The 144,179-nt window shown below is 35.0% G+C and overlaps 3 protein-coding genes across 11 annotated transcripts in view; all 3 read left to right on the top strand.

Annotated features, from left to right (window-relative positions):
• The window catches only part of LOC142336807 (uncharacterized), a 70,597-nt gene extending 63,817 nt beyond the window's left edge, over positions 1 to 6,780 (top strand). Inside the window, exons 15-16 of the mRNA XM_075385739.1 lie at positions 1,095 to 1,223; positions 6,377 to 6,780. Coding sequence (XP_075241854.1) covers positions 1,095 to 1,223; positions 6,377 to 6,552 — 305 coding nt within the window. The 3' untranslated portion in view covers positions 6,553 to 6,780. The remainder of the gene's footprint in view (positions 1 to 1,094; positions 1,224 to 6,376) is intronic.
• A 9,271-nt stretch (positions 6,781 to 16,051) lies between these two features.
• On the top strand, positions 16,052 to 24,511 carry LOC142336806 (dual specificity phosphatase 28-like). 9 transcript variants are annotated; one of them, XM_075385736.1, is made up of 4 exons: positions 16,052 to 16,266; positions 18,970 to 19,165; positions 22,918 to 23,061; positions 23,923 to 24,511. In XM_075385736.1, the coding sequence occupies exons 1-4, from the start codon at positions 16,138 to 16,140 to the stop codon at positions 24,132 to 24,134; spliced, it is 681 nt and encodes a 226-aa protein (XP_075241851.1). In that variant the 5' UTR covers positions 16,052 to 16,137; the 3' UTR covers positions 24,135 to 24,511. The 9 variants fall into 9 exon arrangements, 6 of the variants coding, with proteins under 6 accessions (XP_075241851.1, XP_075241848.1, XP_075241847.1 ...); XM_075385733.1 differs by having other exon boundaries at positions 16,052 to 16,302; XM_075385732.1 differs by having other exon boundaries at positions 16,052 to 16,302; positions 18,958 to 19,165.
• A 14,569-nt stretch (positions 24,512 to 39,080) lies between these two features.
• Positions 39,081 to 134,957, top strand: LOC142335942 (sugar transporter SWEET1-like). Its single transcript, XM_075384348.1, has 6 exons — positions 39,081 to 39,457; positions 46,377 to 46,460; positions 68,064 to 68,138; positions 71,481 to 71,604; positions 73,225 to 73,506; positions 134,886 to 134,957. Coding segments are annotated over exons 1-6 (639 nt in total). The 5' UTR covers positions 39,081 to 39,455.
• The last annotated feature ends 9,222 nt before the right edge of the window (positions 134,958 to 144,179 follow it).

Raw genomic sequence — 144,179 nt, 5'->3', positions numbered from 1 at the left:
TAGCGGCGAGGAAAACATAGATGGAGCTGTGGTTTCTAAGGGAAATACTCAAATTTCACTTGTTTCCTTTTTTCGTTTTTCTACGATCTTTTTCAACGATTCCGCACATTCCGGTCCAATTTCCACTGCTTCCGTTCATCTCTTGCGTTTTTTCGAGCAATATTTGTGCGGAATGTTGGAATACAGGCCCCATCCTCTATTACCAACCGTTCCAACCAAAAAGCGATGTTATCAGCAAAAAATACAATAATCGACAAATCGACAACTCATACTTAACCGAAGAAAACGAGATAACCAATGAAATCGACGAAAACGACAATATTCGATACTTCTTACATAGAATACGGACAAATATGACAATAAACGACAGTTCTTTCACGACTGAAAAAGCAGGCAGAATCAACAAAAACCGACGAAAAACGACGCTTCTTGATTTGGTTTTGTAGCTATTACTGACCACAGGCAGTGATCAATTAAACACAATTATGTTCTCGTTTTTGATGCTTTAAACCAAACTAAGTGCCTACTAATGAACAAATTTTGTAAACTTGAAGTGACCTCTAATTAGTCTTAACCCGTACCAATGTCCAGAATATTGTGCGTTTGAATGGAGATGGCCCGACGAGATGTTACTTTTCTGTCGAACCTCGACTTGAGTAGTTGGTACTAACCTACCAATCGATTTTGATCTTTCTCTCCTGCTTGGTTTTCGTATAATCCGTTCTCTTTTTCGTTCTTTTTCCATCTAGAATTCATCTATCTTGCCAAGTTTACGTTGAACAAATAGAGCTTCTTTTCAAGATATGTCAAGCTTAGCTTATTGCTAAATCTTTTTTGTTGTTTTCTTGTCTTCTTCTAGCATGTCTCTGGGCGGATTGGTGCAAGGCTTAAATTTTTAACCTCAATTCATAAAATCGAATAGTGAGCGCAAACTAAGCTTAAGTAAAATTAAGTTGAAGCAAAAGATAATGCCGCTATCTCCAAAATTTTCGGCTTAATTGGCCCATTTCTTAAAAATCGGCTTGTGTGCTTATCGGCTTGCTTGACCACTCTCAAATGAACCAGTTGTCAAGAATGACCTCATTATTGTGCAGATTGCAGCAAACGACAGAAGCGTGATTTGGGTTCACTGGCCAGTGGAGATGTCGTGGACAGCAAAGTGAAGACTGGAATGGTGTCTTCATCTCCAATTGTTGTGGTCAGGAGAGACATAACGGAGCAGAGTTAGTTAAATTAATCGCTTTTTTAGCTGGGACAACTCCGAATGGTTATTTTGCGAGACCTAACACGATACTGAGATAACCTTACAAGAGAATCAATCGTTTTAGAAGTGCCCTTTTCAAGCTCCCTAGCCATGAATCTTGGTTATTCAGCATCTTGGTTATTCCAACACGCCCAAATTTTTTGGAGTTTATTGATTTTTTTTGTTACAACCGTCAAATTTAGTTTTGCTGCCCTGGCTATTTTGTTAATTCAGTTGTTTTTGGCCGATCGATATTTAGATCTTAAAATGGTATCAAAGAAAATCTATTCTTGAAGAGACTTTTATATCTTTTAGACTTTTTAGATCTCTTTAGATCTTCGAGGACTAACCAAGGCATCATTACGACGTAGAGGTGTACCCCAAAATTTTCGCCTTAGTAAAATTGGCTCGAAAATTAGATACATACAATGAACGAAATTAGGAGACATCCTTTGTATCTTACTTTTCGCTAAAGGGGTTCTGCCAATTTTGCGAAATAAAAGAACATTAGGAACGAAAAGTAGCTTACAAGTCTTGTTGAACGTTTCCGCTCAATTTAGGTATCTATTATTCGCGTGCATTTTGAGCATGCAATAAGCACTTCAATAAAGATTTAATTGAAGTTTTCAAGGCTTTAAAGTGCCTTAAACACACGCAACCACAAAAACTGATTTTTTTCCGAAAAAACCCTCGCATATCAAAGGTTTTGTATATCAATGTGGGACTGGCCGATTTAAAAAAGTAGTAATAAATAGTACTAATGAGTAGTAATAAATAGTAATAAAGTATTATAAGTAGTAATAAAGTAGTAATAAAGTACTGCTAGTAGTAATAAGTTAGGCTTAATTAAATAAATAGTAATTAAGTTAGGCTTAATTGCGGATTATATGCAAAAACGAGCTACCTTGCGTGCGACAAAGTGATACATAAATTTAGCAGATGCGTGATACAAGCCGTGCGAAAAATAGGTTATAAAGTTTGTAATTGTATTTCGCGGCTAGGATTAGGACACTTTTGCGAACATGGGTTGCTAATTTCCCTTCCATTTTGCTGATTTCTGATAAAGTAGCTATTTTCCGCAATATTGTTCCATTTTCATGGTATTAACATAATAAAAACGAACACGAGATACACGCATCGGGCATATCTGCCCGTGACGATTTGGGTATACCTCTGCGTCGTAACGTATAATTGTTCATTACTGTGGAGATTACTGTAGTACCACATCGTATTAAAATATCCCTCTCAAGCACAATTTTTTTGCACAATTTAATTAAATAGGTAACATATTTTACAGTAAAAATTCACCCTCAGATTTTCACAAAAACTTTTGATCTCCCTTACAAATAATGTATTGCTATACAGAGGTTGCTATTTAATAAATATCAAGTGCGTCCGGGGGGGATAAATTTTAAATGCCCACTAATCATAGGGGTCAAAACAGATTATATTCAATACATGTGCCGGTTATCACATCTAGTAAAAGTTGTTAATGTATAATAAAAAAATGAACGTGTGGGCGAAATAATTTTGTTTTTGAATTCATAGTTATTTTTGAAATCATTTTTGAATTCATAGTTATTTTGTACAGAAAGACTTAATTCAAGCTTTTTGTTCGCATGGAGTTGCCCCTTTTCCGCCACCCATACTAACAATTTGACGGTTTGTTATTATACCTCTGCGTCGTAATGATATTCATACATTTCAGACCGTTTAACGCTTTCGTCTACCCTCAAGCGTTTCGAAAATTAACCTTTAGAAAAACCAATCAAGAATATATAATATCGTTAAAACAATTGTTGGAAACTTTTTCTCCTTTTTACCTTTCAAACGTCTTATTCATGAAAGAGTGGTTTTTATTTAAAAATTGTTGCAGTTGCATGAAATTCTGGTTGCGTTTGAAATTGTGAATTGATCAGATACATCCATAGTTTTTTGGACCCTAGACGAAACCAAAATTTAATTCTGCAATTTTCTTGCAAGATCTTGCACCAAAAATTTAATCCACTTGAAACAAGATTATTCTAGAGCTGGACAATCATATCAGTCGAATCGTTTCAAAGAAGATATATGTATGGTCTTGATGTGGTTTGGCATTGTATGAAACAGGGCGTTGTCCATATATCAAGATGTATCTGCTATCTGAGACACTCGGAATATTTATATTATATTTTTTTCTTTATTTTGCAATCTTGTTGCAATGAACACGTTAATTGTTCGACCCCTCTTGAGGCTGGGGAAGAACTATATACTCAAACGGTCTTTTTGTTTAGACAGTTTTGACCGATCGATATATTCAACACAGAGAGATGTGAGTGGTATCATTAAAAAGCCCGTGCAGCGTAGAAAATGAGAATACAAAGATTCTCTTGAATTTCGTTTTCTAGAGCAAATTATCGATGTTTACATTTTTGTGAGACCGATTAGACCAATTTGCGTTATTTTCACAATTTCCGGAATTTTTGCCTAATATTTCGTCAGTTTTGCTGAAATTTGTTTAAATTTTAAGAAATACATTTGTTGATTTCATTTTCAAATACAAAAAAAGTGATGTGGATTATATAAACTGATGACTATAGTTATTTAATTTTTTGGGCAACAATTTTGACTGAACTTTTCCAATTTCAGTCTTTTTCATCGAAATAAGCTTCTATAGTCAATTTTGATTAATTTTGCCAGAAGTAAACGCCCAGAAACCACTAAAACAACCTTTATATTCTCACAAGGGGGATATTGAGAGTGCTCTGTAATTAAAAACTTTTTCACTATTTGCTAACTTCAATCAAATTCAATAAAAGTGTGCTCAATTAACAGAGAGCATTATCAGGGCTATTTTTGGACCAGTCTTGGACTGTTACAATCCAAAATAATTCGGATTGTAATCGGTCGGCCTTTTTAAAAAAATCGATTTCTATTATATTAATTAAAAAATTGAAGATTTTAAATCAGAGCTCACTACTGATAGGTCATGTTTATGTTCTAAGCAGCTCCAAAATCAGGTTTCTAGTTTTTTTTACTTGAAAGCTTATGGTCGATCTGACTTTTAAAAGTATTTGATTTCAAAATAAATAATGGCTTCTTGAAATTTGCCTTTTCTAAAATTTGGTCTTCTTGTAGCTTAGTTTCAGTAAAAAATGCTTCTTCTTTCCACTGAAATCAAATTTTATCTTTATTTTGGTTTTACGCCTTAATTTATAGTTTTCCCGCTTTGATACCACTAGATATCAAAATTTTTAATTAATGTTTAGACATTTGGCCACGTTATCTCGTTTTGTTACATTATCACTTAATTGATCATTCACATATCACATTATTGGAGTTCACACTATGGCAGAAATGAACAAATCTTTTAAGATATAGATTAGGGTTTCAACGGCTTTAACACCACTTTCTCGAAGAGATTAATTGAACTTCTTATTTTTGTCTTTAACTGTCGTTTTTACCTTGTCTTTTTAGTCGTATAGTGACAATTTTTTCGACGACCTGATGAGCCAATTTTCTGATATCATTAGTTAATTGAAAGCTCTCATGGCTTTGAAATGAATTGTTTTCAAATATAAAAGAAAAATCCTTTTTTGGCAATTTATTTGCTTTCATTGTCTATTTGTTGCCTAGTCTCGTTAGTTACAGGTCATATATGAAATTGTGGCGGTGTCAAATTGAGGTGTCACAGGGGATTGTTGTCACAAAACTTTATGTCATTAAGGAATTCGTTATGAATTTACAGTCTTCGACACGTGTTTTTCGCAAAAAAAGTTGAATTGAATTTTTATTTTTGTCAAATTCGGCCTAATTTTTGTAGACGTAAGACATATCTTGGATAATTGCAGGCTTCAAGGGCTTCCTTTTTACGAATAAACAAACCTTTTGATTTAATTCTTTTCGTAGTTAATGGGTTTCATGACTTTGGAATTTTTCTAATCAAAAATGCAAAATATTATTTAATTTTTCTTTTTTTGTCTACTTGTCAACATTTGTAATTAACGAGAGATCGCATAATACATTGTCGGTGTTCAGGAAAACGGAATTGAGGGACAAAATATGGGTTACGGCTTACACAGAGTTTTCTGGCAAATTTTAATTGAAATTTTGTTTGTTGTCAGTTGTTGTTCTTTCTGTAACGGCTTAAGAGATTGAATAATGACAGGTCTTAATACCTCTATAGAAGCATAGGTAATGGAAAACCTGTGGGATGTTTTCAGTTGAGTTGTAATGGTTTTCGTTACTTTCAATATATATATATATATATATATATATATATATATATTTTCAATGTGAGCGAATTTCCAAACTTTGTTTTTTTTGTTTTTTTTTGTCTAATTGTCTAAATGTCACCGAGCCTTGTTGTGGGCTGGTCCCATATCTTTTCTAGTGAATTAAAAATTATTTTTTTGAGGTTCAGTATTGTCTGACGTTATTTTTACTTTGTTATTAAGTTTTACTTTTCAAAATCGACATGAAATTTTGGATGTAATTAATGTTTCTTGTCGTTTTTGTTTGATTTTGATGATCGTCTTGACTCGCTTTCTTATTTTTGGCAGGTCTCATCATTCTAATGCCTCATTTATAATTCCACTGAGTTATTTGCTTTCGATGCTATCCTTTTGTTCATACGCCATTTTTTTTTGAAAAATACGTGATTTTTGGGGTTTTCCATCTGTTCCACAATTTTACCAGAAAATGTGTATGAGCGGGGTCCAAACCTTATGTGCAATCGCACATTACCGAGCCTCCTTGTTCTCTATTACCTGCATTAGGCATTTTGTTCATTTGTGTCATAATATGCTTTGAAGTTGGTTTAGAGAGCAGTATTTAACTTCTGTAGTTTAAAATTATGTGATGAATAAGTGTATAATCAGCATGCTAAATGACTTCACAGTTATTTTCGATTAATGAACAAAGATAATTTCTGAGAATAAACGATAGACAGCCTAGAGCTGCATATTGGGTATAATAAAAGCGAAACACGAAGTTGGCCGAGTTTTGCGTTTTGCCTGGACCCGTTTTTTGTAACCATTGAAAAAGTTGTGATTAACCAAGAAAACTGCATATAAACTTGTGGCCTTTTAGCTCATTCTTCCGATTGGAATCGGATTTGAACAGTTAAAAATTGAGCTTGTTTCGCTATTTCAGCTGCATTGACTGGACCCAATAGCACTTACTCACCCCTGGCTGCTTCCCTGGCTTCCTTATTCATTTTGGTGGCATTTGCTGCTCTGCTGGCTGCCATTGGACTGTTTGTGGTCAAGCAGAGGAAAATCTCTTCTGGTCGTGCATATCTCCTTCTAGACTCAAGCCATGCTGACTAGGGCGAGATCGAATTCAGATTCCAGGAAACTTTCGACTCGATCAATGTCACTACGGAATTCAATAACGGACTGATCGAAGCTTACATATTTCAAATCTTTCATTTTATAAAGTAACAATTTCGCATTAATAATTTTTACTAGGACTTTTATGCTATCTGATTACTTGTAAATAGAATTTTCAGCAGAAGCTCAGACTGAGAAGAATGTAAAATGACCTGTGCAGGTGAAGTGCAGACCGTATTCAGATTTGGTTCAGATTAAATTCAGAGTATCTTTTTTGTCTGAATTTACTATGATCAGTTTAAAAAATGACATGAACAGTGAATGGTGAAAACAATGAATACGGCTTTACAGTGAATACTGCTCAGAGAAAAATCGCAGACTTGAAATAGTATGATTCAGCGCTGAAATTAAATGTGACCTCAGTTCGGTCGAAAGAAAACGTTCAAGAGGCGCTGTATTGTCAATTTGACCATGTTTAGACCTCAACTTATAAAAAGATCACTCAATACGCGGCCAAAAAGTCGTACTTAAAGACCGTTTTGAACCCAAATAGCATACCAAATATTTTCTCCGATAAATAGGAGTGGAAAACGAATCACGCCCTAATATCCGCTAATTAGGGGTGGATTAAGGGCGAAACCTCGGCCCGGGAGGGTGAAACATCGGCCATTGATTTTATTAGCTTGGCTTTAGCGAACTTTTCATAAGCCGAGGTCTAAGTATGGTTTATTATACTTGTAAAAAATTTCTTCTAGTGTTGTATATTTTTCTATGCTTTGTATTAGAATTCAACTCTTTACTTTTAATAGTTTTCAAACTCGTTCAAAAATATGAAGATTTTAAAAAACTTCCGTCCTGCAAAAACTTCAGTCCTCGTCACTTTATTCGGTAATTATAGGCACAAACCTGCTCTTATACACCTGTGTGCTTTATATCAGATAGACTGACGTTCTCAGACAGAAATTTTACCTGATCAGATCCTACTCAAGCAAGTTGACGTGTTCTGATAGATAATTTGGTTCTGGGCCACCTGATAAGTGATTATAGTGCGCAAGTATATTTGCAGCTCATTTGTCAGACTGTTGACTCAGTATGTCCCAGCTTAAATTCAGCGAAACCTAATTTTCTGTTCTGATTTTACCATGAAAAGTCTAAAAAATGACATGAACATAGTACTGTTCAGAGTAAAAATACAGAATTGAAATAGTATGATTCAGTACTGGTTTACTATGGGACGTTGGTCCGGGTAATTTGGCCTGGGTAGTCTGTTGAGTGTTTTTTTTTCAGTGTCACACTTCGAACTGACCATGTCAAGCTATAGACTCTATGAAAAGACTGAAAAAGACAAGGGGGAAAATATACCCAATATAAACAGCAATAGACAACTTCAGGCCAATAGGCCAATTTCCAGAAATCAAAACTTACCAATCTTATCGGAACAATTTTACCTGAATGAACTGTTATAATTTGTAGAGAATTAACATTACAAACCATAGAAAAACCCAAAGAGTCGCTTCAACTACTTAAAAATAATCATACAAAGCTGAGATCAGATTCAGTGGAGTTTTGCCGTAGTCTTCCAATGATGCTCTTTTAACTTCCATCATATTCAACTTTAGATAACTTAAAACAAAGATAGCGAAACTTGAAATGGCTAACTTGTTCCAGACTTCTCTCTTTAGCGATACTTTTGGTAAATAATTTGATTAATGAGAACCTTCACTGATTTGAATATACACGTATGTAAACTTGGAGTAGCTTTTGTAGATCAGTAGGTTGGAGAATATTATCCATGTCCTTTTTTGAAAGGATTGAGATAGTTTGTAATCTAGAGTCACCCATTGGTGTTTGGGAATAGATTTACAACATGATTTGTATAAAATAAATATTAATTTAAAACAATTTATTCAACTGTAGGTAATTTTATTTCATGCTGAATATATTTTAGACTCACAGTTTTCTTAAAATCATATAAACAATCAATCCGCAGCAACTTAATTCTGATTGATTGGTATTTTGTAATAATTATATTCCTTACTGACTTTTTCTTTTTCGGTTTTAATGAACTTTGGATTGATAAATAATTCATGGGTGAAGGGAGTTAAATTCCAAGTAGACGTTTCCGTTCGTTGTCGGCCAATTTTCTAAGATGGGGCATTAGCACAGAAACATATTCATTGAACACTTCAGTTGCATACGTTTTCCAACTGCATAGATGACGCGCTCTTCAAAAAAAATTAACATTTGTAAACACTTGTAAATTGTTACTCCTCTTGTGATTTCACCATTTTCAGTAGCCAACCTAGGTTGAACACCATAAAAGAAACTTACTAATCATAAAACGCCATATATGGATTTTATGGAAACTTACTAAACATACAACGACCATAAAAATTTTTGAGTTTGGCTGAGAAAAAGTCCAAACGTCTACATGCAGTTCCAAAACAAAGTTTTTGTGAATAAAATTTCAAAATTCCGCAGTTTAATTTAATGGTACCGTACTTACCATAAAACGTCATAAAAAACTTTCTTATGGACCGTTTTATGGTTACAAATATTCCATAAAAAATTCTGTATGATTAAATGGCCGATTTCTAGGGTTTGTTTTTCAAAGGAATTCGAAAGCCCAGTCTTAGATTCAATGAGTATGGAGTATCCCCTGTGTATGTAGAGTCTAAACCAAAAAGAATTTTTGCCATAGCTGGTCTAGGAAAAAAATTAGCTTTCTATACGGAAATTTGCGATTATTTCGAATATATAATTTTCAAATATAGCCTTTTTGATTGGGTCATAGAGTTGTTCAAATCGAACCAAACTTGGCATAGAGTGTCTCGTGTGTATCTAGACTGTAAAACAAAAGGAATTTTTGCTATAGCTTGTCTCTGGTAAAAGTTAGCTTTTCATACGGAAATTTGCGATTATTTCGAATATTTAATTTTGAAAAGTAGTATTTTTCATTGGGTAATTTAGTACTCAATTCTCCTATGTTTGTGTTTGTAACTTCGCCGTAGCTGGTCCCCAGTCCGGTTGAGGGAAGGAGGAGGGGAACACACCCAAACCGTACTGGAAAATCTCAAAAAGGTGTTCGTTAGTTCAACTACAGATTTTTTCCGACACTATTCAACCTGTTTCAGCTCTCGAAACCTCCTATGATCAGACAAAACTTACCAAACATAAAACGGGACATATATGGTCTATAACAGTCCATAAAAGTTTCCCTTTTATGATCTTGCTATGGTTAGTAGCATATATGGTCCGTTTTATGAAAAATAAATTTTTCTACGAGAGCATTTTTTCTTCCTACTATGGTAATATATGAATGAAAGAGAGGGCCCTGCCATATATGATCCGTATATAAAACGGGCCATATATGAAAACTTACTAGCCATAAAACGGACTATATATGTAAACTTACTAACCGTAAAACGGACCATAAATGTAAACTTACTAACCATAAAACGAAACATTTATGGAAACTTACTAACCATAAAACGGATCATATATGGCAGGGACCTCTCTTTCATTCATATATTACCATAGTAGGAAAAAATAATGCTCTCGTAGAAAAACTTATTATCCATAAAACGGACCATATATGGAAACTTACTAACCATTGCAAGATCATAAAACGGAAATTTTTATGGACCTTTATGGACCATATATGGCCCGTTTTATGGTTAGTAAGTTTGGTCAACCCGGGAGCCCATATGCCAAGCACATCTTGGAGGGAGCGTCGGAAAGTGAACAAAAATGTTGCAGCACTCCAGAAGAACTCAGCATTAGTGATTCAAAGCCAGCCCAAAACCAACCAAACAGAAAGAACAAAGAAAACACCGAACAAACAGCAGAAAAATAACAGGCCAGTCAGAAGAGTTGTTCTTTCTTTCCCTGCGAGAGTGAATTTTGATCAGCTATATCAAAATGGCGTGCATCGTATGGGAAGACAAAAAGCTTGCAGACTCGCAGCAAACTAAGTTTAAGCAAATTTAGGTCTATTTCTGAAAAATACTTCCCTAGCTGGATTCGATTAAAACTTCCAAGGCTCGGTAGACGTCTTGTCAAGGTTTTTTCAAGCAAAAGCAACGAAAACAAAAAATGCAACGGAAGTCGCCAAATATTTCAAGAAAACAGTAAAAATAAACAACCAAGAATATATCCGTTGAAGATGGACAAACGTTCTTTGGAGCTTTTAATTATTTGAGTTCGAAACGTGGAACGTCGGCGATAAAAGTTTGTTTTGCAGAGAGAAACATTAGATCACATGAAAAATTAATCATTGTTATCTTGGAGAAAACTGGGCGTACGCATTTACTCTTCATTTTGATAGAATTGTAGACACAATCAGCTGATGTGTAAATCGAATAACCAAATTTGCATTAAAAAAGTTCCTAAAAAATTGTGCCAAGACTTATTAAGCGCAAACAAGTTCAAAACAAAAATCTAACTTTGGAAGATTGATTTTGCCAGAATAGTTTAAAAAGACAAGCTTTTCTGTTCGCCCTCATTATGAAGATCTTAACTTTCCAAATTGGGTTCGATTGATGTCTTGGCGGAAACGGAACAAAAAATTTTCATGGATTATCTAGCATTTCTTTGCGCTGGAAAACATTTAATTTTTATCACCACTAATTCTTTCAATACCAATTCCTTGTTTACGCCAAAGTGCCACCTTTACTATTCATGTATTCAAAGCAACGTTATCGATATTGCATAATATTTTTCTCTTCTCAAACACTCGGTGATAAATTTTTCCAAGAGAGCTGTTTTTGATCGTTCCAATTGAGTACGTCGATACTTTTGTACTTGGCAAAGGGGAGACGAGAAGAACTCTACTTGAATTAAAGTATAGATCTCTGTTGTTAGTTTTGAGTAAGAAAAACTAACAGCTTCTCTTTTTCATGAAGATCAAAAAACAACAAACTCAGCTAAACAAGCATGATAGGACTTGGCGGGAAATAAAAGATCTTGACTTTATCGAAAAAAAGTTGAGACGCCTTAGATAAAACTTGTTCATCTATCCTTTCAAGATAGATCATGACATGCGTTGATAGGGTCTTTGTATGAAAAAAATCTTCTGACACATGTGCAATGATCCTACAATGTCTTGACGACAAATCCTGAAGAATTCTTGCCAAGAACTTTAACCAGATTTCAAAAAGAGTATTTAAGTTTCATTGAACTGGTTATGACTACTGACTTCTTTTATGAAGACCCTTTTCTGGAAGTTAGTGACAGAGCAATTCAGGGTTGAATCAATCTAGAGACATTCTGTTTTTTAGGTTGGCCAGTACACTGATCATGTCACAATTTACACTGGCCAAACTTGATATTTGAGTAAAATTTACTGCATGAAAAATGTTATGTTTATCATAACTTCCGCCAAAAAGGTTTGCTTTATATGCGATTCAAATTCCGCTTGGGTGCTTGTAACATTCTATTTGCGTATCAATTTGTCACCTCTAAGCTAACTGAGCTTTGTGGTAATTGGTTACAAACTAGCTTAATTATAAATACTGTGTATACTACTATTCTAATGGCGAGATATAAGCTACAAAAGTATGACTTTATTCTGCTCAGACTTTATTTTCGGTTATGGGTATTTTTCAGAATACACAGGATAAGTTTAACCTTGGCGAACTCTATGACCTCAATACAATCATTATGGCAAAAAACTGCACATGAAGAAACTTAAAAAACTCGGTAGATGCAATGTTTCAAAACTGAAATACATTTTTACTCTTTTAATGCGCTGGCGCAGCGCTGAAATGCTCTGAGATTCAAGTACGGGTTCATCAAACAACAAAACTGGACTCAAAATTTTTACGATTCCACGTTTAACTCAAATTTACTGGCAATTGCATTGAATTTTCATTATTTTTCCCCCTGCCGTCTAGTGCCCACCAAGTTTGTGAAATACGTGTTTTTACAATTAATTCAGTAGTAGTATTCTAACACGCGCTCATGGAGTATAAATAATATCGCTCACGAAGCTGGAGACAGTGGGCACAAAACAGAAATAACCTCAAATACTCATTCCGACCAAAATGTGATGTTGACCAAAATTCATGTAATTTTTTTTCACCGCATTCTGGTGTTAACGGTGAAAAATTTTCTTTCACCGCTTAAGCGGTGAAATAATTTTTTCAATGCTTGAAAGCTTTTTTCACCGCATTCATCGCATTCAGCGCAAATCTTACATTTTTATTCAATTTCACCGCAAATCTTACGCCTTGTAGCGGTTTTTAGCGGTGAGATCTTGACCCGGGTTCAAAGACTTAAGAAATATATATGAGGTTGACGTCCTTCCAAGCGTCATACTTCCGAGCGAGAAAAGGAATTGTCGGGCTACAAACCTTATGGTTCACATGCAGTGCCGTTATAAGAAACCTTTTCTTTAGCGGAACAAGCAATCCAGAGATTGCACGTAAAATGAATGCCAATAAAAAATTCTGCGAAAATCTAGGAAGCTGTAAGCAGCTTCAGTAAGATCTACAGTCACTACGGTCGCCTCCAACTCTCATAATTTTCTTACCCGGAAAAGCTCATATAAGACTACGAACAACCGACGTAGCAAATTTAAAACGCAATACGACTGCAATATTCCCTTGGTGATATCATCCCTGAGAAGAGAAGGATCCACATACGGATAAAAGTAGGGATACAGAAATCAGTTGTCATAAAATAGAAGTGCAGCAAGAACATGTTGGAACAGAAAGGTGAAACGGGTGCGTACAAGATCCAAAAAACCTAAAACTACCCACCGTCAGTCACGCGATCAGCCAGATTTCATCCTCCATCATCTGCTACCTTGCTACCCACTTTGAATCACAATAGGAGCTATTAAACTGACCAATATTTCCAAGGACATCTCAAGACATCTCCACTTCTCCGAAATCTAAAAATCGAAAAACTCGCAGATCATCGGTATATTAATTTAGTTGTAAATATTTTCCCCTATAGGAGGACTTAACAGCATCAGCGATACTATTATGGGTCGGTTACTGGCGCTCTCAAGAGCTCAACAAGTATCGCTTGATCGTTCGGTCGCGAAAGTTTTACCGTTTTCGCTTCCAATCAAGAAATTTGATCATTGAATGACCAGAATTCGGTATCCTACATACCTAACAAACCGTCAAATTGTTAGTATGGGTGGCGGAAAAGGGGCAACTCCATGCGAACAAAAAGCTTGAATTAAGTCTTTCTGTACAAAATAACTATGAATTCAAAAATGATTTCAAAAATAACTATGAATTCAAAAACAAAATTATTTCGCCCACACGTTCATTTTTTTATTATACATTAACAACTTTTACTAGATGTGATAACCGGCACATGTATTGAATATAATCTGTTTTGACCCCTATGATTAGTGGGCATTTAAAATTTATCCCCCCCGGACGCACTTGATATTTATTAAATAGCAACCTCTGTATAGCAATACATTATTTGTAAGGGAGATCAAAAGTTTTTGTGAAAATGTGAGGGTGAATTTTTACTGTAAAATATGTTACCTAATTAATTAAATTGTGCAAAAAAATTGTGCTTGAGAGGGATATTTTAATACGATGTGGTACTACAGTAATCTCCACAGTAATGAACAATTATACGTTACGACGCAGAGGTATACCCAAATCGTCACGGGCAGATATGCCCGATGCGTGTATCTCGTGTTCGTTTTTATTATGTTAATACCATGAAAATGGAACAATATTGCGGAAAATAGCTACTTTATCAGAAATCAGCAAAATGGAAGGGAAATTAGCAACCCATGTTCGCAAAAGTGTCCTAATCCTAGCCGCGAAATACAATTACAAACTTTATAACCTATTTTTCACACGGCTTGTATCACGCATCTGCTCCATTTATCTAACAATTTTTTGCACGCAATGTAGCTCGATTTCGCATATAATCCGCAATTAAGCCTAAATTAATTGCTACTTATTTAATTAAGCCTAACTTATTACTATTAGTAGTACTTTACTACTACTTTATTACTACTTATAGTACTTTATTATTTTTTTTTCCTACTTATTAGTACTATTTATTACAACTTATTAAAATGGCCAGTCCCACATTGATATACAAAGCCTTTGATGTGCAAGGTATATTTCGGAAAAAAATCAGTTTTTGTGGTTGCATGTATTTAAAGCACTTTAAAGCTTTGAAAGCTTTAATTAAATCTTTATTAAAGTGCTTATTGCATGCTGAAAATGCGCGCAAATAATAGATACATAAATTGAGCGGAAACGTGCTAGAAGACTTGCTTGTAACCTACTTTTCGTTCCTAATGTTCTTTTATTTCGCAAAATTGGCAGAACCCCTTTTGCGAAAAGTAAAATAAAAAGGGTGTCTCCTAATTTCGTTCATTGTATGTATCTCATTTTCGAGCCAATTTTAAAAAAGCGGAAGTTTTTGGGGTATACCTCTGCGTCGTAATGAAATAAATATAGCTCATATTGATTATTCAAATTCTGTTTGCTTGTGTTAACAAGTGCTTCGCCAATTTTTTTTTTGCTTATTTAAAAAATTTATTGCTTAATTAAGTTTTGTTGATAGAACAAAGCATTTAAACAGTCACTAAATTTTTTTCTGGAAATGAGTTTTTCAAAAACGTTATTGAAGACAATAAGAAAATATATTAAAATTTCTGTTTTGAACCGATAGCTCCCTCCGATGGACTGAACTCATAAGAGAACATGATCTCTAAGTTAATCGGTCTTTAATATTGCACTTTTCTCTTTTCCACGTCTATCCTGAAAGATCTTGTAAGGTTCTTGCAAGATAGGCGTCTGGATCTTGCATCTTGCAAGATAAGCGTCATTTGCAAGAATCTTGCAAGATCTTGCAAGATAATAGTCATTTGCAAGAATCTTGCAAGATCTTGCAAGACAAGCTCATTTGCATGAATCTTGCAAGATTTTGCAAGATAAGCGTCGGAGTTCGTCTAGGGAAAGTCAGTCACTGACTCGTAAATTCTTGTTTTCCTACCTCACAAAATGTTGTTATTTCAGAATATGTTCATAATGGATGATCAAGTGAAAACATTTTCTTATTTTTGTAACTGCCGGATCAGTTGCACGGTTTAGTTTTCTCAAGTTATCTCCATTTACTAATAAGTGCATAGTGGCCTGCACACAAAAAGTATATCGACCAAAAGACAACAAAACCTACGAGAAATCAAGTGCTCAAGATAGAATGTCGTTTCGGTGTCACAAAAGTATTACTCGTAGTTCGAAAGTACCAAACATCACCTTAAAAAATTGTACAAACCTCGTCGGAGATTACAGGTAAGTTCTACTCTGTTCTAGATAAGCTTCAAAAATCACTTCTTAAACTTTTCTTGCCTTCAAAAGTGTTTATTAGTAAAATTACAATGAAATTATTAATGTGTCTATAAACAGCTTTAATAGTTTTCAGGTCTAGTTTCTCTGACGCTATTATAGTTGAATACTATAGTTGAAGTTGTACGCAAGCGAAGAACAATCATGACGTCAGCGTTGCGTATTGTCTATATTTATTCAATCAACTAAATGTTCGCTTAAACTTCAACCTGGTTGCCTAAATTGTACCAATCTCAACACGATGAGTTCGCAAACATCTACTTGTTACAAATTAAAAGAAAATTTATTTTGCCCAAAATGCCGAAAGCAGTTTATCGTAAATTGGTGCCGTCAGAATCAGAATTCAAACAGCAGACCCAGAAATGGAATGGTTCGTGTTTTGCCATGGCTCTATCAAGGAAATAAGGCGGGATCTGTTTCCGTTTTTTTTTTCAAAGAAAAAATAATATTTTTTTCATGCTACAATTTGTCAGCACACTTGATGTGTGCAATCATTAATCATTGACTGCAGGCCTTAGTTTTTACAAATAATAACAGGCGAGTAAATTTATTCTTGTATGAAAAATTACTCAATAGTAAGCAAAATTCGAATTATAATTATTTTACATCGGAAAAAGCAGTTCAAAACGGATTTCTCTTACGTTCTTTTTTCGTATTTTTTGAGCGTATAAGCCATATTACGATTCGCTGTAAGTCATAACACAATAGAGTGAACCCAAAAAGATTGAGAGATCCAGAACCCAAAATGTTTGAATAAGTCAATTCTATTGTCTAATTTTTTCTTCTTAATGCTGAATTTCATTTTGTAAACAAATTTGAATGCTAAACGCCTGTTTTTCTATTGCCGTGTTAGCAATGTACGTTTAGGCGGAAATTTTTCCCTATATTAATTAGCGCCTAATTTATGTTGAAGATGCACCAGCACTGTAAAACTTTTCTCGAGCAACATTTGTAGACATTTTTTATGCAAAGATTAAACACTTGACGTTGCGTGAGAACCTACCAAAAAACACTTGACTTCAATTGCGATGTTTTCTACTCTATGGCAATCAACGGCACATTTAAAGCAAGAAAAAAATCAACTAGGAAAACAAAAGTTTTTAGCCGTGTTGAATATCAAAAAATTATCTTAGCATTCATAATAAGTTAAATATGATTCTTAGCAATCATATTAAGTCATATATATAGTACAAACGAATCATAGCAACTTTTCTAAGATCAAAAATGTTAATAATAAACACAAAATGATCATGAAAAAACTGATAACAAAATGAAAACCACCAAAAATTTTTTGTGCAATATAATAAGAAATTTATGTGCGTTTTTAGTAGTCATGTATGGAAAATTTACGGCAGAAAAACAGAAAAAGCCACTATGGTAGTTTTAACGTAGTCAGGCATTTCAGAAGCTTTTTTGTGCCAGAAAATTAAGGAAGTTTTTTAAACTTTTTTTCTCTTTATTCTACATTCAATCAATCCCAAGCACATCAATGCGTATGTACAGTTTTGTTTTTACACTCTACAGAAAGAACACTTATGTACCGATATCCAATAGAAGCCTTAAATTAAGTCTAAATATTAGAAAAAAAATTACTGGCCAAAAATTAAATTTGAAAATTAGAAAAAAAAATTAGAAAAAATATATAGGTTCCATTATTCTCACTTTTTTTACAGCATAGTAATTTCTGTTTACAATCGTCCTCGAGGAAAATTAATTCTTGGGTATTGAAGAAAATTGCTTAAAATTCTATTGGTGATGCAATTGCAGCCCCACTTATAAAGAAAAGACTTTAAATATTACAAAGTTGGTATATATGAACATTAGCGAACATAGAAAGGTCATATATGGTTTTTACTAATCACAGAAATATCATATATGATTGCTACTAACCATACAAAGACCATAAATTAATCATGCTGATGCTTTAAAGATCATTTATGAATCTTAAAAATCTTTGCAAAATCATACTGAGAGTTTTTGCACGTCTCATATGGAGCCATATATACTCTTTGTTGATTCCGGTTGTTTAAGAATGTTTCCGGGTCAATTCTTCCTCCTTCATCCCTGGACAGTTGGGCCACCAAGAACAATTCTTCCAATTGTTATTGCATTTCTGAATGCATTGTTAATGTGAAAAAAGTAATACTTTTTATGAAGAAATACGAACATAAAACTATAAACTCAATATTCTTCCAATTGTTATTGCATTTCTAAATGCATTGTTAATGTGAAAAAAGTAATACTTTTTATGAAGAAATACGAACATAAAACTATAAACTCAATATGCTTCACTCGACATGATTTGCCATTTTTTGGTACTTTGCGACCTTCTAGCATCGCGCTGCATGGTATCGTGTCAAACTGCTATTTTCCAGCTGATAGAGTATTTTTGCAGGTAATTTCCAATTTTTACCTAATGTCATGTTTACTTTTAATTTGCATAGATCTGTGAACTTTTATTTATAATATTTTTAACATTTATAATATTATTTTGTAACTTCTCCGATTAATGTCAAACTAACATAAACGAATCGCCGTCGTATTTTATTGCCATAAAATCGAATGAACGCCAGTTGACTTGTTTTCTGCATTTTTCAGTGTTACAAGTTTTTTTCGCACTTGGTCAAAACTAATGATTTAATCAAATTAGTTATTATTACTGTGGTGAATGGAAGACGAGATGACTAAGACACCAAAAAGCTGTGATAACCCAAGAAAATTGCTCAAAATTGATGTGAATGCGCTGAAAAAAGTTGCTCTTATAAAGCAGTTTTCAAACACTTTCTTACATAATTTCAGTGCTTTTCAGCGCTTTCCGGAAATACTACATAATGTTTCTGATCAAAATTTTTTTGAAAAAAATGCGCTGTTGAGCTCATTTCTTGAGTAATTTCCAGAAACTTCATTTACTACCCGGGTAATATAAGCATACATACTCCAAGCCGAAATGTGACGCTGTGTGAAAACTTGTTTCGTCAGATCTTTAAGTGATTCCATAAGGAAAAATGAAATTTTATATTAATTAAGCTGATATAAATTTATCAGCAGAGAAAGAAAACAGATTCATGATAAGCTCTCATCTGCGAGCGAAGAAACTCTGAATACTGCTAATATCAAAACAATTTGCTGTCTCGGAGTTAAGCCCCGAAATTTCCCAGGAATAGAATATTTTCACTGTGGTATTCAAGATGACGGGGAATCTTCTATGTTTGATCAATTCCAGCCTGCCTGTGAATTTATTCAGAGTTTCCTGTTGACCAAAAAACCAAGTAAGTTGTTTAATCTGGCTAGCATTTACAAAAAAAGTAGCCGTGTGAAATAAGTCAACATTTTCAAATACGTCACTTCTAAACAAATCAAGTTCTAGACAAATAAATTGTGTATTTACGACTGCACCGAACTGAAAACGTGTATGAAAACAGATTTCAGAATAGCTTCTGAAAGTCTTTATGAAATTTGCTGTCATCCAGAGAAATCCATAAAACATGTATACCACTGATTCTAAATTTTACTCTGATTCAGAATCATTACAACTATTCTGAAATCTCTCTGAATCAATATTAAAAAATGATATTACTCTTAAAGTGTCTGCAATCAATTCTGATGCCGGCCGATTGGATGAAGGTTAAGAGTAGTCTCTCACGCATTTAACTTTTGCAGTTCTTGGTGATTAATTTGTAGCATCACAGTGCATCAATATGAACAGATATTTTCAACAAAGCTAGAAAAAATGAAGATATGTAACCATTGGCGTCCATATCTCTGAATGGTTTAATTTTCTTTAGCAAATATGAAGGAAAACGCACGATTAACTTTGTTTCATCACTTCGAAAACAAGTGTATGCTCACTTAATTTCTGAAAAAAAATATCTAAAAAAATATCAAAAAAAATTTTGAATGCCAGAAATGGAAAGAATTTTCGTGACAGTGGCCAATTTGTTGGACCAATGCTCTTCTAAGTTCTCTAAGTGACTCTAATTAAAGATTTATAATTAAATAAGCTGATATAATTTTATCAGCAGAGAAAGAAAACAAATCAGTGATAATTATAATTTTCTAAGATGAATAGATTCTCTGCTTCAGGCCTATAACCTATTAAAATAACAATTGATAGGAAGCAATCTAGCCGATTTATAAATTCATGAAGAAAAAAACAAATTTAAGGAAGAAATTTATCTTGTTTCAAACCCTTGCTTCGCAGAGGTTATGTTGTACAATTTCTTTTCTTTTAACAACCTTTAGATTGTGTTCAGACATTTTTGTCCCACCAATTTTTCATCCAAAAATAGCCATTTAAAACTACTAATGTCTACCGGTACAAATTTCTGCGATTATTTTCACTGATTTTCAAACTGTAAGGATGAAGAGGTGGTTCCCTAAATGGAAATTTCTGTCAGTGTTTTTCACTTTAAAACTCGGAGTTGAAAATGGGAATCTTTTGTTGGCCGCAAAACACATTTCGCGGATGCACATTCCACAAAGCAGTGTGTGGCAGATTAATTGCAGTTTGTTACCTCATTTTAGTTATCTTAAAAGATTCAATCGTAAATCTTTAATCGCGCCTTGTCTGTAAAAAGTAGGGGCCACATTTTTGTAAAATTTTTTTGTTTTGGCAGTGGTAGGAGCTAATAATGAAGAATTAATTCATAAAAGCTCAAATAAAAATGTGCTCATTTTTCAGTATAGTCAAGCAAACAGATTTCAATTGCTATGTGCCGAATGGCTCACATAACTCAAACTGCAGAACAAAAAAACTCGAAAACAGAAATTAGGTCAGTAAATGGCATGATTGCAAACAAAATGAATAGTCCGATGACCAGACAATAGATCGAAAGGACAACAGATCAAAAATAGAAGAATTTGGACAATAGATCGAAAATTAATCTCTATTCTTATTGGTTGAAATTGAGCATTAATTGCAAGCTGCAATATAATTACCACATTATGGACATGCCTCGCTGGCCATGGCCATGCCTTAGCGGGGTGACCGGACAATAGATCGAAAGGTCAACAGATCAAAAATAGAAGAATTTGGACAATAGATCGAAAATTAATCTCTATTCTCATTGGTTGAAATTAAGCATTAATTGCGAGCTGCAATATAATTAGCACATTATGGACATGCCTCGCTTGTCATGGCCATGCGTTAGCGGGGTGACCGGAAAATAGATCGAAAGGACAACCTATCGAAAACGAAAAAATTGGGACAGTAGATCGAAAATTAATCTCTATTTTTATTGGTTGAAATTAAGCATTAATTGCGAGCTGCAATATAATTACCACATTACGGCCATGCCTTAGCGGCCCGTGGGACTTGATATGAATCTATCACAACCGAACAAAATATTACAACAGAACATGTTATATGCTGTATAATAAATGAGCGCTCAAATCTGATTGGTCAATACGCAATTTAAATAGTTTAATTCTCGATCTATTGTCCCAATTTTCGCTTCGATCTGTTGTCCTAGCACCGAATAGTCCATCGTTTAACCTGCCCTTATAAAACCTTCGGTTAAGAAATATTCATATCAAATCCAACAGAGCGCTAAGGCATGAACTCTCTTCACGAGGCATGGCTAACCAAATGAGAATGCTTCTGTCTATTAATTTTAAATGGCCGTTTAAATACTGTCAATTAAAAAAGCGCCCAAACCTGCAGGTAGGTGATCTCTTTGCCAAAATTCGGATAACTATTGCAAGTTGATTATCAAGTGAAAGCCAACTTTTCAAAAAAATGCCACTTTTCTAGGGTTTTATAAAATGATGACCGGGCATACCAAACAGTAAATCAACACCCAAATTTTGCTCCAAATTTGAACAATTTGAGGGTATTTCTGGCAGTTTTGTAGCCGTTTCAGTCAACTTATGATCCAACTTTAAAAAAATTTCAATTATACGTTTTCTGATAGTTGAAGTATTAGTTTCGAACCTATTTTTGACATTCTGTGGCTGTTTTTGACGTTCTCCCGGCTATTTTTGACGTTTTATGTACTTGCCAAGTTTCGGTTTAAATACTGTCATTTAAAAAAGAGCCCAAACCTGCAGGTAGGTGAAGTCTTTGCCAAAATTCGGATAACTATTGCAAGTTGATTATCAAGTCAAAGCCAACTTTTCAAAAAAATGCCACTTTTCTAGGGTTTTATAAAATGATGACCGGGCATACCAAACAGTAAATCAGCACCCAAATTTTGCTCCAAATTTGGACAATTTGATGGTATTTCTGGCAGTTTTGTAGCCGTTTCAGTCAACTTATGATCCAACTTTAAAAAAATTTTCAATTATACGTTTTCTGATAGTTGAAGTATTAGTTTCGAACCTATTTTTGACATTCTGTGGCTGTTTTTGACGTTCTCCCGGCTATTTTTGACGTTTTATGTACTTGCCAAGTCTCGTCCAGGACTTGAAATTAGACTTGCGCGTCTTTGTCGAGATTTGTTTTTTTATTCGGTCTATTGATAGGATAAAAAAGAGAGCACTTTAAATTGACAAAAATTAGCTCACATAGTTTATTTCAAAGTGCGATGTGAAAAACCTTTTAAAATAGTTTGGCAACACCATATACATCGAAATAGTCTACGAAAAGCTAAATAAAAACTCTGAGCTTATTTAGCTGAAAGATATGAATAAAATATGTTTCTTTTGATCGGTTGTAGTGACGGTTGTAATTTCTCTAGATTTCGAGTCTGTCTGTGGCTTAGTTTAAGTTCATTGTCATTGCTTTTTCGAAGAGTTGAACGTTTTTCGATAGTTGAGCATAACATTTCTGGAGCACAAACTGTCTGCGGACTCTCCAGCCCAGCTGACCAGCTGAAGCTGAAATTGACTTAAAGGAAAATGTGCCCTGAGTATTTTTCCTTTTCTAGCAATTGCTGTCTTTTTCGACAACTTATCAACTTTCAAAGTAACGGTGTTGTCGTAAGACAAGATCTGGACCATAATTAAAACGTTGTCGGAGACTGACATTTTATATACAAAAAACATGCGATAAATATAGTCAACAACATATCATCAATTACAGAGAACACAACTTCGACTGAAAAGTGCCAGAAATGCAACCGCAACTTGAACCAAAACGTGATGCCCAATCTGATCATCAATTATGGAAACGAGCAAGGTGTGTTCATATCACATACGGGACCTTGTGCACTAATTTTGTGCAAAGGCAGGATATTGTCAAAGGGATTACTTATTAATTGGATTTTATCTGGGTCGAAAATGATCGAAAATGAAAGGAATTAGCGGAAATTGATCGGACAGAATTAGCGGAAATAAGCGGAATTAGCGGAAGGAATTAGCGGAAATTGATCCGACGAAAATTCTCTGATTCGTAAAAAAACCAAGAGAAGGCCAATTATAGCCCCAGCTATCGCTGTGCGGCTATTAATAAATGTTACAAACTTTCAAATGATAGAAAACTACATATGTGTGTGGTTGTGGCAAAAGTATCAAAACAGAAACTTGATCAATTTGAAACTATCTTGCGACGTATATTCGAGTACAATGACTTTGTTGTGTTAAATTTGTGCAAAGAAATCAATTGAGTGTTAATTGTTCTGGTGTCTTTTTACTGGGGGTACATATTGATTGGGGTTACTAACAGAAAAGATGCCAAATAGTTTAGAAATTACTTTCGTTCTCATGAGCAATCTTATTGATAACAATCATTTTGCTAGTTTCCTATGATTTCTGTCAAATTCATAGTTAGACAGCAATCAGGAAAAATACGACAAGTTTGGTTAAACTTACTTAACTAAATGTACGTTTTCTAAAAGTAATGTAAATCCACAGATGAAAAAATTTCCAAAAACTTTCTCAGCATATTCACAGAATGTCGAATTTTTAGTGTATATAAATTTTTCATAAATTTGTTAAAAGAATCGAAAGTACAAGAATTTAACATAGCGCAATTTTTCAGTGCTTTAAAGTATATGCAGCATCAGACCCGCTTATGAATTGCTACTTCTAAGAATTTAGCATTAAGATAAATAAAAATACTTAAAATTAGGACAATATCCTGTCACAGGAGGCATATCTCGTTCTCCCACCATGACAATTGCATATCTGATGATGATTGAAAACTTCAGTTTGGACGACGCTACCGAGATAGTGAAACTCGTTCGTCCATCCGCAAACCCAAACGCTACTTTCATGGCCGATTTGAAGTCCTTATCCAACTTTGATGAGACTGTACAACAATCAGAGAAAAACGACGCAGAGACCGAAAACTTGATTTAATTTGATGACAAAACGGGGATCTAGAGTTCTGTTTCTACAGAAAAATTGTTCGAGCATGCAGCCATTTTTTTATTTTCTTCATTTCCTTTTGATGCAGATAGATTGAATAGTTACTATCTGAGTTTAAAAACAATTAATTAATTCTTTATTTTATTGACAGCGGTAAATTTCCTGTTTTCTTTGTCAGCAACTACCATAGTCATTTTCTCTTCCGCTTGGGACCCTTGAAAACAGGCCTTCATGTGTTAATAGCGGTCTCCCAGAGTGATGTGATATTGATTTTGTCTCGATGTAAATATACATAATTAGGATATTTTTTTCTATTGACATCTGGAAACAATATAATATTATTATTAATTGAAAGTTTCACACAAATATTTCAATAAAAAATTAAATTGCAGACATTAACTAAAAATTATAACACTGAATGGAGATTCCAATAACAAAATTTTAGTTTTCTTAGTGAGAAAAATATTCATTTTTAAAGTATTTCTTATTAACTCTACACGAGTAATTATTGGTTGTCGAATTCACTTTTTCTTAAAAAATCGTATTGTCTCTGCATAATTGTCTTCTGTTCAAGCCACCATAGTTTTTTGGCCCACCTCTTTAGATAGCAAATTTCAATCAGGCTTTTAATGTCCAAAACGATTTTGCTGAAATATTTGATGACAATTGAAAGATTCATTTTAGCTAAAAATAATTCTGAAGGGTTTCGGAACTTTTCTACTTAATCACAGTTTGGATGAGTCAAACAGATCTTAATACAACCTACTCAGCAGACGAATGTTCAGCTGTTAATTCATTTTTTTACAATTCAAAGAAATTGAATTGTAATGGGGCGCTGTATTTTTTAAAGACCTGTTCGCACATTTTCATGATTTTTGAAATGAAATTGGAGTAGTGAATTTGGTCACGTCGAAAAAGGAAATGGAGCGAAAAAGCGATTGGTTTTGCGGCATGAAATTTCTTTTGCTCTAATTTCAAAAAATAGAGTGAGAAAAACGGGGTTTGAACGAAAATTCGCTTTCTCGGTTTTTTGTTCACATGCGGTAATTTCACTTTAATTTTTACTGTTTTTTTTATTTGTAGATCGGAGTTTTTTTCTAAATGGTTTCCCGGTCCATTCTTAGCTCATTCTAGGCCTGCTTTTTTGTTTGAACCAAATTTCCATTTCTCGCCAGTGGTTTCTTTGTTCACATGCGGCATTTTGACATTGAATTTTAGTTTTCTTTTTTAAATTTTTGATCTGATTTTTGAGAAATGGTTTTCCCAATTCACTCAGAGACCGTTCTAGCTCTACTTTTTGTTTATTCAATAAGACTTCTTTGAATTGTACGTCAGGACTTTTATGCTATATTTTTTAATTTTTTAACTCAAAGCCAGTTATGTCGCCCTTGTTTTCTATTTAAAATTTTACAGCCTGCAGTAAGAAATAAAATGTGTTCATTTGTATTCTGGCACTTTTTTCACTTTAACAAGGCCATGTTAGGTTGCTCTGGATTATCAGTAAGTTTTTCAGAACGCAAAAATACCAATCATGCAGGAAAAATTTATTTAGGTTTGAAAAAGTTCAATCAAGTTTTCCAACTATTCATAACGCAATTTTACGTGCCTGGAGTTTGGAACTTTTTTATGCTTCCCTATTGACGTTCTAATTCATTTACTTGCGGCATTAGATACTTTCAGATTTTTTGTTCATTCCGGATCGTAGAAACACCAATTCATCGTTTAACATGCACAGACAAAAAATATTCCGAAAAAAGCTGCAGTTTGTTGTCCTATTCAGAATTGAAAAAATTGGAAAAGAGAATACTTTTAGATACGCGTTATTCGACTGAAGTTGAAAACTCAAGGACATTTAAAACTCAATTGCAGCAAAAATTGGTTTAAAAGGACTCAAAATATACAGACTCTGGAGTCCCTTCAACAATTATTTTACAAAAATGGTGGAAAAATGATAAAAACAACCAAAAGCTATACACGAAGTTCTCAAATCGTTTTTTTCCGATTCTGTTTTTGACTTCGCTTTCTAAGCATGCAGTTTCCAAAGTTCTCTTTTCAATACGTTTTTGAGAATTCCATCCTTTTCTTGTCCAATCTTGACACTCTCGTGACGTTCCAGTTCATCAGCTACTTCTGCTGGTACTAAAACATGTGAAGCAAACATCCTCCTGTAATTTCCAGTGGTTGTCTTTCAATACAGAGTCCGATACAAACTTGTTTTTAACTGGTTTTAACCTGCATAACCCTGGTTTTGAAGATTATTGTTCCGGTCCCTCGTGAGTAGGGAGGAACTATATCCTCAAATGGGTTTTTCTGTTCATCGTAGAGAGTTGTTAGTGGTATCATTAAAAAGACCGTTCAGCGTAGCATATGGGGTTAAACAGATTTTCCTGAATTTAGTTTCCTAGAGCGAATTATCGCGGTTTAAATTTTTGTGAATTTTAGTCCGATCTCCGTTTGTTTCATTCACATTTTCCGGAATTTTTGCCTAAATTGGAGCAATTTTGCTTAAATACGTAAAAATTGTTTAAAATAGTACTGTTGACTTTCATTTTAAAGACAAAACAGTTTTGTTGACTATTTTGGTTTATTTTTTTGGCAAAAAATTTTGGCTGGATACTTCAAAATTCAGCCCTTTTCATCAAAAATAGAACGAAATAAGCTTCTTCAGTCCCGAATAAATTTGCCCGAAGTTCACACCCAAAAACCTCTAACACAATCTGTTTAAACTCTTAAAAGTAGGGGCTAGTCCTACTTCCACTTGGAAGTAGGGGCTAGTCCTACTTCCACTTTCTTTGAGATCACTCTCTCTAATTAAAATTTTGCCGTTTCTTTTTGCTAACATTACTCGTTGATTATCAAAAAAGCTGCATTTATTTTTGATTCTTTAACTAACAAGTTATCTATATCTATGATGTTTGAAAACGTTTTTGGACCAATCACGCACAATTAGAGTCATCAACAGTTATCAATCGTTCTTTTTGTAAAACAAATTATCTTTGTATATCATTTAAAGAACACAACCTTTCAAATCAACGCTCACTGCTGATAGGTCAAGTTGGCTTTCGAATCAGCTGCCAATTATTTTATTTTGGTTTTTAACTTGAAAGCTTATAGCCGTTTTGACTTCTAGAATTATTTGACTTGTGAATAAAAAATCGCTTACTGATTTTTGTCGTATGAAATTTCAAGTCTCATTAACTTTTTGTGGAGGAGTAAATGAGCCAATATTCTAATTATAGTCAATAACAATTCTTTGAATTGTACGTCAGGATTTTTTCTGCCACTTTTTTTAATTTCTTAACTCAAAGCAAGTTATGTCGCCCTTGTTTTCTATTGAAAATTTTACAGCCTGCAGTAAGAAATAAAATGTGTTCATTTGTATTCTGGCACTTTTTTCACTTTATCAAGCCCATGTTAGGTTGAACAATTTCTGGATTATCAGTTAGTTTTTCAGAACGCAAAAATAGCAATCATACAGGAAAAATTTATTTAGGTTTGAAAAGCTCAATCAAGTTTTCCAACTATTCATAACGCAATTTTACGTGCCTGGAGTTTGGAAACTTTTATGCTTCTTTTTGACGTTCTAATTCATTTACTTGCGGTACTAGATACTTTCAGATTTTGCTTAAATGTGAAAAAATTGTTAAAAATAATACTGTTGATTTTCATTTTTGAGACAAAACAGTTTTGTTGACTATTTTGGTTTATTTTTTTTGCGAAAAATTTTGGCTGGATACTTCAAAATTCAGCCCTTTTCATCAAAAATAGAACGAAATAAGCTTCTTCAGTCCACTTTGATTAAATTTGCCCCAAGATCACAACCGAAAACCTCTAACACAATCTGTTTAAACTCTTAAAAGTAGGGGCTAGTCCTACTTCCACTTGGAAGTAGGGGCTAGTCCTACTTCCACTTTCTTTGAGATCACTCTCTCTAATTAAAATTTTGCCGTTTCCTTTTGCTAACCTTACTCCTTGATTGTCAAAAAAGCTGCATTTGTTTTTGATTCTTTAACTAACAAGTTATCTATATCTATAATGTTTGAAAACTTTTTTGGACCAATCATGCAAAATTAGAATTCAAAAAAATCGAATTGTTATCAGTCGTTCTTTCTGTAAAAAATTTTATCTTTGTTTATCATTTAAAGACTTCCACTTTGTTTGAGATCACTCTCTCTAATTAAAATTTCGCCGTTTCTTTTTGCTAACATTACTCGTTGATTATCAAAAAAGCTGCATTTATTTTTCATTCTTTAACTAACAAGTTATCTATATCTATGATGTTTGAAAACGTTTTTGGACCAATCATGCACAATTAGAGTCCTAAAAAATCGAACAGTTATCAATCGTTCTTTTTGTTTAAAAATTTATCTTTGTATATCATTTAAAGAACACAAACTTTCAAATCAACGCTCACTGCTGATAGGTCAAGTTGGCTTTCTAATCAGCTGCCAATTGTTTTATTTTGGTTTTTAACTTGAAAGCTTATAGCCGTTTTGACTTCTAGAATTATTTGATTTGTGAATAAATAATCGCTCACTGATTTTTGTCGTATGAAATTTCAAGTCTCATTAACTTTTTATGGAGGAGTAAATGAGCCAATATTCTAATTATAGTCAATAACAATTATTTGAATTGTACGTCAGGATTTTTTCTGCCATTTTTTTTTAATTTCTTGACTCAAAGCAAGTTATTTCGCCCTTGTTTTCTATTGAAAATTTTACAGCCTGCAGTAAGAAATAAAATGTGTTCGTTTGTATTCTGGCACTTTTTTCACTTTATCAAGCCCATGTTAGGTTGAACAATTTCTGGATTATCAGTAAGTTTTTCAGAACGCAAAAAAGCAATCATACAGGAAAAATTTATTTAGGTTTGAAAAGCTCAATCAAGTTTTCCAACTATTCATAACGCAATTTTACGTGCCTGGAGTTTGGAAACTTTTATGCTTCTTTTTGACGTTCTAATTCATTTACTTGGGGTATTAGATACTTTCAGATTTTGCTTAAATGTGAAAAAATTGTTAAAAATATTACTGTTGATTTTCATTTTTGAGACAAAACAGTTTTGTTGACTATTTTGGTTTATTTTTTTGGCGAAAAATTTTGGCTGGATACTTCAATATTCAGCCCTTTTCATCAAAAATAGAACAAAATAAGCTTCTTCAGTCCACTTTGATTAAATTTGCCCGAAGTTCACACCCAAAAACCTCTAACACAATCTGTTTAAACTCTTAAAAGTAGGGGCTAGTCCTACTTCCACTTGGAAGTAGGGGCTAGTACTACTTCCACTTTCTTTGAGATCACTCTCTCTAATTAAAATTTTGCCGTGTCCTTTTGCTAACCTTACTCGTTGATTGTCAAAAAAGCTGCATTTATTTTTGATTCTTTAACTAACAAGTTATCTATATCTATGATGTTTGAAAACGTTTTTGGACCAATCATGCACAATTAGAGTCCTAAAAAATCGAACAGTTATCAATCGTTCTTTTTGTTTAAAAATTTATCTTTGTATATCATTTAAAGAACACAAACTTTCAAATCAACGCTCACTGCTGATAGGTCAAGTTGGCTTTCTAATCAGCTGCCAATTGTTTTATTTTGGTTTTTAACTTGAAAGCTTATAGCCGTTTTGACTTCTAGAATTATTTGATTTGTGAATAAATAATCGCTTACTGATTTTTGTCGTATGAAATTTCAAGTCTCATTAACTTTTTATGGAGGAGTAAATGAGCCAATATTCTAATTATAGTCAATAACAATTCTTTGAATTGTACGTCAGGATTTTTTCTGCCATTTTTTTCAATTTCTTAACTCAAAGCAAGTTATGTCGCCCTTGTTTTCTATTGAAAATTTTACAGCCTGCAGTAAGAAATAAAATGTGTTCATTTGTATTCTTGCACTTTTTTCACTTTATCAAGCCCATGTTAGGTTGAACAATTTCTGGATTATCAGTTAGTTTTTCAGAACGCAAAAATAGCAATCATACAGGAAAAATTTATTTAGGTTTGAAAAGCTCAATCAAGTTTTCCAACTATTCATAACGCAATTTTACGTGCCTGGAGTTTGGAAACTTTTATGCTTCTTTTTGACGTTCTAATTCATTTACTTGCGGTATTAGATACTTTCAGATTTTGCTTAAATGTGAAAAAATTGTTAAAAATATTACTGTTGATTTTCATTTTTGAGACAAAACAGTTTTGTTGACCATTTTGGTTTATTTTTTTGGCGAAAAATTTTGGCTGGATACTTCAAAATTCAGCCCTTTTCATCAAAAATAGAACGAAATAAGCTTCTTCAGTCCACTTTGATTAAATTTGCCCGAAGTTCACACCCAAAAACCTCTAACACAATCTGTTTAAACTCTTAAAAGTAGGGGCTAGTCCTACTTCCACTTGGAAGTAGGGGCTAGTCCTACTTCCACTTTCTTTGAGATCACTCTCTCTAATTAAAATTTTGCCGTTTCCTTTTGCTTACCTTACTCGTTGATTGTCAAAAAAGCTGCATTTATTTTTGATTCTTTAACTAACAAGTTATCTATATCTATAATGTTTGAAAACTTTTTTGGACCAATCATGCAAAATTAGAATTCAAAAAAATCGAATTGTTATCAGTCGTTCTTTTTGTAAAAAATTTCATCTTTGTTTATCATTTAAAGAACACAACCTTTCAAATCAACGCTCACTGCTGATAGGTCAAGTTGGCTTTCTAATCAGCTGCCAATTGTTTTATTTTGGTTTTTAACTTGAAAGCTTATAGCCGTTTTGACTTCTAGAATTATTTGATTTGTGAATAAATAATCGCTTACTGATTTTTGTCGTATGAAATTTCAAGTCTCATTAACTTTTTATGGAGGAGTAAATGAGCCAATATTCTAATTATAGTCAATAACAATTCTTTGAATTGTACGTCAGGATTTTTTCTGCCATTTTTTTCAATTTCTTAACTCAAAGCAAGTTATGTCGCCCTTGTTTTCTATTGAAAATTTTACAGCCTGCAGTAAGAAATAAAATGTGTTCATTTGTATTCTGGCACTTTTTTCACTTTATCAAGCCCATGTTAGGTTGAACAATTTCTGGATTATCAGTTAGTTTTTCAGAACGCAAAAATAGCAATCATACAGGAAAAATTTATTTAGGTTTGAAAAGCTCAATCAAGTTTTCCAACTATTCATAACGCAATTTTACGTGCCTGGAGTTTGGAAACTTTTATGCTTCTTTTTGACGTTCTAATTCATTTACTTGCGGTATTAGATACTTTCAGATTTTGCTTAAATGTGAAAAAATTGTTAAAAATATTACTGTTGATTTTCATTTTTGAGACAAAACAGTTTTGTTGACCATTTTGGTTTATTTTTTTGGCGAAAAATTTTGGCTGGATACTTCAAAATTCAGCCCTTTTCATCAAAAATAGAACGAAATAAGCTTCTTCAGTCCACTTTGATTAAATTTGCCCGAAGTTCACACCCAAAAACCTCTAACACAATCTGTTTAAACTCTTAAAAGTAGGGGCTAGTCCTACTTCCACTTGGAAGTAGGGGCTAGTCCTACTTCCACTTTCTTTGAGATCACTCTCTCTAATTAAAATTTTGCCGTTTCCTTTTGCTAACCTTACTCGTTGATTGTCAAAAAAGCTGCATTTATTTTTGATTCTTTAACTAACAAGTTATCTATATCTATAATGTTTGAAAACTTTTTTGGACCAATCATGCAAAATTGGAATTCAAAAAAATCGAATTGTTATCAGTCGTTCTTTTTGTAAAAAATTTCATCTTTGTTTATCATTTAAAGAACACAACCTTTCAAATCAACGCTCACTGCTGATAGGTCAAGTTGGCTTTCTAATCAGCTGCCAATTATTTTATTTTGGTTTTTAACTTGAAAGCTTATAGCCGTTTTGACTTCTAGAATTATTTGATTTGTGAATAAATAATCGCTTATTGATTTTTGCCTTTATTTTTTCTTATTTTTGTCAACATCTGGCTTAGTGTCAGCAAAGAGAGAATACTTCTTCTTCCTACTGATAAAAATATTATTTTTCAATGCGAATTTATGCTTTAAGTTATGGTTATAGGGCTTTGATGCTATTAAGTTTATATATTTTTTTTAATTTTAGGCAGTTCTCCATTTTTCAGATTTTCGGGTTTTTTTCACGTTATCACACTATTTACAGTTCACATATTGCATCATTGGCGTTCAAAAACAAATATAGTCAAACAAATCAAAATCTTTGAACATATAGATTAGGGCATTAACGACTTTGACACTACTTTCTCAAAGAAGTTAATTGCGTTTTTTTTTAAACTTGTCTTTAACTGTCGTTTTTACTTTGTCATTTTAGTCGTATGAAATTTCAAGTCTCATTAACTTTTTATGGAGGAGTAAATGAGACAATATTCTAATTATAGTCAATAACAATTATTTGAATTGTACGTCAGGATTTTTTCTGCCATTTTCTTTAATTTTTTGACTCAAAGCAAGTTATTTCGCCCTTGTTTTCTATTGAAAATTTTACAGCCTGCAGTAAGAAATAAAATGTGTTCGTTTGTATTCTGGCACTTTTTTCACTTTATCAAGCCCATGTTAGGTTGAACAATTTCTGGATTATCAGTTAGTTTTTCAGAACGCAAAAAAGCAATCATACAGGAAAAATTTATTTAGGTTTGAAAAGCTCAATCAAGTTTTCCAACTTTTCATAACGCAATTTTACGTGCCTGGAGTTTGGAAACTTTTATGCTTCTTTTTGACGTTCTAATTCATTTACTTGCGGTATTAGATACTTTCAGATTTTGCATAAATGTAAAAAAAATTGTTAAAAATATTACTGTTGATTTTCATTTTTGAGACAAAACAGTTTTGTTGACTATTTTGGTTTATTTTTTTGGCAAAAAATTTTGGCTGGATACTTCAATATTCAGCCCTTTTCATCAAAAACAGAACAAAATAAGCTTCTTCAGTCCACTTTGATTAAATTTGCCCGAAGTTCACACCCAAAAACCTCTAACACAATCTGTTTAAACTCTTAAAAGTAGGGGCTAGTCCTACTTCCACTTGGAAGTAGGGGCTAGTACTACTTCCACTTTCTTTGAGATCACTCTCTCTAATTAAAATTTTGCCGTGTCCTTTTGCTAACCTTACTCGTTGGTTGTCAAAAAAGCTGCATTTATTTTTGATTCTTTAACTAACAAGTTATCTATATCTATGATGTTTGAAAACGTTTTTGGACCAATCATGCACAATTAGAGTCCTAAAAAATCGAACAGTTATCAATCGTTCTTTTTGTTTAAAAATTTATCTTTGTATATCATTTAAAGAACACAAACTTTCAAATCAACGCTCACTGCTGATAGGTCAAGTTGGCTTTCTAATCAGCTGCCAATTATTTTATTTTGGTTTTTAACTTGAAAGCTTATAGCCGTTTTGACTTCTAGAATTATTTGATTTGTGAATAAATAATCGCTTACTGATTTTTGTCGTATGAAATTTCAAGTCTCATTAACTTTTTATGGAGGAGTAAATGAGCCAATATTCTAATTATAGTCAATAACAATTATTTGAATTGTACGTCAGGATTTTTTCTGCCATTTTTTTTAATTTCTTGACTCAAAGCAAGTTATTTCGCCCTTGTTTTCTATTGAAAATTTTACAGCCTGCAGTAAGAAATAAAAAGTGTTCGTTTGTATTCTGGCACTTTCTTCACTTTATCAAGCCCATGTTAGGTTGAACAATTTCTGGATTATCAGTTAGTTTTTCAGAACGCAAAAAAGCAATCATACAGGAAAAATTTATTTAGGTTTGAAAAGCTCAATCAAGTTTTCCAACTATTCATAACGCAATTTTACGTGCCTGGAGTTTGGAAACTTTTATGCTTCTTTTCGACGTTCTAATTCATTTACTTGCGGTATTAGATACTTTCAGATTTTGCTTAAATGTGAAAAAATTGTTAAAAATATTACTGTTGATTTTCATTTTTGAGACAAAACAGTTTTGTTGACTATTTTGGTTTATTTTTTTGGCGAAAATTTTTGGCTGGATACTTCAATATTCAGCCCTTTTCATCAAAAATAGAACAAAATAAGCTTCTTCAGTCCACTTTGATTAAATTTGCCCGAAGTTCACACCCAAAAACCTCTAACACAATCTGTTTAAACTCTTAAAAGTAGGGGCTAGTCCTACTTCCACTTGGAAGTAGGGGCTAGTACTACTTCCACTTTCTTAGAGATCACTCTCTCTAATTAAAATTTTGCCGTGTCCTTTTGCTAACCTTACTCGTTGATTGTCAAAAAAGCTGCATTTATTTTTGATTCTTTAACTAATAAGTTATCTATATCTATGATGTTTGAAAACGTTTTTGGACCAATCATGCACAATTAGAGTCCTAAAAAATCGAACTGTTATCAATCGTTCTTTTTGTAAAAAAATTTATCTTTGTATATCATTTAAAGAACACAACCTTTCAAATCAACGCTCACTGCTGATAGGTCAAGTTGGCTTTCTAATCAGCTGCCAATTGTTTTATTTTGGTTTTTAACTTGAAAGCTTATAGCCGTTTTGACTTCTAGAATTATTTGATTTGTGAATAAATAATCGCTTACTGATTTTTGTCGTATGAAATTTCAAGTCTCATTAACTTTTTATGGAGGAGTAAATGAGCCAATATTCTAATTATAGTCAATAACAATTCTTTGAATTGTACGTCAGGATTTTTTCTGCCATTTTTTTCAATTTCTTAACTCAAAGCAAGTTATGTCGCCCTTGTTTTCTATTGAAAATTTTACAGCCTGCAGTAAGAAATAAAATGTGTTCATTTGTATTCTGGCACTTTTTTCACTTTATCAAGCCCATGTTAGGTTGAACAATTTCTGGATTATCAGTTAGTTTTTCAGAACGCAAAAATAGCAACCATACAGGAAAAATTTATTTAGGTTTGAAAAGCTCAATCAAGTTTTCCAACTATTCATAACGCAATTTACGTGCCTGGAGTTTGGAAACTTTTATGCTTCTTTTTGACGTTCTAATTCATTTACTTGCGGTATTAGATACTTTCAGATTTTGCTTAAATGTGAAAAAATTGTTAAAAATTTTACTGTTGATTTTCATTTTTGAGACAAAACAGTTTTGTTGACCATTTTGGTTTATTTTTTTGACGAAAAATTTTGGCTGGATACTTCAAAATTCAGCCCTTTTCATCAAAAATAGAACGAAATAAGCTTCTTCAGTCAACTTTGATTAAATTTGCCCGAAGTTCACACCCAAAAACCTCTAACACAATCTGTTTAAACTCTTGAAAGTAGGGGCTAGTCCTACTTCCACTTGGAAGTAGGGGCTAGTCCTATTTCCACTTTCTTTGAGATCACTCTCTCTAATTAAAATTTTGCCGTTTCCTTTTGCTAACCTTACTCGTTGATTGTCAAAAAAGCTGCATTTATTTTTGATTCTTTAACTAACAAGTTATCTATATCTATAATGTTTGAAAACTTTTTTGGACAAATCATGCAAAATTAGAATTCAAAAAAAACGAATTGTTATCAGTCGTTCTTTTTGTAAAAAATTTTATCTTTGTTTATCATTTAAAGAACACAACCTTTCAAATCAACGCTCACTGCTGATAGGTCAAGTTGGCTTTCTAATCAGCTGCCAATTATTTTATTTTGGTTTTTAACTTGAAAACTTATAGCCGTTTTGACTTCTAGAATTATTTGATTTGTGAATAAATAATCGCTTATTGATTTTTGCCTTTATTTTTTCTTATTTTTGTCAACATCTGGCTTAGTGTCAGCAAAGAGAGAATACTTCTTCTTCCTACTGATAAAAATATTATTTTTCAATGCGAATTTATGCTTTAAGTTATGGTTATAGGGCTTTGATGCTATTAAGTTTATATATTTTTTTTAATTTTAGGCAGTTCTCCATTTTTCAGATTTTCGGGTTTTTTTCACGTTATCACACTATTTACAGTTCACATATTGCATCATTGGCGTTCAAAAACAAATATAGTCAAACAAATCAAAATCTTTGAACATATAGATTAGGGCATTAACGACTTTGACACTACTTTCTCAAAGAAGTTAATTGCATTTTTTTTTTAAATTTGTCTTTAACTGTCGTTTTTACTTTGTCATTTTAGTCGTATGAAATTTCAAGTCTCATTAACTTTTTATGGAGGAGTAAATGAGCCAATATTCTAATTATAGTCAATAACAATTCTTTGAATTGTACGTCAGGATTTTTTATGCCATTTTTTTAAATTTCTTAACTCAAAGAAAGTTATGTCGCCCTTGTTTTCTATTGAAAATTTTACAGCCTGCAGTAAGAAATAAAATGTGTTCATTTGTATTCTGGCACTTTTTTCACTTTATCAAGCCCATGTTAGGTTGAACAATTTCTGGATTATCAGTTAGTTTTTCAGAACGCAAAAAAAGCAATCATACAGGAAAAATTTATTTAGGTTTGAAAAGCTCAATCAAGTTTTCCAACTATATTCTAATTTTAGTCAATATCTTTCATGACTTTGAAAACAACTTTTTTTAAAAAGCACCTTTTAACTTCGCAATTTTTCCTTTATTGTCTTTTTTTTCTTAGAATCAATAATTACAGTTCATATATGACATTTTTGGCTTCAAAAGAAAGATTCGCAAGGATTTTTTGTCATGAAATATAATTTTTTAAAAGAATTCGTTATGGCTTTACTGGCTGCGGCACGAGTTCATCACAAAAAAAAGTAAATTAATTTTTGCTTTCTGTCATATTTGACATTCTTTTTGTAGAGTTTCGATGTATTCTGGATAATTAAAGGTTTCATGGGCTTCTTTTGAACAAATAGACAAACCTTTTTAGATTTTTCTTTTTGGAGCTAATGGCTTTCATGAACTTGGAAATTATGTTTTTTCAAAAAATGCAAAAGTTTTACTTAATTTTGCAGTTTTTTCTTTTGTCTTCTTCTTCTTACACAGTCTCATTGAAAAGAGGTCACATAACACATTAGTGGTGTTCGAAGAAGGCTTAACTGAACCTCTTTTCTTGGACAAAATATAGTTTTTCCTCTTCGACAGCGTTTTCTGGCAAATTTTAATTGAATTTTGTTTGTTGTCAACAATTTGTTGTGCTTTTTATAACTGCATAAAAACACAATGATGACAGGTCTTAACGCCCTCATAGAAAAACATACATGATCGTAAACCTGTGGGATGTTTTCAGTTGATTCATAATGGTTTTAATTGCTTTGAAGATAATTGTTTTTAATAAAACATGAACTATTTTTTTTAAATTTAGCGTTTTTGTACTTTTTTGTCTAATTGTTACCAAGCCCTATTATGGACTGGTCCCATATCTTTTCTAGTGAAGTACAATTTTTTTGGTTTTTGTTTTGTCTGACGCTATATTAACTTTGTTGTTCAAGTTCTCTTTTTAAATGATCATAAAGTTTTTGATGTAATTACTGTTTGTTGTTGTCGTTTGATTCTGCTATTAGTCTTGGCTTGCAGATCTTTTAAATCTAGTACGTCATTTTTGACTCCAGTGAGTTATTTGATTTGGAGGCTTTTTTTTTGTTCATACACCAATTTTTTGAATGGTACTTGAATTTTTGGTGATTTTCTGTCTGTTCCTCATTTGGTAGAGAATTATGCCAAAATTGTGGATGAGCGATGTCGGAACCTTAGGAGCGATTTCACATTACCGGACCTCTTGTTCTTTTTTATGTTCAATTCCTAGCATCACTTGCAAAGTTAACATCATTTTTGATATATTCACACAGTTGTATAATTGTATAACAGTGTTCTACTATGTTCGGGATCATCAAAATCTTATAATCCTCTTTCTGACATCAAAAAATTTATAAATATTTAGTATTTGTTGAGAAAATCCGGATATAACTTTGTTTCAACGAATGGAACCAAACTCAAATTTCTTTAGAGTAGAAATTGAAAATTTGCATGCAGATTTCAAATATACATTGCTAACAACTAAAAAATTTTCTCTTGGCTTTTATTCGCAACTATTCATATCGTTATTGTTCTGTAAAACTTAGCTGAAATCAACCTTTTCAATATATTGTCAAAAAATCTATTCTACTAATTCACAGCAATAAAAACGCCTTATTTGAAACTGCCCGATTTTTTCAAATATTCGTTTGAACTATAATAATAATAATAATCACAGGTATAGCCTCATGGTTATCGCTCAAAAACTATGTTGATCATTCAGATAACACGGCGCGAAATTTTTTGAACTAGTTTAGAACAAAAAATTTTCATTACTGGCACTTTTACCAGACACATTTTGTACAACAGTGGAGAGATTCATGCGCCTTTAACACAAAAAAATGATCTGTTTGGCGCCTATGTTTTTATTCGAGTGAACGGAACTCAAACAAAAATGATCGTGGATGAAATTTGACAGCCTGGAAAAATATATGACCGGGTAATTGTTTGATTAAATCATTGTAAATAATCTTTGAATACATTAACACTCAAATCATCATAGCAGTCTATCGTCTATCTAGCTGATTTCTTTCTTAATCGTACTGAATTTTGCCCATGTAGTGAAAAAATATGGCATTTCAATTCTGCACTCGATATCAACTCTGATCAGTGTTCTGATCAGACTAGACTTTCAGACCAAAATGACCTCTAATTAGTCCTTCTTCAGGCCAAAATAACCGCTGATAATTCCTTGTCCAGACAATTGTATGGACGAAAGCGCACACAGAACACTGTTATGGAGATTGGGCAATTTTGTCACAAACAACCATTTCGATTTGAGGTTGATCATAGTTCACTTTGATCTACATCTTCAACCTGGTATTAAATGAGCAATTTAAAATAATGTTCAACAAGTGTAGCATCCATGAGTTAAACTGAATATATATAACTACTATTTACGCAGTTCTTTATTAAAAAATCACACTAAAATTGTCCAGTTGAAAAACGCTTGCAGTTTTTTTAACCAACACAAGAGAATATAATTGTTTTGATGCCATGCTGTAAATTTTGCGTTGAAAAATTATGTGTGAATAATCTGAATACTTGTTTTTTAGTGCAGTGACTGACGCGATTTAGTACGCATTCAATTTTTTTATCATACTGTAATCGCGAACTGTACTCTTCTATCATACAAACCATTATGATGATGTTTTATTACGTTCTGCTAATATAATCTGAGCTTCGTTCTGACATAGCAAACTGAACTAAATATGTCGATATGACTAGAAGCCATTAATTATTTTCATAACTATATTGAAATCGTTTGAAATTATGAAAGTCTGTCTCTTTATTATCCATTCGTTCTGATAATTTGTTACTGTTACTGGTGTCTGAGAAATGTAAGTACTCAAAATAACAATATCAGTACTTTGATCAGTTTTGTTTGCGTTCAAAATTAAATTGCAATGATTGTGCTGATTCTCTGAAGCTCACTCTGGGTGAAACCCCCCCCCCAAAAAAAATACAAACTCCTATTGACCGTAACTCTTTCCTCAATCCACCTCTTAATGAAAATTCATTCATCAGTTTTTGTTTTTGCACTGACAATGGTTTTTTGGTCGTGACCAGACTATGCAAATGTTTTTATAGGTGGACGCCGTATTCCGACAAAAAAAACGTTAACGGTTTTTTCGATTTACGTTTTACGCAACTTAATAGACCAATCAGTTTTTGCACGAGCTATAATTGAGAGAAGAGAAAAAAGCCTCGGTGTAATTTCTTGTATTGTTGGGCATGCAACTTTCACATCCACAGCTGGACGTGCAGTCGCTAAATTACAACTCATAATGTGTAACAAAGAAAAAAAAACTGGGGGTCGAAAGATATTAAATCCGGTGATATAATGACATACATGGTGGTAGTCATGTAAAATTATGAAATGATTTATAATATGCGAATTCTAGAGCTAAAAATGTTATTTTTTTTTACAAAAAGCGAGATTATATAGAGGCTCTTTGATATTGGATTCTTGCTTTAACTTCACGTTCAATGTTTTCAATACTAAAACTAATAAAAAAGAATCGATTCACTAAAACCGCGGATCCGTTCTGTTTCCAACCCCCACCCCATTCTGGGCATGAAAACGCTGATACATAACAAATGCAAAACCTCTAGGGAAATAATTTCAAATCACAATCACTTTGTGATTAGAAAACCCAAGGTACAACTTCATCGGTCAATTAGTTTGAAAGATTGATTTGATGAAAGACTTAATGAAGTAAAAATCTAATTTTCTCGTCCTAAACTTAGTATCCCATTAGGAACAAAATTCTGGACAAAAAACAGTTTTTCACTTGTTTAAGGCTAAGTTCGATCTTTCAATCTAACTTTTGACACTTGAATCGAACTCCTAAAAAAATCAGATGCTTCGTTATTGGAGACGGAGAAGTTTGGTTTATTTTAACTCCTCTTAAGAAGAAATCTTTTCATCTACTAAACAGCGAAATTTTACTCTTAAATCAACTTTCAAATAAAATTAAACATTTTCGTAACATTTCGTTCTCTAAGTACGTTAGAACAAAATCTTAGACCTCCTCGCTCCTCGTGTCCGGCATTCGGGTGCTAGCGCCCTCATTTCTGGGCACTAAGATTGTTCTAACTTTTGTTCTTACCTACTCTTAAGTCCCAAAAAAGTGCACTGAAGACACGTACGAAAAAAAACTTTTTATGACTAACATGTGTCTAAATTTTGCCCTTACTTACTTGCCCTCTGAATTTTAGCTATTTGTTTTCATTTATTGGCTTTTCTCGGAACGAATTTAAATCTTGATCAGTAACACTCCAAGGAAATGAACGTTTTGGTTAAGGAAAGTCCGCACTGATCAGAAGGCAAAAAAATTAATTTTAAGTCACACATGCTATATTTATTATCTATCAACTAGCTATACAGCAACTCGTATTTTGTAAATAAGGTAATTACACATGTGGAATTGGATCAAGTTAGTTTTTCTCAAAAAAAATTATAGCTGAGACATGAGAGGTTTTCAGTCACAATTTGGCCATGTAAGTTAAGACAACTATTTAAGAGATAAGTTATTTACTCATTTAAAAGTTAGTAGAAAATTGGTCTGAAAAACGTTTTGATCCTTAACTGAGTAAAAATTACAAATTTAATTAAAAGAGATCAGTTGCCACTGCAAACTGTCACACATGTTCATATGGATTGTTTTTCAATTAACAACAAAGTGAGTGGATACGATTGAAAAATTTTAGTTGTCTAAGACAACTTCATGCCCCTTAAGAGAATTTGTAAAAAGTCATCGTTTTTTGCTACTTCTTTTACAATAAAATTTTAATGAACAACCTTTTTCAAATGGTCACCATTTTTGCTAGCACCAAAAAAACTCACTTTTGACTCGTTCTGAATTGTTAGCAAAACAAATCTAAAATTTTACAAACTGAGTCTCTATATATGTTAGAGCAGATATTCAAATAACCTCAGGCCTTTTGCAGTTGACCTTTTTTCAAAAGAAATTACTAACTCCAGAGTTCAAGTAAATTTCAAACTATGTTCCAAACTATGCTAACGATGTTAATATTCTTAAAATGGTCTTAATGCAACATACGGAAAACTGATTGTCGAATCTTTTAAGCAAATAGGCTCCAGCGAATATAACTCAGCAAAAAAGAAACGATTTTTTTGTAAAATACGGAAAAAATAATAAATGCGGTGAATTTTTGTAAGAAATGTGGTGATTGCGGTGAAAAAAAAATATTTCAACAAATTTCTTACAAAAATTCACCGCGAAATTCACCGCATTTCTTACCAAAATTCACCGCATCAACTTTTGTGGTAAATTAATGTAAGAAATGCGGTGATTGCGGTGAACGCGGTGAAAAAAAATAATTCACCGCATTTCACCGTATTCCTTACAAAAATTCACCGCGAAATTCACCTCTTTCCTTACAAAAATTCACCGCATTGGCTTTCTAACGTTTACTGAATCTGATTTAAATTCACAAGAAATACCAAAAAATTATGAGACAGTTGGCGCAGTGGACTGAGAAGTTGAGGGCATGAGGGAGGTAAAAGGTTCAAACCCGTGCAAGGAAGCTTATTTTTATAGGAATACTGAGAACGCGGTGAAGATAAATATTTCACCGCGATTCACCGCATTCACCGCAAAAAGATGTAAGAATTACGCGGTGAAAATTTTTTTTCACCGCATTTCACTGCATTTCTTACGAAAATTCACTTTCAAACCTCAACCCGGGTAATGGAGGCTCATGTGGAAGGAATCTCTATGTATTTGGCATAGCTGAAATTAAAAAGGCTTCTTTTGTTACGGTTGAAGTTTATTATGGTTAAGTTTGCTTACTGTCCTTGTTCTTTTTATCTTTGCGAACAAAATCAACGTATTGTGCCAAAAGTTAGATGAACATTTTGCTTTGAAAGATTTTCAATCACGTTCATATTTGACAATGTGTTTAGTATTTAATCCTAATGGGGGCTTTACTCCCGACGTTTTGGGACCATTATTTGTCCCTCAATTTTTTTGTATCAATCACAACCCTGTTGACATTGGGCAATTGTCAAAAAAAGCTGTCCGGACTTGAAGTTATTGGTAATCGTTTTTCACGGCATTGGGCGTGATTTCAGAATATTATAAAATCTGACACTTTTGGGATCAAAAACTTCTCATATGATCCTGGTAGACAAGTAAGTGCCGGCGGAATTTGATTTGATGTATATTTGGTGAAAGAATTAAAAGTTGCAAAATTGACTGAAAATGACTTTACGATGCAGAGGTATACCCCAAAATTTCTACCTTAGTGAAATTGGCTCGAAAATTAAATAGATACAATGAACGAAATTAGGGGACATCCTTTGTATCTTACTTTTCGCAAAAGGGGTTCCGCCATTGTATTAATATACATATTAACACGGGATGCGAACACGTGATACTATATATTCCCTTCCATTTTGCCGGTTTTTGCTAAATTAGCTATTTTCCGCAATATTGTTCCACTTTCATTGTATTAACATAGTAAAAACGAACACGAGATACAAGCATCGGGCATATCTGCCCGTGACGATTTGGGTATACCTCTGCATCGTAATGGAGTTTAATTTTAAGCACAACTATGTACTAAAGCGGTCACGACAGAAGTAAAAGCTGCAAAAAGTCGCTGGAGGTGTGGTTCTGGCGCAGATGTGGCATTAAAATTGACGCATGGTGACAAAAACTAAGCAGACAACACGGTAGTCTTATCATTCATATGAAATGATAATACGAACGAGATAATATTTCATCATTCATAAGATGAAAAGATAATAAAAAGACCCATTCTCCTTAGTCGTGAAAATTTGAAGATCATTCGTGACATTTTTTGACAAATTACCCTCAATTCAGAAACTTTTATAACTTTTAAGACATTGTATTTACGACACTTCGAGAACGCGTATATGTAATTTTAATGTAGATGTGTTGAAACGAGCTACGAATTTTTGCTGGTCTAGTTTTTTGCTGCTACAAGTTTCTGTTGTTCTCTAACCAAGTCGCAATTTTAACGCAAACAAAATGATAGTCAGCTGTGTAACAACGGCGGGTATACTTGGGAAAAATTATCTAACAAAAACCAATTTTATTTGTGGTTTCTGCGTAATCGTAGCGTAACAGTATTAGGCCACAGTGTTCTGTTCTCTGCTGCCCTTTGTCTCATTATTCCCCATATTTCATACTGTATATTTTCATGCGCAGCATTGCTTTTTTTTAGTGATTTTGGCCACTTTTTTGCCTCTGAAACTTTCGCATAGTAGCATCATTGCAGCCAACATTGGTCAGGCTATGGTCAAGCTGAATCAATGGTTAAATTTGAGCTCATCCTCATAGAGACATTTCACGCAGGCAGGGGATTGAACTCTCATTCGTTCGCGTATGAATCACACACATTACATCTCGACCATCATGCCACCAATATTAATAACACGGAGATGAGATTTGGGGATTAGGACAGATATTATAACTGCCCAGCAATGATGCTCTTATAAGAACGGATCTCTCGTGGATCTCCATCGGGATCTTATCAAACAACAAGGCGTCGCCGTATTGTTGAGTATCTTCGAGAGGGCGATCACCACCGTGTGGTAATACTTTCAATCAAGTCTCATTGCAATTTTACAACAGTTTCATAAATTGCTCATTGAAAATTGCATAACAACATAATGAAATTGGGATTTCATTTGTGCCCTTTTTCGTTTGTGCCCTCAGTACGTTATGTCCCCCCCCCCCCTCAAGTTACAGAGCAGGTCCCAGGTTGAGGTGCCATCCGGAAGTGACCTATGATCAGACCAAGTCCAACGCACACGGTGTGTTTTCAGACCAAAATTACAGGGTCTGGGATTTGGTTCGAGCGCACAATAGTATGATCAGAGGTCACTTCGGTCTGGGGATGGTATGATCAGAGGTCACTTCTGTCTGGGGATGGTATGATCAGAGGTCACTTCGGTCTGGGGATGGTATGATCAGAGGTCACTTCGGTCTGGGTATGGTATGATCAGAGGTCACTTCGGTCTGGGTATGGTATGATCAGAGGTCACTTCAGGATGGAAATGGTATGATCAGAGGCGGATTCAAGCGCACATTAGTCTGATCAGAGACCATTTCGAGAGGGAATTTTTGTTTTTGATTTTTTTTGTTGTATTTTACGGAGCGATGTTAGCTCTGCCAAGCGGCAACAAAAAGCAGCCTTCTGACCACAGACACATCTAGAGTATGATGTCTTTGATCAGAACGAAAGGGGTCCAGCTGATAGAACATGCCAGTCTCCTTACAACGAAACTTTGTTTAACTGTAGAATACGATGTTTTATATGGAAAGCTGTCTAAAATCATCCACGGATTTCGAAATATGCACTAATTGATACTGAATATTTTTTTTCTCAGCAGTTCGGTTTTCTTTTCTTTAGCAATAAGACTTTTAAAATTGTCTTTTCTTTAGATGAATTTGATAAAGCAAACATCAATTTTTATGAAATGAATGTATTATAACAAAATTCGTGCTGTTAGGTGATTTCGAGCGCACAATAGTCTGATCAGGAGTAACTTTTGAGCGCACAATAGTCTGATCAGAAGTGATTTTGAGCGCACAATCGTCTGGACGATGGTCTGGGTTTGGTCTGGGCCATGGTTGCACAATCGTCTGGACAATGGTCTGATTTTGGTCTGATCAGAGGTCCTTTCGGTCTGGTAAGGTCTGATCAGAGACAGTTTCGAGCGCACTTTGAGCGCACACGGTGTTTCGAGCGCACTTTAGTCTGATCAGAGGTTCCTTTGGTCTGGGAGGGTCTGATCAGAGGTAACTTTCGTCTGGCACGGTCTGATCAGGGGTCACTTCCGGATGGCACCTCAACCTGGGGTGCCTTTGCATAGTAAATCATCAGGTAAAAATATGGTACGTGCGTCTGGGGGTGCAAATAATATGCACTCACTAAGCGGGGGGGGGCAAAAATGGAAAATACCGTGAAATTGTTTTGACAATCTTTTTGCGCCACTCCTGTCTCGCTATTCTTCATCTTATTGCAATTGTAGCGGACAAAGTGTCGCAAGAAAAACATAGTCTATTGCTAAAGCAGACATTGTTTCAGGTTTTCAATCATGAGGCGCTATCAAGATATATTATATAAGTTATAGCTAACGATGCTATTATTTGAAGGGTTGATTAAGAATCATGCTTAAATAGAGAGGAAAAAGAAAATTTTCTTATACAGGAGGCAGTGAGTACTGAAATTTTGAAAATACTAATCAAACTCTATTTTTTTATAGCAAAATTATTCAATATTCATGCAAATAACTGTTAGTTTGCAAAAAAAATGTCCGGAACTTGGCTGTAGTGTACAGTTTTTTGCAAAAGATTAACAGTAAAATGGCCGCATATCAAGACTTGACAGTTGTATGATTTTATGAAAGCAACTTTTATTAACCAGTAAACCAGCAGAACTGATATACGACATAGAAGTCTCAGTACTGTAGACTTTCATTAATGGGATATCATTCGACGACGAACAACAAATGTGAGACTAAGATACGAAACTGCTATTGTCGTTTTGGATCTTTTCCGTTTGTGCCCCCCCCCCCAGCTTAGTGGGCGCATATTATTTGCACCACCCAGACGCACGTCCAATATCTTTACATACTAATTTACTATGTAATGGAACGTGCTGTGTAACTGGGGTGGACATATCGTACTGGGGGGAGGGGGGGGAGGGCACAAAGATCCGTCGTTTTTTTACATGTTTTCTTTTGTTTTTGAGTTATAGGTTCTATGAGCAAAGCATGGAGATGGTGAACTTTTGTGGATCGGTGGCCACACTGTGCACTATTGCCATGATGCTGGCAGGACTGTTAGTTTATCTACTACTATACTATCCCGTATCGAACTCCAAAAACGAATCAGCCCCAGTCAAAATTTAATCCATATATTATAAAAACTTATAAATAATTTATAAAAATTTGGCAAAAAGATGCATTATATTTATAACTTGTTTATAAAAAGTTGCGTAATTCTTGCATTAATTTGTAACAAATTTGCAACTTTTTGGATTATTTTATAAACTGTTTGCAACCTATGAGCTAATTTGTAAATAGACTTATAAATTAATGGAAAAAATGTAAAACTGCAGACGATAAATATTATTTCAGTGGGCACGTCTAAATGCAATTCGTTATCAATAGTGACTCATGCACTGATTTATGTCAATTTTTTGCAGACCAGACGTGCATTCATACTGATTTTACAACTGTCATACTTGCGCAATGATGACTTTTACTTGCCAGACTGGCATCAAATCCGCAAAAAAACGTTAAAATTAGCCAAAAAACGTCAAAAATAACCGGAAAAATGTCCAAAAAACGGGTTCGAAAAACGTCAACAGTAGATCCGAGAAACGCCAAAACTTGGTCCGAAAAATGATAAAAATGGCCGGAAAAACATCAAAAATTGCCAAAAAAAAAACGTCAAAATGCCGGGGAAAACATCATAAATAGGTCGGAAAAACGTCAAAAATTGATCTGGCGACCGTTCCCATTATGACCTAAATCATAAAGTTTTTATATACGGGGCGGGCGGGGGAGTTATACAACTGTACCATCAGTTCACACTATTGGACCTTTGTTTTTCAAAATCGAGATAAATTAATAATAGCATACCTTAGTTGAGAAGACCGAACAAGAACGACGCAAGAAATGTTCGGTATGTTCGTTTTAATCGGTATGTTCGGTTTCAAATGTAAGAAGTTGTCGGTATGTTCGGTCTGGAACGTAAGAAAGCTTCGGTATGTTCGGTTTAGACAGATTCGGTAAATTCGGTTTCAAACGTAAGAAATTGCCTTACTTATGTTTATATCGAAGAAAAACGACGATACCGACGAAAAATTGTAAGATAGTGGGAAATGAGTTGCGGTGACTGCCTTGACTTTCTTTGCAAAGAGCATCTATTTTGGATGCCGAGTTGCACAGGTCTTGTAGCAGTAGGAATACTGAACGTACACCTTCAGCCAATCAGAGACTGAGAAGACACTATTCTCTTTTAAATAGAGAGAACTGAACTTGCTATAGTCAGTCTATTAGTTTAGTTAGATACACCATGTGTATACCTTTGACTCCGGTGCTACTTGTATTAATCACCGTAATAAACATTAAACACCTCTCGTGTTTTACAGAGTCGGTTAGTCTTAGAGAAATAGGTAAGTCTACTTCGAGCGCAGAAATAAGTAGCCTTAGCTCTTTATACTTTAAGGCTGTAAAAGGAGCCCACATCGGGTCTGCCTTAACTGGTGCGACCAGTGAGTTAACAAACTCTAACCGTAAAAATTACTCACATAAAACACCCTTCTTTCTACTCCGAAAAAAACCTAGAATTAGACTTAATAGTTACTTAATTCTTCTTTATCTAAAGTATAAGAAAAAGGGAAACACCATCCCACAAAAACTAGGACTAAAATCCTCAAATTAAAATAATACCAATCATGGACCAACACACTGAACAATCTTCCTCTAATTATCAGACACACTCTGAAGAATTACAACTCGGAGTTCTTACACAACAGAACCGACGCTTATTACCAGAAATCTCACCCTTTGAAGTCAGACACTACCAACACCAAGATGAATTAAATATATTATTAAACACAGCAGAACAACTGAAAACACACTATTTCGCACTAGAACAACAACCATTTCTTTCTTTACCAGAGAAGGCATCACAGGTTTCACGAACCGCCTTTCTCTCAATTTGATAGAAATTCACGGAGCACAACTCACAGAAGGCTCAATTTTATTTATTTACGACCCACTCACAAATAAAAATACCACTTTAATATACGATTCATTATTTAGTCCACTATCTGATACACTCTTTGAATTCCTTAACGGAATATACTCAGAAATACAACCTCTAGAAAGAGAGGCATTATTCAGAAAAGCTTCATTTGAGTTTTTAAAACGCCTTGCACCGGCGTTAAACACAAATGCATCACAATCCCGTAAAAAAAGCGTTCATAAAATCGCTCGCCAAGAGATAGAAGGATTTAACAAACTCCTTGAAATATATATTACCCCTGCAACAGATGCAGATTTATCAGAAGAAGACCTCCTTGATTCTCTCACACTTTTATCTTGGTATATACATAGATTCTGGAAAAGCCTAGTAAGACACATTTTCACAGCTAATCAACAAATTGCTGAGGCATATCCACACATAATACCTAAATTACCAGAAACACTACAATGTATTTATGATAAAAATCGATTTCGACAAAATTTTGTAAACATCACAGAAATACTTTCAGAAACTATACAGAAAATATCATTGAATCGCAAAAATATAGAAATTACAAACTACAACGCAGAAACACGTCCGTTCACTTGTACAAATATTCCCGAGAACACAAATACTTCCCTGGAAGCTTCGCCATCAGAAAATATGGATACAACAGTACATAACAAACCACCAGATAATAAAATGAATGAAACCACGGAAACAGATTTTAATTCCACCCTGCTTGATGACGGAACATTTTTCTCATCACATGCAGTCAATACAATAGTTGATCTCGAAGAGAACAATAACAATAATAACAATAACAACAATTACCAAACTATAAAAACCTCTACAGATAGTCACTTGTATCAAAATCACCAGAATAGACAACCGATAAATTCGAATGAATTACCACATAGTTCACATAGTTGGGGGGGGGGAGGAGGGCACAAAGATCCGTCGTTTTTTTATTACATGTTTTCTTTTGTTTTTGAGTTATAGGTTCTATGAGCAAAGCATGGAGGTGGTGAACTTTTGTGGATCGGTGGCCACTATGTGCACTATTGCCATGATGCTGGCAGGAATGTTAGTTTATCTACTACTATACTATCCCGTATCGAACTCCAAGTACGAATGAGCCCCAGTCAAAATTTAATCCATATATTGTAAAAATTTATAAATAATTTATTAAAATTTTGCAAAAAGATGCATTATATTTATAACTTGTTTATAAAAAGTTGCGTAATTCTTGCATTAATTTGTAACAAATTTGCATTTTTTTTGATTATTTTATAAACTGTTTGCAACCTATGAACTAATTTATAAATAGACTTATAAGTTAATGGAAAAAATGTAAAACTGCAGACGACAAATATTATTTCAGTGGGCACGTCTAAATGCAATTCATTATCAACAGTGACTCATGCACTGATTTATGTCAATTTTTTGCAGACCAGACGTGCATTCATACTGATTTTACAACTGTCATACTTGCGCAATGATGACTTTTACTTGCCAGACTGGCATCAAATCCGCAAAAAAAAACGTTGAAATTAGCCAAAAAACGTCAAAAATAACGGGAAAAATGTCCAAAAAAGGGGTTCGAAAAACGTCAACAGTAGATACGAGAAACGTCAAAACTTGGTCCGAAAAATGATAAAAATGGCCGGAAAAACATCAAAAATTGCCGGAAAAAAACGTCAAAATGCCGGGGAAACATCATAAATAGGTCGGAAAAACGTCAAAAATTGATCTGGCGACCGTTCCCATTATGACCTAAATCATAAAGTTCTAATATACGGGGCGGGCGGGGGAGTTATACAACTGTACCATCAGTTCACACTATTGCACCTTTGTTTTTCAAATTCGAGATAAATTAATAATAGCATACCCTAGTTGAGAAGACCGAACAACAACGACGCAAGAAATGTTCGGTATGTTCGTTTTATTCGGTATGTTTGGTTTCAAATGTAAGAAGTTGTCGGTATGTTCGTTCTGGAACGTAAGAAAGCTTCGGTATGTTCGGTTTAGACAGATTTGGTAAATTCGGTTTCAAACGTAAGAAATTGCCTTACTTATGTTTATATCGAAGAAAAACGACGATACCGACGAAAAATTGTAAGATAGTGGGAAATGAGTTGCGGTGACTGCCTTGACTTTCTTTGCTAAGAGCATCTATTTTGGATGCCGAGTTGCACAGGTCTTGTAGCAGTAGGAATACTGAACGTACACCTTCAGCCAATCAGAGACTGAGAAGACACTATTCTCTTTTAAATAGAGAGAACTGAACTTGCTATAGTCAGTCTATTAGTTTAGTTAGATACACCATGTGTATACCTTTGACTCCGGTTCTACTTGTATTAATCACCGTAATAAACATTAAACACCTCTCGTGTTTTACAGAGTCGGTTAGTCTTAGAGAAATAGGTAAGTCTACTTCGAGCGCAGAAATAAGTAGCCTTAGCTCTTTATACTTTAAGGCTGTAAAAGGAGCCCACATCGGGTCTGCCTTAACTGGTGCGACCAGTGAGTTAACAAACTCTAACCGTAAAAATTACTCACATAAAACACCCTTCTTTCTACTCCGAAAAAAACCTAGAATTAGACTTAATAGTTACTTAATTCTTCTTTATCTAAAGTATAAGAAAAAGGGAAACACCATCCCACAAAAACTAGGACTAAAATCCTCAAATTAAAATAATACCAATCATGGACCAACACACTGAACAATCTTCCTCTAATTATCAGACACACTCTGAAGAATTACAACTCGGAGTTCTTACACAACAGAACCGACGCTTATTACCAGAAATCTCACCCTTTGAAGTCAGACACTACCAACACCAAGATGAATTAAATATATTATTAAACACAGCAGAACAACTGAAAACACACTATTTCGCACTAGAACAACAACCATTTCTTTCTTTACCAGAGAAGGCATCACAGGTTTCACGAACCGCCTTTCTCTCAATTTGATAGAAATTCACGGAGCACAACTCACAGAAGGCTCAATTTTATTTATTTACGACCCACTCACAAATAAAAATACCACTTTAATATACGATTCATTATTTAGTCCACTATCTGATACACTCTTTGAATTCCTTAACGGAATATACTCAGAAATACAACCTCTAGAAAGAGAGGCATTATTCAGAAAAGCTTCATTTGAGTTTTTAAAACGCCTTGCACCGGCGTTAAACACAAATGCATCACAATCCCGTAAAAAAAGCGTTCATAAAATCGCTCGCCAAGAGATAGAAGGATTTAACAAACTCCTTGAAATATATATTACCCCTGCAACAGATGCAGATTTATCAGAAGAAGACCTCCTTGATTCTCTCACACTTTTATCTTGGTATATACATAGATTCTGGAAAAGCCTAGTAAGACACATTTTCACAGCTAATCAACAAGTTGCTGAGGCATATCCACACATAATACCTAAATTACCAGAAACACTACAATGTATTTATGATAAAAATCGATTTCGACAAAATTTTGTAAACATCACAGAAATACTTTCAGAAACTATACAGAAAATATCATTAAATCGCAAAAATATAGAAATTACAAACTACAACGCAGAAACACGTCCGTTCACTTGTACAAATATTCCCGAGAACACAAATACTTCCCTGGAAGCTTCGCCATCAGAAAATATGGATACAATAGTACATAACAAACCACCAGATAATAAAATGAATGAAACCACGGAAACAGATTTTAATTCCACCCTGCTTGATGACGGAACACTTTTCTCATCACATGCAGTCAATACAATAGTTGATCTCGAAGAGAACAATAACAATAATAACAATAACAACAATTACCAAACTATAAAAACCTCTACAGATAGTCACTTGTATCAAAATCACCAGAATAGACAACCGATAAATTCGAATGAATTACCACATAGTTCAGATCCGTTAAACAGTACAATCCCACCTCTACCAAATCTAAACACGCCTTTACCACGGCTTATCAGTACACTTCAATACACAACCTGTAATTTTAAACAACTCCGCTCAGCCCACACAAGGGCCTAACCAAAATATTCAAATTACTCCACAACAATTAGTGAATATAATCTGACAACTAAACAGACAAAATACACAACAAACTACAAATGCACCAACTCCGTGTTATTTACAAGCGGCTTCTACACAAACGCCATCACCTGTTGTTCGCAGGAATGCACCAATGATGTATCCCTACCTGGGTGGCTCAGTACCCATGTAACAGTCTCTAAGACTGTTCGATGGTACTGATCCTACATACACTACAGAAGATTTTGTAAATGCTATCACAGCAAATATGGCAATGACAGCAGGACCAGAGCAAACTGATTCACGATTTCACGAAGCCTGGATCCTTAAACGGATTGCCATGATCCAAACGGCTTTAATAGGGCCGGCACAACAATGGTACCCACACCTACCATTAGATATAAAAAAGAACTGGCAAGCATTTTGCCGGGAGTTTCAAAAAACATTCGATAATCGGCAATCGCAACCACAAGCGAAATTATTGTTTGAAAGCATAACACGCGCTTCAGGCGAACAAATCAAAACACTTAGAATCGAACAAATGTCTCTAAAAGCATATGTTAATAACGCTCCAGACATGAGGAATGCACAGATGAATGACGCGCTTGTCAAAGCACTTGATCCTCAACTAGCTAGGATAGCATTAAAAAAGATCGCAAACCACAAATCAACTGCAGTGGAACCACAACTTCCATTTGAACAATTAGTAGAAAAAATACACCAAGAAGATATTACCCGCACATACATTGATCGTCACAAATTGATGCCAAATTCAACAATCACACCAACAATAAATAATCTCTCTTATGATATTGATAATCTTACAGTCGAAGATATACAAATAATTGAACAAGATATTGCACATGGTATAAACGTAGTACGACACAAGTACTCGAACGATCCCAATTTTAAGGGAAAACCAGTTTTTCTAAATATTAGTAAGAATTGCTCACGTTCAGGACATAGTATTTCTACATGCCCTGACAAAAGGTACACAAAACCACTAGATAAACCTAGTTTTCAAAAACAAACGTTTAACCAAGCCATAAAAGGAAATCAAAATCTCCCGAATAGACAAGTCACATCAAGCAATATGACTGGTAAACCATTACCATTCTCATATCGCAGTAATAGCAGAGACAGAAATAATTCAAGACACAGAAGTCCACATAAGTACCCGCAAAATAACTCAAAACCATATTACGGTAATAGTAATTTTAAACCACCCAGCAGAAATGGTTCACCATACCCAAAAACAAACTTCCACAAAAATACAAATAATTCTAGACCACAATCACCCTATTGTAACAGAGATGGAAATCGTCCACGACGACCATTCTCACGAAATCCCCTTAGAAACGTTCGGAACTACATTAATACACTAATAGATCAAGAACAAACGGACAACACCACGTCCCACACAGAAAATAACCCAACAAAAAATGTCTCGGAAGAAACTTTTTTAGAACAACACTTTAATGATTTGCTCCTAGAGCTGAATCAGGATACACAAGACGAATACTTTAATTGCCAGGAAGAATGAAACACTCTCACAGAAGAATACATCTTTTTTACATCTTTTAAAAGCAGTATTTGGGTAGTACCACTTACAATGTACATACCACAAACAACAGATCCCGAAAAAACAATCTCTCCACCGCACCTCGAGATAGATTTCTTACTGGATTCTGGTGCCACTTTAAATATCTTAAATAATGACACCTGGAATGAAATTAAAGAATACCACAAATTACAGCTGAAAGCATCTACATTCGTTCTCTCAGCAGCAAATAACTCCAAATTACAATCGAATGGAACAATAAAACTTAAATTGTATCGGGATGTAACAGAGAATAAAACACTTCGAAACACATCTTTTACAATTACTTTTCACGTAACAAACACTAAACTTAAAGTCCTTGGAACACCGTTCTTAGAAAAATATTTAGATTCGATAAAATGTTCATCGCACACTTTACAGATGAAGGATGATAATGAATGGAAATCACTCAAATACTATGATTCTTCAATGAAACCACCTCCATACTATTCATGATTATTTTCGGTGATAGGACACAAACCATTATATCTCCAACCGGCAGAACACCGAATTTTAACATATTCTCTAACAGCTTACGAATGTAAAAACAAATATGCTAATGGCACTCTCCTTTATATGTCCGATTTCTCATTTATACCACTCCACAAAATTATGTTTTTCTCCATAATGGATATAAATAACCTTGAATATCCATACCAATCATTTATACAAATACTAATACAAAACCCCCTTTCACATCCGCTAACTCTTATGGAAGGTATAATTCGCACCACAAGACGTTTCAATTAATGACTATCAAACCGACAAATATCGCGTCAATGAACTCACAGAATTCATGGACGCTTTCAATTCAAATTACCTTACACAAGGAACATCAGAAACACTTAAAAAACTTTACTGCCTCAACCTCACAAAACAACAAGAACAGGAAAATAAAAATCAACAAAAGAAATTCAATATACCATTTGATGTTGCGAAATTAGCTTAACTCAATAAAGAATTTCTCACCATGTTTAATTTTGAGCACACAAAATCAACACAAACACAGTTCCAAGAATTAGCAGAACTTCTCATACAGTTTAAACAATGTTATGCAAAATCCAAATTCGACGTAGGCAAAGTTAAGGTAGAACTAAACCTCCCTTTATTAGCAACAGCAGTTTTCAAGAGACAACGAGCAACTAGAATACCACTGCAATTGCAGGACAAAGTACAACACCTTTTGGACATTTTAACACACTTTGATATCACATCACCAGTAAATACAGATTCCCTCACAACGGGAAATACATTTATTAACCCAGTAATTATCCTTAAGAAAGGAGAATCACTTAAAATTGTTTTAGATTCTCGCCAATTAAACACAATGATTGACGAGACAAAATGTAGTTGGCCTATAAAACCTATCCAGGCAATACTCACACGTATCAAAGGACCTATCTTCTCTATAGCCGACATGAATAGCGCATACAACCAAAGGCCCTTAGACAAACCCTCACAGCGGTTAACAAACTTTGTAATAGCTGGCCAACAATAGTGTTTTAAAAGATTATTTTATGGTATTTCAGTTGGCCCAGCAGCCTTTTCATCCTTTATGAGTAGTATTTCCAAACCATTAATCAGAACAAAAGCAAAATAATAACATATCTTGATGACGTTTTCATACAAGATACTACAACAGACACAATAATACAAACACTTAATGAATACCACGCAATTTTAGAAAACGAAAACCTAAAAGCTGCACCCGATAAATCTTTCTTTTTTCTTGATTCGGTAAAATTTTTATGTCATCAAATACAAAATAATCACATTTACCCACTCAAATCTAAAATTGATGGCTTTTTAAAGCTACAACCACCAAAAAATAAAAAAGAAATTCAAAATTATGTTGGATTTCTCACCTTTATTTCCAAATATATCTATAATTTACAGGTTATTTTAAGACGTTTTTACCTCCAACTCCGAGATACAACCGATTTTAAATGGACTCCAGAACTGCAACAAACATTTGATCGAGTTAAAAAAGAACTTACAGACGAAACACTCCGTCTTGCAATACCTAATTCAGACAAAACATTCTATATCCTTTGTGATGCCTCAAATTATGGCATAGGTGCGGCAGTTCTCCAGAAAAACCAATTTGGAAAGATGGAATTAGTGGCAGCAAACTCTCGTCTATTTTCAACCACAGAACTTAGCCTTTCAACAATTCTCCGAGAATGTTCAGCTATAATTTACGCACTGTCTGAATATGAATTCCTAATACAAGGCTCCAAACACCCAATTATTTTATACACAGATCAGAAACCAATTCTTTTTTGTTTACTCAGAAGAACAAACCAAATCACCGAGTGTATGAGTTTCAACTAATAATAATGAAATTTCCAAACTTGCACATAGTTTGGATGGAAAGTAAAAGTCTTTCACTTCCCGATTCACTAAGTCGTTCACTAACGACTACAACGGAAGACGAACACCGTCTTCGAACAGTAGAAATACCAGAACCTATTAATTTCTTCATGACGCATAACTTAAATACACAACCAATACCATGTAACTACGCAGTATCAAAAGAATATACTAATTCAATGTCAACAAACATTAACACAGAACCAATGCACTTTCCCATCTATTCACAAATAAAAGAAAACTATTTCAAATTTCATCTAGAAAATGATCTTTATTTTCCAGTATCATACCACGGACAACCACTCGAACATAAAAGGACAACCACTCGAACACATTCACCAAAAACGAAATCAACAAGTTCATAATACTTACTTTCCTCCTGAAAATTACCCTATCATACAACATACAGATTTTACATTAAATACCAATAAAACAGAACCTTATACACAACTCAAAAAAGATCCAAACTATGCAGAACTAATAAACACTATTAAGTTCTCACTTCCAAGTATGGATGATTTTAAACCAAAATATCCACGGATATATAACTTTTTCTACAAGGAAAAGACAGAAATCATTGACGTTCTCCTATATGAAGCGCAACAACAAGACCCAGTAATCCGACAATTAATTCTGTGGAAAAAATATAAAAATCTTCCTTATACTCCCTCACTCACAATTCGTGCAAATAAAGGATTGCTACACTATTATAGACGTTTTTCACAACTCAGCATTATTGAAACCAATAATCTCTTATACTATATAAGAGAAACACAGTCACCAAAAATTGGTCTACCACTCTCTTTGCTTTTAACAACATTCCACAATGCACACTCACATAATCTCTCAGGCCATCCCGGCCGTGAAAAAACACATGCTACAATAATTAAAACTAACTATTTCCCTATTATTAAAACATGGATAGCAATACTCACAGAAGATTGCTTGAATTGCCAAACCAGCAAATCCATGCCAAATCTTTTAATGGCGCCACAACAGCCATTCCTTGAAGTTTCTCCATACTTCAATCACCGTATTTCGATGGACACGAAAGGTCCAATTTCACTGTCCTCAGATGAAAACTCTTACGTTTACGTTATCGTAGACGCCTTCACACACTTTGTAGTACTTCACCCTTCAACCAAAAATGACGCCAAAAATGCACTCACTGTGTTATTTGATCACTGGATTAAAAAAAAGGAATACCAGATATTTTGGTAAGAGATAATGGAAATGAATATATTAACGGCGAATTCGCACATTTCTGCCGTACATATAATGTACAATTCAAACCACGCACGCCATATGCACCGTGGTCTAATGCAATCGTTGAAAACAGTAATCGTCAATTAAATACATTTCTTCGTACAGTCCTCGATTCGCTATATGACACGTGGTCACAGAAAGTAAAAGTATTTCCCTTTGCGTTCAATTCACCAGTTAGAACCATTATGAATCTATCACCTTATGAACTGTTATTTGGCCAAAAACCAAACAAACCCATAATGTTCAATCTATCTTGCACTACAGATAGTTTTGGAAACTGTAAACCCACAGACACTTCACCTTGTTCCTCTTTACCAAAACATACACACACTGACCACCTCGGTCATCACCCTCAAATTAAAAAGTTACAGAAAGTAACCTTGGCATATTGGTTTCTAAATCGTGAAAAAATACACTCGGAAATATATAACGAAGTACATAACTATTTAAATCAAAATAAACATCTACGTTCATTTATTAATCGTCGTTTTGGAACGGCTTCACCACTAAAAATAAACACTTATGTATTAACAGTTAATAAGACTACACAGCTTGGTATTTCAAAGAAGATCCAACCACAAAGGATTGGACCTTATAAAATAATTGACACTCCCACCTTAGTTACTTATAAATTAGAAGATTTTTCTGGTAAACAAATCACCCGTCACAGAAGTAACATTGTACCATATTACCCGAAAGAACTCTTCGTTCAAGAACAAATGACAAAATATTTCTCGGATAAATCCCTTTTACAACTCCATCCTAAAAAGCCGACGCTTAACAAATCAAATCGAAACTGTCTCGTTCAGTCCAGACATCCCAGACATACCATTAACCGATGACCCTTTACCCCCACCACCTTGTAGCCTGTCTGAAATACCCAAACATACTTCGGAAAACCACAATACAAGGGATACACGTCTCCGACGACAGCCGATAAAGACTAGAGTATTCATACCACAATCAAAAAATTCGGCTTCACGAACGCAAAATCTGTAGCTATATATAAAACTATACAGTTAACACATATAATACACCTCCTCTCGCTTTCTTTAGCCGAATACAACTTAGCTTAGCACGCTAAATACCCAGTAAAAACAAACCCAGTAAAAATATAATTCCCTCGTTCTCTAATACGAGAGGAATAAATCACATAGTTCTTTAACCCTTCTCCGCCTTAATAAAATTACTTTCATAGGGGCAGTTATTTAAACAGCTTAGTATAGTAAACAAAGAACACGGACTATCTTTTCACCTGCTACCCTAGCAGAACCACAAAAACCCTTCCATTAGGAAATGAAAAGAAGGGAATTACAGGCCGTTCCCCACGATGATAATCAAAAGGAAAGTAACCAAAAATTAAGTTAATAACCGACTCAAAGATCGGTCTGGGAAGAATTCCCTAATCTCATTTATTTGCCAAGATCTGATTCGGTAACTTTTTTCACCCGAATGAAAAGTCGTGGTCCGGCCAAATCGCATCGTCTAAAATCACTTCACAGTCTTTCGCTCTCTCAACCTAGTTGCCTCCAACTTAAAACTTCTCTGTCTTTCTTTCTAGTCTCCTAACTCAACACTTCTCTTAACTCTCCATTCTCTTCTTCACTCTCTCTCTCTCTCTCTCTCTCTCTCTCTTAATCTTACCTTAGAAAAAATTTAACAAAAATTGTTTTTCTCTTTAAGTTCACTTTCTCTCTAACTACAAGAACACTCTCACAGTACAGTTCATAGCCTTTCCTCGCATCTAACACAGCTACAAATCAGCCTTAAGAAGCTCCAACGAAACTGCTCACCGAAGCCTCCACAATCAACAGACGCTTTCGGTCTCACAGCACTGAAAGCTTGATTCAACCAGCCAAAGTCTCTCCTTTTCAGTAACACAAAACTGAAATCACCTTCTACAGAAAATCAAAGCAGGTATGCTTATAACTTCACAACACAGACTCGAAATAATTTTTAGAAGAACACCCTACGCAGATACATTTAGATATATCCAAAATTTCAAACCTAAAAAGGTTCGTTTTCAAGATATATTTTATAATCTAGATCACATTTTGTATTCACACACTTGTTGTGAATGGGTTGTTTATTAGAGATTTTAATAACGAACATATAGCTCTCTTCTATCTCCCAATTTTTCCACCACAAGCAACACCAAAACTTTCAGAAATTCTCTACACAGATATTGTGTAATTAATAATCTCTACGCATTTCCTGCTTCTTATGATATAAAATATATTAAAGACCTTCTTCGTTTGGATGAACAAAACCAAAAAATCCTTAAACAACAATCAGACAAACAACACTCAAAGTAAAACTACCCATCCACAAGTAATTTTCTCGTTTGAGAGAAAAGATTATACAATCACTAAATTTTATCAGTATTTTCTCGTGATTTTTTATAAGTGTACCCACTTTAAATCTTTTGATAATTGTTATTCCCACAGCTAATAACTATCAAGTATATTATTGCGATAATTGCCCCGCACTGGGTCCGTCACTTTCATCACAATTGCGTCCTCTAGTCAACAACCAAACACTAACCCAAGTGCTCCCCGCATCAGAATTATCTAGTTGCTCATACAGTGAAGCCACGAAACAATCGAACCCCAAAAAGTCATAATTTAAACTCTTTAATAAAAAATCACAAACACAAGAAACTGAGGAACACACATACTCAGTCATTACTACTGCCAAATCTGCAGATAGACATCGTCCTACTGGATATTCTCCCCCCCCCCCTTTACCCCACAATCGGTAATCCCTTATCCCCCCATCAAAGCCAAACGCAGATACACCAGACGCAATTACATCACCACCAACAACAACAACAACAACAACAACATACCCCCCAACTAACTTCTTTACTACCATACTCTGGTTTTCTTCCTAAAACAACACTTCCACCTCCCATGTTTATACCAGCCCCACCACGAGCACCACAACTTGAACTCCTTAATTACCCAAACACCCCTCAATTCTCCACTCAACCAATAAATTTTGCTAACACAGACAAAACAAATAGTTCTGAATTGCCACAGCCAATTCACAGAGTTTCTCACCTACCTGAAACACCACATGACATAAGCCTACTTTCTGATAATTCTAATTCTGATCCAATTATTTCACAATTTTCTTCATCTACTCCGTCACAAATTGCAAGTAATCCTTTCAATCCGCCACAAGGACCAGTAACTAATCTTGAACGTATACTTTCACAGGCACATTGGAATCACTCATTTAATATAATCAATTCATCACCGACCTTTCAAAGTTCTTTACCACTCAGTTTTACAGGAACTCCACCAATAATAACATTAAGTTCAAATACAGCAACACCGGACTCTGACCAACATCTTCACCACTGTGTTGGCAAACAACCAGACACTACAAGAACCTACCGCACCCTACCATTAAAACATGATCCCAAGTTTATTGTACCACCTCCCACCCTTTTTGGAGACCATAACAACGGTGAACAATTACATAGTTGGGCTAAACAAAGAATTTCGAAGTCATATAAGATAATACCTGTTCAAAAACAGAGAGCACACAATCTCTTAAAACAATCGAAAATCACCTTTTCAGGTGAAATTGTTGTTGAACAATTTAAACTTATCTTTCACCCACAAGCTGCGGCTCCACCTATTTCTCGGGTTAAAACAAACCCTTCACCATTTATTTGTCAAGAGATACACTATAAATTTGATAGATACACAAAAAACACCGCAAGATGTTTTCTATAATCCACACTCTGGACTCTCCTACACATGTCAATTACAAATCTAATTCGAATCTTGATTAATTTATTCTTTTCATACACACTTCCAATTAAACCTCCAATCACAATTAATCAACAGAACATTTCAACACCTAAAACAGGAATACAAGATCTTGTAGTCACGCATTATGACTGCTCATCAAAACTTATTACAAATGTGCAGTATTATATTAATATAATTAACTTAATATAATTGGTGAATATAAGATTAAGCCAGCAGATTTTCAGATCCTTCCAGCACAAGTTCAATTATTCTCACATATTCGAACAATACAAGTACGAGCTTATGCCATTTACGCAAAACTTACTGACAAAGAAGTTTTCTGTCACAAAATATCACTCAAACGAGGCTATCGGTTTGATCATGATAATTCGTATGTTAGTAATATGGAAAGGCCTTTCTTTCCCACAGAAATTGAAGCTCGCAGAGAACTTACACGCATTGGTTTAATAAGCTAAAATTACTACTACACCCAACACATCCAATCATGTGCTTGGTGACCCCCAATGGCAAGCACGAATCGAGGGAAAACAAGGTCGTTTTCAGTTCGACCGCTACATACCCTTTGCTTTCCAACACGGAAGCCTGGTCAATAATCCAAATGATCGCAATTGGATCCCTAATGCCATTGATAATCCTTGGGCTAACTGTCCCGGTAAAAACCACCAAAATGAATATCATGTCATCCATACACTAGGATGGTCACTTCAATTAACAAACATCACTCTCACCTTTGATGTTGCCTCCGAACACATGTACTACGGCAAAGACCGAATTAAATGTGATATTGACCGAGGCTATTGTGAACCAAATCACGCTATTAAAGCCACAGTAATTTGGGAACCCGAACACCACTGTAAAATTTTTGATGTTGGCGATATTTTATTGAAACACTAGAAAACAATGAAACTAACAATATTCATGAACACGAACCACACATGTATAGTAGTCGTTTCCAAAAACACCTCTATGATGAATATGCACTATCACGTTTTGAGGTTCTCACAAAACCTATTTTTAAATGTTATGAAGATCGCCCATATTATGCTGCCCAATACCAGGACATTTTCATCCAATACCAAGAAGGTTTTAACTTTGCCTCAGGTACACCATCATCTGACTTTGACGATGTCCACATAATCGGCCCTAACAAACCACCTCCTATAACACCCTACACTAAAGCAAAAACTCAAAAATGGATATGTAATTCCAGAGGAAACCCAACTCTACCGTAAATCGGAAAAATACGAATTATTTAGAAAGCAAACCTGGTTGGGTGCAGTCCAACCTAATTTCCAAATTGATGCAAAACTTCACTACATGATTAGTCGAGTATTACTCGAAATGGACCAAACAAGTTTAAATATATACAAAAAAAATTTTGTGACCTCGATAGAGATCTCAAACAAACCGCTTTTAATCTCCTTACGCCAAAATTCCCCCTAGTAGGTTAAGTCATCACAGGACAGTGAAACACATTCGCTACACTTAGAAGCCAAAAAGTTATCTCACTCTATCAATGTAAAACAGTTCAATCACCACTCTATGTACTTAAGGATCAATGTTTTCAACGCATCCCTATCTATTCCCAAAATAAAGTACAATTTGTAGATCAAGTCACCCGTAAAACCTTCCCTTGGTCTATTAAAGCACCATGTAAATCAGATAATTTTGACCAACAAATTTAATTTGATGTAGACGGCGATAAGACATATCGCTTAACACCCTACCCAATTAAAGCGCACAACCCTGTTAAAATTTTCACGCCAGCTGAAGTAGATAATCACTTCACCCACGCCCACTTTACCGCACAACAACTCGGTATTTACAGTCAACATGACTGGACAAAATCCGTAGATAAGATGCGTTTTAACCAATTAGTAGATGATGTAGCGGAGAAATTTGAAGTAGCATGTGCAGTAAATTTTGCAGATCTTGCAAAACAAGCACAATTACAAGCACAGTTTTCACGCCTACGCACCGAATATAATGATTACTTCCACAAATTATTTATAAACGGAAAAGATTTCACCCTTCGACGCCTAGATTGGCAAGATTTAATAAACGGCAGTTATTTAAAAGAATCCCTCATTGGAATCTTCGGATATCCCTGGTACGTAATAAAAGAAATAGCCATAATCTGGGAAGTTTTTAACTTATTCCGGTTTATCTTCGGCCTATTTCGTAGTGTGATTAACACCTATAATCTAAAAACACTTTTATGACCAAATATCACATTGGCTAAGATTATTACATCCCGATTTTTTGGTATTTTTTCACAAACAATCTTCCATGTACTACAAGCTGATTCTACGCACTATAAACAACACTCACCTAAGAAACGGCGACAGCACTCAGTCGAAAGCGGCACACCACATTCACAACATGAATTGAATCAATTACAGAGAAAATTTGAAAATTTCTATAAGAAATTCTCTTCACCAGCACACAACAATTCAAACAAACACACCTCCACTCTTCCAGTCTCTATTTATCAATGCTATGAATCACCAATAGTACAAGCACGCCGAAAACCTGATTTTCAATCTTTACAATTGCACACTTTTCAACCTAATCAACGTAAACGCTCTCACACCGTTTCTATTTCACAAGATTCTTTCGAGGATGATCCTAACTACCAAGAGATCGACATCCCGGAAGAACTTATTCTAAATTTACCAAGTACACGTATCTAACACTCTAGTGTTTTAGTGACTCCACTGCAGTCTCCACCACCCAAGAAGGATCACCCATCCCACCAAATGTCGAACCAACGGCATATGACCTCATTATTTTGGAGGTCGACGACATCTTGCCCTCACCCCTCACCCCTCCAGTACCCGAACCAGTCTGCGAGATGCAAACACCAGCCCTCTTCACGATGGCACAATTGTCAGCACAGCCACAGTCTGTGGACACGGCGACTTACGCGCGCGTGAACCCACTGCCTTCACCCGCCACGTCCTCTAGTTCAGGTGAACTACACCTGTACATCGATAGTGATGGGAGCTCACCTTCACTAAACCCTGGACCTACCAGCTTGTCACAAGAGCTGCGGCTCCACAGAAATCAACCACCAGCACCAATTTCATCTACAGCTCCACTTCATCACGTGACTGTGCCCCACTCGTCACAGTCACACCTTCCTTCTTGGGCGGACGAAGTGGAACAATCTGGTAATTCCACACCAGAAACAGTCGTCCCCAACTGGGCGGCCTCAGGAAGGTTTCGTGGACCACCACCACGCTCACAGCAATCAGTCTATCCACCACCAACCTTCCCTGCGCCTCCCCAACATCGTCAACTCGTATCCTCACCGCCGTACGGGCCCACTATTCCCCCCTTAAGCCTCAGCAGCCATTCGTGCAACCACCCTAAGATCGACCCACATCCACAGATAATTACCCATGCACCGACCCCTCACCAGACCAAGGCGACGACCTCGAGCAACAAAGCACGAGATTTACCCTGCTCGTTCACCTAAAATTCAACCTGGACAATCACCGGCACGATGTAGCCAGAGTTCTTCACGAGGCTCACAGCCCTCACCCTCCCGCGGACGAATCAACCCCTTTGGGCCGACACAAGGCATCCTCCACCGCTCTCAGGGGCCAAATTTCCGTTTTCACGAGTTCACCAACTCCCTTGGAATTAACACCCTCCAAGGAATTCATGTCCCAGAAAGGATAAATTACACCTCTACCCCTCCTCAGCATACTCTAAAACCAACGGCTAGTTCTTGTTCACTAGGACAGCTTGAAAACGAGTATGTCCACGAAGGAAGGGGTAAAGAATTACCCTTGGAGTGTGCACATTTTCCCATCAATTCCCGATTTAGAGAACAATTTTGGCATCTGTCAAAGTATTTCTTTGCTTTGGCAGATCGGCCAAACGATTACCTTAACACCTTCTTTACACGAGATACAGCACCCTAAAAAATTTATGCCAAATACGACCCCTTCTATTTGCAGTTCGGCAGTTTGGATTCCTTCACCCTACCCAAATGGATGTCAATAACACGAACCACAAAGTAAATCGAGTTAAGATGCTGCACACGATGCACAACTATTTGTTTGTGCAACATCATTTTCAGAATACAAACCCGATCATCCATATGAACTCCCGCCTCCATTACGCGAACACCAAAATAGCATCACCCTATTACTTAAACTATAGTTATACAATCCATTCTGAATTCTGTGAAGGAACGTTACGCAACTTTGACCCCATCAAAAATTATTATATATTTTCGCCCTTATACTCTAAGACAAATCGCCCGATTCTTGTACCCATCGAAAACCTCCGATGCGTGAAAAGAGGGTCAACCGAAGTCACTCACGGTCATCCATTCAATCATCTTCTTTACCGAGATTGGATGAGTGACAAGCTCAATAACCACCAGCCTTCACCAGAGGAATCACAAATCCTAAATCACCTCCTGGCCATGCAAACCCACTGTAATGCGGACTTGTATCCCAGATTCCTCACTGCCCTCCTCGCACAGGATCAAGGATTTCTACACTTCTTCAGAGATCCTGACAATGCTGGCCCGGATTTTGAATTCGAGTACAGAACGTAGGTCAAAGTCCTACACCACCATTAGGGCACACTGTCCCTCTGTAAACTTTAAGGACTCACTGTTCTTTGTCTCACCGTACATATTTTCTTTGTGTCTTTATATTTCTATTTACCCTTTTACTTTTCTCCCTTAAATGTAATCTATATCCTGTCATTTTTTCCACAACCTCAGATTAGGATCAGTTCTTTTCTTTTTTTCCTCCGGTCGGGAACTATTTGAGAAGGTATTAAATTTGAACAGTAATTTAATAATTTAATAAGAAAAGTAGCTCGCACAGTAGATAAAAGATGGATTTCCACCAGAAGGTAAGCTGGTAAACCCCGACTGGTTCAACTCTAGTACCAGATGGGGATGAACAGAAATCTTCTTGTACCACCCTGACAGAGACTACAGACTACAAGTGATCGCCCAACTGGGAACAAATCTCCACTACAAGACAGTGGAAGCAGTTGGGCACACTCTACATCTCAACAGGACAGACGTTACTGGCCAGCACACCCTGTAACTGGCACCCTCACTGGTTCCTCCATCGGTTGAACCACTTACTGACGACACAAGTCACTAACAGGGACCACAGACGACGGCTCAAGTCACAACCCACTTTAGAGAAGACACAACTCTACACATACATCACCCACCTATCGATAAAGGACAACACGTTCGCCATATTCCTGCTACAAACTCACAAATTCGGATTTGAAAACTCTAAACCCCGGATGGATGTAGCAGTAGGAATCCTGAACGTACACCTTCGGCCAATCAGAGACTGAGAAGACACTATTTTCTTTTAAATAGAGAGAACTGAACTTGCTATAGTCAGTCTATTAGTTTAGTTAGATACACCATGTGTATACCTTTGACTCCGGTGCTACTTGTATTAATCACCGTAATAAACATTATACACCTCTCGTGTTTTACAGAGTCGGTTAGTCTTAGAGAAATAGGTAAGTCTACTTCGCGCGCAGAAATAAGTAGCCCTAGCTCTCTATACCTTAAGGCTGTAAAAGGAGCCCACATCGGGTCTGCCTTAGTCTCTTCCCCTCCCACAACTACCAACTTCATTCATAGCAGCGGTTTTGTTATACTGCCAAGGTACACATTCTAAAGTAAATTTTAGTGTATTTGCATTATTCATGCAGTGAACGCTTGCAGTACTAGCTTTCGGATTCCAAATAAAGGCCCAATTATATAAGACGGCTTTTGACATAATGTATTGTAACGTTTTACACATTTCTTTATCATAATTTGGCCGCATTCGTTGCCACTTCGTCATGTGTTTGTATAAAAAATTCAAAATCTGGGACTTTAAAGAAAAACTGCAATTAGGTTTCAAAGTAAAGCAGGAACAGTCTCAAAAAAATTGAAATTCAATTACAAAAGATTAGAATTAATTTTATTTATTGTTATGTGGCATAGTATCAAACTTCACGTTCAAAATACCACAATCGTGGCACGTTACAAAGTTTTTCTCGCAATTCAAAATTTTAATTCGAAAAATTTTCGAAAAAGATATTACACTTGGGAATCAACTTTCCATGTGTAATGCAAATCTGATATGACTAAAGCGATCGATACTGTAATGATTCAGTACTGATTTGTGGAGAAAGACTTGCACTTATACGTGCTCAGTACTGATTCGTACTTTGAGTTTGGTATGGGATGCTTGTCACAGTTTCATTAGAACTTGCCCAAAAATGACGAACAGTTCGGTTGTAGACACGGGAAGAGGATAAAATGTTGTAAGACGGTTAATAAACCTTAGAAAGGAATGAGAATGTAAAACTGATCAGAACTTAAAAAACAAAAGACAGACACAAAATAGTGGTGTTCTGCACCAATTTGTTTTGCTAATTGGCTTCTTGCCTCAATTTAGTGCAACCGAAATAAACCCTTTTTTCATATAATTTCAGTTAATTAACGTTTTCTTTATCTGATCTTCTTGGTATGAACAACTTTTTTTACACAAAATAAAAAAAAATCAATGAAAACAAGAAGGAAATAATATCAAATTAAAATCCTGGCGATTGTTCTTCAGGCCATTGTGTGTGCAGATGTGGCAAGAAGGGACCCAAAATGTTCAATTATTCCCTTTCGTCTCATTTTTTGTCAAGTTAGTGCTCTTCTGTTTGACATAAACTGTGACCTCCGATTTATTATTAATGCGAAAAAGTCTCATTTCCCGTGTTGACCTCTAAAAATGAAAACTAGCCTCTTAAAACGCCGTATATGGATTTTATGGAAACTTGCTAAGCATTCGACAGCCATAAAAGAACTAGAGCTTGGGTGATAAACATTCCAGAATGCGTTCTGTAGTTTCCAAAAACCCTTAATGGTCATGAATTCTCGAAATTATATATTTTTAGCGTTCTTCTGCTCAACTTTCAGACTTGAGTAATACTTTCAGACCTATTAATAATGCTTTGTTTTCTTGTGGGAAAAATTAACTTACGACACCCCAATTTGAAGTTCTCTCATCTCAATTTGAATACATATTGGGTTTTTGATCAGCCGCCAATCATGGCTGGCACCCGGGGGTTAAAATGAAACAGAGGCCAAGTCGGGCGATTAGACTGATTTGAGAGAGCGCCGCAGTACCCGGATTATAGTAACATAGTAACTCAGCGCTGAACCATAGTATTTCTCAGTCTTTATTTTTAGTACGAACATATTCCGATCAGGTTCAATTTTTACCGTGAAAGTGTGAATTCAGACAAAAAATGCATCAGTACTGGTTTCCCGTGTTGAGGACAACGACGATAAAACGACAATCTTTTTGTAAGAAACTGTTGTTTTTGTCGTTTTGTTGTCGTTTTTGTCGTTTTGTTGTCGTTTTCGTCGTTTTGTTTTCGTTTTTGTTGTTTTGTTGTCGTTTTTGTCGTTTTGTTGTCGTTTTTGTCGTTTTGTTGTCGTTTTCGTCGTTTTGTTGTCGTTTTTGTCGCTTTGTCTTCGTTTTCTTTGTTTTCATTAGTTTCCGTCGTTTAAGTCGTTTTTCATATGCAAGAAAAGATCGTTTTTTCGTCGTTTTTGTCGTTTCTTACGTCGTCTTTTTACTGTGACACTAGGCTCCGGGTAGCCACTTGCAGGAAACTGGTGCAGATTCATGGTTCATGTGATCTCATATAGAATCTCTCTTAGAATCTCATTTTTATATGCGGTGCAAATATATGATCTCTATTTTTCAAGTGATAACGCGACAACCTAACTAGACTAAACCTTGCTGCTCTAGTTTTATTAAAATTAAAATAGCTTTAAGTGTGAATTACACAACTGACTCATGGGTTCTGAAGTTTACAGAATTAATCTTGATGAACATAATGTATGAATTAACATATAACTAGAGCATCAGACGTGGAAAATAACAATTGCAATTGAAGAGGTAAATTTCGGGCAAAAATATGGTGAACAAGAGCTAAACAAAAGGTCAAAAGATGAATAAAATATAAACAAATAATGCGTGACACTGTATCACAGGTCACGTGAGTCGGTGGCCTGAGATACTTTCAAAGTGAAATGGTCTGCACAAACGGCATCCAGCAAAACCGTTGCCAGCCCAGGCTGCGGTGTGCGCACGAAATCGTCCTGATGCAGACCATTTCGAGGGTACACCTGATCTTTGTGCGCTCGAAATTACAGGGTCTGGAAGGCGGAATGAGCGCACTTGAGTCTTGAGCGCTTGAGTGTGATGCTAAACGCTTCGAGCGCATAGAGAATAGAACTATGAATAAAATGATGGAGATTGATGTCATTGACTATTAATTGCTCTCAATTAACTGTAACAATTCTTTTAGTCCTTCGGTGTTTTATGCGATTTTTTGCTGGGCCAATTTTCCACCCGACTCTTTTAACTAATCGTTGTCAAAAACGAGATAAACAGGTAATGCCTGGAGGTCATTGAGTTCTCAGCCTTTTGGCTCACTCAACTTTAGGTATATAATTCATCAAAAACGTTTTGGAAACATAAAAGCATGGTGTGAATGGCGGTTCTTAGAATTAGACCTCCGACTTGACCCCCCCCCCCCTCATACTTCATTCCCCCGCCACTTCACTCTCTCTCTCCCTCCACATCAGCCCCCCATTCACCCTATTCTACACCAAACCGGCACATTCTTCCACCCGTAATGCAACGTTTAACAAAAAACTAAATAGAACTTCTCAATGCAAATAACAACACAAAGTTTCCGTATGCATCAAATAAAATATCTACAGCCTTCCACACTTGAAATAAAACATTTTAGTTTGTTATGAAAAATGACCCATTTTTTTAAATTAGTCAATGGCTAGGCCTATAAGACTGTCTAAACCCTCTTAAACTTCTGAACACTAGATTCTTTATTACTATCTTATAATACGTAGTGAAATACTTTAACGCGAAGTTGGTAGATTTGGTCATCAAATTTTTCCATAATTTTGGTCACAATAATTTGCTTGGTTTGAACAAGATCTATCAGAAAAGATGTTATTGGAAGTGCTTCGAGTAGTATTGCTGCTTAGTTTTGAGAAAAGAAATGTTCGGTATTTCTGTACAAAAAAAGCTGTTGAAAAAATTGTGCTGATATTTCACTTGAATCGAAAAAGGAAAATTGATTTTGATGCTTCCTTTTGATTTCTGAAAATAATGCTCTGTTTGTTTTTCGCTACGTTTTTCTACATGCAAAGTTGATAGTTTGAGCTTCGCAATCATCTTCGCTTTCACCGTTTAAATATGGTGTGCTATTTGATTGCGTTTTCAGTTCTTCATTTTCTTGTATTTTATTTGGATTTGAGTGATTTGAGGAAGAATCAAGAACGTACTGACATAAAAATTTGAAATCAAATAAAGTTGTTTAAATTTACTTTAGAAAGAAAATAAGTAACAGAAAATTTTACAGAAAATATTGAGTTCTATTCACACGTTAACTTTTTCATTTGGGCCACTTTTGTTTCAATTAATAGTATTAATTGGTAATAGATTTATTCTAAAAACCTTTTGAAAAAAAAACTGAGCAATAAATGAGTAAAAATATAAATGTATGGATAGCTTCAGTTACTTCTGAATTTCTCTCAAACAAAGTATGTAGCATTTATTTTAGTCCTGTCGTCTTTTTAATGCGATTTTTTTTGCTTGACCGATTCTTCGTCTCGCCCATTCGACTTTAAACGGGATAAACAGGTAGTGCTCGGACGGCATTACGTGGCCGACGATCAGCTCTCTTAAAGCATTACGCCTTACTAGTCTCAAAGTATGCGATTCACCGAAACTGTTCCGAGGAGACAATTTCAGGGTGTGGGGGGGGCCTTGTAGTCCTAAAAGTTTGACACTGTCAGTTGGTGTCTTTAGTCGTTAGTTGTTAACCGATCGTTAGTCGGTTTTGGTTTATTACTCTTTTTCGATTCAATTAAACGAAACTTTGTTAATGGTTTTGGACTCCCATTGTATTAAAAGAAAATGTGTGATCAATTTTTAATCTTCCAGCTGCATGTTATGGAGTGCATACGGACTGCTGAAGGTGGACTTGGCTGTCATCACAGTGAACGTCACTGGCTCTATTCTGGAAGGACTCTACATACTCGTGTACTTCAGGTGCACCAAAGATCAGGTCAATGGAATAATCCTGGCTTTTGTTTTTTGAGTATTTTGCCAGAGCCAAACCAGCTTCAATTGAGCTTTTCTCTCGGGCGACACTAATGGTACCACGTGAAAGTTTCAGACACAAAAAAAGTGGCTATAGTCACCAAAAAGAGCAATGCTGCTCATTAAAAGCATAGTCTGAAATGTGGGGAATAATAAGAAAAAGGCCAGCTGAGAACAGGCTACTGTAGGTCTAATGCTGTTCCGCTGCGATTACGCAGGAATCAAAATTATTATTATTATTAATGGAAAAATATAAAATAAGCGCTCACTAGCGGTTAAAAGTTACTTTTTAACGCAAAAATTTCTAAGCGAACCTTACATAATTTTAGCATCGGATGTGTTGAAAGCGCCTTGGCATTATATAGGCTCACTCCGCATTAGAGCTCGCTGAAATGTTTTCTCAGCTTTTACAGCAACTGGAATGCACTCCCGCGTTGAGAATTTCATCTTACACCAAAATGAGCACTTAACTATGTAAGATTAACACTAAAATGCGGTAGTTTTTCGTTGTAACGCTTATCTTACATAATTTTACCGTACACAATCAATCTTGCATTTTTTTAAATAATTAAATTAATTTAGCTGGTAAGAATTATTGGTAAACTGATTTAAAAAAGCCCACCTAGAACCCAATTAAGAACCTGTGCATTCAGATCTCAAATCTTGATCTTTTAATTGACCTTAAAAATATTCTTTGATATGAGGCCATCATAACATTACATCTATAGTAGGAGGAGTGCCCATTTTGTTGGAGTACAATTTTGCGAAAAACACCCAAAACAATTAGAGTTACTGAAACCCAGTTGAAATTGGATGGTTATCTTGTAAGATTCTGGCGTATTCAGCCAATACATTGCAAGATTATGCATTATTGTGCATGTTTTCTGCCAGAATCTTGCAAGAGCGCCATTTTTTTCTGACAGAAACCTAAATGCCATTTTTTTCACACTAAAGTAAAGTGCACACTAAACACAAACCGCTCAGTAATTGCACCCACAATTGAAATGAAAACGATTAAACATTAGTTATAGCATCGATTTTTAATTAATTGTTACCTTTATTAGATTCACTAGATTTAGTACTGGCACGTCCTCTAAAGAGGGGGGGGGGGGTCGCACTGTAGGGGGAAGGGGAGGCTCAACAAAAAAACCCAACGCTTGATTTTCCAGTATTTGCTAAATTGAACATGAGGTATGGTCTAACTTGAAGTGAGCACGGATTCCGAACATTTGAATGCTTTTTAAATTAATACAAATCTTTGTTATCAAACTTTGATTCGGAATCAAAAGTTTTTGCTCATTAAAAGTTGAAATAAGGAAGTGTTTGTTTTGTTGAAGAATTCTTCATTCTTCTCATTTGCTCTTGTTCTCCTTAAATTTCAGAATTCTCTTTTCAATCTTTATTGAACTCTTGAAAATTATTTATGATCCCCCCGCTTGTTGGGTCAGACAACACTTACAAAAACGAAGGTCCCCTCTCATTGGCTGACACCTCTAAAATGACTCCACTCTTCCTAGAGCTCACAATGATTGCCCAAAATAGAATTTGCCCAAAAACATTGCAAAAGTCGAAATACTCCGTTTAGATGGTGGTGTTGCAGCAATTATTTGGCGCTTTCTGTATCATATTCCCATCGCTGATTTATGCAAATTTCATTGCCTCCAGTCTGAGCAGAGCGGTCTCAGTGTTGGGTGTGATCTGCACAGCAGCCTGCTTAGTGAGTTATGGTGCCCCTTTATCAGATATAAAACGAGTGGTTCAAACTAAGAGCGCAGAGTCTATGTCTCTGCAATGGTGCCTCATTTCAACCATAACTGCCTTGCTATGGACTATCTATGGACACTTGAGGCATGACAGTAATATAATAGTAAGCTCATTTATACTGGCTTTTCACTTGCAACATTATATATCATATTGTAACATCTTACAAGATAACCGTTGAAGATGCTCTCGGTGGTTCTCGATTACGACAAAGAGGCTCGTTAATGTGCGTTCGCACATGATGTTCCGACCCACGCTCATCTACATTTTTGACTTAACTGCCTTTCGACTTGCAAAGAGGTAAACAAAAAAAATTTTGATAAAGAGATAAACAAAAATAGATGTTTGAGTTTAAAAAAATCGTTACACAACCGAACTAATAATTGAATTAAGTCTCGATACCAAGCCTCAATACAACGAGATCTGTCATTTAAAAGACAACGAGAAACAAAAACAACAACAAAAAAGCAAAAACAAAAATTGCACGGCAAAAACTCTATATCTAAAATTAAAAGCACCTAGTATCAGCGTCAAAATACAATCAGAAAAAACCCTAACTACACAATCTTAATTTTTCTAACTACGCTGCAGATAGTATTTTTCCTTAATAAGAGTAGGTAACAAGTCGATAAAAAGAAGAAATAATGAGGCGGTATTCAAAAATCAATAAACATTTTTTAAACCAAATAATTTCAAAAGTCCTAAAATCATTAGCTTTTAACGAAATAATTCTCCATAATTTTGCAAAAAGTCATAATGAAACAAATAGGACCTGAATTTGGTTAGACTAAGTCATCACAATGGACTAAAGAAGCAGAAAAACTCAAAAAATTACGTACAGAAGTTTACAAACATTGCAGAAACACAAACTATTGGTGTCATTAAAATCATTAGCTGTTGTCTGAAAATTATGCACTTTCAATTGGGCCATATTTGAAAATCTTTTGGATCATTTATTAAGCGATTATGCTAAAGGAAGAGACAAATACATCACTCACATAACTTTTTATGAGAAAACATATTGCCCAATAAAAAAACATCATTTACGTCATAACATTGATAACCATGTTAGTTTTGAAAAAAAACAAGGATTTTGGTGGGACCTCTCAATGATTAGAAAAATTTACAAGTTGACAAAAAAAACCATACAAACTGAAAGAAAATTGAAAAAGTACAATATCAAAAACTTCAAAACTATCCGCTACAAGCTAACTGCTTCGGGTTGAATAAATCATTCGACCCTTAATTACAAGCTTATGAGACTGGTCAACACTTTACAGCTACTTAAAGAATAAAAAATACTGGCAAAAAGAGCAAACTCAAAAAAATGAGCTAAAAAATGTCGAAGCTATCAGGAAATGAATTTTTCAGCGAGAACTTTTCTACTTCCAATCAATTTTTTAACAGCAATGGGATACTTCTTTTTAAGAATTTGACTCCAATAAATCAACAAACATGAACAAATACATAAAAACCACAAAAAATTTGAGAAAACCCAAAGAATCAAAGCAAATAATTTCAATAGCATTCAACGGAAGCTAATAAAGACGCTATGATAGGCCTCCATGAGAAAAAAATGATAATCGTCATTCATAAGTCATCAAGAAGACTTTACAGTAAAGATTTTATAGTCTTCTTGGCTATGAAAATCAACAAAAACAGGCAAAATCCAAAAATTAATTAGAAAAGAATACTTTGTGTATGATCGAGTTAACGTTTTTTAAAAGCCAAAGCAACAATCAACAATAGGATATTGTGTTGAAATTTCAAAAGGAACCAAAATTATGAGAAAAAAAGACGTCCAATAAGTAAAAAATAAAAAAAACTCATACATCGAAGTCATAACACCAACAGTTTGTAGATAAAACCACTAAATAGATTATTTTGTTTGACGTAGAAAAAAAGGGGGTTCGATTTTACTGAGATTGACTTACAGTTTACGAAAACAAATTTAGCATCGGTTAATGTTAAAAAAATTTTCTTGTAAAATCACTTTTAAAGACTTAAAAGCCGTTAAACTCAATAGCTTTGAACGGAAGTAAAAAAACGCTTTTTTGTGCCTCGATTGGAAACCAAGAATAATTGTCGTGCATAGTTTATCAACAAGACATTGCAATAAATCTTATGACCATGGAAACAACAACAAAAACAGGCAAAAACAAAAAGTTCAAAATACAAGTGCGAGAAGAGTGTCGAAGCCATTTAAACCATTAGCTCTTCTCTGTTGTTTTTAACCATGATTCATTGAAGGTTTTCTTTAAGCCAATGGGAAATATCGGTCTCAGGATAATGCGATAAGATTTCAAGAGGGACACATAATAAGTAAATATCCAAAATTTTTTTCAATTTTGAAATCTTGTGGCATTGAAGTCATATAACGAATAGTTAGAAGATAGAACCATTAACCAGATTATTTTTGTTTGCATTAAAAAGCAGGGGGGTCCTCTCTTTACTGTGATTGACTAACAGTTCACGAAAAGAAGTTTAGGATCGGTTAGTGTTAAAAAAAACTCTCGAAAGATCACTTTTAAAGTCTTGCCAGCCGTTAGCTGTCCTCACAAAGCTCAAGATAGCTTCAGTTTCTGCAATTTACCAAAATTTTTGCCTTTTTAGTCAAAAAGTCTATGTCATGGACTATAAACAGTTAGTAAAACCTCAAAAAGAAAATCAAAATTTCAATTAAAATAACAAAAACTATGAGTCGAAGCCAAAAAAAAACACGAGCGATTACTTGAAAACAAATTTTTTGTTCATTGTACTTCGCTAGACTGTAAATCAGGTTAGTCATTAACGGAACATCGATATGAGAAGTTACTAGTCTCTAGGTGAACTAAGAACACAAAAACATACGAAAAATTTCTAAAAAAGAGCTTTCAAATATAATTCAATTTTTTTTGATAGTTAACTTCCCTATGAGACCATAACTAAACTTTTTGTCGCCTTTCGTCTATCACGGACTTGAAACTGATTAATTTTGTGGCATGAAATCAAATTTGAATTAATATTTTTAATAAAAGAAGATCTAAATTTGAAGAAAAATCACACTAAATGTGAGCAATCATGCTAACTATCCCGTTTTCACAGAAAACTGCAACCCTCGCTGACTGCAATCCTCGAAAAAAAAACAATTTTCAAAAAAAAATTAGTTTTGAATTCTACGCTGGACGAGCTTTTTAATGATACCACTCACATTTCTCTACGATGAATATATCGATCGGCCAAAATTGACTGATCAAAAAAAACCCATATGAGTAAATAGTTTATCCCCCCACAAGTGGGGTTCCCGGGTCGAGGTTTGGGCAAAAAATAATGTAAGATTAGCGGTGAATAGCGGTGAAAAAAAAGTTTTTTCACCGCAAAGCGCCCGCATCTTTTAGCGTTCAATGCGTTCATAGCGGTGAATTTTTGCAAGATTAGCGATTAATTTAGCGGTGAATTTTTGTAAGATTAGCGATTTTAGCGGTGAAAACTTTTTTTTCACCGCTTCGTGGTAGCGCTGAAAAATTTTTTTTCACCGCATTATGCTAGTAGCGGTGAAAACTTTTTTTTCACCGCTTAAGCGGTGAAAAAAAAGTTTTCAGCGCTACGAGCAGAAAGCGGTGAAAAAAAATTTTTCAGCGCTACCGTTAGAATGCGGTGAAAAAAAAATTTTAAGCGCTACCACGACTCGGGGTTTTCAAAGCAACATCATTTTTTTTACATTACCTGAACCAGCACCCCAGCTGGTTTTTTGACAATGACAATCCAGACAGCTGCAGGCATGTCCATAATACGCCATTTACGTCCCCACAATGAGGTGCACAAAATCCCAGCGGGGGGGAAACCGACTAACCGGCGTCTCAACGGGGCAGGGGGGGGGTGCACCTCTTCATTAAATAAATTTTACATTTCCTAGGCAAGCTATAGCAAAAATTCTTTTTGTTTTACAATCTAGTTACCCATGGGATACTCGATACCGAGTTTGGTTCGATTTGGACAACTCCTTGATCCGATAAAATTTCTATATTTTTAAAAATAGAATAATCGAATAAGTCGAAATTTCCGTATGAAATACTAACTTTTTTCCTAGGCAAGCTATAGCAAAAATTCTTTTTGTTTTAGCCTCTAGGTACACAGGGGATACTCCATACCGAGTTTGGTTTGATTTGGACAACTCCTTGACCCGACGAAAAAGACCTATTTTTAAAATTCGTTATTTGCGAAATTCGCACATTTCCGTATGAAAACCTAACTTTTTTCCTAGGCAAACTATGCCAAAAATTCTTTTTGTTTTACAATCTAGTTACCCATGGAATACTCGATTCCAAGTTTGCTTCAATTTGAACAATTTCTTGACCCGATAAAAAAGACCTATTTTTAAAATTCGTTATTCGCGAAATTCGCAAATTTCCGTATGAAAAACTAACTTTTTTCCTAGGCAAGCTATAGCAAAAATTATTTTTGTTTTAGATTCTAGGTACACAGGGGATACTCTATGCCAAGTTTGGTTCGATTTGAACAACTCCTTGACCCGTTGAAAAAGACCTATTTTTAAAATTCAAAAATCTCAGGTTATTCGAAATAATCGCACATTTCCGTATGAAAACCTAACTTTTTTCCTAGGCAAACTATGCCAAAAATTCTTTTTGTTTTACAATCTAGTTACCCATGGAATACTCGATTCCAAGTTTGGTTCAATTTGAACAATTTCTTGACCCGATAAAAAAGACCTATTTTTAAAATTCGTTATTCGCGAAATTCGCAAATTTCCGTATGAAAAACTAACTTTTTTCCTAGGCAAGCTATAGCAAAAATTATTTTTGTTTTAGATTGTAGGTACACAGGGGATACTCTATGCCAAGTTTGGTTCGATTTGAACAACTCCTTGACCCGTTGAAAAAGACCTATTTTTAAAATTCAAAAATCTCAGGTTATTCGAAATAATCGCACATTTCCGTATGAAAACCTAACTTTTTTTCTAGGAAAGTTAGGCGGACCGTTCTTTTTGCATTACAACCTAAACAGTACTGGTAGTCTGGGATATCAATTTGGTTTACTTTGAACAACTCCTTGACCCGATAAAAAAGACCTATTTTTAAAATTCGTTATTTGCGAAATTCGCAAACTTCCGATTAAAATACTAACTTTTTTTCTAGGAAAGTTAGGCGGACCGTTCTTTTTGCATTACAACCTATATAGTACTGGTAGTCTGGGATATCAATTTGGTTTACTTTGAACAACTCCTTGACCCGATAAAAAAGACCTATTTTTAAAATTCGTTATTTGCGAAATTCGCAAATTTCCGATTAAAAAACTAACTTTTTTTCTAGGAAAGTTAGGCGGACCGTTCTTTTTGCATTACAACCTATGTAGTACTGGTAGTCTGGGATATCAATTTGTTTTACTTTGAACAACTCCTTGACCCGATGAAAAAGACCTATTTTTAAAATTCGTTATTTGAAATAATAGCAAATTTCCGATTGAAATACTAACTTTTTTTCTAGGAAAGTTGGGCGTACCATTCTTTTTGCATTACAACCTAAATAGTACTGGTAGTCTGGGATATCAATTTGGTTCACTTTGAACAACTCCTTGACCCGATAAAAAAGACCTATTTTTAAAAATTATTATAAATTAATTATTCGAATTAATCGGAAATTTACGTACGATAAACTAACTTTTTTCCTAGGCAAGCTATGGCAAAAATTCTTTTTGTTTTATGCTCTAGGTACCCACGGTATGCTCCATACCCAGTTTGGTTTGATTTGGACAACTCCTTGACCCGATGAAAAAGACCTATTTTAAAAATTATTTATTTGAAATAATCGCAAATTACCGTACGAAAAACGAACTTTTTTCCTAGGCAAGCTATACCAAAAATTCTTTTCGTTTTACACTCTAGATACACATGGGATACTCCATACCGAGTTTGGTTTGATTTGAACAACTCATTGACCCGATAAAAAAGACCTATTTTTAAAATTCGTTATTTGCGAAATTCGCAAATTTCCGATTAAAATACTAACTTTTTTTCTAGGAAAGTTAGGCGGACCGTTCTTTTTGCTTTACAACCTATATAGTACTGGTAGTCTGGGATATCAATTTGGTTTACTTTGAACAACTCCTTGACCCGATAAAAAAGACCTATTTTTGAAAATTACATTAAATTAATTATTCGAATTAATGGGAAATTTCCGTATGAAATACTAACTTTTTACTGGGCAACATATTGCAAAAAATCTTTTTGTTTTACACTCTGATTACACTGGTGATACTCAATACCTAGTTTGGTTCGATTTGGACGACTCCTTGACCCGATGAAAAATACCTATTTTTAAAAATTGTTATTCGCGAAATTCGCAAATAACAAATCGTTATTCGGAAAAAATTTCCCAGGCAGAAAAATTCAATTACAAATAAACCAGAGGATCAATGAATTCAATTTATCATCAACACTTCAACTTCTAATAATGAAAAGAAGAACAAATTTGCAAAAATTACTATAATAAGCACATTGAGTAACAAATTTTTGGAACAATTTTAATCAAATTACAAGTAAAATCAGATACGTCTATAGTAAAACAAATTACAGAATCAATTTCGTTTGTATTCAACGTCAGCTTGCCGTATTTAAACAATTTTTTCGTTTCTTGTTTGAAGTGTCCAATGCTTGAACTCACGGACATTACCTTTTCCTTCTTTTTTGAACTTCTTCATAATAACAACAACTTCCTGCTTGCACAATCGACCTTTGACCCGAATTTTCTTTCCTGGAAACAGTGGCTCGCGTTCAAATCCATTAATTTCCGTCTTTATGCAGTTCATATAGCACAATTTTCTGGACTTTTTTCGAATAATTTTGGATGCTGCCATGAATAGGTTAATTCTCAAATTGAAGAACATCCATCCATTAAAATGGCTTTGATTTTTTCTGGAACAAAGGAATTTCACTCCAACTACGCCTGGAAATCTTTTCACTATATGGCGTTTAGCAGCAATCATGTCCGATGCCAAAAGATTTCCAAAGCGTAACGCAAATCTATGTCGAATGGTGGACTTTTTTGGAATTTTAGATGATTTCGATAACTTGGGACTGTTTCCTTTGAATGACTTTTGCCTCTTCAACCATTCTTCTTTTTCTTTTTCTTGCGCATGAATTCTGGCCAGCAATTTGCTCCTCAATTCCGAATTGACATCCATCAAAAACAAATATCTGAAGATAAAAAAACTATTTCTTTAAATATTATTCTCTCACATCAAACTAAGACACAAAAACCTTTAAGCTAGGCAAGCTATAGCAAAAAGTTCCTTTGTCCTACACTCTACCTACACTGGGGATACTCCACACCGAGTTTGGTTTGATTTGAACAACTCCTTGACCCGATGAAAAAGACCTTTTTAAAAAATTATTATAAATTAATTATTCGAATTAATCGGAAATTTACGTACGATGAACTAACTTTTTTCCTAGGCCAGCTATAGCAAAAATTCTTTTTGTTTTACAATCTAGTTACCCATGGGATACTCGATACCGAGTTTGGTTCGATTTGGACAACTCCTTGACCCGACGAAAAAGACCTATTTTTAAAATTCGTTATTTGAGAAATTCGCAAATTTCCGTATGAAAAACTAACTTTTTTTCTAGGCAAGCTATACCAAAAATTCTTTTTGTTTTACAATCTAGTTAGCCATGGGATACTCGATACCGAGTTTGGTTCGATTTGGACAACTCCTTGATCCGATAAAATTTCTATATTTTTAAAAATAGAATAATCGAATATGTCGAAATTTCCGTATGAAATACTAACTTTTTTCCTAGGCAAGCTATAGCAAAAATTCTTTTTGTTTTAGCCTCTAGGTACACAGGGGATACTCCATACCGAGTTTGGTTCGATTTGGACAACTCCTTGACCCGACGAAAAAGACCTATTTTTAAAATTCGTTATTTGCGAAATTCGCAAATTTCCGTACGAAAAACTAACTTTTTGCCTAGGCAAGCTACATCAAAAATTCTTTCTGTTTTACACTCTAGATACACATGGGATACTCCATACCGAGTTTGGTTCACTTTGAACAACTCCTTGAACCGATAAAAAAGACCTATTTTTAAAATTACTTATTTGAAATAATAGCAAATTTCCGTATGTCAAACTAACTTTCTTCCTAGATAAGCTACACCAGAAATTCTTCTTCTCCTAGCTTTTATATACCCTTGGGATACTCCATACCAAGTTTAGTTCAATTTGGACAACTCCTTGACCCGATGAAAAAGACCTTTTTAAAAAATTATTATAAATTAATTATTCGAATTAATCGGAAATTTACGTACGATGAACTAACTTTTTTCCTAGGCCAGCTATAGCAAAAATTCTTTTTGTTTTACAATTTAGTTACCCATGGGATACTCGATACCGAGTTTGGTTCGATTTGGACAACTCCTTGACCCGACGAAAAAGACCTATTTTTAAAATTCGTTATTTGCGAAATTCGCAAATTTCCGTATGAAAAACTAACTTTTTTTCTAGGCAAGCTATACCAAAAATTCTTTTTGTTTTACAATCTAGTTACCCATGGGATACTCGATACCGAGTTTGGTTCGATTTGGACAACTCCTTGATCCGATAAAATTTCTATATTTTTAACAATAGAATAATCGAATATGTCGAAGTTTCCGTATGAAATACTAACTTTTTTCCTAGGCAAGCTATAGCAAAAATTCATTTTGTTTTAGCCTCTAGGTACACTGGGGATACTCCATACCGAGTTTGGTTCGATTTGGACAACTCCTTGACCCGATGAAAAAGACCTATTTTTAAAATTCGTTATTTGCGAAATTCGCAAATTTCCGTATGAAAAACTAACTTTTTTTCTAGGCAAGCTATACCAAAAATTCTTTTTGTTTTACAATCTAGTTACCCATGGGATACTCGATACCGAGTTTGGTTCGATTTGGACAACTCCTTGACCCGACGAAAAAGACCTTTTTTTAAAATTCGTTATTTGCGAAATTCGCAAATTTCCGTATGAAAAACTAACTTTTTTTCTAGGCAAGCTATACCAAAAATTCTTTTTGTTTTACAATCTAGTTACCCATGGGATACTCGATACCGAGTTTGGTTCGATTTGGACAACTCCTTGATCCGATAAAATTTCTATATTTTTAAAAATAGAATAATCGAATATGTCGAAATTTCCGTATGAAATACTAACTTTTTTCCTAGGCAAGCTATAGCAAAAATTCTTTTTGTTTTAGCCTCTAGGTACACAGGGGATACTCAATACTCAAAACCACCACAGGGGATACTCAAAGGGGATACTCAAAGGGGTACACAGGGGATACTCAAAACCACCACAGTACGTGATCATGAACAAATTATTGCAATTCTGATGCACTATAATTTGACTTCTACTACTACTACTACTACTACTGCTACTACTACTACTACTACTACTACTACTACTACTACTACTACTACTACTACTACTACTACTACTACTACTACTGCTACTACTACTACGGCATTTCTGAATTTGGACCACCAAATCCACGGATTTAGCATACCCCCGCGAACAATGAAAACGCGTTCCGGGTCCAAAACACATGCCATAACGTGATAGGTCAACGTATTTGTAGCTCAAAAATCGAAAAAAGCCCCGAAAAAACAGTTCATAGGACCATTTTTAAGTTGATCGAAAATTTTTCAAATTTTTTTTCTATTTGCAAATTTTGGTATTTTTTTAGACTTTTTCTCACAATTTTTCCAAAAAAATTGCATTCTGAATAAAGTACGGCTCACGCACAATCCGTAGCAAATTGATTGATGGTTTTAAATTGAATATTCGAGGATTTATGAACCGAGCGGAGTAGGGTACCAAAAGCGGCCAAACACCACAAAAACTGCGAAATCCAGAAAATGCATTTTCTCCGCAAATACACGTTCTTTTGCAAAAATTTTTTGATATGTGTCCTGTCGGAGTACTTTAAAGCATATTTTGTATTTGCAAGATAGTGCGTAGTCTTTTTAGAAACGACCGTTTTTTCAGCTTTTGATTCAGGTTTGTACTAGTAGACCTCACCTGCAAAACCCAAGGATCCAAAAATAAGTGATTTGGCAAAAATCATCATAGAAACCTGAAATTTTGCATGTGCCTTCCCTTTAGTACAACAAACTCATATGCAAAGTTTTGAATCAAATGATCTTATTGATTTTGAGAAAAAAGGGTTGAAAAAAAAGCGTTCTTAATTTGGGAGGCGGAAGTTTCCCTTAGTCTGGCCACTTCAGCATTTCTCCTGAACCCTTGAGAATTTGCCACTAAAACAACTCATTTGAAAGTCGAGATTTTAGGCACATGCCGGAGACAAATGCGGCCATAAAAAAATGCCAGTGAAAGTTTTTTTTTTAAGAAGTTGTGTTGATGTCATTTTCGAAATCAGACCGTTCATCAGAAAACTTGAGGCCATTTCAAAGCAATAGTTATTTAACTTTTAAAAAAAGCTGCCTTTGATTGCTGCTGTAGTGCAGTGGTGGTCTCCTTAAAAAAACAGACCTACAAGTTCTAGAGGGGGGCAAATTGAAACAATTTTTCTGCAAGGAAGTCCTAGAATTTTTCATTTTTGAATGATCACTGACACTGACTTAATTCGTTCTACGCCTCGTTTTTTTGCAGCGATCAGGTATTTATTTTTACCGGGATGAGGCTAAAGTAAAAAAAATCTGTAAAAAACGTGTTTGGTGATATTTAGAGCTTTTGATTGCATCAGCGAAATTTTTCTGAATTTGGGTATGGAAAATTATTCCAATTCCAATCCGCTTATATAAAAATACTCTAGGTACTCTAAACGTACCTAAATGGTCCAAAAGCGCAATTTTTATAATCTTAGCAGATTTGTCTGCAAATGGCATTGAAAAAAAAACATGAACCAATGGTTCTGCTTTTATATAAGTATTCGCATTTACTGCAAATCTATAAATCAAAAATATTTCAATTTGCTTTTCTCTAATCAATCCTGTACTTGAGATCTTCTACGCAAAAATTGGACACAAACATATATGTCCACGTCAACTACAATGTAGGAGCTTTGCAACGATATGTGTTTCATTTGGTTAGTTATTCAATTAACATCCAATATCTTTACTTTTTACAAAAATTTTTAGAAATCAGCACGAAAAATGACAGTTTTGAAAAAAAGTGATACTTACAGCCCTCTTACGATCCCAATTAGCTAATGGCTGTAACAAAAGGATTCTTGTCTTCAAAGTGGACTATATATCAATTCACTTGAGTGATTATTCGTTGAGAAATTTTACATCATATACAAATCGAAATTTCAACTCGCTGACCAGTGCTTCTAGGAGACATAAACGCACCTAAACGGTCGAAAAGTGCCTGTTTTTTTTTCCTTGCGCAATTGTCTACACAAGAGCTTTTCAAAACTTTATATAGGGTCATTGTACCAGTCTTAAAAGTGGGCGGACTCAGCCACTATTTACCAAGTCATAATAGCTTCGATTTTTCTTTTATCTTTGAAGCCACTTTAGGTACCCTTGAAGCAATCGTTTACAAAAAAAACAAACGACTGCAAAGCCTATCTAAAATGCATTAAAATGAGCTATAAAGAACGCAAATTGAGCTAATATTTGTTACGTTCTGAGTAAAACAAACAAACATCGAATCTTGTCTATTTTGGGCCTAAGCGTTCAAAAGGTCGTTTCATGGTCAAAGCGGTCAAAAAACGCATGTTATATTATCATCGCGCAATTTTGTAAACAAGATCTTTTCGAAACTTTTTATAGAGCTATTGTACTATTAAAAAAAATGGGTAGACTTAGCCAATATTTACCAAGTCATAAACGACTCGATTTTTCTTTTATGTTTGATGCCAATTTAAGTACCTTTGAGGCTTTTATTCATAAAAGTAAAAAAAAATGGCTGCAAGTCCTATTTTATGAGCTTTAAAATGAGCTATATATGAAGCAATGTAAAACAATATTTGTTACCTTTTCAAAAAAAACAATCACTAGTTCTATCTTGCCTTTTTTGGACCTAAGCGTTCAAAGAGGCGTTTCATGTTCAAAGCGGCCAAAAAATGCCTGTTTTATTATCTTCGCCCAATTTTCAATACAAAAATTCAAAAACTTCAAAAATTTATATACTGCAATAATGTCGATCTTAAAATTGGTCAAAAATACCCTCAGGATGACAGAATAGATAGAAAACTTGAAAATATTTCGTTTCTCCAGGTATTTTTGCTTCCTAGAGCAAAAGTTTAGAGAAAGAAAGTGCAAATTTATTGTTTTAATATATTCTCCCACATTGAAGAAGTTCAAAAATACAATTTTTAACTCATTGGACGCCTATTTATACACCACAGGATGACAGAATACATAGAATCCTTGAAATTCGTTTCTCCAGGTATTTTTCTCCCTAAAGCAATGTTTTTCCGCAAAAAGCCTGGAATTTTTTATTAGCGCAAAATGACGCACGCAAAAGAGGTTTGTGATGAGGGGTCAAAAAAAATCCCCAGTGGGCCAAATGGACCACTGGGGAGTTTTTTTTATGTTTTTTGCAAATAAAATTTTTCTAAAAATAGGCAATTTATCAATTGAAACTGAGTTTCGGTGCAAAAATTTGACACTTGAAGGAAATTGGTGGTTAGCAAGTATTTTTGCAAGGCAATTTGTTTTCCTGGAAAGCCAAAATGTTTGAGATAAAACAGTGATATAGTGCAAACAGTTCTTCAAAAAAGGATCTCATTGAAAAATTTTTCGAAAAATTTTGTGAAAAGAGTGTTTTTACAAATCGCCAAATGCATGAAACGCTAATGTAACAAAACACTTGAAACTCACAAAAAACAGACTAGTCCAATTGCAGCCAGAACTTCCAAAACAACGCAAAAAACATTGTTTTTTTTTAATAGGAACAATATTTTTTTTCACGGCTCTCCACGTCAGAACGAAATACGGCTGTCTTTCCGTAATACGCCTGGAATTTTTTATTAGCGCAAAATGACGCACGCAAAAGAGGTTAGGGATGAGGGGTCAAAAAAAATCCCCAGTGGGCCAAATGGCCCACTGGGGATTTTTTTTATGTTTTTTGCAAATAATTTTTTTTCTAAAAGTAGGCAATTTATCAACTGAAACTGAGTTTCGGTGCAAAAATTTGACATTTGGAGGAAACTGGTGGTTGGCACATCTTCTCTCAAGGCCATTTCTTTTCCTGGAAAGCCAAAATGTTTGAGATAAAACAGTGGTATCGTGCAAACAGTTCTTCAAAAAAGGATCTCATTGAAAAATTTTTCGAAAACTTTTGTGAAAAGAGTAACTTTACAAATCGCCAAATGCATGAAACACTAATGTAACAAAACACTTGAAACTCACAAATAACAGACTAGTCCAATTGCAGCCAGAACTTCCAAAACAACGCAAAAAACATTGTTTTTTTAATAGGAACAATATTTTTTTTTCACGGCTCTCCACGTCAGAACGAAATACGGCTGTCTTTCCGTATTACGCCTGGAATTTTTTATTAGCGCAAAATGACGCACGCAAAAGAAGTTTGGGATGAGGGGTCAAAAAAAAAATCCCCAGTGGGCCAAATGGCCCACTGGGGATTTTTTTAATGTTTTTTTTCAAATCATTTTTTTCTAAAAGTAGGCAATTTATCAAGTGAAACTGAGTTTCGGTGCAAAAATTTGACATTTGGAGGAAACTGGCGGTTAGCACATCTTCTCTCAAGGCCATTTCTTTTCCTGGAAAGCCAAAATGTTTGAGATAAAACAGTGATATAGTGCAAACAGTTCTTCAAAAAAGAATCTCATCGAAAAATTTTTCGAAAACTTTTGTGAAAAGAGTAATTTTACAAATCGCCAAATGCATGAAACGGTAATGTAACAAAACACTTGAAACTCACAAATAAAAAACTAATCCAATTGCGGCCAGAACTTCCAAAAAAGCGCAAAAAACGTTGTTTTTTTAGTTGTTTTTTTATTAGGAACAATATTTTTTTTCACGGCTCTCCACGTCAAAACGAAATACGGCTGTCTTTCCGCAATACGCCTGGAATTTTTTATTAGCGCAAAATGACGCACGCAAAAGAGGTTTGGGATGAGGGGTCAAAAAAAATCCCCAGTGGGCCAAATGGCCCACTGGGGATTTTTTTAATGTTTTTTTTCAAATCATTTTTTTCTAAAAGTAGGCAATTTATCAAGTGAAACTGAGTTTCGGTGCAAAAAATTGACATTTGGAGGAAACTGGCGGTTAGCCGATCTTCTCTCAAGGCCATTTCTTTTCCTGGAAAGCCAAAATGTTTGAGATAAAACAGTGATATAGTGCAAACAGTTCTTCAAAAAAGAATCTCATCGAAAAATTTTTCGAAAACTTTTGTGAAAAGAGTAATTTTACAAATCGCCAAATGCATGAAACGCTAATGTAATAAAACACTTGAAACTCACAAATACTCCAGGGACATGAATGGAGACTAGAAAACACATACTGCACGCTGAAAAACCTGTTCTTTGCGCAAAACACCACTAAGCGATTAAAATTTGAGAAATGTTATGTTTTTCAGTATTCACTGTAAAATTAAACATTCACAAAATTTTTTAGGGAGAAACTAATAACCCCATTAAAGATACGCTTAAAGGGAAGAGAATGCAACCTAAATTACGTAATTTGATTAGTAATTGACAGAGAAATAAGAAGAAAGTACAAAAACTAATTGCCTATTTTATGCGACGAAATAAACTTCGTTCCTCAGCATTTGCAGACTCTACTTGATTATCCACCGTAAGTACTTCAAAAAACCCGGGTATTATCTTTTTATAGGCTTGGAACAACGTAAATGATCAAAAAGATACAATTGAGAGAAATTTCTAACTGCCAAACCATTGCTTTCAAAAGAGTGTGTTACTTTTATCAGACAAAAAGTTTGATTATTTTCATTTCAAGAGAAAAATGTTGTTGTTCTTAATTACCAATAGCTAAGAGAAAAATTTCAAGAAGCTAGTGAATGACATTTGATGAAACAAACATTAGCACTTGAAAGAGGCGCCAAAAAACTAAAGAGAGTCAAACAATTGAAAAGCATGTAAGAAAATTTATTAGAGACTTTAATTAACTTTTCTAGTTGTTAAAGTGCAGCACAGTCATAGCGCTGCGTTCTTTCCACAAGGGAAGTTGTAGAACGTTTATAAACGTTATGAGAACTATGCTGAAAAGGAAATTGAGAGTTTGAGTTCACTTGCGACACAAAAACTTTCCTTTGACTTATTAAGGATGAAAAAATGTTAGTTGAAAACTTTTCACTTTTATAATCTTAAAAATCAATGAAATGAAGTTTTATACTTTCAAATATGTGCACTGTTGAATTTTTGTCGATTGTGTAGCCAATGAAGAGCAAAGGTCTAATGAAAAAGTAGCAAAAACTATCCTTGATCCACTTTACCCTAACTTTTTTTACAACTTCTAAAAATCAAAAAGTTTTCAATTTTATTCAATTTTCCCAACTTTTTGAGCCTTAGTTCTCACTTCAAACTTGTGTAGGGTTCAATGGAGGCCCAATTCTGCTGCAGAATGAGTTTAAAAGGGATTAGAATGTTGGGGTGCATTTGACCAATTAGGAGTTTTGCCAGGTATCTATTTCATCAGAGAAAAATATTGTTATCGCAACAAAAAACGTATGATTGACAAATTTGCCGCAACTTTTTGATTTTTCTCGCTCAACTAACTACTGACAATTTGTTTGTAGTACTTGCTATCTAATAACAATTTAAGATAAAGGGACTCTCAGAAAATGCTTTCTACAGAACAAAAAGTCGAATAAAATATTTAAAATCACAATCTGGAACACACTGGATGCTTTTGTTCGATCTTTGTACTACCTGCCACTTCACTCAGTTTTGTTATGAACAGAAAAAATTATTGAAACAATCATGAAAAAGTATCAAAAACTATCCGTGATCCATTTTACCCTAACTTTTTTACAACTTCTAAAAATCAAAAAGTTTTCGAATTTTTTCAATTTTCGTAAAATTTTGAGACTTAATTCTCACCTCAAACTTGTCTAAAACTCAAAAGAAGTCCTATTTGGTTACAGAAAGAGTTTCAAAGGGATTAGAACGTTGAGACTTTCCAACATTTAGGATTTTCGGCAGGTATCTATTTCATCAGAGAAAAATGATGTTATCGCAACACAAAACGTATGATTGAGTATTTCGCAGCAACTATTTGATTTGTCCTCTCAATTAATTACTGACAATTGTTTTTTGTAGTACTTGCTACCTAATGATAATTTAAAATTAAGGGACTCTCAGAAAATGCTTTCTGCAGAACAAAAATGCGAATAAAATATTTAATATCACAATCTGGAAGATTTTTTTATCAAGTTTGGCCGTAAATAACTTTTCTATTACAACGAATGAAGGAAGCAGCCAGCCGGGTAAAAAAGAACAGCTCAGTATCATGAAAATGCGACTATGCTGAACACTTTTGAAACAGTACTTTAGAGATATTAACAAATTCCTCAAATATACCCAATTTTTCATAATCTTCATGTTTGAACGGTATTTAGGAAAAGTCAAATAGAATGAGTTCTCCATTTCGATATGCTCTTGAAAAACAGTTCAGCTGATTTTCAATTAGGTGCCCAAAATAATCAAAAAAAGTTTGCCAGAAATTAAAAGTTCTCAAGATTGTTGCCAGATTCTCGCAAGATTTTGAATCTGGATTAAAAAAATTTTTCTTGATTATCAATTTGGTAACTTGTTTTTATTAGCGATATTGTGTCTCAAAAAAGTTTTCTAGAGTGTTTTTAAAATTATTTTACTTGTTTTCTTGCGTTGATATCTTGCAAGATTGCAGCAAGTATCTTGCAAGTTTGGAATCATCTCAAAATATTCTAGCAAGATCTGAATGCGTTCATCTTTAGGAAACGACTTCACTGATTTGAAAATAAACGCAAAACACGCCAAATAACCCATGAAAACATCATTTGCACAATCTGAAAGACCAAAACACGATGAGAAGCTTGCTCGAGAGAATGCCCAACATAATCTTAGAATTCGCCCTAAGTGGACAGATACATCACGAGGAAGTCATTTCCTAGCTTCACAACTGCTGCCGACTGCTTCGATTTAAATAGAGGAAAGACATGTTTGTTATAGCTGTTTGTCAAAGTTATGCCTGTTATGTTTAACAATTGACCTGCACTGCCACATAAATTTGGGCGAATTTTTTTTCGTGTTTGGTGTTTGTTAAATTTCTGGTCGAATTTTTGCATTTTAATCATTAAACTTTTGAAAGTCTTGAAAATGAGAAGTGTCTTTCTTTTGTCGTAGTTTCACAACCCTTTTTAGCCCAATTTCTGATTCGGCCATCATCCCCATAACACTTACCCAAATTCCAAGGAGTAGTAGGAGTGGAGTAGGAAAATGGGCACCGGGCCAATTCCGAAATTGGTCAAAAAATCCATTTCTGAATTTGGGCAACCCTCTTCTGAATTTGGGAGGCGGAAGTTTTTCGTAAAATGGTCTTCTTAATTTGGGTAAAATGTTTTTCACGGCTATTCTGAAAATGGTCGAAGAAATTGCCCAAATTCAGAAAAGGCTACTACTACTACTACTACTACTACTACTACTACTACTACTACTACTACTACTACTACCAGGGGTTTCGAGATCATTTGTTTATCGGCTGTCTAGTGACTTAAGTCCCTGCAAAGCTTGAAAAACAAATGATCTCTAAGCGTTCCGACGGTGGAAAACAATACATGCATGTTCCCCCCCAAAAAACTGGACGCAGCTAGAAGAGACAGTAATATATATGATATCATAACATCATAAACATCAAGAATACACAGTGTTTGTAAATTAACATCTAAAATATCATGTCCGAAAGCCAATACCCTCAGGTTTGGCTAAGAAACAACCATCCAAAAGCTATCTTCTATCAACAAATTCTATCCATTCCGTCACGTGCAAGTTGGGTCGCATCGCTGTCCCTGTGTCTGGGCCTCGAACATTCGGCTCTTGGCGTCGAGCTGGCACGGAGTGGCTATATTCGGCTCTTGGCGTCGGAGCTGGCTATATGATGAATCTCTTCAATAATAAGCCTTCAACGACGATAAGGCAACAGTCTTATCTGAAATTGCATTTAAAAATATCAAAGCTCTTTAACAAAAAACCAGGAACCAGCCAATAGTATAATAGTATAGATATTATAGTACGCCCTTATTGGGTACTGCCATATAGCCTATCGAATTCGCCTTGACGAGAGCTTTCCAACGATATAACTTTTGTATGGGTCGTTCCGATGGGTCGCGACGCTCTGGGCTGCTGCCGACGGTCTGGGCTGTTGCCCCCGCTTCCCGAAGATCTGCGCTGCTGCGCCCGACGATCTGGGCTGCTGCCCGGGGGGGGGGGGGGTTCGCCACCCATCAATCTTCTCATTCTACTTCCTTTGCCGTTCGCATAGCTTTCGGAAATTTCTATTTCATTTCACCTTCAAATTTATACATGCTTACCTCACGGAAGTGCGAGGCAGTCAACGAGCCTCTCTCTGCTGTCACTTGACGGGACAGCAGACGAATAAGCATGTCACGTGACCGGATGGTGGCGGCAAACGAAAGTTTCACTTTGTCATCTGGGTTAGCCGCTATAACTATGAAGTAAATTTTCAAAGTGATAAAAAAAATATATTCGCGATGCTCTATAGCTGACGAATATAGTGCAATCATTCGAAACACTTAATTCGAACGATAAGTCATTAAAAAAAAGAATTGCACTTTGGTGGTGGTGGGTGGGGGGGGGTGTTTTTGGTTATGGGCCTGGTATGCGTCCGAAAAAGGCTTATATCTCGAAAACTACTGAACCAAATTTAAAAAATGAATATGTTTTGGAATCAGCATGAACTGGGGCTTCAACCTAGGGGTAAAAACAGTTAAAAAAATAAAGGAATCAAAACTCGATTTTTGAGATTTTGGCTTGATTTGGCTTATTTTCAGCAAATTTTGGAAAATCGAAAAATTAGGCAATGAAATAAAATCGAAACTTTTCAACCCTTATATATTCGTAAAGAGTATTAAATGAGCAAGAAAATGACATAACATACGTAAAAAATGGATCACTATGCGAAAAGTTATTAAACCGAACAACTTTGAAAATTCGAAAATTTTGCGAAAATCGACCCTGACTTCGGTCTCTACATTGCTCTCGCATTTTCTTGTTTGGCAATACTTTGAAATGATAATTATATGGTTGTTGGGAGCGTAAACTCTAGTTTATTTTGATACCAAAAACATGTATATTTGCACCTAAAATTAAAGATAATTTAAGCCAAGTTCGACAAAAATGACCAATTTTTGCCCACAAATCGACAGTTTTCTTAAAATTTTGGATAGAAATAAAAAATTTCAAAAACAGTTCTAAACGTTTTCAGAAAGTACAATTTCACAGCAACAAAATAAGCTATAATAAATTTTCTAACTAGTCTTCTTCAAAAAGTTATTAACAGACGTTCTTCATGAAGATCAACATTTCCTTCACCTGATTCGAGGGTTCATTAAAATTTTATGAATAAATCAAAATATTGGCAACTACTTCTACACAAACTCATAAAGTACGTTATCAGGGCAACAAAATGGGCTAACATAGACTTTCTAACTCTCTTTCTTCAAAAAGTTATTAACAGACGTTTTTCATGAAGATCAACATTTTCTTCACCTGATTCGAGGGTTCATTAAAATTTTATGAACAAATCAAAATATTGGCAATTACTTCTACACAAACTCATAAAGTACGTTATCACGGCAACAAAATGGGCTAACATAGACTTTCTAACTCTTTTTCTTCAAAAAGTTATTAACAGACGTTTTTCATGAAGATCAACATTTTCTTCACCTGATTCGAGGGTTCATTAAAATTTTCTGGACAAATCAAAATAATGGCAATTACTTCTACACAAACTTATTAAGTACGTTATCACGGCAGCAAAATGGGCTATCATAAACTTTCTAACTCGTCTTTTTCAAAAAGTTATTAACAGAAGTTTTTCAAGAAGTTCGACATTTTCCTCACCTAATTGGACGGTTCATTAAAATTTTGTGAACAAATCAAAATATTGGCATTTACTTCTACACAAAGTTATAAAATACGTTATCACGGCAACAAAATGGGCTAACATAGACTTTCTAACTCGTCTTCATCAAGAAGTTATTAACAGACGTTTTTCATGAAGATCAACATTTTCTTCACCTGATTCGAGGTTTCATTAAAGTTTTATGAACAAATCAAAATATTGGCAATTCCTTCTACACAAACTCACAAAGTACGTTATCACGGCAACAAAATGGGCTCACATAGACTTTCTAACTCGTCTTCTTCAAAAAGTTATTAACAGACGTTTCTCATGAAGATCAACAATTTCTTCACCTGATTCGAGAGTTCATTAAAATTTTGTGAACAAATCAAAATATTGGCAATTACTTCTACACAAACTCACAAAGTACGTTATCACGGCAACAAAATGGGCTAACATAGACTTTCTAACTCGTCTTCTTCAAAAAGTTATTAACAGACGTTTCTCATGAAGATCAACAATTTCTTCACCTGATTCGAGGGTTCATTAAAATTTTGTGATCAAATCAAAATATTGGCATTTGCTTCTACTCAAACTTACAGAGCATGTTATCAAGACAACAAAACGGGCTAACATAGAGTTTGTAACTCGTCTTTTTCAAAAAGTTATTAACAAACGTTTTTCATCAAGTTCGACTTTTTTTTCACCTAGTTCGACAGTTCTTTGAAAGTTTTATGTACAGACAAGCATATTGGCAGCTAGTTCTACACAAATTGAAAATTTAATTTCTTACGGCAGTAAAATGGGTGAAATTGGCTAAGATAGACTTTCTAAATCGTCTTTTTCAAAATTTTATTCAGAAACGTTTCTTATGACGTTCAAAAATTAGAAGCAACTTGGAATTTTATCTAGTGAAGCTAGACCACCAATGTTTGCTGTTTTACGCTCTCCACATTTAAGCATAATATGGCAATGAGTTCAATTTGAGCCCAACAAATCCTTGAACCGATGAAAATAGACTAATTTTAGGATATTTTCCCGCTAATTTGCAGCCAAAAAAGACCAAATTCTGAATTCTTCGAGAGAAGCTGGACAAAAGAATGTTTGTGTGTTATGAAACCCACAACTGAAGCAGTTCTGACACTGATTTTGGTTTCATTTCAACAACTCTTTGAGCCGACGAAATCAGCTGCTCTTTTAAGCAAAACAATTATTAGATTTTTCGGTTTTTCGAAACCAAAAAGAGACGGAAGACGAACTTTCATCTCGAGGTGCTGGAAGTAAAATTTTGTTATTCATACTCCTTATGCTCTGATTGTGGATTTAGTTGGGTCACAATTCTTCGACCCGAATAGAAGACGCTGCTGTTGAAAGTTTTTGTATGTTCTTTTTCCAACAAAAAAATTATAACTGTTTAGAGAAGCTGGACCAAATTGTTTAAGTGTTTCATACTCTTAATATATGGGGGATAATAAACAATGATAGGAATCTTCACCCTAAACATCAAAAAGTACCCATTAACTTACAAGACAGAGTCAACACTGAAACTCAAAGATTGCCTATAGAAGGACACGTAGATTGTGATCAATATTTTATAGTACTTCTAAGTTGAAAAGTACGAAAACAGTTATCCTCAGAGATGGCTAAAATTAAAACATCTTTGTTTAATATGCTTATCTTTTATCCGTGAGCTGACTGTCTATCCGTTAGGTGATCCTCTATGGACAGCGTGTTCGACATAACTTATAGTATTATATCTTTTTTTAATATTAGGAGGTTGCTGATCATTCAGCACTACCCTTGCATGTTTTTAATACATCTCTTCCAATGATGAAAAATTGTAAGATTAGCGTTGAATTTTGCGGTGAATTTTTGTAAGATTTGCGATTTTTAGCGGTGAAAAATTTTTTTTCACCGCTTAAGCGGTGAAAAAAAATTTTTCACCGCTTAAAACTTTTTTTTCACCGCATTGATCGCATTGAGCGCTAATCTTACACTTTTTACTCAAATTCACCGCAAATCTTACATCTTTTAGCGATTTTTAGCGGTGACACCTCGACCCGGGTTGGAACAATTAACACAAGACATTCTCAGTGATCTCACGAGACTCACATTACCTATAATTACAAATTACGCTTTAGCACTTTGGAATATTTAAAAAAAACATATAAATGCTGAAGGAGTGGGAAATTTTATGCTCCTTAAGTTGGAGTGGAAGGACGTCAAGACCGAGAAGAGCTCAGCTCACTTACAAAAAACATAATTTTATTTACATCAGCCTTTGTGAAAAAATGAACGCAAAAAATGTGTAACCTGATTAATAGCCGCTCTCAGCGTCTCAACAGCTTTTACGCTGGCGCTCGAATTTTTCAGAATCCAAAGAATTCGGATTGCTTTGCTGGCTGTATGTTTTCGCATATTTTTAATGGCCTTGAGTTTTCAAAACGAGACAAAAAATTAACGCACAGTGAGCATTAAGTTTAATTCGAAGAACTAAGCTGACTTCAGTAGTATTTCAAGTTCTCAGAGTTCTGTATATGCTTTGAAAGCATTAGTTCATGGTGAAAAGATCTTACATTTTTTTCTTAGTTTCTTCAAAATTTTCTGCGTTTTTTTGATATATTGGTGTTAAGTTACCGTTTTTAAACTTCATAGATTAATTTTGCAGGCCACGATTACCTTTTATTTCTGTTTCTTGTGCTGTTTGTTTTGATAATACAAACCTAAACACCCAAAAATTATAACTATTTTGGCAACTTTCTCATATTTTGAAATTTTCGATCGTTAGTGTTTTCTGAAACATTCATAGGGCTCTAAAATAGGTTATTGAATGGTATCTTAAGAAGCGATTTTAAGTATATCAATGTCCCAATTTCTACGACATTTTTATTATTGCAATTTTTTGATCTCTTTGAATATCTTCGCAATTTTGTAAGCCTATCTGTCCTTAAGGGCCAGTGAAATTTTTTATGGACGTTGATATGAATTATTGAACAGATTCAAGAGACAGCAAAAAAGGTTCTGAAGAATTTAAGATAATGAATTTTACATTTTTCGCTAAAATTTACCTCTTTTCAGAAAGTGTTGTTCAATCATTAGGGACCAATAAATAATTTGTAAAGCTTGAGCGTTGGTTAATGTATGTATTTGAATTCATAAAATTTATCCTGATAGAGTTGATCGAATTTTTTCACTGTTTTTTGCGCCACGTTTTTCACTTGATGCTGGGCCGTGTGTTTATTATCAATAGTGGCTTCCCGCCAGATTAAAAAGCCGTACATTTATAATTCGAGGTCTAAAACAGGACAAGGTCGAATGGGCGCATTTAGTTTGAGTTCTGACACTGGGCATGACTGAATGGTTAACTTGTAAGAACCCGCAAGTCGAATAATGATGTTGTATGTTTCTTGCTCGAACGAAAAAGGAGACCAAAAAAGGCAATGAAATCTAACTGAAAAAATAAGTTCTTTGTTCTACTAAAACATAAGTTCTTATTTGACGCTAGTAGTAAATAACAAGAGCGTTAAGAGCGCGGGGAGTCTTCATGCAATACTAAACATGGGAATATAGGGAGTGATCATGAGTGGGCATTCCTAGGATCGTAAATATATGATTTCAGGTGGTCATGGTGAGAGGGTAATCTTTGTGATAATTAAACATGGGAATATAGGGGATGACATTAATTGGGTCGTTTATGATACTTAAACATGGGAATATAGGGGGTTTTTAGGTGGGTATTTTTTACGACATTTAAACATGTGAATATAGGGAGTGATTCCCAGGTGGGCGTACCTGGGATCCTGAATGTGTGCATACAGGGCCCTATGCCGAATGGGAAATTAGGGGGTTTTTAAATGGGTATTTTTTTTACGATACTTAAACATGGGAATATAGGGGGTTATTTCAAATGAGTATTTTTTTACGATGAATAAAGATGGGAATAAAGGGGATTATCCTAAGCGGTCATAACAGTATAGGGGTGGAAAGATGGTGTGGGGGGAGTTAAATGGTTCACGGTTGAAAACCCTCACAGTGGGAATAGGATTGGTTGGATTAAATTGCAATATCATTCTCATTATTTTTGTTTTCGATGTTTCTATCTCTTCCCTAAACAACAAAAATTGGGTGAATAGGTTTGAAGTGTCATTTCTCAGAGGAGCGCCCAATGGCAACGATTGCAACGGTAGATTTGAAAAGTATTCACGAGTTATACCAGGAAGTGAAAAAAGAATATTCGGGGTATAGTGAAAGGTATCTGTATTTCTTAGCAACTTGTTTTTACTTGGATCTTGATCTTGATTTGGATATTGCATTGAAGTTAAGACCCTATGGTGGGCTCATTGGTATTGACAATTCTACACTTGACAAATGTTTCAATTCTTACAAAATTTTAAGATTGCATGCTGTTCTCCATGACGCTTCCGGTTTTGTCTTTGAACACAGCGAAAAAGGACCAGGTTATTTTTACGTCTTGCCCTGTCCAGTAACCAATGAGTATCTCGCTCACGTGACAAGCGTAGCGTTCTTTCTCTATGTGAAGAATTTTAAGAACAATTTGTTCAGTTTATTGGATTGTTGAAACTGCGATCAGCTTTTCTTGATATTGAAGGCTTTCGACAAAAGAAATCGGGTTTTATAATAAAAGAGCTTTCTCCGTGTTCTCTTAATTACAGTGATACAGTTTCGTTCCTACCCACAAGTTCATTCAATATGCTTTCCTCAAAAGAACAAAAGTCTTACCAGTGGGTTTCAAAATTTCTTTATGGTTTGGCTTGGGAAAGCGGAGATTACCCCTACTGCTATTTGCAGCAAATTATTCAAAGCATCAAACTTCGTTTTCGGTTTGCCGAACTTTATGCAAAAGGAACTGAAAAAGCGGATACTTTGAAGAAGTTACTCCAAAGAGACGTTATCAATTTGGAGAAGTTGTTATGTCCAAAGGTTGAAATCCTAAAATTATATTGCGACATACCAATTTGTGAATTACATGCGGTAAGTTATCCCAAAAAACAACGAAGCAGACATTGTGCTACTAAGAAGGCCAAATTGTTTTACCAGAGGCTGACGAATGAGTCGTCGTTTGGAAAAAATCAACTCCATCTCTCCTTCAAGTGAATTTGTCTCCAAATTTGACAGTTTACAGTTACATAACGGCTGAAGACCAGCTAACCGTTACATTTGTTAAAGAAGAGAAAGTTGATGCTCGTGGTCAAACTGTGCTAAGGAAGCAACAAGTTACCTGTTTTGATACAGAACTGGAGACACTGAAAAAATACCTTTCCCTCTTAGAATATTTCAAATTATACCATGTCTATTCAAGAGAAAGCGCAAAGACTGAAACTAACCCCTTTACCTACGCCCAAGCATATAGTACCAGCTCAGATATCTCCAACAGATGAAAGTCTTCCGGCTGAAATTAAGGAGAGCATCAGAGACAGCAAAGTTGAGTCAGTTGTGTTCAGAGATAAAACTGACAATGTGAAAGCAAACTATACTATTGCCTACAAAAAACTGATGAAAACTCACAATTTGTTCGTTATGAATTTTCCATTCTCAATTAATTATGCATGAGCCTGAGCTTCAATTTGTTGTTTAATTTAATAAACTGTTTCAAATGACGCAACCCGAGGACACCATTGACGCTGGAAGAGCTATAACTGAGTTAGTTTTTGACGAAAATAACCAAGAAAGGCGATCATAGCGGTTTTGTAACTCTAGAGTTCCAAGATCTGAGGTTTTTTATTTCATCCAAATTTTCATAATAGTTTTTCTTATAGGTGTTTCTTTGGTCAAATTGGTGTTTTTTAAACTCGATTGTAAAGAAACAACATTCTGGTTTTAACTCCTTTCTTGCACAGTTGGATACGCTCTGCCTAACCCGAAACTATGAATAAAACAATTTCAAATACTGATAGACTTTTTACGGCTGTTTGTGGCCCATCATGTTGTAGAAAAACTGAATTGATTTTCAAAATGCTACTTCAAAGCCCTTCTCACCCATGTTTGGATCAATATTTTATTTCTACCAGCATGACCAACCTAAATTTCAGTTCATTGAGAGAAAAATAAACATTCAGTTTATGAAGTTTTCCAGTTCTGAGCAAATATCAGAACTAGATGATTGCCTTCTGGTATTTGACAATTCATGTGAAGAAATCTAAATTAGCGGCAGCTGGACGTCATAAGAAAATCAGTGTGATTTACGTGAAAAACAACTTGTTTCAACAGAGCAAATGGTCCAGAACGATTGATCTTAATACAACACACATTGTTTTATTTAAATCGCCTCGTGATGTCCAACAAATTGGTCTAATTGGTCGACAACTCAACAACACACAATTTTCGAGAGAAAGTTACGAGTTAGCAACAAAGCAATTTTTTGGTCATTTATCAATTGATCTCGACCCAATAACGTCAGACGATTTACGTTATTCCTCTAATATTTTGCCCCCAGGCCCTTCAATTTTTTACTTACCTCCAGCAAAAGCTGTACACACTTAACTGATGAAAGAGAAAGAAATATGTATGCTTCAGCAAATGCTACAAGTATCGGATATCAAGTTAAAAAAGTTAATCAAGTCAGCTACTAAAAAGTTTATTTATTTTCTCTGTGAATGCTTCCTGAACGTAGTTAATGGTAAAGTTCCCATCAACAAACACTTGATAGAAACCAAAAAAAACTCATTCAGAAAAAAATTATCTAAACAGACAAGTTTGAAGGCGAAAAAGGAAATTTTTGAGAGAGAAATAGAGCTAGTAAAAACGGTTGGCTTTGCTTGTTATTTGTACCTGAAAAAACCATAATGCATGCAGAAGAATTCGTTCTGATTCCGAAGCGAATGTTCATGTCGAAACAACCATTAAAAAGCGAAATTCTTGACAACCCAGCCTATAGAAACAAAGCAGCTCAGTTAACACTCTTGCAAAGAAATATGCCAAGTTCCGAGGACAGCATGAAAAGAGCATTGGAGTGGTTCAAACAGAGCCAATGTTAACAGAGCGGGAGAAACAAGTAGACGAGCCGGAAGAAATGTACTCGATTAGTGACGACAGCGAAATTGATCCTGTTGTCAAAAAAAACAGAAAGTGCCCCCGCAAGGTTTGAATCACTAATGGGGCTAGTGAAACTGAAAGAAAACCACAAAATCCAACGTTCTAAAATTTTGCTTGATCTTATCCTCCAATCTGAATTAGTTACAATTGGAGAGGAAAGCAATTACTATACATAAATCGAGAACCTATACATAAATCAAGTCTCCAAATTTTTGTATGATTTACGGCAGCCTACTAAAAAAATTGATCAATCAGAGTACTATAGAATTTTAGCTCTTCTCCCGGTTGAACTTGAACTTGTTGCAAACACTTACGCCAAGCAAATTATACAAGCCTATGAAAGTGAACGAGATTTCTTCCCAACCCAACAAAGTCCACAATCAGGACGCGGTGACCCAAAAGGAGTCACAACAGGAGCAAAGGTCAAAATCAAAAACACAAACAAAAAAGAGTGAATCGAAAAAATGGGATCCTTTCTTCTTCTGAGAGAAAAACCTTGGACCAACTTTATTCAAAAGGCCCTGCTTCTTTTGGTAGCCCAAAGCGACTTCATACACAAAGCAAAATGTCAACGGCTAAAGTGAGGTCATATTTAGAAACAAAACCGTCCTTTACAAAACACCGCTCAATTCGTTTAAGGTTTCCAAGACTAAGAGTCATTGTAAAGGACATTAATGAAATTTGGTCTCTGGATTTAGCTCATGTTGATAAACTTGCACAGTACAATCGAGATGTCAAATACCTTTTGGTAGCAGCCGACTGTCTGTCACGATATCTGAGAGTAGAACCAATGAAGACAAAATATGCAACAGAAGCAGCCCAAGCATTCAAAAAAATGATTAAGAACAAACAACCATCAAAAGTATGGGTTGACGATGGTAAAGAATTTCTTGGAGCTTTCAAAAGCTTGTGTGAGAAAAGAGGGACTCATTTATATAGCACCTATAGTGAAAAAATTCTGCTTTTGCAAAGAGAAACATTCGCTCGCTAAAAATTATCATCTACAGATACCTTGAAGAAAATTAGATTTACTCTTATATTGATAAAATGGATCAGTTGGTGAACGCAATTAATTCACGTGTTAACCGGGTCACTAAACTTGCCCCAAATAGGATTACAAAGAAATATGTACCGCATCTGGTCTCCCTGAGTGCTCAAACAAGGTTCCTTCAAAAACCCAAATTTTATATCGGAGACATTGTTAGAATTGTCAAAAGGACAAAGAATTCAGAAAGGGATACAAACAATCCTTTACTGACGAGGTATTTGAGAGTACAGATATTCCAACGTTGTCACCGCCAACCTACTCTATTATTGACGCAAACAAGGAAAAAATAGGGGGTAACTTTTATCAACCAGAATTGCATTTGGTTCGTGAACGCAGCGAGTAAAATGGCTCGCAATCATTTTGAAGATGAGTTCACAGTACATGTTATATCTTCTGCATCGATGCAAATTTTCAAATCAAATATTCTGGCGTCATTTCGAAACTTTTTTAACGAAGAATTTCAACTTTCTGGCGACTGGAGGGTAGCGTCAAGAGAAATTATCTTTCCAACGAAAATTGAAAACGTTGTGGATGGGGAATTTGTTGCTTTCAGCTTGAAAGAATATAAAGAAGCTACGAAAAGGGCTGCAGAAGCCAATGTTATCTCACGACCATACAATGGAACAAAGTAAGGGTTTGTTCCAGGCACATTTGACAACGTAAGTCAGCTTCTAGCATTAATCAAGCGTACAGCCGGACCGCCTCACTTTTCCTTCAGAGACATAAAAAATTCGGGAAAATACAAAGTTTTGTTTGGAAAACATGAAGGGATTACGTTTCTAAGCAAGGAAATTCCGAGTATCCTTGGTTTTGAGGGAGTTCCTGATGGCAATGGTATCCGTATTGGCTATAAAACGACTGCAGATAGATTAATGAAAAGTGACGACACAAAAGCTTATTAAGGAGAGCTACCAGCGGATCTGTTGGCAGGTAAACATTTCATTTTTGTATATGCAAACATTATTGAATATCGGTACATGGGTGATGCCAAAGCGCCTCTTCTACGAGTCATTGATTCAAAACAGCGTCTAAACAACGGTAGTGTGTGCGAAGTTGCACGAACACATCGTATAGTTTTTTCAAAATTAGATTACAATATCTATTGACAAACACAATTCAATCCATTTCTTTTGAACTGCGAACAGAAACAGGTGACTTGGTTCCGTTCTCTGGACGTTATAATTCAAAAAGTTTTTAAGTTAAAATGGATTCATACTACGCAAATCAAGCAACTTCTTTGCCGCATTTTTCGGGACACTATCGACAAAGAGGTAGTGGCTTTGAGGCTTTGGCTGCAGGTATTGGTCGCGTTGCTCTACCATTAGCACGTCGATTCATTCTACCAACTGCCAAACGTATGGGAAAGGAGCTGTTGAAACAGAGTGGTTCAGAGCTACTGGACGTACTAAGCAGTAAAAAATCTCCAAAGTAAGCGCTCAAAAACACAATTTCTAATACAGTAAAAAACAGACTGGTAGATCACGGAAAAAAACATTACGACAACGTAGACTAAGAACTCGCTTAAAGAGCTCATCCAAAAAGTCAGCAGCAGTAACCAAACGGAAAAACATCATTTCCACTCGGAGGCCCCTGAAAAGAAGTCAGTCAGATTTTTTCGCCAAAGTTAACGATGATCGCTAATTTGTCGCCAACAGAAGCAACTCACAGTTCTCTGGATTTATTTGAAAAACCAGCGCTCTTAGTAGCGTTTGATAAAAGTTTCTGTCAAAAAATGGGACCTGTCTACAGTCCAAATGGACCCATGTTAGAGTTTGAAGTCTCTGGTGATCGAAATAATTTTATAAAGTTACAAAAAATTTTTCTGTAAGTCAAATGTAAAATTGTTCAGTCTTCTGGAGCTGATTTGAAGCATATTTTTTCAACAATGTGTTACATTCATTATTTTCTGATTGCACGGTATCTGCTAATGGACTGAAAATATCAAATGCTAACGGGAACTATGCGCACAAAAGTTTTATCAAGACCAAATTTTCTCACAACAAGGACGCTAAAAACCCATTGCTAGCATGTCAAGGCTACTCATTCGAAGAGAACCCGGCTACGATAGCGACAACAGAAAATGACAGAAGAAAAGAATTATTTAAAAAATCAGCCGAATGCGCTTTTTATGGAAAAGTCGCCGTTGACTTCTTCACCTGTGATCGACATCTGCTTAGCGTTGTTACGCTTCGCATTGCTTTCAGACGCTCTATTGATGATTTTGTCATCATGTTCGATGACCCTGCAAAACATTAAAAAGTAGAAATTTGTATGTCCGCAAGATGACGCTAAATGATGACGTTATGTCAGCCATTGAAAAAAACCTTGTTAAGTAGTCCCGCATCTTATCCCTACTTCGAAACCATAACAAAAACATTTCTGGCGTCAGCTGGTCTCCATAGTTGGAAGAAAGAGGATATTTTCTCGCGGGAACCAATTCGCAGACTTGCAGTTTGTTTAAACACTAACGAAGCTTTCTTTGGCAATAACAGACTCAACCCGTTTCATTACCGGAAACTTGGTCTCGAACAAATATATATTTATCGCAACGGACTGCCTGTAGCGGATAGTCCAATATCAACAGATGACAATAAACGTCTCTATTCTAACACAATATCCGACTTGGCTGATATTGACAACGGTCATGGAATTAAACTGAGCGAGTATCCCAGCCATTTTTTATGGTTTTTGAGCTTACCAGCACGCAACAGGCTTCCCATGATTTTATTCAACCCGAGCTGACAAACAGTTCAATAACCGTGGAACTGAAGTTCTCAGCGGCTCTTCCAAACAACATTGAATTTTTCATAATTGGCGAAAAAACAAGTACAACTTACGTTGACAGTGCAAGACGTTTGTCGAAAAACCATATATTGACAAATTAATGAACGAAGACGAAGTAAATGATTTAATTCAGCGCTGCAAGATACTGAAGCACCGATTTCTGGGTGTCTTTGCAGCAAACAATTTCCCTAAAATTTTGCAACGAAATTCATTTATAATAGTCAATGCATCAACGTCTGACAATGCTGGAACACATTGGCTCCTATTATGCGTCAAAAACAAGAATTTGATTTTTGCCGATCCTCTGGGGCAATCCGTTTTGTTCGTTAAGGATGTATATCGAAGACTGGTTTCCACCCAAGGAGACGTTCAGCTATGTCAAGCTCTAGAAAACCAGCCCATTCAAAGACGAGACTCAAAATTATGTGGACTATTTTGTATTTATGTTGCTCATCTTATTTTCAGTTTCCAGCCCATTGTTAAATGTACTGATAATGATTTTATACGGTTTGCTCTTCATATGATGATGACCTAACACTACTAATGTTTGAATGAAATTGAATTTTTTTCAAAATTGTTTGAATGAAATTGAGTTTTTTCTTCATACACAAAACGAATGAACAAATCAGTATCAATATTCAAACTTCCATGCCCATTCGCAAAATATCCATAATCTGACAAAAAAACACCAGAATGAGGACCAGTTAAAATTGATTCGAATCTACGCAAAGTTTCACTGCTGAAATTGTCTGTTTCAGTTTGCTTGCCGAGCAAAATCATGTTGTGCACTGACTTCTGCACCACCGTTGTCCTCACTGACTTCACAATATTTTTATTATTTTTGTTTGAGTTTCCAGCAGTTTTCGTTTGTAGCTGTTGTGATAAAGTAACAACTGCTGGTATACGCTTCCACACTGTTGCTGCAGACTCAGGTTTTTCTTCGTTCTTAATGTTGAAATCAACCGCTAACTTCAATATAAAAAAGACATCGCCTTTTGTCTCCAAATCCACTGCTGATGAAAACAAGTATGAAAAAGTTGTGAAAAGACAAGATAAGGGGAAAGCTTTGTTTCGTTTGAAAATGTCATCGTAAATTGTTGCTGCTTCTGATGTATCTATCAGGACATGAAAATGATTAGTAGATTGTGTTGTTGTTGTTGTCAACTGACAAAATGCTGAATCGAAATGAGAACATACTGCAAATTTTTTCACGCTTGACAAATTAATTTTTTCATTAGTGACTAAAAATTTAAACTGCTTCTGAAACTGTTTGAAGTAACTAGGTGAACGCTCAAACATTGCCTCAACCATGACTTTTATGTTGAGCAAAATTTCGATTTCTTAGCAGGAGAAGGTCCGTCAACCTTCGATTTTGATTCAGCTTCTTGTGAACTGATTGGAAAAGTTTCCCTAATTTTTAGCGCTTTTTTATAAAGTTTATCAAATTCTCGTGTTGTCAGTGAGAGCCATTTTTGAAATTCGTAATCGTCGCCAACTTTACTGAATAGTTTCAAAAACACATACGTTCCAATCTTCTCATACGTTTTGAGGGTGGCCCTGATTAGACGTTTTTCCGTCTTTGGAATACCATTATAACTATCCCCAAACTCAAAATCTTTTGTGGCAGAAAACAATTTATTTCAAATTAGTCTATGGTTATACTGATATCAGGTTTTTGTGAAATATAAAATGAAACGACCACCTCAAAAAAACACTCACACAAATGTGGCGCGGCAAGCTTGGTTTAAACAAGTGTCGTCTTTGTTCTTAATTGCAAACAGGTTTACATGTGTGAAAATACAGACTCAAGTACGCCAGCGGCGTACTTGTGTCTTTTAATTCTTTTCAACTTGGGCAACTTTCCCTAAAGCACATGTTTGTTCAATTATTAACACGTGCTCGGACCATGAAATTTTATTACTAAGAAAGTTCAAAGATCAAATTGATAAGAAGACATAAAACACGTATCAGAAAATTTGGGGCATTAGAAAACGTGTAGAAAAACTACTTTTCAATAAAGCCCTTGTTTGTTTTGCACGTGCAGTAAACATATGGCGTCCATGAAACTTTTTTACACTTAAGGTCAGAGATCAAATTGATAAGAAGCCATAAAGTTTACACTTGAGTACTAGGAAATGTGGGCAATGAAAGGAAAATTCAAAAACTATGTAGAAAATACTGTGCATAAACCTAAACATGGGACATATAAATATATATGTCGTTAAGCTTTGGTCTGGCGCACTGATAACAGCTACCTTAAATAAGCTTGTCTTCCTGTGGTTAATATGCAAGGGAACAAAATCCTAGATACTTGATTGAAAACAAATATGACCTAAGGGAGTGCCTGAACCATAAAATCAAATTAGTTATAACACTTCAGACCATTTTCTTCAGAACTCAAAGTTACTCTCTCTCTCTCTCTCTCAATTTTTCTTTATCTGATTTCTGTTGCTTGCTTATACAATTTTTCAAATTTCAAAATTTCAGAATTTCTTTTTACTTGCTCTCTGATTCTGACGAGTCCTGGTAACGAAAATTATGTTGTTTTTATTCAACAGTAAAAAGACCTTTCTATGAAAAATTGGATTACATCAGACCGCTTCATTATACCAAAATCATTTATCGATTTTGTTCCTACTTTGCCGGGAAAAAACTTACCTACTCATGGAAGTATTATAACATCTGGTGGTCTAGTGCCACCACAAAAACTGCAGTCGTGTGAGCCGCAAGACATTGCAACATTGCCCGACGAGACAAAGCAACTTCTTTTCAAGTACGATTGCAATTGTGTGCCACTATTCGAAAACCAACTGGAGCTCAAGATGCTCGTGACAATTTAGCCAGTCCTTGGGGCATTCAAATGTCGCCCACATCACCAGCAAGTTCTTCAGGACAAAGCTTACCAACAACTCCGCTGAGTGACCCCAGTGCTACAACAACGCCTCATAGCACAATCCCGTCTTTTTTGAAGCACCCAGTAGAGATCAAGTTCCTTGGATATTTGGAATTGGACAGACAAGCAGGAAACACCCGATACTACAATGTCTTCAGAGACAAACTTTGAATCGCCAAAAACACCAGTACTAGAAGACAGGACTGTCACACCAAACAATTTGGAGACGCCTAAAATATACAGAGCACCCAAAAAAAGAAAGTCGGATTCTTCTCTCTCGGTGCTTTTTGAAGACTAAACTTTTTATCAGCATCACTTTCTCTGCTTAAATTTAGAGCTTCCCATATTTTTTTGTGTGTGTTTATATGTAAGCGTTTATTTGATGTTTATACATGAAAATTTTGCAAAGATTTCAGTTTTTCTCAAATTGAAAATGTTTGAACTTGTTCTATGTCTTTTAAATTATCTCATAAGCAAGAACCTAAAAGACCATGAAGCCAATGGAAATCACGCTTAAAACTTAAGTATCAACTTTTGTTTAACTATACTCTTTCATGGAGCGCTTTGAATTGGATTTTACAAAGTTTTTCAACGTACAAACAGTAAAACTTAGGTGCTTCGTCATATTAAATAAAACAAGAAAAACAAAATCTTTTCCAGTTTTTCGCTGGTTACGCAAAAAATTGCATAAAGTTCTCCGTTTGCAGTGTTGAATAGCAGCCAATTTTATCAAATTACCCCTAATAAGCACTATTGTAAAACTAAATTAAAAAAACTCGATAAAAAACAAAATTTCTTGTAATGAAAAACCAACAATTCGTCATAAGATTCTTAAAAATTTTTTGGATGCAAACAATAGGTGTCCTGATGTAAAAGGTAACAATGCTACTCACTTGTTTTGAAAAAAAACTGACAGAAAGCATTAATAATAATATTAAAGAGCCGAAAAGAATGTAAAATTCAGGCTAAAACATTGAAGTTGTACTAATTATACATCAAATGACTAGGTTAAACTATTGAAAACACGGTAAAAGAAGGATTTGGTATCTTTAACTAATTGCCAACCGGCTGTTCCGGTGCTAAAAAAAAGATGCTTGAGAAAAAATTTTTTTGAAAAACTTTAAAAAACGCGATTTTTTGCTGTTTTTTAACATATTAACAGTGACCTTTGACCCCAAAAAAGTGAGCTCCAAAAAATAGTTGGGATGAAAAGGAGTGTTTTATTGGCATCCGCAGACAATGAGCTAAAAAAACTCTCATCACACTCGTCAAATTTAGACAAATAATTAATGAGTTAATTAGTCCTTAATTAAGAGCTAATTAGCGCTTAATTAGCCAAATTACTAATTAACTAAAAATATGAAATTTTTTTGCAGACTTGTAAAGCCCTCGCCATGCTTGACAACTTTGCTCATAAGCATCGAGGTCGAAAAACGGCTCCTTCACCGATTTCCAAAACATCTGGCCATTCATGTCCCATTAACATCTGGCATTAATTAGAACATCAACTAGCTGAAAAAAAGGAGTTAGAGTCCTGTTTTTTGCAGTTTTGCACTCCCCGGAGCCATCATGTGAAGTTTTATTCTGAGACCTGTCATCGAAAAATGCGTTTAAAAAAAACATGTCTAACTGTCATGTAATTGTCATGTTTTGACAAATTACGACTTGATTGAGAGAAAAAACTAACTGTTTTTGATGATGCTGGAGCAGTTTTTTCAACGGGGTCCTACGTTTTATGACGCTACAAGCATTTTTCATTCCCAAAACTTTTGCGTAGCGTTGCTATAACATCCACTTTCAGACAGTAGTCAAACAACGCCCTAATGTGGGATTTTATTTAAAACGAACCAATGCAAACCAATTAAACTTTTTGCATTAGAAAAGTCATCGCATTCTGTCTATCGGTTGCCCGCTCACCTATTCTCATGGTATCTAGAGAAATAAATTGAAAAAAAAATAGCACTCAGATATAAATTTTTACAAAATTTTGAAATAAAATAAGCCCGCCAAAATCGACCAATCAGGTTGCAGCATTTTAAAATTTCAAAATTGGCGCGCAAAGTATTCCATGGTCTACGTTTCGGTGAAACCCGAGAAATCTTTATCTGTTCTTTCGTCTCTCAAATTGAATTGTTATTACTCAAGCTAAAGCTTTTGTGGTACCCAAATTACAAAACTCAAAAATGGTGTACCTTTGCCGTTATTTCGATTCTTCACTCAGTACAGCTAGCAATTGGACTAGACATGAGCATCATTTCCACCCGGATGAACTTGGTTTACCCACTTACCAATGTTCATTATGCGAATTTACTTCGCGAAAAATCTCTAATTTTTGGACCGAGCACTCGCGATTCACCAACTGTTGCCGCAGTTGTCATCTTGGGTTTAACGACTCTCACTTGTATGCTCAGCATATGAACTCTGTGCACTCTCTACCCGTATTTGGCAACGAATTTGAACCAAGAGATACGCCGACAGAAAGTGCGTTCAAAGGTCTCCTGCGAACGTTTGAGACAACTGACGTAGATGAAGCACGTCATCTTGAAACATTCATGCGTGCGCAAAAACCCAGAATCGACAGCATCATAAGTGAGCAGTTATGCCATGGGCCACAGAAGGTTCAGTTGTGTGCAAAACTACAGCTGATAAAGTACCATAACGACCAGTCTGATAATGTGGAAGATGAACGCATTGAAATATACGCCAACTCACTTATGACACCATTCTACGCAAACGGTGTCACGATTGCAGCCTACTGGGGAATGGAGGAAAAAGTGATGAGCCTTTTAACAACATTTGCGTCCACGGGTAGTGGATGGGTACTGGAAAAAGTGCTGAAAGTTGATGTGAATTTCGCACGTTTCAGACCAATTCGCGGCTCGTCCTATATTGCTTTGCCAACTAAAATTGCCAATTGTCGCGGTCTGCTCAATATTAGAAATCATGAAGACCAGCAGTGCTTCAGATAATGCTACGTAGCAGCATATCATCTGCATCATGGAATAAATCTGGACAAAGATGATCAGAACTACCAAACTGCCAAAACAGGCCCAACCACTTAAAATCAACCGGGAATTCATCAACCATTAGGTGAATTCGACATGCGCATGGGCTTTGAGGAAATTCCTGAATTTGAAAAACTGAATGATGTTCAAGGTAATGTGTTTGGCTACGAAAACGGGCAACTTTTTCCTCTCGAAATTTCGTCATACGAATCTGAATTTGTAATGGATTTACTTTTGTTGTATGATGACGATCATCACCACAATGTACTGATTACTCACCTTGTAAATGTCTTTTGCGATATATTGACTTTCGTTTCTGTTATCGGATCTGTCGAAATTGCTTGTGGATATGTCGAGACGGCCTCGAAAGTTACAATGTGCACTGACTAACTGTGGCAACAATGCTCCCGCAGTTATTCACATGCCTTCAAGCGATCAAAATTCATACAAATTCTCAAACCTCTCTGCAACTTGGTTCGTACCTTTAGTAATATACTTCGATTTTGTGTCCTTTATTAGACCCGTGTCAGGATGCAGAGGACCTAGTAGCAGAGCATTTACACAAGTAAAGGAGATTCATGAACCGTGTGGGTTTGCGTTAACAGTAACTGATCACCACTCTAACAAACAAATTTTTTACCAAGTTGACAGTCCTGAAGACTGTATGGCTAATTTTGTGAACGTGCTACACAAACTTGCAAGAGATATCCACAAGCAAAAGAGAACATACCCGTTTTTCAAAGGCGACAGGCGAAGTTTGGACAAATCTCAAGCTACACAATGCTGGATTTGTGAGAAACCGTTTTCGGAAGTCGAAGATCCAGAAAGCTCGATTGACTCAAACCATTGTCACTATAGTGACATATTTCGGGTGGGCGCATGAAAAGTGTAACCGAGCAAGAAGAAACATCAATTTCATTCCTGTCTTAGGTCATAATATACAAAATTATGACTCACACCACATTTGCCTAGCTCTGAACAACTGTGAACCCACAAAGACCATCAGCATCATGCGAGCGTCATACGATATGTGGTTCACTACAAATTGCTCAAATTGTCTATTGAACTTGGACTCGAAATTAAAAATGTGCATAGAGTGCTGCAGTTCTGCCAAGAACGCTGGCTATCACCATATACTACGTTAAACAGTGAAAAACAACAAATCGCAGCTAATAAGTTCGAGGAGAACTTTTACAAGTTAATGAACAACGCTGTATACGACAAGAACTGTGAATCTAAGCGACGCCGCAGTAAAACTCCAATCACGCGTAATGCTGAACAAGTGCTAAACGTAGTCTGTAAGTTCGAGTTTGACCGCTACATGATATTCGGTGAAAACATGGCTGCTTTGACGACACGCCCAAAATATCTGTTTTTGAGCACTCCGACTATTGTGGGAGCCACTATCTTAGATTTGGCAAAATATCACATGTTTTATTTCCACTATCGGGCCATGCGTCCAAACTTCAACTGTCGCCTATTTTTTAGTGATACGGACAGCCTCTTATATTCTGTTCAAAGACCAGGCTTCTACAAGCAATTATCAGAAAAGCCGCAGTCAGTTCTGAGCCATTTCGATTTTTCAAACTACGCGGCTGATCATTTCTTGTTTAATGCCAGTAAAAAAAAAGTAGTCCTTAAATTTAAGGATGAATTTGCCGGCGACTACATTAACGAATTCATCTGCTTAAAGCCAAAGCTATGCTCCATTCTGTCAACAAGTAATTTTATTCTCTTTGAAATCAAAAATATTAGTCTTACTATAAATATATACAGTTGATTAGTAAACATCTGGAACTTGTTAGTTTGTATTGTTATTATAAAGGGGGTTAGTAATTAAAATAGCGCCTTTTTTCCTCATTTTCTTTCTATCTTTTCAGGTTGTAGAAAACTCTCAGCAAAAGGAGTGGCGAAGGCTGCGCAACAAAATCTACGGCACGCAGACTTTTTGAATACCCTGCTGTCAGGCAACAGTGTACGTGCAGAGAACAACCGGATTGCTTCTTGCCACCACTCGTTGCGCACAGTAACTACAAACAAAATCTGCTTGTCAGCGTTTGATAATAAATGCTACATACTACCCGATGGCAGAAAAACTCTCCACTTTGGCCACTATGTACTGGGCGATTATGCTATAGATGAGATAAATTGGAGCGACAACGATGTGAGTGGGATTATGAAAATTCTGGCAATTTTAGTGACTTACAGCTTAGTTTAAATCCTGACTGGGATAACAGTTTCGCTGTGCCACAATCGTCTCCAGAAACCAACAACCAAAGCTCCAACACATGGCAGACACGCGAACCTGGTTTTCTAGCTGCTGAGTTGATAAGCGATTCAGATATTGAGAGCAATGATATAGGCGATTTTGATGCAAGTTCAGATGAAAACTCCAGTCCCGATAACCCGTTTATTAAGTTTGAAGCTGAGGAAGCCAGTGAAAGTGAGCCAGAAGAACCAGTGTTTAAAACTGCAAGGCGTTATCAGACTGTGTAATTAAATTTAATAGTGCAGAAAAGCGCACGCAAAACTGTACTTGATTTAGCATGGAGTTAGGTATTTGGTTTTAATTTAAATTGATTGAGTGTTTTGAAAGCGCTAAGACTACTGAGAAAGCGCCAAGAAAGAAAGATTGGAATAAAGCGGAAAGGAAAGGTTTTTACATGTACAAAATATTCAATCCCTCCAAACCTAATTCCCACTCATGATCACTCCTATATTCCCATGTTTAGTATCGCATGAATACCCCCGCGCTCTTAAGGCTCTTATTATTTACTACAAGCGTCAAATAAGAACTTATGTTTTAGTAGAACAAAGAACTTATTTTTTTCAGTTAGACTTCATTGCCTTTTTTGGTCTCCTTTTTCGTTCGAGCAAGAAACATACAAGTTAATGAACAACGCTGTACAAGGCAAGAACTGTGAATCTAAGCGACTTCGCAGTAAAATTACAATCATGCCTAATGCTGAACAAGTGCTCAACGTAGTGTCTAAGTTCGAGTTTGACTGCTACATGATATTCGGTGAAAACATGGCTGCTTTGACGACACGCCCAAAATATCTCTTTTGGAGCACTCCGACTATTGTGGGAGCCACTATCTTAGATTTGGCAAAAAATCACATGTTTTATTTCCACTATCGGGCCATGCGTCCAAACTTCAACTGTCGCCTATTTTTTAGTGATACGGACAGCCTCTTATATTCTGTTCAAAGACCAGGCTTCTACAAGCAATTATCAGAAAAGCCGCAGTCAATTCTGAGCCATTTCGATTTTTCAAACTACGCGGCTGATCATTTCTTGTTTAATGCCAGTAAAAAAAAAGTAGTCCTTAAATTTAAGGATGAATTTGCCGGCGACTACATTAACGAATTCATCTGCTTAAAGCCAAAGCTATGCTCCATTCTGTCAACAAGTAATTTTATTCTCTTTGAAATCAAAAATATTAGTCTTACTATAAATATATACAGTTGATTAGTAAACATCTGGAACTTGTTAGTTTGTATTGTTATTATAAAGGGGGTTAGTAATTAAAATAGCGCCTTTTTTCCTCATTTTCTTTCTATCTTTTCAGGTTGTAGAAAACTCTCAGCAAAAGGAGTGGCGAAGGCTGCGCAACAAAATCTACGGCACGCAGACTTTTTGAATACCCTGCTGTCAGGCAACAGTGTACGTGCAGAGAACAACAGGATTGCTTCTTGCCACCACTCGTTGCGCACAGTAACTACAAACAAAATCTGCTTGTCAGCGTTTGATAATAAATGCTACATACTACCCGATGGCAGAAAAACTCTCCACTTTGGCCACTATGTACTGGGCGATTATGCTATAGATGAGATAAATTGGAGCGACAACGATGTGAGTGGGATTATGAAAATTCTGGCAATTTTAGTGACTTACAGCTTAGTTTAAATCCTGACTGGGATAACAGTTTCGCTGTGCCACAATCGTCTCCAGAAACCAACAACCAAAGCTCCAACACATGGCAGACACGCGAACCTGGTTTTCTAGCTGCTGAGTTGATAAGCGATTCGGATATTGAGAGCAATGATATAGGCGATTTTGATGCAAGTTCAGATGAAAACTCCAGTCCCGATAACCCGTTTATTAAGTTTGAAGCTGAGGAAGCCAGTGAAAGTGAGCCAGAAGAACCAGTGTTTAAAACTGCAAGGCGTTATCAGACTGTGTAATTAAATTTAATAGTGCAGAAAAGCGCACGCAAAACTGTACTTGATTTAGCATGGAGTTAGGTATTTGGTTTTAATTTAAATTGATTGAGTGTTTTGAAAGCGCTAAGACTACTGAGAAAGCGCCAAGAAAGAAAGATTGGAATAAAGCGGAAAGGAAAGGTTTTTACATGTACAAACTATTCAATCCCTCCAAACCTAATTCCCACTCATGATCACTCCTATATTCCCATGTTTAGTATCGCATGAATACCCCCGCGCTCTTAAGGCTCTTATTATTTACTACAAGCGTCAAATAAGAACTTATGTTTTAGTAGAACAAAGAACTTATTTTTTTCAGTTAGACTTCATTGCCTTTTTTGGTCTCCTTTTTCGTTCGAGCAAGAAACATACAAGTTAATGAACAACGCTGTACAAGGCAAGAACTGTGAATCTAAGCGACTTCGCAGTAAAATTACAATCATGCCTAATGCTGAACAAGTGCTCAACGTAGTGTCTAAGTTCGAGTTTGACTGCTACATGATATTCGGTGAAAACATGGCTGCTTTGACGACACGCCCAAAATATCTCTTTTGGAGCACTCCGACTATTGTGGGAGCCACTATCTTAGATTTGGCAAAAAATCACATGTTTTATTTCCACTATCGGGCCATGCGTCCAAACTTCAACTGTCGCCTAATATTTAGTGATACGGACAGCCTCTTATATTCTGTTCAAAGACCAGGCTTCAACAAGCAATTATCAGAAAAGCCGCAGTCAGTTCTGAGCCATTTCGATTTTTCGAACTACGCGGCTGATCATTTCTTGTTTGATGCCAGTAACAAAAAAGTAGTCCTTAAATTTAAGGATGAATTTGCCGGCGACTACATTACCGAATTCATCTGCTTAAAGCCAAATCTATGCTCCATTCTGTCAACAAGTAATTTTATTCTCTTTGAAATGAAAAATATTAGTCTTACTATAAATATATACAGTTGATTAGTAAACATCTGGAACCTGTTAGTTTGTATTGTTATTATAAAGGGGGTTAGTAATTAAAATAGCGCCTATTTTTTCTCATTTTCTTTCTATCTTTTCAAGTTGTAGAAAACTCTCAGCAAAAGGAGTGACGAAGGCTGCGCAACAAAATCTACGGCACGCAGACTTTTTGAATACCCTGCTGTCAGGCAACAGTGTACGTGCAGAGAACAACCGGATTGCTTCTTACCACCACTCGTTGCGCACAGTAACTACAAACAAAATCTGCTCGTCAGTGTTTGATAATAAACGCTATATATTACCCGATGGCATAAAAACCCTCCACTTTGGCCACTTTGTACTGGGCGATTATGCTATAGATGAGATAAATTGGAGCAACAACGATGTGGAGTGGGATAATGAAAATACTGGCGATTTTAGTGACTTACAGCTTAGTTTAAGTCCTGACTGGGATAACAGTTTCGTTGTGCCACAATCGTCTCCAGAAACCAACAAACAAAGCTCCAACACATGGCAGACACCCGACCCTGGTTTTCTACCTGCTGAGTTGATAAGCGATTCGGATACTGAGAGCAATGATATAGTCGATTTTGATGCAAGTTCAGATGAAAACTCCAGTCCCGATAACCCGTTTATTAAGTTTGAAGCTGAGGAAGCCAGTGAAAGTGAGCCAGAAGAACCAGTGTTTAAAACTGCAAGGCGTTATTAGACTGTGTAATTAAATTTAACAGCGCAGAAAAGCGCACGCAAAACTGTACTTGATTTTGCATGGAGTTAGGTATTTGGTTTTAATTTAAATTGATTGAGTATTTTGAAAGCGCCAGGACTACTGAGAATGCGGCAAGAAAGAAAGATTGGAACAAAGCGGAAAGGAAAGGTTTTTACATGTACAAACTTCTCAATCCCTCCAAACCTAAATCCAACTCATGATCACTCCCTTTATTTCCATGGTTAGTATCGCATGAATACCCCCCCGCGCTCATAACGCTCTTATTATTTACTACTAGCGTCAAATAAGAACTTATGTTTTAGTAGAACAAAAAACTTATTTTTTTTCAGTTAGACTTCATTGTCTTTTTTGGTCTCCTTTTTCGTTTGAGCAAGAAACATACAAGTTCATTATTCGACTTGCAGGTTCTTACAAGTTAACCATTCAGTCATGCCCAGTGTCAGAACTCAAACTAAATGAGCCCATTCGACCTTGTCTTGTTTTAGACCTCGACTTATAAATGTACGGCTTTTTAATCTGGCGGGAAGCCACTATTGATAATAAACACACGGCCCAGCATCAAGTGAAAAACGTGGCGCAAAACACAGAAAAAACTTCGATCAACTCAAAAAAAACATTTTTGGGTAACTTTATCTTGATCCTTATTAAGGTGCTTCGTTGAACTTGGCTAGCACTTTATGTTTCTGATACCAAGCGGGATTGGGTTCGTTCTGGGGGTGTTCCAGCTATCATTGATCTACATATACAGGCCAAAAATGGTGCTTTCAATCAGGACATCCGATGAGACAATACAAAATCACCTTCTGTTTCATGCCATCTTGTCAAATCGATCCAGATCCAGATCGACCGAACTGAAATCAATGTTGCTGAAATTTGTTTTTTTTTAAAAAAAAAATCAACAACGTGAAGTGCAGGAACCTGGTTTTAATGTTTTCTGATCACATCTACGCAACGTTCTTTGATTGATTACTTCATCAAGCTAGGTGAAGAAAAAATGCCAATAAACTTTAATGCTGTAAAAGAGATTGATAACTGTTTATGTACAAAAAAGACAGATTTGATAATAATCGTCATGAGTTTTTATCGAAAATAATTTAAGTCAGTTTTTTTCCTTGATTGGATAATTGGGACATCTATACAATAGTTTAGATGACTCTTGCAACAGAAATCTGGGGCCTCTCTTCTGTTCAAAGCAATGGCATTGAATCCGAGGCTGAACTGTGTCCGAAAATTTTTCCTGATTTTTTGTAAGATTTGAGCGACCTCTAAATAGACCGTGTGAGTCGTGAACGGAAAGTAAAGGACAAGTCAAGTAGAATGATCTGGAAAGTATTCTGGTAACAGGGTAATCTTCACTATGGTAGCACAAAGGTCTGATCAGGGACCAAATTCTGTGAACATAGGTTAATCATGAGCGGCCTTAAAATCTGATCATAGAGCGATAGAATACCGTTTACATTCGACTGCAAATTTCCATTAGGACTGATTTTGTTCACTCAAATAAAAGATGGTTATTCAAACATACATTGAGTCATACAGGGTAGAATTACGTTACTTTATATCATTTGACGAACATTTTAAAATACAATTGAAGACTGTCTAATCAGAAGGCAAAATCTGGAGGAAAGCCTGATCAGAGGGAGCGCTAGTGGCACCGAATTTCCACTAAAAGTTCGGGTGACATGAAGGTTGCACCAAAAAAATGGGCCGAATCAAGGTTTTATTAGAGCGCACATTGGTATGTCAGATACAGCAACTGTCTCTCAACGATTGCACCATTTACTTCGCTGCACGAAGCTATGATTAAAGATAGCAGTCTGAACATTATCTGATCATAAATCACGCAATATTCCTCACAGAGACCAAATTACCGAATTCATCTGCTTAGAGCCAAAGCTATGCTCCATTCTGTCAACAAGTAATTTTATTCTCTTTGAAATGAAAAATATTAGTCTTACTATAAATATATACAGTTGGTTAGTAAACATCTGGAACTTGTTAGTTTGTATTGTTATTATAAAGGGGGTTAATAATTAAAATAGCGCCTATTTTTTCTCATTTTCTTTCTATCTTTTCAGGTTGTAGAAAACTCTCAGCAAAAGGAGTGAAGAAGGCTGCGCAACAAAATCTAAGGCACGCAGACTTTTTGAATACCCTGCTGTCAGGCAACAGTGTACGTGCAGAGAACAACCGGATTGCTTCTTACCACCACTCGTTGCGCACATTAACTACAAACAAAATCTGCTTGTCAGCGTTTGATAATAAACGCTACATACTACCCGATGGCAAAAAAACTCTCCACTTTGGCCACTATGTACTGGGCGATTATGCTATAGATGAAATAAATTGGAGCGACAACGATGTGGAGTGTTTTTAGTGACTTACAGCTTATTTTAAATCCTGACTGGGATAACAGTTTCGTTGTGCCACAATCGTCTCCAGAAACCAACAGCCAAAGCTCCAACACATGGCAGACACCCGACCCTGGTTTTCTAGCTGCTGAGTTGATAAGCGATTCGGATATTGAGAGCAATGATATAGTCGATTTTGATGCAAGTTCAGATGAAAACTCCAGTCCCGATAACCCGTTTATTAAGTTTGAAGCTGAGGAAGCCAGTGAAAGTGAGCCAGAAGAACCAGTGTTTAAAACTGCAAGGCGTTATTAGACTGTGTAATTAAATTTAATAGCGCAGAAAAGCGCACGCAAAACTGTACTTGATTTTGCATGGAGTTAGGTATTTGGTTTTAATTTAAATTGATTGAGTATTTTGAAAGCGCTAAGACTACTGAGAATGCGGCAAGAAAGAAAGATTGGAATAAAGCGGAAAGGAAAGGTTTTTACATGTACAAACTATTCAATCCCTCCAAACCTAATTCCCACTCATGATCACTCCTATATTCCCATGGTTAGTATCGCATGAATACCCCCCCGCGCTCTTAACGCTCTTATTATTTACTACTAGCGTCAAATAAGAACTTATGTTTTAGTAGAACAAAGAACTTATTTTTTTCAGATAGACTTTATTGTCTTTTTTGGTCTCCTTTTTCGTTTGAGCAAGAAACATACAAGTTCATTATTCGACTTGCAGGTTCTTACAAGTTAACCATTCAGTCATGCCCAGTGTCAGAACTCAAACTAAATGTGCCCATTCGACCTTGTCTTGTTTTAGACCTCGACTTATAAATGTACGGCTTTTTAATCTGGCGGGAAGCCACTATTGATAATAAACACACGGCCCAGCATCAAGTGAAAAACGTGGCGCAAAACACAGTGAAAAAATTCGATCAACTGAAAAAAAATCATCTTTGAGTAACTTTATCTTGATCCTTATTAAGGTGCTTCGTTGAACTTGGCTAGCACTTTATGTTTCAGATACCAAGCGGGATTGGGTTCGTTCTGGGGGTGTTCCAGCTATTATTGATCTACATGTACAGGCCAAAAATGGTGCTTTCAATCAGGACATCCGATGAGACAATACAAAATCACCTTCTGTTTCATGCCATCTTGTCAAATCGATCCAGATCCAGATCGACCGAACTGAAATCAATGTTGCTGAAATTTGTTTTTTTTTTAAAAAAAATCAACAACGTGAAGTGCAGGAACCTGGTTTTAATGTTTTCTGATCACAACTACGCAACGTTCTTTGATTGATTACTTCATCCAGCTAGGTGAAGAAAAATGCCAATAAACCTTAATGCTGTAAAAGAGATTGATTACAGTTTATGTACAAAATAGACAGATTTGATAATAATCGTATCGTCATGAGTTTTTATCGAAAATAATTTAAGTCAGTTTTTTTCCTTGATTGGATAGCTGGGTCATCTATACAATAGTTCAGATGACTCTTGCAACAGAAATCTGGGGCCTATCTTCTGTTCAAAGCAATGGCATTGAATCCAAGGCTGAACTGTGTCCGAAAACTTTTCCTGATTTTTTGGAAGAGTTAAGCGACCTCTAATTAGACCGTGTGAGTCGTGAACGGAGGGTAAAGGACAAGCCAAGTAGAATGATCTGGAAAGTATTCTGGTAACAGGGTAATCTTCACTATGGTAGCACAAAGGTCTGATCAGGAACCAAATTCTGTGAACATAGTTTAATCATGAGCGGCCTTAAAATCTGATCATAGAGCGATAGAATACCGTTTTAATTCGACTGCAAATTTCCATTAGGACTGATTTTGTTCACTCAAATACAAGATGATTATTCAAACATACAATGAGTCATACAGGGTAGAATTACGTTACTTTATATCATTTTACGAACATTTTAAAATACAATTGAAGACTGTCTAATCAGAAGGCAAAATCTGGAGGATAGCCTGATCAGAGGGAGCGTTAGTTGCACCGAATTTCCACCAAAAGTTCGGGTGGCATGAAGGTTGCACCAAAAAAATGGGCCGAATCAAGGTTTTATCAGAGCGCACATTGGTATGTCAGATACAGCAACTGTCTCTCAACGATTGCACCATTTACTTCGCTGCACGAAGCTATGATTAAAGATAGCAGTCTGAACATTATCTGATCATAAATCACGCAATATTCCTCACAGATACCAAAGTCTGAACATAGATTGATCATAAGACACACAAATGTCTTGAAAGGGAACATCAAAGTTGTTAAAAAAAAGTCTGGACACGCTGTGACCATTTGTCGTCCAGGAATTTTTCATAGATCATTAGGGCACCGTTTTCATTTTGCATACCGTTCTCTGTAACCTTTATTTTCGTTGCGTCCAAAACATGAATACATAATCATTGAAATATAATGTGGTGATAACTCATTAATTAGGTTGACCTTTACTTCAAAACGATGTACTTATTCAAAAAAAAAATTAAGGACCTTAATCAAATTAAGGTTTATTACTATAAGTTGGAATTCCATTTTTAACATTTATTAGAAAATGTCATGATCCGAGGGCGATCTCTATCAAGAGTCTGATCAGAGGGAGTGTTGCTGCACAAGCAAATGGGTTGTTTGAATGGAGGGCTTTTGGGGAACAGTTCCTGTTCGTCTTCAGTTGAGGCCCTTATCGTAATCTCATTAAATCATCGTACCTTTAGAAAAAAAATAGAAAAAAAAATAAAAAAAAATTTCATAGCATACTGCACGAAAACATAGCTGCGGGTGAACGCTCCGATACGTTTACTTATAAAATTCCGAGCTATTTAGAACTCTGGCAGTTATTTTTTATCTTAATCCCTTAATTCATTTCCAGCTACGATGACACCGGTTGTATTAGTTATCGGGACAAATATAGCAGAAAGCTCGTTGTTTTTTTCTTGCTATTGATATCACAAAGTGTGTCGATTTTTGAAGATTAAAAAAAATAATGAAAATATATGTCACTTTTCTAAGAAAAAATTACCCAATGACGTGTTCAGTTTAAACTTGACATCATTTGCACTTATTATATTTTTCGGCAGTTTTTTCAAGCCAAGTAAAGTTGCTAGTATCTTATTAGCCTTTGATAAATAACCAGTAATGTACTCTTCTTTGGATGTTCTTCTAACAGTTTGGTTGAAATGCAAATTCATATATCATATTGTGCTTCCCAAATGAAAAAACATAGCTGAACTAGTTCGAAACTACAATCCCAAGAAAAAAATAGCTAATAAATTGACGGTAAATGTTTTTACTGCAATATTAACGTAAGCAATAAGTAGAAAGCCAATGAAATTATAAGTGCTAAATTGATCAAAATTTCGAAAAACCCATTGAAAAACTTCTGTTTCCGAAATTGGGTGTCTTAAGAACACTTTTTGAAAAATTGACTCCGTGCATCCTCAAAATGAGTACAAAATTTCAGAACACTGTGCGAATCAATGACAACAGAGAAAGTGGTAGAGATCAAACAATTTGGCGAAAACCATTTTGTTAAAAAAATGAATATCATTGGCGTCAAATTAGGAAAAGCAAATAACTAACTAAAGGTCAAAACCCTTACCCATAAAAAGAAACATTCCAATAAACAAAATAAATATAATAATCAAAATAACCATTAAACAAAATAAACAGTTAATTATAGCAAAAAAATCAAGAAGCCATAGCGTAGATTTTTATCGGTTATAATGACAAAGAATAAACGAAAACAAGATTCACAAATTCTTGGATAAATTTCACTGGAAGGCCAGTGGAAACTTCCGCACTGGAAGGCCTATAAGAACATATACTTGAGACTAAGCGATAAAATCATAAGAAAAGCAAAAAAATGATAAAGACTAAAAAAATCAATTTGGAGAACAAAATAATTAACAAAAGAAAATGTCCAAACCAAAGAGACAAGTTCGATGAACTCCTAAATATAATTAGATTCACTAATCTTTCTTTCTCATTCAATCAAAGAGACTTGTCATTATGGGATTAATGGATAAGACAGAAAACAGCAATAAAAACTTATAAATCTCAAAAATTCACTAAAGTTTTCCGAGAAAAGTACTCGTCAAAGTCATGTATACCACTAACTAATAACCTGAGGCATTATGTAGGATCAACTACCTCTCATTGGCAACCAATCAAATGTGTCATTGAATTCACTAAGTGATAAGAGAACAGCAATAACAAAAAAAGGAATGGGTACTCACTAATTTTTTGACAACAAATAGCGCCAAAGTCATTAAATCTCTTAGAGGCCAGTTGTTGATTTCAAGCAACTACTAATAGGCACAATTAGATCACATTTTAACCATATTAAATACATTGAAGAGAAGAAACGCTGAAAACAGTAATCAATCTGATGCAAAGTTTGCCCTCTCAAAAACCCAAAAATTGTTCAAAGTTGGATTTCTTACTGCACGTTAAAATTAGTTTGATAAAATCGCATATCAAATTTTCCCGATTTTTCACTTCTTTGCTATTTCAGCTTAACTAAAAATCACCACTCTAATTTGACATCTCACTGACGTGGAAAAAAACCAAAAAAAAGTGTGAACGAAAAAAAGTGCGAACGAAAACAGCACACCACTACAATCCAATTACTTTGGATTTAAAAAAAAAAACAGCAGAGAGACATTAAGTACAAATTTTGATGCTTCATTCTCTTAGAAGTGGAGTGATCAGACGGTAAACCGATAAGAAAAATTAGACCGAGATCTTGGGGGCTTCAGGTAATATGAACTACAAAGCTAGGAGAGACGCAAGCGAAGCAGATTTCAGCTAAATTTTATCTGTGTTGGAAAGATTTTTTTAAAATTTAAACTATTTCATTTCTCTTTCAAAATAATTGAAGACTACTGCTTGATTGTTCACTCTCTGTCTCTGATGAAAAATATTTCTTGCAACTTTGTTTACGTTCTGAGTCAAAATCGCAATTTATTTGTAGTGTTCATCCTCTTTCATTGCTGTCGATTAGTGAGGTGAGATCATCATTTTTGCATTTGCGTTTCAAGATATCATCTTACGAGAGAACGTCTATTGGATATCAAATGGCTTGAAAAATTGTCCTGTATTCTTTTGTTTCTGGTATTTTGTTTTAAGGGTTTTTTTAAGGGAATATTTTTAAAAGGGTAGAATGATATGAGCAAAATATTATAAATTTTTTTCTGGGTTTCTCAATACAATGTAGCCATAGATTAAGGAAAAAAATAAGTTGGTATTTGTTCACAGTTTTCTCACGAATTAGGATTATGAATACTTTCTCAATAGTCGCATAAATATTTTGCTCAACCTCATTAGCAAGAAAATAAAAAATTTCAACTTCAAACAAAATTATTTGATAATCAACGTTTCTATTTCTATCTGAAATTTTGACAGTTACTTATTGACTGAACAACTTTTCCGTGAAATGCTTTATTGGTGGGTTAAAATAATTAACCTGTATTTGATCAGCTTTGGGAGAGAAAATTTTCGCATAGCTTGTTGCATAACTCCGAATGAGAAATTTCCTAAAATATTTTGTTAAAGATTTCAGATATTCTTTTGAACATATTGCAGGAAAAGTGTCTAATACCTTACAATTGGGTCCATTTTTATAGATAGTTTATTATGTAGAAGGTTTAAAATTCACAGAAAAGACAAAAAAAAAGAAGCAGACAAAGTGTTTTAATAATTTTTTTGCGGTGTTCATCATCTTTCATTGCTGTCAATTAGTGAGGTCAGATCATCATTTTTGCATGTGCGTTATAAAATATAATCATACGAGAGAATGCCTATGCGATCTGAAATAAACTTTTCATGGACGAAATGAGCCCCAATATTAGCGATTATCAGACAACAGTTATTAGTTGCCCAACTTCTTCTCAATAATCAAAAGCTTTTCTTTTCAAAAAAGAACACTTGAAAATTTTCGATTTATATAACAATCAGCTTGCAAACCCTTGGAAAAGAAGTGAATGCATCCATGATTGACGTTCAAATTATTTTGATATCAAAGACGTTGTTTTGGATTTCATACTGCAATGATTTATCTTAAGGATAGCAAACGTTGCCTAGAACTTTTTAATCAGGATATTGAGCCGTTACAATTGTTGTCATCGAGTTTGGTGAACACATATTTTGCTTCACTTTTTAAATTTTAGCGAGTTCCCAAATCTCCTTGAGTACTAAGTAATCAATTATAATTAGGATAACCTGACGTAAAGCCAAGTCAATTTCAGCAGCTTCGGCAAATTTTATTACAGACCTCAAATCATAACTGATTCAAAACTATGATCACGTCATTTTTTACACTTGCCAAGTTTTGGCCGAGATTTGGGAATCCAAGTTTTGAATGCTTTTCTCAAAAAAAGTTGCCTTGAAAAATCGTCGTGTACTCTTTTGGTTCGGGTATTTTGTTTTCAGCGGTTCATATATGGAAATTTTTTTATATGGGTAGAATGATCTAAGCAAAACATTATATATTTTGTTTTCTGGGTTTTTCCTTACATTTTAGCCCGAGAAGAAGGAAACAAAATTAAATGAATATTTCTTCACAGTTTTCACACGAATATAAGTTATCTTTACTTTTTCCATAGTATAATAAATATTTTGCTCAATCCCATTAGCAAGAAAGTGAAAATTTGAACTTCAAAGAAAAGTAGTCTTGGATAATTAACGTTTCGATTTCCATCTCAAAATATGACAATCATGTATTGATTAAACAGCTCTTCCGTGAAGTGTTTAATTGGCGGGTGAGAATTATTCACCTGTATTTGATCTATTTTGGGAGAGTAAATTTGCTTATAGCTTGTTGCATAACTCCGAATGTGAAATTTTTTAAAATAATTTTTTTAAGTTTCAGATACTCTAATGAACATTGTGCAAGAAAAGGATCAAATACCTTACAATTGTATCCATTGTTATACTGTAATTTGTAGAAAGTTTAATGATCACAAAAAAGACAAAAATTCAAGACATTGCGAGAATTAAAAAACCTGACTTAAAGCCAAGTCAATTTTAGAATTGGGCAAATCTTATTTCAAGTCTCGAATCAATACTGATTCAGAAATATGATTACGCCATTTCATTGAACTTGCCAGTTCTCGGCTACAATTTGGGACCTCCAAATCCGAGTTTGACCATTTTAAGAAAAACACGACAAGAAAAATTGCGGGTTTTCTTTTGGTTTTGATGTTTTATTTAATCTTCAAAAATGTAAATTTAAAGTTATAACCACAACAAAAACGTTTGGTTAAATATTTACATTTTCAAAATCGCCTCGTAAATATATGAATAGTTTGGTCTTTATACTTCAGTAGAACAAATTTCTAAAGCCTCTTACTTGTCTATCTATTGGAAAACGTTCATGCAGTTTGACCATTTCGCTGCTTAGTTTTTCCTTAAATTTGTTTTTAGTTTTCTCTTTTTGGATTTCAATTGGCAAATTATTCCACTTCCTAGAAAAATTTCTAATCAGTGATCTGTCACTCCATTTGTATTGGCACTTATTTTTTGGAAAGTACTGGAGAGTTCTGGAGTTTTTGGTCAATTCGTACTTTTCAAAAATCTTGAATGAGGAGTTTTTGGTTTCTCGACTGCTCTCGTTATATTGTGAGAGGAGGTCAAAAAATTTAAGAAGACAAACGTTTTTAATGAAAAGCTCTGCTGGTAAAATTTTGTCTTTCAATAATAGATCTCTTGCGCTGTCAAACTTTTTGCACAGGTGGCAAACCTTTATTCCCCAATTTTAAACCTTTTAAACTGATTCTTTCATAGAAACGTTTTTATTTTGTCGAATAGTATTATTACACAATTTATTTTTTCTGGACTTCTGCTTGCATAACCTCAATGCCAAAAATTTTAAGATAGCCAGAAAAAAAACAAAAAAAATTAGATTGATATTCATTAACGATTTCTCGTGAATTTAGTTTCTCGTTATTTTCTCTTTAGTAATACAATTTTTTGCTCGTTAGTCAGAAAGTCAAACCTTTATTTTCTAGAATATATGCTGGATAATTAACGTTTCGATTGTCAATTAAAATTATGACAGTCATGTTTTGCTTAAACAGCTCTTCCGTGAAGTGCTTAATTGGCGGTAGAGAATAATTCAACGTATTTAATCAGCTTTGGGCCAGTAAAAAATAGCATAGCTTGTTGCATAAAACCGCAAGAGAATTTTTTGAAATATTTGATTACATATTTCAGAAGCTTTCTTGAAAATCTCATAGGGAAAGGGGCAAATGCTTTTTACAATTGGGTCAATTTCTTAGGTTTAGTATGTGAAAGGTAAAAAAAAATTCAAATGCTATTTTTTTTATCTTAGACATAATTAACAAAACAATGCTAACCTTGCGTATCATATTTCCGGTTTTCTATTTTATCTAATTCCATAGTCAGGACAAAAAATCGAAATCAATTGAAGGTTTTGAGGGCTCCGATTATGTTGCTTCATATTTCACATTTTGTGTTTGTCGCATTCAAATTTAATCGCACTTCTTAGCACTCACTCATGAGGAGTTTTAATCCCATTTTGAAACTAACCGTCGAAATTCAGAAACCTTATTCAAGAAAAAAATCGCAAGATGAAGACCAGCTCTTGGAGTAATAATCAAATACAGGCATATTTCAAATCTGTTTAAAAAATTAATCTGCAAAGAGTCTATAGGTTGATTTTTTTCATCAGAAAAGTATTTTATCTTAGTTTAAAACTTATGGACTCTTCGGATGAGGAGGCAAAACAGTATAAACTTCTTCTGTTTTTAGTAACTTTTAGCAACTTTTAGCCTCAGAAATTAAAAGTTCCAAATAATCTTTACTTGTAATATTTCTCTTTTATTGTCAAAAGTTTTTTTGTCAGAAAAGGAGACTTCCAGGGTTTTTAAAAATAAAAAAATCAGAAAAATTGGAAACGCAGAAAAGAATCGAATTAACACTTCTTGGAAGCAAAATTTAAAAAAACGTTCCAGCTTCCCAACTTCGCGTTCACAGACCTTAGATATCAAACGGTCACTTTGATTTTAAATTGTTATGTCTTATCTAAAACATATCAAATGATGCTTAGAAAATTTCAATCATGACATTATTAACTCAAAAAAATAGTTTTCAGCGAGATATTCAAAGCTCCCTAAGTTTTTATTTGTCATTTAGAAGTATGAAAACATTTTTACTTGAAAATCTCGATTTGGTTACCGTTACAGAACATTTTTATTGCCTATTATCCAGCAAAGAATGAACAATTGGACAATAGATAAATTTGAAAAATAAAATATGAAGATCTATATCGCTGATTAAATATAGTAAATATAGAAGGTAGATATCAGTCAGAAAATTTCAAGGAAGATAAAAAAGAAAACTTACAAATAAATACAAATTTTTGTTTGTTGACGCCCTGTGTGTAAATGTTGGCAAGTGTTTTCTTCTCGATACAAAAATTGCAAATTGTTGCAAAAATAAGCCAACACTTCAAAACTTTTCAACCTGAGTTCATTCCAGTTAATCTGTGAGTTAAATAGAAACTTTTGTAATTTTCCTAACCATGGTCCTCAGATTGTTTCATTCAAGTTAAAATAATTAAAAATTAAAAACAATAAAAACCGACGTAGGAGATTTATGCAAATAACTATGTCTCCCAGACCCATGTTCTAAAGGTGCTGTACTAAAAACTTAAACATGTTGAAATTATTTTTAGGGCATTTTTTTACAAAGTTAGCAAACTAAATTACAATTAAATGCAAATTTGACATTCTGTTTAAATTAGAGACGGTCGAATTGTTAATTTACGGCCTACTTTTTCTTAAATATTAGCTTTTCCGTCAACGGCCTATGCAGAACATTACGATGCAGAGGTATAACCAAAACGTCACGGGCAGATATGCCCGATGTGTGTATCTCGTGTTCGTGTTTACTATGTTAATACATTGAAAGTGGTACAATATTGCGGAAAATAGCTACTTTAGCAGAAGCCGGCAAAACGGAAGGGAATATCGTATCCCGTGTTCGCAAAAGCGTTCTAATTTTAGCCGCGAAATACAAGTACAAACTCAATAACCTATTTTTCGCGCCAGTTGTATCACGCATCCGCTCAATTTACGTATCGATTTTTCGCACGCAATGTAGCTTGATTTCGCATATAATCCGCAATAAAGCGTAAATTAATTGCTACTTATTTAATAAAGCCTTACTTATTACTACTAGTAGTACTTCAGTACTACTTTGTTACTACTTATAGTACTTTATTACTAATGCGAAAAAAAAGATACAAAGGATGTCATCTAATTTCGTTCATTGTATGTAACTCATTTTTGAGTCAATTTTACTTAGGCGGAAATTTTGGGGTATACCTCTGCATCGTAATGAATCTACAGTTGTATGATGGTACAGAGGTTATCACTGCATAAGCTTACTTCGATATGCACGGATTAATTTTGAAGCATAATTGGATTCAATCGAATCGTAGTCGCGCAAAATCTCGCTAAAAAGCCCTATTTCGGTTCATAAAACAACGGGGTTGAAATTTCGATTTACTGTCTTTCTCGCATAGTTTTGCAAGATCGTAGAGGGAATTTTTTTCTATAAAAACCATCTAAAAAGTTGCAACTCTTTTTTTTTTAATGAGTTCTCCTTGCTCAAAAATTAGGGAAAGCTATTTTTTCTTTGTTTTGCTCGGTATAGAGTTGTAATCACAATTTTTTTAAACCTGCTTCATTATTCAGTTCTTTCTGATTGCGTTTGATTTCCTGCGTTTTTATTTTTTTAGGAAGCTACAACTGTTTGTCAAATTTTTTTGAAAACAAATGTTTTATCAGGCTTGTGATTGCTTAAACAAAATTTTAAAAAACTAGTTTTGCAAGAAACACGCTTTGATACAAACAATGATATAATTGATTTTCGATGAACAGGCAAAAAACTGAAATCAGGACTCTAGTTAATCGAACGACGGTAAAGTTTTCAGTAAATAAGCGTCAGATCAGTTTTTGCAGTCAAATCAAGATGCGAAATTTGGTTAAGAAAACTGATAAGCTGTGCAAGTTTTTATTATTGTAAGAATGATGAAAACAATTATCTGAATTTTTGGTAAATTCAGCAGATGCAGACCATCACTTTTACTATGCTTTTTGTAGCATATCATTGTTAGGTGGATTAAAATTAATTATCCCTCATGCCCCTATGCCTTGGTAACGCGTTGATACGTTTTAGGTTTTACCGTCCAAAAAGAATCTCACGTTTTGTATTAAGATTATGCAGTCTCATTATACAAAAACTTGACATTTATTTAACATTTAGAAAATATTATTACAGCTTATAAAGGCAGAAAATTATACTCAATATTTTTTATTTTGTTGGGATACTTAGATACTAGTGAAAATGTAGGCAACACGCTATAGTGTTCTTCTGGATCATTCAAAACCAATTTTTCGCGTCAAAGATCTAAACAACCACGAAAACAATTCTTAGTTCCTTATTTGAAATATTTTTTGACTCTAGCGGAAATTCGAAGCTCAAATTGGAATTAATCACAAATACAAATTTTTTGTCGAAGGAAAATTTTCTAACCTAAAGCAATTTCCACAAAAATTGTATCACTTCGTTTATCGTATTGCAGAATTTGTTGAACAACGCCAAAAAGGACGTTTTGTCAATTTCTCGCAGATTTTTATCGGAAACTGATAGTTTTTTGATAATTTAAAACAAACTCATGTGAGTGCTGCCTATCATGCCAACCATGCTGTATCAGTTTCTAAATGCCTAAAATTGCTGAAATGGATCTCATTGTTTTATTCATTGAAAATGATTCACAAAAAATAAATTTGTAATGTCGAAATTAATACAAAAAACTCTTCTGATTTTTTTTCTATAGATAAAATATTTCAAGCTTATTGTATTCTCTCCAAAGTATTGCTACTGTTTTTATCAAATGTTCGCGTTATAGCAACAATCTAGCAGGGATGGGGTGAAATATTTTTCAGCACAACCAGATAAATTGCTTCTTGTCTTCTCATTTTTTAAACAAAATAAAAGTCTACAAAATCTATAGGACAGAAAATCAAAGTTTTACTTTCAATCAGCTGTCTTGGATAATTAAAGATTCGATTTCTGCCTCAGTTCTGACAGTAAAGTATTGAAGAATCAAAATTTCGCAGAAGTGTTTATTTTTCGCCTTAATTAAATCAGCTGATTTTTTTCTGCTTTAGGTAAGTAAATTTTTACTGAGCTTTCCGGAAAACAACAAAATTTTTCTACTCGTCCGGAAAGTATGCAAAAAAATACAATTTAGTTATTTCAGAAGATTTGTCCAAAATGATTCAACGTTCCTGAAGGATCCAACTTTTAATAAGAAAGAAGGTCGACACTAAGCATCATCAATAAACAAAAAAACGTATTGGATTTTTTTGTTTTCTTTCAAAATGTGCCATATTTGCTCAAGTAAAAACGATAATTTAGGGAGGACAAAAATTTTATGACAAAAATCGCAAAAATCGCAAAAAATAAAAAAAAAATCAAGAAATGGTCATTTGATTTTTGTTGAGCGAACAGGATTTTGACAACAAAAGAATACCGAGCAGAACTGATAAAAATTTTCGAAAATTGAGTTTTTTGTAGCGAATTTTGTTTTGACTATTAACACATCTTCTTAAATTAAGGATTTACTAAAAAAAGTTTTGGAGTTTATTTAAAAAGGAGACAAAAGAATCTATGAAACAACAAAAGTTTCTGTCGATCTTGGAAGAAGCTGTTTTATAACTCTTACGTCTTTAATTCTTAACAAGTTAAAAGGATTGTCAAAGACTTGATTTCAAATTGCTTTGTCGTTCAGATTGCTATGACAAGCAATGAATCTTAAAAATGAAACAAACATACAAGAAAAGCAGTTTTTAGCATCTAAATGTCTCTTGAAGCATGTTTTGTTTATGCTGTACGAAAAAAAAAATCATAGAAAAACTGTCATCTTCATGATTGGTTATTTTAGAAGAGTATGATTTATAGTTAAAAAGTTTTTTTTACTCGAAAATTATGACAAGCTGAATCAGTTCAACATTAAAAATTTTTTTGAAGTACATATTTGAAGCATCTCTGTCAATGATTTGCTTTCAAACTTCTTTAAAAAACTTTTTCGTACAAAAACATACACAGAATATATCAGCTCGATCAATTTAACAAAAATGGGGAAAGTGACTGATATTGGGGTAATTTTCGGAGTCAAATACACGTTTTGCAAAAGAAGTCCTATTTGAATATATGTTTGATGTGCCTGCTCAGGGCAAATGTTTCAACGCGACCAATTGAGTTTTACAAAATCCGTATTCTATTGTTGACAGTTTTGTAACAACTTTCTAGACTCCATTTTAGCAGTTAACACCTAAGTTTTACCGATACCTCCCAGGTTGAGGTCCGAGACCAATAATCTATATGCCCAGACCGCCCCTGACGGAACTTACTAATGTCCAGAATTTCGTGCGTTCAAAAATATTTGTGGGTTCTTCGTGCGTTCAACAGACCCGATGTCCAGACTTTAGCGCGTTTAAAATAACATGACCAGATTTCGTGCGTTGCAAGCCAAAATTCGTGAGCTCGTGCGTTCAAAAACACCTATGTTCAGACTTTCGCGCGGTCAAAAAAGACTCCATAGAAAGAAGATTCATCGAAGGGTTTATTGGAGGGCTGTGCACTGCTTTGGAAATTTTTAATAATATCTTAATTAAAAACGTTTTTGGTATGAAATATTCAAATTTAATATTCAATTGGCGTTTCCATTCCCTCTTTTTTGTTGCCCGATAAAAGTAATGGGCAAATACTATGTTTATACAGTTGTAGTGAATTAGCTACTTGTTTTAAAGTACCAGGTTAGCCAATCACGAAAAAGATCAGAGATCAGTTCTGCATTGTCCAGAATTAAATTTTCAAGAGTTTTGTGGTTTCTCGCGTAATCGCAGCGGAATAGCATTATGGCACAGCGGCCTGTTCCCAGCTGCACTATTTCTTATTATATTATATATTTTCTTTAATGACGGCATGAGGTGATATAGAAATATGACTGACCAGACAGTTAAGCTTCCGGCTGGCAGTACCTGCCCAGACGTTGTTTACAGCCTCTCAGTCGTTACTTCTGCCGCTTTATGTCAAACCAATGTACCAAAGCTTTGCTTAAGTTGCAAAATTGTAGGTCTGAGTGATCCTAATACTTCAATTCAAAACCTTCTCCAGACAAATCGGAATTTTTTTTACTTCGAATCCTAAATTTAATTTGGCTGATTTGACTCATAACATGTTTTTCTATCCATCTAAATGTTCAACCACCATTACCTCTAACTAAACTTTCTAACAAATTTTCAAGTAAGTCCCACAAGAGATCTCTTAATAGTGCAACAACTGTCTATATACATTGTCAACTACTATTCTTATATAACAACAATATAACTGTCCAAGTCAACATTCCAGCGTAAATTCATAGTTTAGACAGGCCATCACTTGCAAAGAATCCAATGACATTTTTTCATACGAAAAATATAAACGTACGGACAGGTATTTTCATACGAAAAATAATAAATGTGAGAACAGGTATTAAAAAAGCACCGCTGGAAAAACCAGAAATGGCTCGAAGTAAAAAATAATTGACTACCTTAACTGGCATAATGAACCACCTACTGAATCATTTTAATCTTTTTGAAACATTAAAAGGAAAATTAACAATGGATAAGCATCTAAAAAACTAATAAAGCATCTGATCATAATCTTTGTGCAAGTAGCAACTTAAAAACAACTATTGGCAAAATATCAAGTCAAACTATTAATAACCTTTCAATAAACAACTACCAAATGAAGTAAAAAAAAAACCGAGAAAAATATTTCATAAGGAGAAAACCGAGGCAAGGAACCAGTGTTTCGAGATAAAACATTGGCTAGTTTTTCGGCGCAAGTATTCATACACCCAACATCCGGTAGTAGTATATTAAATAGCAAAAAAAATGCTTAGAATAAAAAAACCTGAAAAAATTAGAAATTTATATTACAGATTTCAGTGAAGCGTGACCTGTTTAACATTCACTGACATATTTTAGGGATAACACTTTCAAAACAATTCTATGTCAAAGAAAATTTTTAGCGAGAAGCGCAAAATCATAAGAAAAAGTTTTAAAAAAACTTAAAAACCGACAAAAATCTAACTAAATATGCTTTTAAAGACTGAAATATCTTATACAAAAAAATCATAAATAGCTTCTATTGATTGATATAGCAGCCGCAACAGCTGGAAAAATTGACTTGAATCACAGAACTCCCCAAATTCTATAAAAATTGGAAGAACAACACAAACTGCTAAAGAAAAAACCAATATTGCAATGTTATGAAAAAAAAGATTAAAATTGAATTCAAAGAAAAATAGTTTGCTTCAGATGTTCCAAAATGCTTCCAATATCATTTTTACTTATTTAGATGGATGGAGCAGTCATTTTTAATTGAGAAAAGAGCTTAAATTTTAACAAATGCTTTGGAAAAGGCCATACGTGATCAGAGAAATTTTGCTCGCTGTGCGTAAATTTTTTTGACACTTACAGTTTACGCTCTCTTTCAAAATTCGGTATGAACAAAGCCATAATTCTCTCTTCTCTTTGCTCTTCCTTTTTATCAACAAAAGCAATCACAATTTTTGCACGTGCGTTATCATCATTGCATCATTGATGCCCGATCCCTTAGAGATCATCTATGTAGTGTTATGGATCGTCGCCCGAAACAGAGCTTCAATGGTTAAGAGAAGGAAGCGACGAATCAAAAAGTATCAAAAAAGCAGTCGAAATTGAACACGAAAACTATATAAAACTGAGAACTGATTTATTTATCTTAAACGTTTGTATTCTTTATTAATTCAAATAAGCAAAAATGATTTCCTGAGTAGTCCTAACGCGACATGCGTCATTTCCTAGTCGGTCAACGCGACATGCGTCATTGACTTTTACATCCTGTTTCAGAAAAACTGGAACGATTAAAAAATGAAAAATGGATCACCATAACTCCTCTTTGAGCCTTCAAAAAGACAACACCCGAAAGCAGTTCAAACTCTTTGAATTGTAATGAAAAAAGTAATCAAATTCTCTAATTGAAAAGAATGCATTGCAAAACGCTCAATTCTTTCACCCATAAATGTCCTTTTCAACTTTGAGAGGTCACCCCAAACAAGATTGTTGGAATGGATCCCGTCCCCAGTTCATGTCTCTACTCATCCAAAAACCATAAAGGACCGATAAATTGTATGAAAGAACTTTTGTTGTATTCTAAGAATTTTTGTATGGATCGTGTATTTATAGTCCATATTGATTGATTTCTCAACTCTTTGGGTTATTTTTTTTTAAAATTTTTTACCTGTCTTCGTTCCTTTATGTGTTATTTGTTTATTAGTTATATTTGTTTCTTTAGGGTGAAAGAGAACATACGCAACAATCCAGGGTCAAAAATGGAAGTGATCTACGAACAACTGAAGTCAACTGAGTTTTCTAGAGTTGCCGAAGTGTTGGAAAGCTATCCTTTCGTATTTTCGGCTCAGATAACCGACAATTGGACAACAATGACAAAAGAGGAACAAGAGAAGACATTTCTTTTCTTTTGGAGTCTTAGCATGACAAATGTCGAAACAGCTCCTGTCCAGTACACACAACTTCTGCTCGTTTGTTTTAACAACTGTATATTTTACCATCAACAAGAAAATAAATATTTATATGAGACACCTAAAAATACAGTTGAAATAGGTTTTTTCGTAAAAGAAATTTGGCTAGACCTATGAAAAGAATTAGGGTACACTTTTTAGTGACCTGCCTGGTCTAGACCAAATGGTTAATTTATAAAACTTGCAAGTTTCTTGCAAGTTCATACAAGGCGATGCATCGCCTTGCAAGTTTTTCTTCCAAAAACTTTCAAGTTCTTACAATTTACTCGTTCGACTTACACTTACAAGTTAACCATTCGGCTTACAAGGCTCTTACGAGACAACCCTTCATCTTGTGAAAATTTATCTTGTAAGAGCTTGCAAGTTCATGACAGCACCTTACAATGCAATGCATCGCCTAGACAAGATAACTATTCTGCCTATCCTGTAGGAAAAACACAAGTAAAACGTCGCAAGATATGAATCTACACAATTTCTGCGCATCTGAAAAAGAACCAAAAACATCAGAAAATTAATAATCTATAGCATCAGAAAAAGAATTCTTCTATCTTTTTTATTTAATTTTTCAAGTTTTTTTATTTAATCTTTCAAATTTCTTTATTTTCAAAAAATACCATCAACAGGAAAAAAGATAATTATTTGAGACACCTAAAAATTCAGTTGAAATAGGTTTTTTCGATGAAGAAATTCAGCTAGACCTATGAGAAAGAATTACGGTACAATTTTTAGTTACCTGCTGTGTCTAGACCAGATTGTTAACTTGTCAGAACTTGCAAGTTTTTCAAGATCTTACAAGGCGATGCATTGCCTTTCAATTTTTTCTTCCAAAAATTTCTCATGTTCTTGCAAGTTACTCATTCGACTTACAAGTTGCCTTCAAGTTAACCAATTGACTTACAAGTCTCTTTCAATTTAGACATTCGACTTACAAAAGAAACATTTGGCTTAAAAATTTCTTACGATATAACCCTTCATCTTGTAAATCTTCATCTTTTGTGAGCTTGCAAGTTCCTAGCAGAAGCTTACAAGTCGATGCATCGCCTACCAAGTTACTGCAACAAAAAGTTACAAGTTCTTACAAAAAAAACTATTCTGCCTATGCTGTAGGAAAACACAATAAAACGTCGCAAGATATGAATCTACAGCATTTTTGAACATCAGAGAAAGAACAAAAACATCAAAAAATTATTAATCTGTACCATCAGAAAAAAGTTCTTCAATCTTCGTTTTTTTCATTTATTCTTTCAATTTTTTTTATTTTTCTTTTTCAAATTTTTTCATTTTTCCGTTTTCGATTTTCTTTTTTTTTGTTTTCTTGGGTTGAATGAAGATGAGTTGACGACGGGTTGAAGATGGCAATAACAGGAAATTTTTCATACGCTCTCAAACGCACACACACACACACACACACACACACAAACACACACACACACACACAAACACACACACACACACACACACATACATACGCACACGCACACGCACACACACCCACACACACACACACACACACACACACACACACACACACACACACACACACACACACACCAACACACCACACGCAATGGTGTGTATGGTAGTATCGGATTGACAGATGTGCGCCAAGCAACAAAAGGTAATATATCCACAGAGTTGCCGAAGTGTTGGAAAGCTATTCATTCGTATTTTCGGTGGGAGGGGGGCGGTGAAAACAAGTGTTGAGATAATGATTATTTAGGTGACGATGTTGACAAAAATACGAAGTCCTCCAATTGGGTTGCGTTGCTTGTGTTCTGATTGGTTGATATTCATCATTGTCGTTTTATTATACCGTGAAACGAGTAGATTAGATTGAATAGAAGATTTTTGTCACAAAATAGTCGGAGCTGAAAGTTAAGGTTGCTTTTTGATAATTACATGAGTAGTCCTTTTTTTGTTCTATATGTCCCTGTGTAACGAACAGGTGACAAAAAATTAGCCCCATAAGTTAATGGCAGGTTTATTAGATGTTCTTAAATCACTCGAAAAATTAGATTGCGCAACTAGAGCAGAGTTGAATAAAAAATAGTTTATCAAAATAGTGCCCGCCTACAAGTACAGAACATGACAACCCGACTTTTTCGAGAAAAAGCCTGAAGTTTTCGTTGAGTGGGCCTGCTTGCAAAGGGGCTGCTACTTAGGATAAAAATATAAAAATTTGTCTGATGATTAGTTGAACTGATTTCAATATGATTTTTTATTACAATGGCAATTTTAAAAGCCGAGCATAATATCAATTTAAAAAAAACTGAAAACAAATTTTTAGGTGCGCATAAAAATATGAAGATGAGCGCACATAAAAACGCGGCTCCGAGATAAACACGCTGCAAACGTTAAATTAAAACAAATAATAATAATCAAAAACGAAAATTTTGTGTCAACCCAGGTTGCGGTCCAGACCCAAATTGGTTTATGATCAGACCCAGTCGAGCGCACACCCGTGTGTTCCCAGACCGAAATTACAGGGTCTGGAAGGAAGTTCGAGCGCACTACAGTCTGGACGATGGTCTGGAGATGGTCTGATCAGAGGTCTGTTTGGTCTGAAAAGTCTGATCATAGGCGGATTCGAACGCACTTGGGTCTGATCAGAGCCGACTTCGAGCGCAATTGGGTCTGATCAGAAATGTTTTCGAGCGCAACTGGATCTGACCATAATTGCTTGGAGCGCAATTGTGTCTGATCATAACCTCTTCGAGCGCACTTGAGTCTGATCATAGTCTGATTAAATTCTGGGCAATGGTCTGAATTTGAGTCTGGACCATGGTCTGAAGATGGTCTGATCAGAACACCTTCGGTCTGAAAAGTCTGATTAGAGACCTTTTGTGTCTGGAAAGTCTGAACAGGGTGAATTTCCTTCTGGACAGTCTGATCAGAGATAATTTTGTTCTGGAATGTCTGATCAGACGAAAATTTGGGTCTGGACCTCAACCTGGGAAGTAATCTTGTACTGTCTGTTTCAGGCTGCGTTGGGGTGTATTTCATCAGTGTTGAATGCATATCTTGTTGGGTGTTTCTTGTTCTGCTCAGATTTGAGAGAGCTGAAAAACTACCCAATATTTCTACTAACTGTTAATGATTTTATAGTCACAGGTCCAGGTTATGTGTGGAAATTTGTAACCAGTCAGTTTCTTCCCTCTCACGCCTCTACACATGAAGTATTCACTTCACACGGGATTGGTCTCTACAACAGGAACTGTTCTTTTTTCAACTCAAAGTATTTAAAAATTTGCATTAATGCACGCTAAATATGTGTAGTCTTAATTAAGGGTTATCTTTTTTCAATGGTTGTTATGAATTGTTGATAACAAATATTAGGCAGTGTTATTTCTGTCTATATGCTTTCCTGATCAATTTTTTGCAAACCAAGGTGAGTTTACAGACGCAATCGAGAGGGACTAAAATCAGGATATCTATTCTGTTCTATATATTCTTTTCCAGGCTGGGTCCTAATCAACAAAATTTGATCTCTTAGTTCCGCTACCTCAATATTTACATCTTAACCTACTGTGAGCTGCTTTCTTCTTCGTTATATCCTTTCAATATGTCTATAAAAACTTTGGTTGTTTTAGACTTTGCTTCTGTCAAATAAGTTCTCGTAAAAACGTATCTTACTAAAGATTTGACAGAATTCCTTTGTGTTTGGAGGCTCTTCCATTTGTCTCAGCATTTTAATATATTTTTTGCCAGCTTTGATTCATTTGAATTTTTATCTCATTTGTTATCCATTATTTCCCAGTTTTCTGTCTGTCCGGCATTTTTGAGTTAAAAATTGGTAAATGATGTCTATGATATGTTTTTGAAGTGTTTCAAAGGCTCTTCAACTGGCAGGTTTTTTGTGGCTCATCTTCTTTTTTATTTTAAATGCTGCCAATTGCCAAAAGAGTTCAATCTTTTTTACTTTCGAACTTGTAAAAAGATCAAAGTTGTAAATTACACTATAGTGATCAATTAGGCAGTCTTTGACACCTGGGCAGGTTGAGATATGTTGAAATTCAAGAAAAATAAGGTCTATTGTACTGCATTTGGATATTACATCTCAAGTACTGCATGATACATCTTAAAATAGTATAAAACTAAAAGAAGTGAGATGATCAATGAGGTCCAATCATTTTTTTGATAAGCCCCATGATTTATTAAGACCCTAGCAATGAGAAGTTTTACCAGCCTGGAGCATGTCTGATGTTCCAGTTTAGGATTAATTCCACTTAAAGTGATTAGGGACACACCTGCTTCTTTCATTTCATCTCTCCAGCTACTTGTAATTATATTTTCCCTTTCTCTTTTGTAAAAGATACCCAGGTTAGACTTTGTTTTCGAATAAAATTGGTCAAAGCCAATAGACCTTGGGAAAACACTCTGCAACAAAGGAGGAATCTGCACCTCTAGACCTATTTGTTGCCTAAAATCAATCAATGCTAAACAGAAAAGTTTTTTAAAATTGATTACAATTGTCTAACCGAACTAAACCTGTTTTTTTCTTCTCTGAAATAACTGAAATAACCTTTTTCATAAATAAACGGAACACAGCAAAGTTTCAGCGGACAATGGCTTTCTGTCATTTGCTTTATCATAATTCTCCTTAAAAAATAGACAAACATGTCACCAAGTAAACTCATATTCATTAATTTTAACTTTCAGCGGACAACCACTTATAGTTGCTCCATATATTTTATTGCTATGACCTATTTTATAATGGTCGTTGCGACATTCAACGCCACATTTTGCGATGATGTGATAAACTTTGATACCAACAAGCCAGCTAAATTATGAAAAACAATGCACTTTACTTTTTTGAAACACAGAGTCACTAAACGAAATCCAAAACAGTACCAAAACTACTGAATCGAGGCATCCTTGTCGGGAATACAAGTTGGTTGTTTATGACACTCTATCCAATTATTAAAGCACACATCTTCTAATAGCTATGTTAAATTTAAGATTGCTCAAATGATTTCATATTACTCTCCCTATAATCACTTGATCATATTGAGAGAAGAGAGTATCAGCAAAGGCAACAAGCATGCGAATTCAGAACAGAAATGTTAAGCTTAATAGGGCACGGAAGTTTATGCTCTTGGTTTCAACGGAATTTTTTTTGTTTTTCAGTACTGTTGTGGTATGGCAAAATTTTAAAGATTATTTCCGGTCGTTCTGCGTCTCTCTTGCATTAATTTAGTTCATACTTGTACTCACCCCGGAGATAACTTCTTGTTCATGAACAAAATATTTTGTCCTGCCGTCTCAAGTATGGTTTTATGCTCTTGCTCAGCAAGTATCAACTCCTCTTCTGTGCTTCGTCGTGATGACTCTCGGAATTTAATTTTAGGATCTCGAATCTAGATTGAGTCTTCTGTAAACTGAGAACAAAACTATCACTTTGATCGCTACTGTTTTCTTACAAAGAAACAAGATGAATATGTTGAAAATTTTCTTGGTAATCTCAAAACACATGCAGAAAATTGTGATCTAGGAAAACAGAAAGACTCTATTCTTAGGGAAAATTTTTTTAAAAACGTTAGATGGTAAAATTCTGTCTAATTCTTCGTGAAATTGTGGAACCGGCTGTAGAATTTGAAACAGCTATCATTACGGTGTTGCAACAATAAATCAAATTGTCATCCAATCAAACATCAGTTAATAATAACTTGCAGAACGGATCAATACAAGAACTATATCACGCAACCGCGCAGCGAATACACAAACCTCGAGCATAATTCTGGCCAAAATTGGAAATGTGATCACAAAAAAGGTATGCTCAGCGCAAAGTAAAAGTTGTTAAGCTGCGTTTTCGAAACCACTTCACAAATGTGCACAGGAATCACAAAATTCAGACTCAGAACAACGGAAAAAAATAACTTTGAAACAGAATATACAAAATCGACGAATGAAGATCCATTCCATGAAATTCGCAAATATTCGGATGATAATTATGCTGCCACAAACTCAAGCTGACAAGAATTGCCGTAATTACAGGTGGCAATTAGTAATGTGCAGACCGTTGTAATGTTGGCTACGAATATAATTGAAATCTTGGCTCAGCATATTGCTGCTACAGATAAATTTTCATTCTGGATTTGCAAATACTGAAGCCTTGTGACCCTGTTCAAACAAATGTTTGGCACAATACAATCTTCTGTTGCTGACAACAATCCAGCCAACATAATATTTGTCAAAGATGGGCAAAAAGTGGTTCCTATGTAGAGAATTTGGTGATCGACTGGAATTCTCTATAAAACAAACTGACGTATATGCGGTCGACGAATCAATTGGCGAGTGTGCTTTGGAAAAACAAGTTCATTCAGGCTTCCCAAAGTTCAAACACTTCACAATTGATACAAAATTCTACAAACATTTCAAACCTACTCACCAAAAAGACACAGCGTCAAAATAGATTTCCCAAGATAAAAATTAGTCTCGATATTTAAATAAACTCATCAGTGAATGTCATCGTGTAAAATTAGAGAGTTTTTCAGATCAAAATTTCACATCACCAATTGCTATTACTGGTAAAAGTGATCAAATTAGCATGTGTCAAAATAGCATTGGACTCGTTATCAGTTATAAATCTATAAACAAGAACAAATATCAAATGCCAAACATCGGCAACTTAGACTCAATCACTCGAAATCGAACTGAATTTGACTCATCAATTACAGCATAATTTACAACACTGGATTTGCAATAACCTTACAGTCAGTTAAGTGTACATCACGAAAAATAATGCCATTGTAATTTAAATATAGCTAGCGATGATTCAACTGACCGATTGAGTACTGGCTTCATTGTCCTTACGGATATGGCTGCGGAGCTCCAAAAAGCCTTGGAGTATATTTTAGTTGGTATGAACAATGCACATTGTTTTTTGGACGATATGATTTTCGCAAGTCTTGCTCGAATGGGGATCCTTTGCAACTTTTATATGACTTTTACAAAACTGGATGCCGAAAACTTTAGAAATAAATGAGCAAAACGTCGTTTCACAAAGAATGAGATACAGTGGCCACGTTGGTGTCGATTTATTCAAACATGGATTTCACCTCTCCAACTCAAAACTTCAGCAAGCTTTACTATGAATCCACCCAGCAACGTACACAAACTACGTTTTTTCCTCGGTTCCGTCCACCCTTTAGGGAAATTCATTCCTGATCTTCACTGTTGTCCTTTTTGTCCAACAATAAAAAAAATTAAATAAATCTACTTCAAACCCCACAATTTCATTTTGGGAACTAACAGCAAACACCACAGAGAATTCATACTAGATTCCAAGCTTAGAATCGCGTGTCAAATGCGATGCTTCAAGTGCTGGTCTTGGTGCTGCTTTAGAGCGGTGAACTGCTGATGGCTCCAATGCGATTGCATTCAAATCACGTTGTCTTAATTTAAATGCTGAGCGCTATAGTATCAACGTGTTGGAGTTACTAGGTGTAGTTTGGTCCGTCGAGTATTCTAAGTACTGTCTTTTTGGTAAATCATTCATAGTCAGAACTGATCAAAGAGCAGTTTTATCAATCAAGGAAAAACACAGATCAATTTAATCTTATAACATTAGATTGACAAATTAAACTGATAGACTTTTGCCAATTGATTTTCAAACCCATCACATCACCTTCCTGTTGATAAAATGGGCCTGTAGATTAGGTTTCCCCACTTACCAGTTAAAAAGCAGTTGTGACTAATAAAATTGAGAGTGAGTTTGTGGTATCAATTCGACTCAATTGCACAATTATTTTCAGGTACCGTCATCACCTTGCATACTTCAACACGTCATTAACTAAGTAAAGACACCTCAGTTAGTTAAATAACAATTAATACTTCAGTGAATTGCTCTAAAGAAATAAATGATAGTCATTCCGCACATAAAAACAACACTGTCAAGTCTAGTTCGCTCGCCGCCTTGAATTGCTCTGCAAACAATTTGCTCAATTTACATCCAACATTCGCTTCACAAAATCAAGGGTAAATGTCTGATACAAACAAAATCCGTCCCCGGTAAAAGCAAATACTTTTTCCCCGGTAACATTCCAATCAACTCTTACATCGGGTTTCCAAAACGTGACAAGCTCCACGTTCGGGGCCAGTATTTCAAGCGCAATCTTACTATCATATGGGGAGGTGTTTGAATCAAATGATAACTAATCGTCTACAAGGAGCGATTCTGACATCTGACGATGCAGGGTTGGGGGAAGCGCTTGATGCTGTGATAAATGATGATGATGACCAATGTAAAGCAATCAGCCTTTATATTCAGTTTTGGCGTGATATTCATGTCGAAGTTCCCAAGGCAAACCGCGAAACGGTCAACGATTCTTTCACTTGGGGAAGGATTTTCCTTTCCCAATATGCATGGTGGCTGTTTATGCACCGGGAATTCATCTAGCGCTGCCAAGGATGTCAGATATTGGTAAAAATCTAAAGTCTGTTATTCCGACATTAAAACGGCTATCGCATGAAAATTGTAGAGAAACTAATGAGCAGATCTAAAGCAGTTTTGATGATCCTATTCTAAATGTAAAAGGAGTGGAATTTTTTTTGGCTTGCATGGATCATCGATTGTTATTCTAAATACCCGCTTGCAGGAGTCCTTGAAACTGCTAATGGTGGAAATGTAATAAAATTTGTGCATACTATGTACATACTCATGGTATTTTGCGCACCATAAGCTCACTGTTTAATTGGCGAGGCGGCTGCTAACGATCACAAGGCTATTGGTTTTGTTGAGCGAATTATACAAATTGTTAAACTTCGTCTTTCGTTCATCAATTTAGCTACACAAGATTAAAAAAGTTTAATGTCAAGAATGCAATGAAATTGACAACTTAACAAAAGCGGATATGTAAACAATGTACCACAAAATTCAGCCCATTAGAGACACTTTTTGGGAGAAGTCCGAATACTCCTTTAAGTAACATCAGTCCAATGCCAATGGATCAAATTTAAGAAATAAAATTTTCTTAAGTACTATTCAAATCAGGAGACAGTACCCGCGGATGAGCACCGATGAACAAAACGAGAAAGCTATGTGTCTC

The sequence above is a fragment of the Convolutriloba macropyga genome, chromosome 3, assembly GCF_964194025.1.
Source record: "Convolutriloba macropyga chromosome 3, txConMacr16.3, whole genome shotgun sequence".
Classification (NCBI taxonomy): Eukaryota; Metazoa; Xenacoelomorpha; order Acoela; family Convolutidae; genus Convolutriloba; species Convolutriloba macropyga.
This window is presented reverse-complemented; position numbering and strand designations above follow the sequence as displayed.

Excerpts from the sequence above, each read along its gene's own strand:
- LOC142336806 (XM_075385732.1), top strand. The coding sequence starts at position 16,138 with ATGAGTTCGCAAACATCTACTTGTTACAAATTAAAAGAAAATTTATTT. Across the intron at positions 19,166-22,917 it reads CCTGTTGACCAAAAAACCAA|AGAACACAACTTCGACTGAA; the intron begins GTAAGTTGTTTA and ends CATCAATTACAG. Across the intron at positions 23,062-23,922 it reads TGCACTAATTTTGTGCAAAG|GAGGCATATCTCGTTCTCCC; the intron begins GCAGGATATTGT and ends ATCCTGTCACAG.
- LOC142335942 (XM_075384348.1), top strand. Across the intron at positions 46,461-68,063 it reads GCCATGATGCTGGCAGGACT|GCCATTGTGTGTGCAGATGT; the intron begins GTTAGTTTATCT and ends ATTGTTCTTCAG. Across the intron at positions 71,605-73,224 it reads TCAGGTGCACCAAAGATCAG|ATGGTGGTGTTGCAGCAATT; the intron begins GTCAATGGAATA and ends TACTCCGTTTAG.